Raw genomic sequence first — 144,179 nt, forward strand, 5'->3', positions numbered from 1 at the left:
TGAAAAGCAGAAAATCCAGAGCCGTGTAAATCCAGAGCTTTCTTTCTCTCTTTACTATTAAAATGCCTTTTCAAAGAGAGTTCCTGGTGAGGATAGCTGTTTGTTTCCACTTCATCTTGTTTTGTTCCAGCATTATTACTTGACAAAATAAAGACCTGGCCATTCTCCGTCAGAAGTAACGTTTCCAGGACCAAATTCTTGGAGCTACCGCTGGAGGGTCATTGAGATACATGGAAGAAAGGAGCAAGTTCGATGTTGGTTTAACTCAGGAGGATGGGCAGACTTGGAACTTCTACGTAATTTCTGCTGGTGAAAAGGGCCCATGTAGCCAACGCTTTCAACGGAGACTTTAGGGAAACGAAGAGGAGGGGCAGCTTGACTCGTTCGGATGGCTTTAATCCCTGCTCTCTTTTGTGAGAAGTGTGAATTGTCTGAGGTGCCTGCTCTGTCTCCCCATTTTCTCATGATCCTTTCCATTCCTCTCTGTTTCCATCAGCTGCTGCTCCCTCCCTGGGAGGGAATGGAATGTGTCCTTTCTCCAGTGCAGCTCTGACTTTATCACCAATCTTCCTGTCTTTCAAAGCCAGGGCTGACAACTGTGATTTCTCATCTCCAGGTGCGAAGGAAATTGCCCCATGTAAGTGTTTGCCTGCCCGGACCCCCGCCCCCCCAGGCTTGCCCCAGCGCCTGTCAGTTGAATTTGCACTAATGAGATTAAAGGAGGTGTGTTGGAACTTTAAAACATTCTTGCCCCATCAATCCAAAATTCCTAAGGTAAGAACTTGCCTGAATCAATATAGTAGTAATTACAAATCTTGAGCTGTCCCTTTTAGGGCATTTCATTCATTTCATGGAAACAAGAGAGCCGTTGAGGGGGCCCTAGAAACAAAGGGGTTTAAGGAGGGGTGTGGGCCTTATGAGATAGAAAAGGTATTTCAAGTTCTATAGGGCACCATTCAATTTGCTCAATAATTTCTTTTTCTAGTTGGGATTTTACCACGCAGATGGTTTGCCCAAGGCCTCACAGCAATTTGGGTTGAAAACTTAAGCAATCATAACAAAGGAAGAGGGGTCCCAGAGAGTCAGGGAGAGGGTGCAACCTGGAAAGAGTGGGACTAAGGAAATGATGGAGGTGGGGTGGGGGTGCTTCAAGCCTGCCTCTGAAGCGGGATCTTTAATCTTCAACCCCTGGACACACGGGAAGAGATAATAAAGTCCATCGGGGCGGGGGGGGGGGGGGGGCTGAAGGCTGGCAAAGATGGGGAGCAGAATTCACTGTTGCCGAAGCAATTACAACTAAAAGAAGCATCTGAAGTTTGGGGAAACAGCAGAGACCTGAACTCTTGTCTTTGCTCCACTGTGTGACTTTGGGCAAGTAGCCTCACCCTTCTGGGCCTCGGTGTCCTCAGAATAAAATGAGGGTGTGTCACCAGCAAAGTTCCTTCCACCTTTGACGTCTTATTCTGAGACTCTGAGCAAAAGAGACAAACTTCCCACTTTTGCTCCTTCCTGAAACGGGAGCTCCTTGAAGACTGGGGGCTCTAACTATGTCCCAGGCCCTGGGGTTAGGACAGGGAGAGAGGAGGGCTGAGTTAAGTGTAGTCAGCAGCAGAACCAGCTGCAAACCTATGGAGACAGCCAGCCAGAAGACTGAGAAGAGCCGAGGGGGGGATGACATCTTGCAAACCAGTGCTCTAGAACAAATGGTACTACCCAGAGGTGGCCCTACATGCTTGACACATGAGCAGGTGAAATTCAGGAAGCGGAGCTAGCTGTGGAAGGATTTTTCCTATCACACACACACCCCACTTCTGGGTCTTTGGCCCTGTCCTCTTGTTTATCGACTCCTCCCATTTCTCCCTCAATCTTTTCCAATTGCATTCATAGATGGCGGCTCTAACCCCAACCCCAACTTTTCTTGTGTGGATTGCCTTTGTCGGTGAAGCTGAGGCTAGTTGTATGCCTCCCTATGTCTTCTCCCCAAAACACAGACCGACCTTGCCTAGATAAAGGATTATTCATTGTCCCCCAGCAGGATGATGTTGGGTAAAAATCAGAAAGAAATTCTGACAAGCTACAATTGGGTGGACTTTGAAGATGTTATGCTACGTGAAATAAGCCAATCACAAAAGGACAAGTCTTGTATGATTCCACTTATGAGGTCCCTAGAGTAGTGAAATTCAGAGACAGAAAGTAGAAGTTTCTTCTAATGGAGGTAGGGTTTCAGTTTGGGAAGATGAAAAATTTCTGGAGATGGATGGTGGTGATAGTTGCACACAGTGTGAATGTGTTTAATGCCACAGAACTATACTGATTAAAATGGTAAATTTTACGTTATGCATATTTCACCACAATTTTTTGAAAACGTGGAGTGCTGGATCCCTGAGCAAGGAACCTGGTTTTGTTCTCACTGGGCTTTCTCAGCCAGGTTGCCAAGTTTGGGAAGCCTGCTAATCTTTGGTTTATTGCACTTATCACTGATCTGGCGAGTTCCCATTTGCATAGTTAATAGGTTATGTTGATACTTGACTTAGTTGTGAATTTTTGATGCTTTTTTGTAGGGTGGCCATCCCCGGATTCTTGATGTCTCTCAGCACACAAAACAGTGCCTCATGCACCAGCCCAGGAAGGAGGTGCTTAGGAAACTCAGGCTAAGACAAGGTGGACTTGGAGGTTGAATTAGGAGGGCAGAAATAATTAGGGTTGATAGGAGTGCAAAGCTGTGCTCTAAATGGCTAAGGAATGGAAAAAGACAGGAGGGGAAAAGGAACAGTAAACAGGAGCCCAGGAGCCCAGAGCACACCTCACTGGAGGCTGCCAGCTCTGTGATGACTCACATGAGCCATCGACTCACCAAACTGTCAAAACCAGAGTTCACTGGGACCTGAGGAAAGTGAAGTTATCTTATCTCCTTTACTCTCTGTCTCTGTCAATCTAAGTCACTTCCCATCATTCCTTGCCACTGGCACCAGAAGCCTCAGTGCCAGGGGCACCCTGCTAATTAATTACCCTTGGCCTGTGAGCACAGGTGTGCACTGTCAAGATTTCCACGCCTGGGGAGAAGTCAGATGTTGGCTCTGATGGCATCCCTGCTGGTTCAGGTTCCAAAAGCCTCTCTGCCTGGGACTTTTCTGGGACTTAACTGTGCCATTATTTCATTTGGCATTTATTGGACACCTACTTCAGAGCAAGAAGTGAAACTTGGAAGTCATCGGTTGCAGTGCTCCTGGAACATCAGTGTGCTTGTGAACCACCAGGGGGGTCTTGTTAAAACACAGCTTCTGATTCAGTAGCTCACGGTGAGGCGGGGCCTGAGGTTCTGCTTCCCTAACCCTCCTAGGTGATGTCCCCGCTGCTGGGTCCTGAACCACACACTTCAAGGAGCAAGAACACAGCCCAGTGGATCACAGCCCTGTCTACACTTTAGAATCACCTGAGATCTTTTGAAAAATATGGCAGCTGGGCTTCATTCCCAAATATTACTATTTAGTTGGCCTGGGGACAGCCAGTCTTTGTCTAAAAAGCTCCCAGACTGATTTTAGTGAGCAGCAAGTGTTGAAAACTACAGCTCTGATTAAATATCGACTCCACATTGTCTCATTGAAACTATCAGAAAAAAAAAATCCACCTTCACTACCCCACCTGTCCCCCCAGAGCACCTGGGATTTGATTTCCCATTGTGAGATTAGCTGTTGTAATATCACATGATAATAAAAACTGAGTATTACATTTAATTAAAAATTGAGAGTTGAATATTTACTATATGATTGGCATCATTTTAAGTACTTTACATTTAAATTTCACAATACTTCATGAGTTAGATACTATTACTACCATCTGCATCTTTTTTATAGATGTGAAAACTGAGGTTCAGAGAGGTGAAGTAACTTGCCGTAGGTCATACAGCCAGTAAGTGATAGAGCCAGGACTAGAACTCAGGAAGTCTGATTCCAGAGCCAATTCTCTTGACCATCACGTCATTTAGACTCCCTGTGCAATGCTAAAGAGGGCAGCAATGCTGGGCAAGGATGAAGGGAAGGTGTTCTTTCCATTTAAAACCTGTTTTTTATGTTGATATGCTGTTTTTTTTAGTCTGAGTTTCTGTTGTTTTTATGGATCAAGTTCATTTCAGTTTCAAAAATCAACAGTGATACAAAGCTGTGTGTGTGTGTGTGTGTGTGTACACACACTTGTGTGCATCTTTTCTATTTTCTGTTCCATCTCTTCATTTAGTGGACCTTTGCACCAGAATGGTGTGCAGAAGGAATACCTGCTGTTCATGAGTGGAGCTGACTCAGGTCTAGGACAATGTTCTGAGGATTTCAAGCTGCATCTCCCCCAACCCCGGGGTTTAAAGAATCCTACAGATTCCTATCTGGCAATCCAGGGTGGCCTCCAACACAGTCCAGCTCAACCTTCCTAATGGTCCCTCAGCATAGATCTCTCCAAAACAGAGATACTCCCCTTAGCTCAATTCAGCCCAGCACAGGTCCATCGCAGCCACTGAGCTAGATGGGGTGGTTGCCAGGAATGTGAGAAGGTCTTGCTGTTGATGGGCAGTCTTTCCCTTGTAACATCAGTACACAGCATGGGATCCAGTGGGGTAAGAAAAGTCTTCAAATGATCACCAGATACCCCCAAACCAAACATACTATAAGATCAAATCCAATTGGTTTGACAGTTTGCTATTAATTTGGATATTATGTATTAGCATGGTTCTCCTTTGGTGCAGATGACCAAGAATTGACTGGAGTGTTCTCATGTTAAAGAGGTCTAAGTGGCCAGAGAGAGGCATCGTGGCAATCTCACATGGTTCGACCCAAATGGAGCCAGAGAATTTTAGTCGTAAGGTTTTTGAGACTCCATCAGGCCCTCTTTCAAATGTAGATGTTTGAACGCCCTTTATGTCACTCCCTGTCAACAATTGCCCAAACTCTGCTTGAGCACCTCTTGTGTCAGGGAACTCATTACCTTACAAGGCAGTCAGTTTCATTTTCAGGCTATTGATATTGGTAAAGTTCTTACTTAAAATGAGTTCAAACTACATCAATGTAACTTCTACCACTGGGTCCTAGTTCTGCTTCCTAGAGTCACACACACAGAAGCTGGTTCCTTTTCCATTTAACAACTTTGCTTAAACAATTTCAAGCAGTTATTATATCTTCCTATGTCTCCTTTCTCTCCAAATGAAGTATCATTTTTAAGATCTCTATGACATAGCAAGCCTTCCACCCCTGTTCTCTCTCCTCCGAGTGTCAGTCATACCCCTGAGGCCCAGCTAAAAGCTCAGTCCCCTCCCAGGTGGAGTTCGGTGGGCTGCTACATCTCTTTCTTTGGACACCCACTCTCTATTTATGATACCTATTCAAGAGCATGCAAATCAAGAATACTGGGCCTGTGGGCGACCCTAGCAACTCAAGCCCATAGCTTCCATCTGGGCCTCACAACATCCTCAGGCAGAGATGGGAACAGGTAGATTTCAATTCTACCTTTTCCCATAGGTGGCTTTGGTTGGGATGCAGCACTGACTGATGGTGTCCAAGGGACTTCAAGACTGGCACTTTCTCTGTGTGGCCTCAGTGTGGGGCTCTGAGAGAGGAGCTGGACCTGTTTGTTAGCAGAGGCCCCACCCCAACCCCATGAGGCCTAGTAAACAGCTGGGCATCCAGATGTCTCCTCCTTGTGCTCCCCTGACACTCAGGAGGCAGTACCAGTCCTGACAAAGCCCAGATCAGACAGACTGACTGCTTCTGCCAGAATCTCCCAGGATGACACCTCTGTGTCACGTGTTTGTCTTCATCAAGGTTTCAAAGGTCTGCATGGTTTTATGTGTCAGCAGATCCTTTTGGAAGAGTGTAGGCAAATATCTGAGCTCAAAATGAGCCATTTCCTATTTCAAAACCTTTCTACTCACCATGCTGGGACTACTGGCTTCCCTGTGGCTGCAGGAAGCTGCCGTGGGCATATCATACCACACGCCCTGTGCTCCAGGCAGCTGACTGCACAAGAGAGGTGGTGGGCATTGCTCACTGTGCTTGGATGCCCAGGCCTCATGCTAGGCATGGCTGCACAGCCACCCTGGGTTGCCCTGGGCTTTTCACTGCCTAAAGCCCTTGAAGTAAGCAAAGAGGAAAATCATAAACACATGAATTGGCTCACATATATCACTGTGGCTGTCATGATCTAGCCGTCCTTAGTGCCAGCCCCACCCTGGCTCCTGGCTCGCTGGGATCTGAGGCTCAGCACTGGCCATCTTCGATCTTGCTTTCCTCTTCTGTAAAATGACGAGGTTGTATTACTCTAATATTCTCAGGAATAAGAAATCTTGGTACATGATCAGTGCTCAGCATCACTGATCCGCCTGTCCGGTGTGGCTCAGTGGACTGAGTGTCCTCCCATGCGCCACGAGGTCACCGGTTCGATTCCCAGTCAGGGCACATGCAGGCTCGATCCCCAGTAGGGGGCGAGTAGAAGGAAGCCAGTCAATGCTTCTCTTTCATCGATGTTTCCGTCTCTCTCTCCCTCTCTCTCCCTTCCTCTCTCTCTAAAAAAAAAAAAAAAAAAAAATCAACAACAAAAAACAGATTTAAAAAAATTCTTTAAAATGAACATAACTAATCACCAGAGAAATGCAAATCAAAGGCATGATGAGATATCCCCTCACACCTGTGAGAATGGCAATTATCAAAAAGATAAGAGATGACAAGTGTTTCCAGGATGTAAAAAACGGGCACCTCTGTGCACTGTTGGTGGGAATGCAAACTGGTGCAGGTACTCTGGAAAGCAGTATGGAGGTTCCTCAAAAAGCTGAAAATAGAGCTGCCATATGATCCAGCAACCCCACTTCTGGGTATTCATTCAAAGGAAATGAAAGTACTAATTGAAAAAGATATCTGCACCCTCATCTTTGTTGCAGCATTATTTACACTAGGCAAGACATGGAAGCAACCTAAGCGTTCATGAATGGATGAATGGATAAAAAAAAGTGTGAGAGGAGAAACAAGCTGGCGGCGTAGGTGACAGCCACACCCGCCGCCTCCCGCAGCCGCATCAAAATTACAACTAAAACACAGAACCACCGTCACTCAGAGCCTCCTGAAACCTGGCTGAACAGAAGCCCCACAACCAGGGACCTGAAGAAGCATCGAGACTGGTAGGAGGGGCGCAGACGCGAGCGGGTTGGGGCTGAATTGCAGAGACGCGGCCTCGGGCCCACACCCGGTGCCGAGGTTGAAACCCGGGAGGGAATCTCGGCGACCGAGTTTTCCTGGAGGAGTGGGGGTCCCAGCCCCACAGCAGGCCCCCAGCCCTGGGCTCCAGGCCGGGAAGAGACGTCCCCTCAACTCTGGGCTGTGAAACCAGCGGGGACCGTCCCTGAGGGTCGCGGAGGCTGCGGGAGCCCCAGCAGCTCCTCTAAAGGGCCCAGCACGGACTCACTCGGACGCTCCCTCTGAGCCCAGCGCCGGGAGCAGCCTGAAAGGACCCGGGACACTCGGGGAGGAACTGGCCTGCCTGAGATCCGGGCGAGAGGTGGAGGGGCGGCTTCCTCCCGGGCAGAAGGGCTGGCGGAGGCCATTGCTCCTGTGGCGGGTCCTCCCCGCACACAGCCGGCGGGCGGGCAGGCGCCATGTTTGAATCGCCAGCACCTGACTCACACCGTTGGCCCCGCCCCGTGATTCCCGGAGGCCCCGCCCCTCCCCACCTGCAGGCTCATCCAGGCCATTTCCAGGGGCTTTTCTGTGCAAGTGGCCTCTTGAGCCTCATGCTTAGGACTTTCCTAAAATCTCTCAACCAAGCAGGAGCGGGCCCCATACAGCTTGATAAGCGGCCCCAGGCCTGGCACTAGCGGCAGCTGCACTGGCTCATAGATGGGCCTCTCCTGGGCTCCTCCAAGCCCAGCACAAGCAGCAGCCAACTACGGTTTGCTGTGTAGCTCATGCTGGGTGGCCCTGGGCAAGGCACTGGCAGAGGCTGACTTTGCACCTCCAGGGAGGCCCCAGAGACAGTGCACCTGATGGTCAGACTCGACCACGCTTGATTACAACCCTACCACAGCCACGAGTGACGCACTCAAGGGGCGCACTTGGTGAACACCAAAGCCCCACTGAAGTAAATCCTGCTCCATGGGGGTGTCTCCAGCACAGCAGCTCTTTGGCTGTAGCTGCAGTTGGTCCTCACAGCTGATTGGCCTGGGGGTCAGTTCCTCCCAGTGACGCCAACAGCAACTACAACAGGACAGTGCACACAGCCCACACAGGGGAGCACCTAGAAGGCCCAGCTCAGGTGACTGGGGAGGCTGAGCCACTGGACCCTACAGGACACCTACTACACAAAGCCACTCTACAAAGTCCAGGAGACATAGCAGCTCTATCTAATAAATAGAAACAAACACCTGGAAGCAGCCAAAATGCGTAGGCAAAAAAACATGTCACAAAGGAAAGAACAGAAGAAATCTCTAGAAGAGGAGCTAAATGAAATAGAACCAAGCAAGCTAACAGATAGAGAGTTCAGAATTTTGGTTATAAGGATGTTTAAGCAGATGGTTAGGGAAATAACTGAAAAAATTGATAACATAATAAAGTATCAATTTGAAATGAAGGCTACAGGAACTGAAATGAAGAATAATTTACATGGAATCAACAGTAGAGTAGAGGACGCTGAGAATCAAATCAGCAATTTGGAACATGAGGAAACAAAAAACACCCAACCAGCAGAGCAAAAAGAAAAAAGAATTGAGAAATATGAAGATAGCATAAGGAGCCTCTGGGACAACTTCAAGAGGCCCAACATTCGTATTATTGGGGTGCCAGTAGAGGCAGAAAGAGACCAAGGAATTGAAAACCTATTTGAAAAAATAATTACAGAAAACTTCCCCTACCTGGGGAAAGAAATAGACTTACAAGTCCAGGAAGCACAGAGGGTCCCAAAGAAGAGGAACCCAAAGAGGCCCACAGCAAGACACATCATAATTAAAATGCCAAAGGTTAAAGACAAAGAGAGAATCTTAAAAGCAGCAAGAGAAAAGCAGTTAGTTACCTATAAGGGAGCACCCATACGACTGTCAGCTGATTTCTCAACAGAAACTTTGCAGGCCAGAAGGGAGTGGCAAGAAATATTCAAAGTGATGAAAAACATGGAACTACAACCAAGATTGCTCTACCCAGCAAAGCTATCATTTAGAATTGAAGGTCAGATAAGAAGCTTCACAGATAAGAAAAAGCTAAAGGAGTTCATCACCACCAGACCAGCACTACAGGAAATGTTGAAGGGTCTTCTTTAAGAAGAAGCTAATGAACAAAAGAATCTGATGAACTAAATAGATCCAGAGACATTGATGCATGCAACAGACGATCATATTTCAGGGGAAAGAAGGAAGGGGGATGGAGGGTTGGAAGAGATTAACCAAAGAAATTATATGCATATATGCACAACCCATGGACACAGTCAATAACAGGGTGAAGGCCTGGGGAGGGGGTGGGAGCAAAGTGGAGGGGATCAATTGCAGGGGGAAATGGTATACCTGTAATACTCTCAACAATAAAGATAAATTTAAAAGGGGGAAAAAAAAAGTGTGATATACACCCACACAATGGAATATTATTTAGCCCATTAGCAAGAGGCACACACTGAGCTGGACTCCCAGTGTTGGGCCACAGAGGGACCTCAGAGCAGCCTTGAGGTGGGTGGGTGGGGTGTGATGGGAAGAGAGGAGACTGAATGGGGCACCTGCCCCCATTCGCTGCCCCCCCCCCCAATAACATGGATGAAATGCTTCCCTGACTGCACAGCAAACACGCATTAAGCCATGGCCCTTTGCTGGGCAGTCATTGCTTGGGCACAGACAGCCTTCACTCTGGCCCTCACACGGTTGCTAATGGGATGTTAAGCTGTCACTGGCCTGAAGCAGCAGGGGAAGCCACAGGCGACCATCTGGCAGGCTTGGCATCTTCAAACTCCTGGCAAATGGAGGAGCGATACAGTAATTGGTCTAGTTACAGGAGAATCCCATGGCAACAAATGGGAGAGGCTATCAGCTCAGCTAATAGGGAACCGTGTCCCACAGAGAAGCCGCCTGTTTCTGTAGCCTTCCTCCATCTGTGACTTACTGCCACTGCGTGTGCGTGAGAAGCCAGCTCGCCTGTGCTTTGTCCAGAATGCCCACCCCTGCCTCGCCCGCCGGGCAAGAAGCGGGCCGAATGCGGCATCACCGGGGCGAAGGCACCGGGCTCCGGCTCCACCGCGGGCCAGGCCTGTGGCCTCGGGCCGGTCACAGACGTCAGTCCTGTGTCTAGAACACAGGGCCCGCTCAGTAACTGTCACTCATTTTATTAATACTGGCGTTATTATTGGTGCGGACAACTCTAGTAGAACAGACAGGAGAGGTGTAGAGCAGGTAACTTTTGTTACGTTTTTATATCTGTGCTTGTGTTTGTCTTTCCTGACACAAGGTCTCTGGATCAGAGAAGAGACCCTTAGCTGACTCACTGAGCATCTCAGAAACACCTCTTTCCCAAACTAAGGTAAAAATGTTCATAAAGTGCACAGCACAGTGTCTGACACCAAGTACTTACTCTATAAATATCACGTCTCCTGCCACGCTCTGCACATAGTAGATGCTAATTATATCGGATGGATAGATGGCTGGATGGGTGGATGGACAGAGGGCTGGATGGGAGCCTTTATCAGTGCTCTTGCAAAATTATATACAAGAGGCTTTGCACAGAGCATTTGGCTTCCACAACTGTGGGTAGCGGGGCTGGGGATTCTCTCAATATCCCAGCTCAGTTTTCTGACCAGCTGCATAATCTGCCATTTCAGAATGGGATACTGGAGTCCTGAGAGACAAAAAGATGGGGCAGTTAGGGTGGCTTTTCCTATAATAATAGTAATAATAAGATAGAAAACATCAGTTAGGTTGAGTTGAAAGGCACCCACGGGTTTGTTTCCTGAGTGCCTACTCTGTGCGGGCACAGGGCACAGGGCACAGACCCTCCCTGCTGTCCAGAGGCTAAGTCTGGTGAGGAAGACAGACATTAAACAAGTGAGCCCAGCCAGGGTTGGCAGGACAACTCACTAAACTTTCATTTTAGCTTGGCTGCCCCTTTTCTGGGAAAGCTCCCATTGCTGAGTGAAAAGCAAACCCTTCCCACTCCCTGTCTATTATTTTCTAAAAGCCAGAGAAGCTTCTTGGGTGACTCAGCTGGGGACAAGGGTTTGTGAGAGGGTTCAAGTACCCCTCTTACCTACACTGGCATCTTGACCAGAACCTTCCAATTATTTTTCTGTTATGGCTTTCAAACTTGATTCTACTGCGGTCAGAATATTCCCTGAATGATTTTAATCCATTGAAATCTACTGACACTTCTTTGTAGCCCAGCGTATTGTCTGTTTGGTAAATGTTCCTTTTTCCCTCGAAAAAAGTATATCTCTTGAGGTGTATTGGGTATAGAGTTCTATGTACGTCACTTATATCAAGTTTATCAATCATGTTGTTAAAATCGCCTCTAACTGTGCTGATTATTGTATCTGCTTGTCCTATTGATTATAGAAGGAGATGTATTAAACTATCCTGCTTTAAACTTTCTGTGTCCTCCCATTTGGGGCCATTCTTGGCCAGTTTGGAACCATCCCCCAGACTCAGCTTTCCCATTGCCATGAGCAGCACGCCCGGTTCTCGTGTTCCTTGAGGAAGACACCTCTCTGTCATCACTATGACGTCTACATGACCTTTGCTCTGCCCACCCGACTTCTCCTACTCCACTGAGTCCACCTTCCACACCTCCTAATTCCCCTCCATAGCCACAGTCAGGCCCTCAATACTGCCCAGTGATAGTTATCGCCCCACAGGGATAACCATGGCCTCTCTACCTACCCAGGGTTCCACCTTTAACACCAACCCTTACCTCAAACTCCAGACATGGACACTTCTGTCAACTTCTCTCTCCTTAGACATTTGGTGACAAGAAGACTGTTTCCATTGCCTGACTGCTCACGCTGAGCTTTAAGACGCCTTTCTGGGGATTCCTGAGTTACTCAAACCACACTCCTGTTCTGCTTCCCTGTCTCCCCCAGGTATCACCACATCTTCACCTGACTTTCCACTCTAATCTCTCTTGTAACATGTTCTCTTGGAAAAGTATGACTTCTGGAGTCAGACAGACTACAGTTTGAATCCTAGCTCTTCCATTTATTTGAGAAACTCACCCAGTGTTTAGTTCACCACCCTAGATGGTAAATGAAGACAGTAGATCTTGTCTCACATGGTTGTTGTGGGGAAAATTCGTATAATCTGTTCAAAGCACTGGGCTGGAGCCTGATTACTTTCCCCCTACATATGCTCAAAATCCATTCGTTTTGCCAGTAACCCCTCCCTCCACCATTTCCTCTTTCCCTTATTTCATTCCTTTCTTCCTACTACCCAATTAAAATTTATTGAAAAGAATTGGCAGGTTCTAGCCTCGTGTTAGCCACTAACATAGCAGGGAGATTGTGAGCAAATCCCCTGTTCTGTCTGAGCTTCCGTTTCTTCATCTATAAAAAGGCCCTGCTGCAGGTGACCTCCAGGGCCCTGCCCCTCGAAACATCCTGCGATGTAAAGTGGTGCTCAAGCCCCACCTCCTTCACAGAGACTTTCCAGCCGTTGAAAATAGTGGCAATTCTTTCTCTTACCCGCATTCCACTGCCTTGTTTGAACACATCCCTTCTGTTTTATTTTTGCTCTTTACATTAAATATGTTCATCCATAAGGATTTATGTCAGAATCGCTGGGGGCAGGGGGGTGAAATTATTTCTGCGTGTTTATAGGGAGAGTCTGAGCTCTGCAAGAACAAAAATGTTGCCCTCAAGGGGAAAAGCTATCCTTCGCCCAGGCTGTGGCCTCTCCACTCCCTCCCTCGCAAAAGCCTGGTGACAATGCTTGCTAAGTTCATGACCCAGCAAGCAACAATCCATCAATCTTCCCTTTCTCCCCTCTTCTCTCACTTCCTTCCTTCCTTCCTTCCTTCCTTCCTTCCTTCCTTCCTTCCTTCCTTCCTTCCTTCCTTCCTTCCTTCCTTCCTTCCCTCCCTCCCTCCCTCCCTCCCTCCCTCCCCTCCCTCCCTCCCTCCCTCCCTCCCTCCCTCCCTCCCTCCCTCCCTCCCTCCCTCCCTCCCTTCCTTCCTTCCTTCCTTCCTTCCTTCCTTCCTTCCTTCCTTCCTTCCTTCCTTCCTTCCCTTCTTCCTTCCTTCCTTCTTCCCTCCCTCCCTCCTCCCTCCCTCCCTTCTTCTCTGCCTTTCTCCCTCCTTCCCACTGCCTCCCTCTCTCTCTCCCTCCCTTCCTTCCTGTGTGTAGGCTACAGAAACTACACAAAAGGATTTTACAAAATCTATCCAAGCTATCGTTTCCACTCAATCCATTTATATGTTCACACATTCTTTCTTTCTTTCATTTAACAAATTGTTATTGAACACATATTATGTCCGAGACACTGTGCTAAGCTTTAAGGTTGTCAACATGAATAACACACAGGTCTGGCCTTCCAGGAACTCCCTGTCTATTTAATTTGTTTATTTAACCAGCATCTTCCTATAGTGCGTCATGCTGGGTTCTATCCTTCTAGCCCGCTCACCATTTTCCTCCCATAACTCCCATTCTTGCTTCCTTCCTTTTCTCCCAACCAGCCCGCCCCTGGCCTCACTTTCTACCTTCCCAGCTTACACGGAGCCGGTCCTGTATCCCCACATTTCACTCACCTGTCTCTGCACAGCCTTGAGTCTTCTGCTTCGGTTTCCAAGTTCACCAACACTCTCAGTTCCTCTCCAACTCTGTCCTTCGTTGTGTTAGGCGAAGGTCTAACCATGGCCCCTCTTCTCCTTCCCCCAGGCTGCTGCTAAAGTGCTGAGGAGCCGGTCAGGTTGTGCAGAATATTCTCCCCCGCAGCCCAGCCCTCAGCCCCTGGCCTGCTCTTTAGAGAAATCTTTGTGCAGGTCGCCTGCAAAGATGGTAGCTGTGAGGTGCACACCAATGGGGTCCCTCAAAGAGAGCAGGGGACAGGGTGGAGGCGATGAGGCTGCGGCAGACTGAGGCATGAACGGACAGTGAGGGGAAGCTAAGCAGAGAACACGCAGTCAGCAAACTTCATGGACCAGGGAAGGAGAAAGGTAAGAGTGGGTGCAGTGCATGAAGGGTTCGGGGATTTTAATTGTGGGGAGAGGAGGTGGATGCGTGTTGGATGCTGAGGAGAAAGGAGAAATTAAGGAGGAGAGATTGAAGTTATAGGAAAGGGGGTGACTGCAACGAAATGACCAGCAACGCGGGAGTAAGGAAGCAACAGTGGACCTCGACTCTGCGGGATAATTTACACCCACGGAAAGGAGGCACACAGAGTTGTTACACTACATGATTATAACCACATAAACAATATGCCCATAAGCAATAGAGAAAAATAGAAAGTTCTTATGTCAGGGGAGCAGGATTAGGCTGAGCATTTTAAAAATTCAGGTTATTATTATTGGAAGAAATATTTCATAATAAAAAATGCCTTGTGGAAAAGCTGAATGAGTTCAGTCTTTTTTTTTTTTTTTTTTTGCCTAGGGCCCGAAATTCTAACCATATAATATGAAAACAGATGAATCTGAGTTCACAGCTTGCTTTGCCACTTGTCTAGCTAGTCCTTTCACCTTCTAAGCCTCCGTTTTCTAAAATATGTACAATGGGGATCATAACAATTATTCCTTTATAATTGTGAGAATTAAATGAAGTAAAGAATGTCCTCATGGTCTGTGGCATACAGTAAACGCTTAGTAAATGTCACTGGTTATTGCCGCTGTCTTTTGTTAGCTCCACCGACGCTGAGTCAGCTGCTCTGGCCTTCGGACGTCTTCACAGCAGCTGCAGGCGTAGTGGAAGGAGGCAAGGCTTGGGAACTGGACATGCCTGACTGAGCAGGGGGAACTTAAATTAGTTAGCTGACTTCTGAGACTCCAGTTCCACATATTTAAAAAATATAATAATATCTACCCCTTTAAAATCAAAATCAAAATTCTTAATCTGCTTTGCAAGATCTGGCCCAGGCTTGTCTCGCCAACCTCGCCTCAGCTCTCTCTCTTCCCTTTACCCCCACACCCTAAACGGACTCCTACCTACCCTTTAGATTTGTGTCTTCATTTTCTGCCACCTATTGGATTAATTCACTTTTCTTTATGCCCTTCCTATCCCTCTACTGATTTGTTTTAGCTACCATCAGCACCTTCTTTTATTATGTAAGTCATTATTGTCCAATATTTTAGTTTTACTGTTTTTATACCCCACCCCATGGGCCCATTATTAGTTTTCCTTTTTCATGTAGTCATTATGAGGTATATTTACCTAAAACTTACCAATTTCTTTGCTCAGTGTTCCTTCTGATACGTTTTGTTTAGTTCTTTTTTTATATACACAATTTAATAGTTCTTTCAGTGAGTTTCTGTTCATGATGAATTCTGCTTTCATTTACCTGAAAATGTCTTAATTTCACTCTCGTTAATGCATGATAACTGAGTAGAGGATTCTAGGATTATGATGATTTTCTCTTATCACTTTGAAGATAGTTTTCCTTGCTAAAGGTTAACGTTGTGTAAGTCAGCCCACGTGCCATTCCCCTGAAGGTATCCTAGCTTTCTCTCTGTTTAAAACATTTCTCTATGTCTTTCTTGTTAAAAATACTTTTCTGCCTTAGATGCAAAATGGTGTGAAATCAGCATATAACATATGCATAGTTACTAAAAAGCATGTTTATTAAGCCTTTTACCTTTTTCTCCATTTATATAAATTCTCACTTCTGGAAAAATTAAAAAGCTCCCATGACCTTTTCATGAGCCAGCAATTTCTCTACCACTCTCATAAGCCGGACTGATTTGGAGCAGCCCCAGATATGAAGGTTTAAAGGCTATTCCTTGCCCTCTTGTATTTTTTTGAAATGCCCTAGTCCAAGTCTTGCCGCTGACAAACTATGTGATCTTAGGCAGTTCATGTAACATTCTTGTCTTTAGTTCCTAATAAGGGAAATGAGAAATTTGGGCTCCACTGAAAGGCCTTCCCTAATACAAACAGTTATGACTTCCTATAAAATCTCTTGCCTGTCAGACTATCTTCAACCTTTCAGCACTAGCAAATCAGCATGTTTTCTTTCTGCAGCTTGGCTTTCTACTTTCTGTCTCTCACTATGCCAGTTACCTCTCTCCTTTCCATCCCCACCTTCACCACTGGCTTAGTCCGCATTGTGGCAGGTAAGCTACTGGAGGGTGGAGTAAGTCTGTATAGAATCTGCAGATTATCACCATTACAATAATAATTACACCTGTATTTTACCCTGATCCTTTTAGCTCTAATTAATCCTGCCTTGCCCTCCTAAATTGACAAGTAAATAATTGCTCGGACTCTCCTAATAGAAGGATTTGTCTTTTCCAAGTGTCTCACACTCCAGTGACACTTTGTCAATTTCCTCCCTAGTTTACCAAGGAAATGACAGGGGCACAGATGAGGGAGGAGGCTCTTTCAGAGCATTGTAAGGCTTCAGTAACTCCTCCGTTCCTCTCTGATTATGATTGGGAGCAATGAATGGCTCGGAAAGAGTATTTGACTGGGTTTTGGTGGTTATAGGATTTGTCTTACTGGGGTATCTTGATGTCCCTGGGCAAATCACTTCACCTCTCAAAGCCTCGCTGGTCTCATCTGCTGTAAGATGGGCTTAGACCAGGTGTCTGGTAAGCAATGGACCTTAGGGTCACATAAATTGCAGTTCAGACTGGGGCTCTGCTACTTCAGCAGCTGCGTAACTTTGGGGTCATTAACTTCTCTGAGGCATAATTTCTCCCCATTTTCTAATTGTCCAGCCTAGGTTAGCTCTTAGGCTAAATATTTAAATTTTAATTCACTCTCTCATCATTGATGTTTCTCTCTCTCTCCCTTCTTCTCTCTCTGAAGTCAATAAAGATATATTTTTAAAAATATGTATATATATAAGCATAGATTACCCTTGAAAATCCCTTAGCAATACATTGTATTAGAGAATTAAAGCCAGAGTCTTGAAAGTCACCAGTGTCTTTTTCAGTGTTGGAACATATTGTTGCTTCCTCACTAGGTGAGGCTTGCAGATCATGATTAGTGGCCCTGTGATATGGAACAAAACAAAAACAAACAAACAAAGGCCTTTAAGCAGAGGCTCCCATTCATCTCACTAAGATACTATGTGAGGGCACACGCCGGCTGATCGATGCTGAGTGGAACAGGGCTCAGCAGTGCTTGTACCATTGAGATGATAATCTCTCCTCTCCCTTCCTCATTTTTTCTTTCTCTCTTTAATACGCTCATATAGTTGAATTTGTGCAAATTAAAACATGCAGAAGGCCCTTCCACTCTCCTTCTACAAGCCTCTTCAAAGACCTCACAGCCTAGTCTGGAGAGCAGACTGGTAGTGGGTAATGGGGATAGGAGCCTCAGCAGAAGCATGCACACAGGTCACGGGAGCCCACTAAAGAGGGGCCTATCCCAGCATAGGAGAGGTCAGGGAAAGCTGCCCGTAAGAGGGGGCAGCCAACCTGAGGTCTGAGGGCAGATACGAGTTACAGCAGGGAAAAGATGACCTAGGAAGATTATACAAAGTTCAGGAGGCGAGTTAGAACATATCATCCTAGTTCAGATTGTGGAGAGCTTTGAATACTGCACTAGGGAGTTTGGCAATTATTCTAAAAGCAACAGGGAGCCATCGAAGCAAAGGAGGGACATGAGTAAGTTGTATAGTAAGAAGAAAGTTCTGGCTGTGATTTGTAAGTTAGCTTGAAGAACAGCAATATATTGCAGCAGGGCAGCAATTAGGAACATTACTGGGCAAGAGGCCGTAATGGCCTGGATGGCTGTGTGCGTGGAGGGGACAAGGGAAAGAAATCAGGGACGCTCCCCCAACTGTCTGTCTTGAGCGACTGAGTGGACGGTGGTGCCATTTACTTGGGTAAAGAGTAATGAGAGTAACTTCCCAGCTTCCCGCTGGTTCCAAATTACTCTTCATGTTTCCTTTCCTGCCACCCCTTTTCTTCCATGTCTTCTTCCCACTTCCAGACAATGGAGCCCGGGGCAGCAAAGGCTTTCCTGTCTTCACTGTGTAGGAGCCTAGACTAAAAGACCTCAAAAAGAACCTTCTAATTTCAAGGCCTGTGATGTCTTAGTCCCTAAAATGGTGACTGGATGGAGGCAGAGAGCAGGCGGGGCACAGTGGGATACAGGGGAAAATCCATGGCTGGGATATAGAGTGACTTCAATAGCAGCTGAGAAACAGGTACAGTCTCACTTGCCCCTTGGTAACTCAAACCCTGACATGCCAGTTTCCTTGCAGTTCCCAGTGTCTCCACGTCAAAGCTTCCCTGGTGATGGCCAACCTTGGCCACGTTCGCCTCATCTAAGTCAGAGCCTAGGAGGCCTGTTTCATTCACAGGAGATTGCCACACAAAGAGCCATTGAGAGAAGGAAACCCAATAGGTGAGACCTTGAACATGACGGATCCCTTCTGACTCTTCCGTTTTGGGTTATAGACCAAAGGGCACACATGAATCCCAGTTCTTAGGATTAAGAGATTACCTTTAGAAAAAGAAAGAAAAATAGATAGTGTTAATTAATTTTTCTTTGTGGCCCCCACCCTTTTCCTGCTCTCTGTTCCTCTTTTGTCTGGGTCCAGGGAAAACCTGTGGGAGAGGCCCAGCCTGTCAGCACAGTTGGCTCCTCCACAGCCAGGGACTGACTGCGGCCACTGTGAGCCACCCTGCCCCTGCCACTCCTCTTCCCCCTCCAGCTCTTACACAACAGGCAGGTAGGCAGATGGAGAGTCCAGCTTGTGCTTTTCTTTCTGGGCTCTCAAAGAATCTCTTTGTTACTGAATGTCAACCTCTCCCCAAAGGCTGACGGTGGGAGCCAACGAGGCTGAGCCTGGATGGGGTGGAGGCTTCCGTGAGGGGTGCCGGGTGGATGAGGCCTTGCTGCTGGCCTTTGGGGTGATGCTGGCATCTGTGCATTTTCCAGGGCAAGAGTGATCTAGCACTTTCAAAATCATTTATAAAACTCACCTCCTAAAGGAAGCCCTCCTAAATATTCCCATTCCTTCTCTGATTGTGTCTTTATTGAGCATTCTCTCAGGCTGGCTGCATGTGGATAGTTGAAAGTACAAAAAAGGGGCACATGCTTGGGTCAAAGACATTCAAGCCAACATTCAATCAAAATCCTATGCTTTTCCTACTACACCAAGCTGCCTGGTCCACATAGTACCCTGGGATCAATCACTTTAGTGCCAGATGCCCAGTGGAGAGGTCCAATCCATTTGCAAGCCTTATAATGCTCCCTTGCAATGCTCAGAAGGGAAGAGCCCTCATGGCCCGAAGTCACTCAAACACAGTGGACTCCGTCTTTCCCGAAGCCTGAGGTATTTTAAGAGTATTTGAATGGAGTTCTTCACTGCTCTAGGCCGTAATGTTTCCCTTTTCCAAGCAGGCACTGCCAAGGACTTGGGACATGGTGACATTCAGATTAGGGTACAAGACAACCAGCCCTAAGAAAGGCAATAGGACATAAAGCTTGCACAGCTATGTTCTCTATGACTTATGAGTTCTCACTGTCAGGAGGCAGGTAGAATAGAAGGGGCTGCCCGGAGGAGCATCTCAGAGCATAAGCTTTGAAACCACTTGGCCCAGAGGGTCCAAATCCTGGCACTGTCATTTATTCATTGAATAGTCTTAGAAAAGTTTGCTTACCTCTCACTAAACTACATTTCTTTGTCTGTAAAGTGGGATGTAAATGGCTACATAAGGAAGCTGTCATGAGGATTAAATGCAGTAATATCATTATGCATACCACATGGCACTTCTTCAATAAGTGGCAACTGGTATAATGAAAGAATTCTGTACTGACCAGCCCAGGATTAAGTCTGAATTCTGTCTCTTGGCTCTGTGATCTTGAGCAAGTAAGTCACTTACCTCTTTGGGTCTTAGCTTTTCTTCTTTAGTGAGGGGTTGGACTGATGATCTCCAAGTTCCCTCCCAGCTATAAAATTCTGCCTGTGTCCACCTGCCTCACCTCCATGTCTGACAACCGCCTGTAAGCCTCTCAATGGCAGGAACCATTACGCTTATAATCACAGAGCCAAGAACAAAACCAAGGCTTAATAGATAGTTGGGGTTTTTTTTTTTTCCAGTAAGAAAAACCAAGTTTGGGCAGCTGGGATTATCTTTCTTGGTGCCCGGGGACTCACAATGCAAGCTTGGATCAGCAGAGGGAGCTTCATCCACTGCTCTGACCTTGGATGCCACAGAGACATCCCAGCAAGGCCAAATCCTCAACTGTGCTAGAGAGAGGTTGGCTGAGGGTTGGTGACAGGCCCACTCTCATCCAACTGGGCCTGAATCCAGTCAGAATGAAGGAACACCAGTCTGTGTTATGCCGACGAGCATAAAAATCTGCTACCTCCTTCCTTTCTTTCTCAATAACCTTAGTGTGACACGTCTTTGAACAAGGTTACTTTATCATCTGGGCGGCATGAAATAGCTCAGTGCTCAGTCCATGCCCTCCCCTCCATACTTTTTCAAAACAAACAAATAAAAATTAGAACCAAATTCACATCTATTGTACTTCCAATTCTTCCTTCTTTCTAACTTTTCGAGACCTTGGTGCATTAGTTAGACTATTTCTGTTGGCTTGAGCAGAAAAATATTTATCTTCAGTTTGATTCCTGAGTATGTCTCTGACCCATCCTTGTCTCTCTCATCCAGCGAGAAAAAGTCCTCCACTTTTAAGATCTCACGTCATTGGATTGGGACCATCCATATAATCCAGGATAATCTTCCCATCTCTAAATCCATACTCTTAATCCGCAAAGCCTCTTTTGCAATGTAAGGCAGTAGATGCATAGGTTCTAAGGATTAGAACAAGGACACATTTGGAGGCCATTAGTCTGCATACCACAGGCCCTGTGAGCTGGAGCCCGCACAACCTTCCCGCAGTTTGGGCTGCTAGTCTCGAACAAGCCTGATGGAGCTTCCACTTGTACCTGCTGGTGATTTGCGGCTCCTCTGATTCTCTGCTGCTCCCACACCACTGGCACTACCACCTGGGCCTTGTAGTTACAGGCGGCTTACCCTCACCTCTTGTAATTTTGTGGTTTTTTAGGTGATGTATACTAGTTCTGAAATAAGTGCTGTCCATGGGTTTTTAACTTGTGTTCTACATTTTATCTACTTTTAGGGCAGAATAGAAGATATTCAAACTATGGTGCCACCACTGCCACCTTCCTCATATCTTTTTCCCTTTTTTCAGTTTATTGAGGTATAAGAGAAAAATAAAACATCATTGATGTTTTTCTCTCTCCTTCTCCCTTCCTCTCTCTGAAATCAATAAAAATGTATTTTAAAAAATACTTATGTGAGAGGATGGAAGTGTTAACTTAACCTTATTGTGGTAAGCATTGCATAATATATATTTGTATCAAACCACCGTGTTGTATGTCTTAAACTTACATCAGATGCCCATGGTATGTTATATGTCAACAATAGCTCAATAAAGCGGGGGGGGGGGGGGGGGGAAGAAACCAACTTGCAACTACTGTATGACCCAGCAATTGCACTCCTGGGCATTGTGCTGGTGAAATGAGGACTTATGTTTATACAAAACCTGTGCACGAATCTTACTGCAGCTTTACTCATAGTAGCCAAGAATGACGGACAACCTAGCTGCCCCCCAACAGGTGACTGGACAAGCACACTGCAGGATGTTCATACCGTGTAGCAATCACGCAACAAGAGGAACTGTTGACACACACCGCAACCTGTGTGAATCTCCAGAGAAATAGGCCGAATGAAAGTCAGTGCCAACATTTTACACACTGGTTCCGTTTACATAGCATTCTTAAATGACAAAATCGGAGACATGGAAGACACATTACTGGTTGCCAGGAGTTAAGCATGGGGGTGAAGGCTGGAGAGAAGAGAATATGTCTATAAAAGGGCAATAAGAGGGATCTTAGTGGTGATGGGAATGTTCTGCATTTTGATTGTATCAATGTCAATATCTTGTTAATGATACTGTGTGGTTTTTTTTAAATGTTTAATATGAATTGGATTTATCTGGAACTTATTTTGGTGTAGACATCAACTTAGGAAGAATTGACTTTTTTTTTTTTTAATCTTTTTTTTTTTTTTTTTAATATATCTTTATTGATTTCAGAGAGAGGAAAGGAGAGGGGGAGAGAGAGATAGAAACATCAATGATGAGAGAGTCATTGATGGGCTGCAGCCCGCAACCCGGGCATGTGCCCTGACCGGGAATCGAACCCCGATCGCCTGGATACTAGGTCAACGCTCAACCGCTGAGCCATGCCCAGCCGGGTGTGATTTTTTTTTTTAGAAAAAGAAAGTCTTCTGTATTGAATAGAATGTGTTTGAGAGTAACGAAACGACCTTGCTGGTGCGGCTCAGTGGTTGAGCACTGACCCAGGAACCAAGAGGCTGCCAGTTCCATTCCTGGTCGGGGCACACGCCTGGGTTGCGGGCTCGATCCTCAATAGGCGGTGTGAAAGGGGCAGCGGACTGATGTTTCTCGCACATCGAGGTTTCTATCTCTCTATCCCTCTCCCTTCCTCTCGCTCTAAAAATCAATAACATATTTAAAATATGTGATATGTGTATGTGTATGTGTATATATATATATATATATATATATATATATATATATAAACAAAATGTTTCTGACAAAAGTAGATTAACCCCTATATAGACATTAAATTTGACTTTTAATAAGAACACATATTAAATATAAATTACTTCTTGGATTTTTTCTAAATTCACATTAAAATATATAATATTATGGAATGATTTAAAAAATTTTATTTTTCATTTACAGTTGACATTCAATATTATTTTATATTAATTTCAGGTGGTGATACAGTGATTTAGCAAAATGTCACTATCCAGGAAACTGGATGAATACATAGGATCTATCTCTATCTCCATTATTTCTTATAACTACATGTGAATCTATAACTATCTCACAATAAAAAGTTTATTTATTAAACAGATTTATCCTATGTAAGTGCGTGTTAAGGGTGAAAATATTTCGGGGAGAGCCAAGGGGCCTTAACCTGTGTTTGGGCAAAAATAAAAGAACCGTGGAATCACCTCAGTGATAATAGCTTCCCCTCATTGAGCACTTACTCTATCCCTGGCATTGTTCTTTATCTGTTTGCGATCATTTAATCCTTTTACCAACCCTATGAGATTTAGAGAGCTTAAGTAACCTATTGACTCGGTAAGTGGAAGAACAGGAATTTGAACTTAGATCTGTTTGACTCAAAAGTCTGAAGCAAGGGAATACATTGAAAAGGTTTGGGCTTAGTAGTGTAATCTGTGATCCTAAAAGTGGCTGCATAACCCTTTGCAGCCTCGGGAACAGGCCTGTAAAGCCAAATCATTGTTCCTTTAGTTCTTCAAATCAGTGCCAGCTACTGAGTTAGGTACTGGGCATCCAAAGATACAGAAAGATGTGTCCCTCGTCCTCAAGGAACTCACACACTGCTGGGGGTGACGGGCAGTGATCTTCATACATGTGCTTATTCCTGTGGGAACACAAAGAGAGTTCAATCATATGCCAGGGTCCGGAGAGCTCCTTGAAAATCACTTTATCTGAACTGATCTCAAGTCAGTCTAACAAACTTTGCAAAAGGCCCTTCTTGTGGGTGGAGGTAGGAGTATCTATTGACTTTTTCTTTCAATATTTCACACCTGGGACTCCAGCAGCCTTCTGTCTCACTCAGCCACAATCCCTGCTGTTTTTTTCAGCCAGAACTTATGGGAACTTCTCTTCGTGGTCCTGGAACCCTAGGCTAGGGGGCCTAGTGTGGGGCTGAGACTCCTGGCTCCTCAGGGGGGGCCTTCACAGTTGAGATATCTCTCCCAATTTTTATCTACCACACATGAGTGTGGGACCAGCCTGTTCTACAGCTCTGCCCCTCCTACCAGTCTCAGTGTGGCTTCTTTATATCTATAGCTGTAGAACTTCCATTCAGCTAGATTTCAGGTAGTTCTCAAGGATGGTTGTCCTACAGTTTAGTTGTAATTTTGATGTGGTTTTGGGAGGATGTGAATACAGTGTTTACCTATGCTGCCATCTTGACAAGAAGCCAAGTATTCTTCAGAAAATTTCCTGAATCCAGAATCATTGTGCATCTACTTTGTCTTCATCTTTGTGGGGGAAAGAGACAGAGAAAATGTAGTATCGTGGAAAGACCATGGAGTTTTAAGCTAGCCACATGTGAGCTGAAATCTTAACTGTGTCCAATATGCTGTTATTTAATTTAACTAAGGCTTAGTTTCTTCGTCTGTAAAATGGGAATGTTAATATTCCCTATAGGGTTGTTGCAGTATTATAATATATACAAAACATCCTGCACATGGCTGGTATTCATTAGATGGTACCTATCTTTATTTTCTTCCAACATGAAATTTCTTTAATAGGGAACAAAGACTTCCATTCCTTAAAATAAAATAATTAGTGGAGGAAACTAAACTCTTGCATACTAAAATGTAAGCAATTTATAGGTAGTTGAGGAAGAGCGGAACACAAGACAGGCAAATTTTTGCTCGGTGTCTCAGAAACAATGGGACACGAGGTATCTAGCTGACAGGCTCCTGCTTGGTGTCTTTCTGTCTAATGCTAGGGTGACTATGCCAAAGTTCCCTTTCTGAAACAGGTTTTTCCATCTGAAACTCAATGCAATCTTAATAAAAAAATCTATGTCGGGCTTTTATATAAACTGACAAGTTGCTTCTAAAATTAACGTGATAATGCAATAACCTAGAGCATCCAAAACAATCATATTAAAGAACTAACCTAGAAGAGAGAAAATGTGTTTGTACTGAAACCCATACATGGATGTTTGTAACAGCTCTATTTATAATTGCCCAATGAATGGAAACAATCCAAGTGTTCTTCAACGAGTGGATGGGTAAGCAAACTGCAATACGTTCATGAGATGAAATATTAGCCAACAAACGAAAGGAATGACATGGATACATGCAACAACTTGGTTAAATATCAAAGGCATTTTACGGAGTGAAAAAAGCCAGTCTCAAAAGTTTACATACTGTATGATTCCATTTATTTGACATTTTCTAAAAAATAAAGCTATAATAACAAGGAAAGGATTAGTGGTTGCCAGGGATTAGGAATAGAAAAAAGGTGAAACTGTTCATATTCTGAGTGTGGTGATGATTGCGTATATTTACATATGTGTTAAAATGAATAGCACTAATCCTGGCCGGTGTGGCTTAGTTGGTTGGGGTGCTGTCCTGTACACTGGAAGGTCATGGGTTCGATTCCTGGTCAGGGCATATGCCTAGGTTTAGGGTTCGGGCCCTGATTGGGGCCATGTGAGAAACAACTGATCAACGTTTCTTTCTTACATCAATGTTTCTCTCTCTCTCCTCTCTCCCTCTCTCTTCCTCCTTCCCTTCTTCTCTCTAAAAATCAATAAATGTATCCTCAAGTGAGAATTTTTAAAGAATGAATGGAATCGTACAATATAAAAAGTTGCTTTTACTATATGTTCATTTTTAAAATCAAATTTTAAAAAGAGAAACTAAGTCAAAAGACAAACTACCTCACTTCCCAATTTATTATGTTATAATAATTAAGACTACATGGTACTGGCATAAGGATAGACAAATAGATAAATAAAACAATAGAGAGCCCTGATGCAGACCCACATTTATATGGTAACTTGATTTTCAGAAAGATGCTAAACTAACCCAATGAAGAAAGGAAGTCTTCGTTTCCCCGGATTGCCTTTGTAATTGTCCCCCTGGCGTATCCTAGGATCTGACTTTAGTTACAGATCTGAAGGCAATGAGAGGTGGTTGACGTGGTACATGAGGACCAAATATTACCTCTAATGTATCGTCCTTGAACAAGGTTGTTACAGGTATTTAATCAAGACAGGAACAGCCTCAGTGGAGAAGGGAAGAGGGGTTTCTTCTTCCGAGACTCTGGGGATTGAGACGCTCTCAGATGCCCCCGCACCAGTTTTCCACGTCTCGCTTTTCCCAGTCAGTGTCCTAACTTCCACATAAGAAGCCTCTTCAAGCTATGAGTTCAGCCTATTTCATAATTCAGCATCGCACTGTGAGTTTTATTTTCATCTCCATCAGCCCCGTGGCTGCAAGAACTAACATGGAAGCTACAGAACTGCAGGATAGGCCCACGAGCGAAACGTTTTCTCTTCCCTAAACCCTCCAACGGGGCAATAAGCAGCAGGCTCAGCCCACAGTGCCGGCACCCCTCACGCCCTCCCTCATGGGGGCCGCCAAAGCTTTGGGTAGGGGGGTCAGGCAGGAATTTAAGTAATTGTTCCGCCACTGTCTTCATGGGCTATCAGGAATCCCACCCTTTAATACTAGCTAAGTAATCATTGCCTCTTCAGATAACCAACCACCATGTCACCATTTCCTTGAGGATTTATTGCTCATAACCATTTAAAAATAAAATTAACTCTCACCTGAAGATATTCTTTCCATTGCTTTTTCAGAGAAACAGTGGAGGGGGGCAGAGAGAGAGAGAGAGGCATTGATGTGAGAGAGACACATCAACTGGTTGCCTCCCACAAATGGGAATTGAACCTGTGACCCTTCGGTGCTTGGGGCAATGCTCTAACCACTGAGCCACAGTGGCCAGGGCACTGGTAAGCATTCTAAGTACCAATCAGTGGATCTATCAGGGTCTTTAGGTGCAAACAGGAAAAGCTATTCTAGCACTTTAAGCTAAAAAAAAAACAAACAAAAAATGGGTTAAGAATGTTAGGTAACGTATTGAACTTCCTGGCGGCCAAAAGAGCTAGATCTTGAAAGTAAGCAGCCAAAAACAATGTCCGACCCTTGGTCTCATAACAGTTTACAGCCAGAAACTTCACCACTGCTGCTTCCGAAGATCTGGAGACTTCTGCTACCTGCTTGCAGATTGATCTCTCCTATGTGGCTGCCTCCCCATCTCTCTCACCTCTGAGTCCAAGTCTCATCAAGCCTGATTGCCAGAACCTCGGGCACACGACTGCACCACCCTGGGAGAGATCTGCACTTGTGAATTTTCTGGCTTCTTCCTTGGAAAGAAAGGATTTATACTATGATAAATTCCCAAAATGTAAAGAGGAGCTGAAAGTTGAAGGATGACCACAAATAATTAATGTCCATTACACAATAGTACACACTTAGGAGTTAACACACGCAGACACACAATTTCAATTGCCCAAGACCTCTGAGCATTAGGGATCAGTAAAATCTCAGTTTAGATTTTGTATCCATATGCTACTTTCTTCCACTAAAATGGGAGTGCAGGTGATATAGGAAGAAGCCAGGTTAGCCCACGATATAGTCTTGCCTGAGGCAGGAAAGCCGTATCTGGTGGGAGGAATGCCCCTTCCTCCTGGAGATTCCCTTGCTCTGTTACCATGCGGTGTGCCTCAGCGACCCTTGCTACAATCTTGCATACTGATTCCTCTATTTATAAAGCAGAATTTCTGGGTAGAAATTCCTGGCAAATGTCAGGCTGCCTCTATGCCAGGATAGGATTAGGGTTCTCTGCGTCTCGATCACACCAATTGCTCCCAGAAGAGAGAGAGAAGTAGGCTGTGGCTAAAATTACAGCGTCCAGCCCTTCCTGACCCCCAGTAGCCAGCCCATCATGCCCACTTTGGGAACAGCTAATGTCCCTGCCTCTTGTGGGGATCAGGTGGCTGGGGACTTCAGCCAGGACTCTTCTGTGTGGTGATGCGGACTCCAGGGTTTGCAGCAGAAGCAATATCACCTGGGATTAAAGGATTGCCGCCTCTTTAAATCTGATCTCTCCCAGAGTTATTAGTAGGCTGTCCTTCAGCTCATTTTTCTGGTGTCGTTCATTCAGGACTATAATTTGATCCAGAGAACTAGAGCTCTGTGTTCAGGAGGATCTTTTTAAGCCAGAAAGGCTACGATGGAAGATCATCATTAGCTAGACACATTCATCAAAAACCTTATTACCAGCTGCTCTGCCAGGAGCACATCCCCTGTCTCAGGGGCGTATAACTCGCCACAGACATGGGGGCTTGGATGGGTCTGTAAAGGGCAGACATGTATGAAGATCGGGGAGCAGCTGACTCATAGTCAGACCACAAAATAGGGTGCTGACATCAAGCCCACCGCTGTTCATCTCCATGCAGGTCCTCATGCCTCATCCGGGAGCTATCTGAGCAGCCGCCTTCAACAGCTCCCTCTCTCTGTCCACCCCGAGCACCTATTGCTTTTCTCAAACACCTCCAGGGATCCCCCCGCTTCCATGAGCTCTTCTCAATCTTTACGTTTAAAACAGTCATAGCTTCCCATGTCATTGCAATTGTACTGTATGATCTGTTAGAAATAACCAAAAGCTTCTTAATAATCAGGAAATCTTTTACATTAAGTTCTGTTTTATTAAGCCAGACACCACCTATAGTGAGGAGGTGGCCCGAGCATGACCAGCCCCAAAGAGCCTTGTCTCCTCAAGAGAGAAATTAACTACCCTGATGAGGAGGGAACTGAAGGTGGATGCCATCAGCTGAGCCATAAAATCGGGCTCTGAAGCTGTGTGTGCACAACTTGGCGACTGTGTGTAGTTTGCATAAGCTTAGGAGAGCAGAAAAAGCAGGCGGCCCAGATTCAAGTCCCAGCTCGGCTTGGGAAAGCCATGTGACCTCTCTGAGCCTCAGTTTCTTCATCTGAATGGTGGGAATATTATCTGCCTCCCAAGGGTGTTGTGAAAATTAGATGAGTGACTCAGCTCAACCATTACCCTTTCTGTGAAACATCTCTGTTCTCAGCCTCCTAACTTCCTGGTTGGAAATAATCACTTTGTCCTTAGTGCCCTTCTGTGCTTTGTAGAGATTTCTAACACAGTTTTTAACATGCTCATATCCCCCTACCTAGACTAAGAGCTCCTTGTAAAAGGCCTATATCTTCCTCATGTTAAATTCCAATGCCTAATGAACCGCCTGATTCAACTAAAATCTGAATAAATGTCTGTTGGATAACAGAAAAATATAAATGTGCTTTATAATATATAATATGTATTATGTATATATAAAAATACAAAGTTTTATACATACATATATATGGAGTAATACATTCCTTCTATGAACTCCCCCCTTTTGCAGTATTTTCTTGTGCTCCTGGTGGTTGACTGAAAAATGACCACGTTTCCACATGACCAACAAAGTTTGCTAAGAGAATTAACTCAGGTGAGAATGGACTGTAACCACCCATAAGCTTCCCCTTAAAGATCAGCCCCTTGAATCCTTGGCGTGGGGAAAGCTAATCTGCTTGGAGGCCCCTGACATTTCCTAATTATAGGTCCGTATAAGGCTGCAGCTCTCTCTCATGGGCCGACGTTAATGCCCTGGCTGAGGGTTCGACAAAGGCTGGTAATTAGCAAATGTACTTATTGTGCTTTAGTTTATATTTTCATTCCCAGAGGCGATTATTTACTTAAATATTTTGGCTTGATTATAGATAATAATAAACAAAAGTGTATTCACATCTCCTCAAGTACGTCTGAAATCCACGAATCTGGTCTGGCTCACCAAATATTTATCACCTCCAATCACAGTGAAAGCCTGCCTCACGCAACTAACTGGCCTTAAGAATAGGAGGATGCCAGCCTGAGCGGCTCAGTTAGTTGAGAACTGTCCTGTGCACCGAAAAGTCACCAGTTCAATTCCTGGTCAGGGCACATACTTGGGCGGCAGGTTTGATCCCCAGTCGGGGAGCAGGCAGAGGGCAACCGATCGATGTTTCTCTCTCTCTCTCTCTCTCTCTCTCTCTCTCTCTCTCTCTCTCTCTCTCTCTCTCACTCCTAAGCTTGTCCTTGGGTTAGCATTAAAAATAATAAAAATAAACTAAAAATTAAAAAAAAAATTAGAATAGAAGGGCAAATGGGACCATGGTTTGTGAACATGCTTATATTTTCTTGCTGTGGCTATTAATTGACTTTTAGTCTTCTCTGATCATGAAGCTGGGAGAGGCCTCAAAGATAATCTAGTCCAACTTTCAACCCACTACAAGATCACCTCTGCTCTGTCAGATGGATAGTTAGTTACCTGGCCCCTGGGAACTAACAGTGACAGTGCAGTGTCATTTTCTGACAGCTGTAATTATTACAAAAATCACCTGTGATTTGGCAGAAGCAGGTCGTTAGATGCTCAGCAAACCTGTTTCTTTCTTCTTCCTAGGAGTACAACTAGACTACATTTCCTGAGTTTCCTTTGATTAGATATGGATGTGACTTAGTTCTAGCCACTCTAAGCAGAGGGACATATCCCAGTGCCAGGCCTGGAACCTCTGCTGTGTTCTCGGGCCCTCATCTGCCAGCTGGGTGCAGAGGGTTCAGAGAGGCATTAAGAAATAGCAGAGCCCCTAAAATGAGGTCCCTGCAGGTCAGCTTGGAGGAAAGCCACAGAGGAGGACTACCTGACTGGGAATATACACATTGGACCATTGCATGAGCAAAACATAAATTTGATTGTGTTAAATGACAAAAACGTGAGGGTTGTCTCTTAGAGCAGTTAGCATGCTTTGGCTCGTATAGAAGTTGGTACCTTGAAGTAGAGTTCTGCCATCTCAAAAAAAACCACAAACAAGCCTGGCTGGGCATGGCTCAGTGGTTAAGCATCCACCTAGGATCCAGGCGATCAGGGTTCTATTCCCGGTCAGGGCACATGCCCGGATTGTGGGCTGCAGCCAATCAATAACTCTCTCATCATTGATGTTTCTATCTCTCTCTCTCCCTCTCCTTTCCTCTCTCTGAAATCAATAAAGATGTATTTAAAAAAAACCCATAAGCAACAAAAAACAAACAAAAAAACCCACGCCAAAATATGTGGCACTTGCTGGCCAGCGTGGCTCAGTGGTTGAGCATCAACCTAGGATCCAGGAGATTGCAGTTTGATTCCCAGTCATGGCACATGCCGGAGTTGCGGGCTCGATCCCCAGCAGGGGTGTGCAGGAGGCAGCCGATCAATGATTCATCATTGATGTTTCTCTCTCTCTCTCCCTCTCTGTTCCTTTCTCTCTGAAATCAATACAAGTATATTTTTAAAGACATATGTGGCACTGGCTTAACAGTGAGATAATAGGCAGCAAGAAAATGGGCAATGAAGGTGAAGAAATGTATTTGCAGGATGAAATGATAAAAACAGTGCCTGTGGTAACTTGGAAGGCAGGCCCAGGGGTGCTGAGCGTACAGCTCTGGGGTAGGGCCTGGAAAGAGCCCAAGGGTTAGTGCACAGTGGCTACTATTGGCTGCACTGGAGAATCATTACAAGAAAAAGCTGCACTCGGGAAGAAATGGACCTTTCAGCAAAGGTGAGATTTAGGGTTGCTGCCTTTCACCCAAGCCTATTCTCTCAGCTGGCCTCAAAGGAACAAATAATCTTGGGGAAGCAGAAAGAAGCCCATCAAGGTCGAGAATTATGCCTGGAAAGAAATTCAGGTGTAGCTTCTGGTATATAGAAGTGCCTAGAAGCAAACAAAAGCGAAGCTGTATTACCAAAGAAACCACAGACCCCTATAGTACTAAAAAGCCTTTAACTGTTCAAGCGTCAAAACAATCCTTGGGTCCCAACACTTGCGTAAGCAAGAGGGAGGTACTAAGGCTGTTGCGCCCCAAGGGGGCGTCCTCCAGAACAGCCACTTCTGGTCTAGTGACGGGCACGTGGAAGACCCCGAGGGCTAAGTGGTGGGCTCAGGGCCTACGGAAGGCAATGGCCAAGGAAGTCCCTCCCGGAGCAGCATTAAGTTTAATCAAGGAACGTTCCTCCCTCTCTGCTCCTGTCTTAGCAGGGGAATTTCATGTCTGCCCAGCGGGCTTTTACAGTTATCATAGGCCAGCAACTGCTGTGTCTCTAGTCCTTTCTTTTTTTTTTTTTCTTTAAATATATCTTTATTGATTTCAGAGAGAGGAAAGGAGAGGGAGAGAGAGAGATAGAAACATCAGTGATGAGAGAGTCATTGATCAAGCCCACAACCCGGGCATGTGCCCTGACCGGGAATCGAACCCCAATTGCCTGGATCCTAGGTTAAGGCTCAACCGCTGAGCCACGCCCGGCCGGGCTCTAGTCCTTTCTTTGTAGATAGGATGACCTGCTAGGGTTATTCAGTCACTTTCCAGTGGTAGTTTGTCAGGTGTGTGTGCATGTTGGGAGGTGGTGGCGAGCAGGCGACTCACCTTTTCATTTCACAGATTTCCACACCACCAGAGCTCCCGCTGGGGCTGGCAGAGGAGGCTGAGCGATGTCAGAAACGGTGGATCGCAGAGGATGCAACGGCCCATTCGACCTCGGGCTGCTTTCTCTGAGGCAGTGGCGTATGTTCTGTGTGCGTGAAGCATGAAAAGACGCTCGGCATCGTTAGTCACCAGGGGCGTGCGTGCTAAACCCGCAGCGAGAAGCCACGACACAGCTCTTGGGAAGCCTGATAGTAACCAGAGGGACGACCCCGGTGTGGCTGCATGTGGAGGGGCCGGGCACCCGCACCCCGCTGGTGAGGCTGCAGGCGGCAAGGCCACTTGGGGAAACAGCCTGGCAGTTTCCTTAGGGAATTAAACCCCCTACCCCGTGACCCAGCCTTCCCTCCGGATTTTCCCACGAGAAGAGAAAGCAGACGCCCACACAAAGGCTTGTGGGTTAATTTTCTTATGAGCTTTATTTGTAATAACCCCAAACTAAAAACAACCCAAATGTCCATCAGGCAGTGAACGGTTAAACAAATTTTAGCTGAAATACTGCTAAGCAATAAAAAAATAAAAGAAAATTACATATACATGACATGAATGTGTCTCAAAGTCATTATGCTGAGTGAACAAAGGCAGACAGAAGCGGAGTACACGCCACGTGATACCATCTATATAAATCTTTAGAAAATACAAACTAATCTCCGGTGACAGGAGGCAGATCAGCGATTGCCTGGGGAGGAGGGGCAGGGAAAGCTTAGAAGGGCTGTGAAGAAACCTTTTGGGTTGATTGATATGTTCACTATCTTGGTTGTTATAATGCTTTAACATGTATATACATGTGTCAGAACTTGTCAAATTATATGCTTTAAGTATGTGAAGTTTATTGCATGTCAATTGTGCTTCAATAAAGCTATTTAAAATAGTGCTCATGCGATAGATGCAGAGGTTGAAGAGGAGAGGATTTGCTTTCCATGGTAAGTCTCCAAAAGTTGGAGGTGGGGTATCCCAAACAGGGGTGAAGGAAATAGTTTTATATAGGGGTGGGGACATCTCTTCAGCAACAGGAAGGATAAAAGAGCATCGGGGGACATACGTGTATGTCTGTAGGTTTGGTCACAGGGAGTTGAGGGAGTCCCATCCAATGACTTGTTTTTTTATGCCAATTTGGAAGCAAAAATCATCTGCCATTGAGTGAGGTGAAGAAGATTTAAAATAATCATTGCAGATGGAGTATAACGTGTCTAGAAAAAGGAAGGATGGTTTCCAGAAGGCGTTGAGGGAACCGATGAGGCGGCTGCACATGACCCGAGAGTGGGCCCCTTCCACGGGCAGTGACAGACGTGGGTCAGTGCACGCGGGGTTGGAGATTCTGCTGGGCAGCAAGGACAGAAAGATAAATAGGAAGGAAGGCCAGGTTATTAATGGAGCACGGAATCTAAGGTGAAGGCGTGCAAAGGAGAAAGGAGGGGAAAGCTAATATTTTGTGAGAAAATAAACCTATGGGCTGGAGGTTTTGACGGCATCTGAGAACAGCTGGGGGGAAGAGGTGAATTAACAATGGGACGAATTGAAAGCCGTGATCAGAGAGCAGCGAGGAAATGCTCGAATCAGTCATTTTCAAGGTGGAGAAGTTTTGGATGGTGACAAGGCTCAGTGTTGAGGCTGGACACTTTGGGGTGACTTGGGGGTCAAAGGAAGAAAGTCCATGTAGAGTGTCATTGGGAAGGTTGGATGCTGCTGACTGCATCACAAGAGCATGTTGAACATGTTCTCTGTTTATTTCCTATAAACTGACATTTTGATGTAGGAGCTTGATCGGGTTTAAGTTTGATTACTTTTTCTTTTGCAAGACTCCTTCACAGGGAGTGGGGTGCACTTTCACATGGACATACGTAATGTCTGGTTGGGTCTCTTTCTGGGACTCTCGCATGCATTGGCAACATTTGCCCAGATTCATTAATTCAGTAAGGTTCTGAATGGTGACATTCTGAATCATTCCTTATTCACTTACTATCTTCTATAATTGCTTAGTCATCTGGAGGCACGGTTCATAGAGACTAAATGCTTGTTTTCCCTTGATTTACCAGTTTTTAAAATTATGAATCTTAGCATCTCTCCAAAGGTGGTGAATTTGTTTTATTTTTTAAATTCTCAACACATGGATTTAAAAATATTTTATGTACTTCAAGCTGTGGCAATTATTATTTTTACTGACACTCGTAGTTAGTAAGCGTCTTCAAGTTAGTTCCTATGTCCTCTACCACCTTTTCACATGGCCTAGTGGTGTTTGATTGTTTCACTGCTTTCTAGCTCCACATGTTCCAAGGGAAACTTTTGAAATTCCTTCCCCAGACCTGGAATGGGCCATTTCCAAGGAGTCCTGGTCCTTTTTAGTGGGAAACAGAGTTTAGACACCATCAGGTGCCAGGGATTTTCATTGACTTTGGGTGAACCATTGTTTCTATATATTTTCAAAAGGCAGAGCTAGGAAATACTTTTTAAAAGATAAAATACATCATGAATTCATACTGATGTCAATCACTTTAACATTCATGGAAACAATACATCCAATTTACAAATAATTGCAAGTGGGGAAAAAGAGAGGGAAAGGAAACCTATTGATAAAAAGAGGCTTAAGCTCTTGAGCTCAGACATAAGGCCTTGGCTCTGCTGAAAAACAGCTACACTTCCCATCTCCTGGAATTGGGATGGCTGTTTCTTAAGTCTAGAGTGGCTATAAAAGAAATAAAAAATCAAAATATCCTTACCAAATCTACTAAATTTCACTCCTTAAATTTACTGATACAAATAAGATTTAGAAATTATTGAGAATCCCAAATGTGACTGGCTTGGAGAACATCTGAAAGATTTAATTGGATGGTGGACACCAATGCTAACGAATTTCTCATACAAGGCAAAAGAGAGACGTAAATTTATTAAATACGGCTTAGGAGATAGGGACAGCTAAACCTCCACCTTGGCAGCAGGGAGGGAGGAAAGATTTTACCTTGATCTAGAGCAGCACTTTTCAATCTTTTTCACCTCATGGCACCCATAAACTAGTCACTAAGATTCTGGGGCACATCAAAAAATATATTACTTGCCGATGTGACAAAAAAATATGGGTATAATTTTGGTTCATTCACACCGGACAGCCATGGTTGTGTTGGCTGTTGTCACTTTTTTATGTGACAGTCTAAGGGAAAAGAGGTCAGTGCCCCTGACTAAACAGTCAGGTATTGCATGTTTTAAAACTTTTTGCAGGCTGCCTGTTGACAATCGCTGATCTAGAGTGAAACAATAGGAAGTGGAATGGAGCCTCAGGTTTCACTTTGGCTCGTTAAATCTAAAATCATTAGATATTTATGTGTACAGTGGAAGGAACCTCCCAGTTTTATTGTAAATCCTTTCCACATTGTTTCCTTGACACTAATTTAGTGCTGATGGACTCCAGATAAAGTTTTCCATTGCTAAGCCCTCACTGCTATCTTGGGATCTAAATTGTTTTCTCTAGAGTTTTCCGTTTGATTTGCTGAAAGTAACTGACAAGTGCCCAGGCAATGATAGATTGGAAACTACCCCAAATCCAAGGATAATTATTAAATCTTGCTTATATGCTAAAAAGGTTAAAAGCTGGGCATTTCCCTTCACATATTCCCATTCATCAAAAAAGAGTCAGATTCTTTTTTTTTTTTTTTTTTTACATCCTCACTGGAGGATATTTTTTCCATTGCTTTTCAGAGAGAGTGGGAGGGGGAGAGAGAGAGAAACATCGATGTGTCTGGTTGTCTCCTGCACTTGTCCCCGGTCAGGGCCTGGGATCACGGATCCTGCAACCAAGGTAAGTGCCCTTGGCCGGAATCGAACCTGGGACCCTTCAGTCCATGGGCCGACGCTCTAACCACTGAGCAGAACCAGCTAGGGCAAGAGTCAGATTCTTTTAGCTACAATAATATGACCCCAAATAGCTTTAAATTAGTGCCTTTTATTTCAGCATACGTAAGATAATACGTAAAAATGTAAAAGATCCATTTTGAACACATATTTGTAAATCTTGAAAGAAGCCAAAATAAAGTAAATTGAACATTAGAAACTTACCTGAATTGAGCTCACAAAAATGTTCTTAGGTTATTTCTGTAAATACTTTTTCCCCACCTTTCTGAGTGAAACTAGCTGCTTTTGGACCACACACTGTACCAGCCTGGTGTTTTAAACGGTTAGAATATGACTGTCTACACCTTGGTTGATTCTGGAGAGTAGGTCTTGTAGAGCTGCCTCCATGTGCAGAAGCCTTTTTAGAAATACGCACTCGCCCTGGCCAGTTAGCTCAGTTGGTTGGAATGTCGTCCCACACAACGAAAGGTTGTGGGTTTAATCCCTGGTTGGGGCACATATAGGAGGCAACCAGTCTATGTTTCTCTATCACATCAATGTCCCTCTCCCTCTCTCTCTCTCTCTCTCCTCCTTCCTCTCTCTAAAATCAATTTAGAAAGAAAGCAAGAAGAATGCACCAGTTTCATTCTTTGATTGCCATGACCACACGGGTGTTCCAGGGTCCAGATAAGCACAGTAGCCTTGATAACAAATGCAAATATTTGCCATCCATAGAAAGCATTACAAAGCACCCAGCTCCAACACATCTCAAGCTTTTGATACGTGAATGAACGCTTCTGGCTTCGTAGCTGCGTGCCGAACAGCTGGTTTAACTGTACGTTGGACTGTGTAACTATGTTTTGATTCGTAGTGACTTTCTCATATTATGGCATGTGTTTGCACTGAACACAAACTGTAAATAAAAAGACAGAAATGGCTGAAAGAGAGACCAAGAAGAGGGGGAGGAAGACTAGCTCCAGGGCCTCTGAGGGGCAGAAGCGTGAGGCTCTGGGTCCAGAGCCAGGGCTGCAAGTCTGGCTCAGGCCTCAGAGGTCACTCCAAGGACTACTGAGGAAGAGCAGCCTCTGCATCCAGGGCTAGATCGGAGGACATTCCAGGCAGCTCCTACCAGGTTCCAGAAGCTTCTCTTCATGCCCTGCCCACTCTGGGGTAAGAGCTAATGCCCCCTGGCACTGCTTGCCACTCCACCATGAGGACACTGCTCTGTTGCTATGCTTCAGATATGACATCTCCCTCTGAGTCACCCCCCTTGTACCCCTTTCCAAGGTCGCTGCAAAAGAGGATGGCAGCACACCCCCACAGCCCGGACTACACACAGGAAAGAGGTCCACTGGGACCCCCACCGTTGCTGGTCCGGGTGGATAGATGGAGGGCCGATCACCCACACTCGGGGGACACCGAGGCCTGTTGTCTGCACCCCACATTGTGACAGGTACCCAGTGACAGTGGTGTGGGAGCAGGGGGACACACGGCCTGTCTACCTCGGTGCTTCGCCCTGACATCAGGCGTGGTCGACTCAGCCTTCTTCCAGGTAGGCACAGGCCCGGTCCTGGGGTGGGAAGTCCGCACGCCCGGCTGCGTGACTGTTCCACCACGTTGCCTCGGTGTCCCCATCTCTGAGTGGAGGTGATAACAGAGCTCACTTCAGAGGGCTGCCGAGATGGTTCAGTGTGGTGATGTAAACAGTCCCTATTACGGGGCCGGCGTATAATCAGAGAGCATACAAAACACCGGACCAGGGTCTTTCTTGCAACTTTCAGCAGAGCTGCGCGTGTTTGAGGAGCCAGGCGCTTGGGAAGAAATGCCACCTGAAGGAGAGGAGCCTGGGCAGAGCGGGAGGAGGGCTCCCAAGGGGCAGGGACTCCGCCTGACATGCCTGGAGGTTCTTGGCAACCACGATGAACATGTGCCCGGCCGCGCTCAGCCAGCCCCAGCAGTGTGCTCCCAGGCAGCCCAGACAAAGGCGTGAACTCTAGACCCCAGCGTCCCGCAGGAGAGATGACACACATCTTGTCGAGCAGGGTGATCCAAGGCAACTCTGAGGGCCCTTGTTACATTCTTGAGCTCTAGGGGAGGCGGGCGCTCGGGTTTCGGTTGTTCTTGGCCTCCTCACTGACCCGGGGCGCTAGTTCCTCCTCTCCTCTCCTCTCCCCCTTCCTCCCCACCTTCCCTTTAAAAAATATTTAAAGGCTTTTGTCAGTAAATGACCTTATTCATAAGGCAGGCGTGCTGACAGTTTGCAGAGCTAAATGGGCACTTAACCGTGTGTCTAATAAATCTGCAACAAAAATAAACAGAAGGGAAGAGGGTTTGGGAACGAAAGGAGGTCAGGTATGAAAGGAACCTGTCACGGTGATTTACCACTGCCCCGTCCCCTCCTGGCCACCGCTGACCTGGATTTACCAGAGGCCAAGAGCAGCGCGGCCGGAGGGAGGCCACGCCAGAGCAGGGCTGGGTGGGCGCAAACGGGGGCGGGAGAGGAGGCAGGGAGGCCTCTGCGGCCACTGCCCCTGGTGAGGCAAGCACAAAACGCAAAGAAGCCAAAGCAGGCCAGTGCCCAACCGCCTGCCCTTCAGGATCCACGCCCAGATTACCAATGGTATTACCAGGATCTCTCTGCCCTCCCCAAAACACCCTCCACCCAGGATTTGGGTGACAATCTGGGATTAGAGGCATATTCAGGTGAATTTAGCTAACACCTGTTGTTGCAGTGTTAATCACCCTTCCAGGTGCACAAGGGACCTGAGACATTAACCCTCTCCTAGCAGGCCTCGCCTGGTGGAGATGTCCTTTCCACCCGGTTATTTAGGGATGTACATTCCACGAATCCCCTTCCTTGCCCATCTCATCTCGCAGGTGGAAACACCGCAAAAGCCTACCTGGAATCCCTGCTCCGCCCCAAACTCACTAAAGTGTAAGTTTCTCCAAGAAGATTCTAGCTCATTTGAGGGTGGGGACATATTGCCGCACCCCTTGCGCCCATGCACACACACACACGCACGCACACACACACTCCTCTCCCTCGTTAGCACTCCCACAGTGCTCATCGCAGGACAGGGTTGAGGAAATACCTGGGGACTTCAACTGTGGCGACCACTGCTTGCGGCTGCTTCTAGGGGCAGGAGCTTCTGACCCCGGTGGCTTGGGGCCTCTCTCAAGTCGCTGCCGTCTCTCGTCTCTCCCAGTCTCTTCCTCTGCAGGTGGAGAGGATGCTTCTGGCTACCGCCCATCCCAAGGCTTTAGGTTTCGCTCCAGCTACGACCTTCCACTCACTGCCCGCACAGCATGAGAGCCATTTGGTAATGGTTTGAGGCTCAGCAAACCTTTGGACCATATAGAGGCAAATCAGAGGGCACCGTGACCAGAACACGAGCTCACTGTTAGGCAAGTGCCCTTGGACACCTACCAGGAGGCCAGGACCTGCTCAGTAGTCCTTTACTCTCTAGCATAAAAGATACGAGAGTGGGAGCAGAGGCACTGCTCCTGGCTGCCTCGCCTTGTGTGGCCAAGGAAGACCCCGACCCCATCCCTGCATTAGGACAAAGTTGAACTACAGGGAGCAGCCTGGGGCTGAAAGCGTTTCCACACCCCCACCCCACCCCTGAGAAGGCACAGACTTGTCCGCACCGGAGGAGGGGAGGCTGCGAATGACGAAGGCCGTCTACAAGGCCCTGGCCCTGGGCTTGGCTGCTGACTTGCTGCGATCCAGGGTCAGACAGCCTCTCTCTGACTCACGAGCTTCCTGTAAAACCAGAAGAAACAGCCTATTTCACAAGCCGAGGGGCAGCCTCAGCTAGGAGAGCTTGTTGCACGCAGTGCTCTCGACCCTCGCGGAGGAGAGGCTGTGCGAGGAGGCCGCCGTCTCCGTGCGGGCAGCTTTGTGTGTGGTCAGCTTGCCACTGCCCTCTCCCTTCCTCTGGGAAACTTTAAAAAGCAGCAACCGACCAGACCTTCAAATAAGACCCTGAACCCTCAGGGCGACCATTCTGGATACCAGAGAAGTGAGAGGACGCTTTTGTCTAGCGAGGCCCAGAAGGTCGAGATGGCTGGACACTGAGGAAGCTGAGCCAGTGAGGAAAAGTGCTCCGCGGAGGGGGCTCCTGGCTGCCGGGGGGCTCGGAACCTAATGAACAAATGAAACTGGTGAACAAAGTGGAACCAGAAGCATGGCTACGTGGACAGACTGGGGGAGCCAAGGGGCAGGGGTGGGTGGCTGTGTAAAGAGGGTGAAGAACATATGTGCATGTCCCAGGGACATGGACAATAGTGTGATGAGGCCAAGGGAAGGGGGGCCAGGAGGAGGGGAAGGTGGGCAAAGGGGGTGGTTGTGGATGGGGGACACCTGCAGTAATGTCAACATGAAAAATTTTTAATAAAAACGAAGGCTCTGCACAGAACGACCTGTTTACCTGGATTCATGGAACGCCTGTGGAGTTGGTTCTGGATGCTGTCTCGAGAATCTCGAGTCTCGGGAACTGGAGGGAAAAGGGAAAGACTGAGGTGGAGGGAGCAGGGCTTGGCGCCGAGTCAGTGCCCACTGGCATTCCGAAGGCCCAGCCTGGCCCAGCCTGAGTCACAGGGCAACGCCACACAGAGCTGAGGCCGGAGGACAGGCCCAAGGCTTGTAAGTGCACTTGACCTTGGGCTCAGGGCTTCCCAACAGAAGGAAAGATGATCCAAGGTCTTAAACCCTCCACCAAAATCCTTTCAATCCCGGGGGACAGTAAACAATAGCAAAGATGACAGGCCACAGACTCAGGGCTGGAGTCAGAAACAGTGGCCGGACCCAGGCGCAGGAAAACTGTGTGTCACATGTACGTGTACAAGGACGGTCACTATCGAACACCTGCGATAATGGTAGTATGAGAGTCCAGGACCAGGGACCAAACACCATCGTGGGAACACAGAATCCAAATGAAGGGCCCTTGGAGGCCAGGAGGGGTAAATAAGACAAAACAATTCCTCAGGAGTGAGACTCAAGTTGGCACAGATCCACCCGCTCACTTTGGCCACCGAGTACATGCTTTGGCCCTTGTGACACCACCTGGTAGGCAGATCATGAAACTACGTGGGGTGGGCTGGAGGTGAGGGAGACGGCTTCTGCACGCAGCACACAGGAAACCTCGCACAGACACTGGGTGTGGTCTGCACAGACTGGTTCTCGAAGGCCAAGTCTTCCCCTCCTTTGTCTATTCACAAGAGTTAAGGGACAAAACTGCTCTCTCCTTGTTGATCTCAACTGCGAAAGCAATGCAGGCACTGCCTCCGCAAGGGCAAGGTGGCAGCCGCTTCCCGACGGTCCCCGCTAACAGGGAAGCAGGCGGCCAGAGTGCTGAAAGCAAGCAGGCCACGCCTGTTTCACTTCTAAAAGAATGATATGATTCGTGTTACAGAACTAGTAACGGGTTTTGCTTCCTAGTCGAGGCCATTATTAAAGTCAGTTTATATTTCCTGAGCCCCGCTGGGCAGTTACCATGTAATTAATAACGGACAGTCCGCAGGATGGGTGCTCTGCCCTGTAGGACGTCACCAGTGAACACCAAGGCGGAGGATCCTGCCAACCCTGTGGGACCAGCCTCTGGGCCATCTGCAGGACAGTCAGATGGGAGTCGAGTCCTCACTTCAGGAGGTCTGGAGCCCACCTCTTCCCGGGTCTTCTGAAAAGTGGGGCATCCTTTTGAACTTAAAAATCACAGAGCACACCCAGCCAAGTCATTCTCAAGTCTTCCTTTGTTAAAAGTTGCAGAACCCGTCACCCAAGTGCACACTTGGTAAAGAAAGGTAAACAAGAAACCGATAAAAATGGTTCCCTGCAGGGGACAGAGGGCAGAGTGCAGAGGGGACAGGAGGGAAAGCAAGACCTCTTTTTACACAGCTTGATATCTGAAGCAAATAAGTGGATTATGTCTTTGAAAAAGGCATAAAAAGTTTTTGCAGTTGGAAGCCCAGGCTGTTCAGGACCTGACAGTGGAGCGGCCCCGCAGGAGGCAGTGGGAGGGGAGGGGAGTGGAGCCCAGCCACCCTGCTCCGTCCGCACCCAAGGGCGTCTTGGTGTGTCTGACATTTGCTCTCTGCATTGAGACATCACTGGCCGGGCCCAGGCTTTTATTTTTTTTATTTTTTCCTAGCTGGGAAACTAAAGCCCAGGGAGCCGGGCCCTGTCTCTGGGTCTCTCCATAAGACATATTCAGAAAGGGTAAAATGCACTCCCCAAAAGAAACAACACGCCCAACCCTTTTGAAAGATTTTTAATTAAAAAATAAAAGTTATCTTAACATATCTGCATTGCAGCTTTGACGATGGCAACTTAATGGAGCAAGAAAAACAAGGCTTATGGGTTCTTAAGTCACCTGGATCATCTTAGAATGGGTTCCAAGGCACACGTGTCTTCAAACAAACAAACTTTATTCAGAAACAACGGTAAGAACTCAGAACTCCCTTCCCCCAACTCTTTTCAGCCCGCCCTCATCAACCACCCCCCCCCCAAACAACAACCAAAACATTAAATTCTCTTTTTAAAACTACAGAAATAAGTGCTGAGTCAGCGAGGAGCCTGGGCAAGCGGCCCGCGCCCTCCCCCTTTCTGCTTTGCTGCCTGGCTGCCCAGGGGCCGGGGGAGGGAGCCAGGGCGGCTTCCACCGCGCGAGGCCGGGCCCTTGCGGGTCCCAGGCCGCCACCCAGCTGGGGCAGGCAGTTCCAAGGCACTGTGTCCCTTTAGTAAGGGCATCCTGTGGCTAAGGCATCCTTTCAGGAGGAGAAAGGCCTATGGCAAGCAAGTCTTCTCAAATGCTTGCCATGAAAACGCCAGGAGGCCTGTGGGAGGGAGGGAGGGAGACAGGTGGCTGGCTCTCTTCGCCCTCAGTTTACCAGGCTTTGGGAAGATTTTCTCTCCTGTTCTCCTGCCTCCTTTCTTTCCCTTCTCCCCAGTTTCCCCCTCCCCTCGAAGAGTTTTATTTTAGCTTGATGGTGGGGGTTCGGAAGAGGCTACTGGCAATTCCTGCGGCTGGCCTGGGGGCTCTGCCAGCTCTAAGGGGACAGCGCATGCTTTAGGTTCCTGCGTGTCACAGAGCTCCTCCGGTCCCTGCGAGGGCGTGGGGCACTCCTGGCTCTGGGCCTGGCCACTCATCTTCTCTTCAGCTTCAATCTCCTCTGAGGTGGGGATGGAGTTCTTCTTGGGACGACCTTTGGGCTTTGTGGGTGCTTCCTGGCCACCTTTAAGAACCTACATGGGAGGAAAATGGTCATTAAATCCAAGAAATAACTCCTTCCCTCCACTTTACCACTCAGAAGCACCCATGTCATCCCTTTACAGCAGTGACAGAGTTTGGGAAAAAGGACCTTCAACCTGTCACCTCCAGGCTACAAACACATCTGCATTTTTAAATGCTCAGTGCACTTTAAGCCAATATTGCAGACGTTTTGGCATTAAATAAAAGGATCAAACGCACATAAAAAAATCCAACTCAATAATGAGGAAAGAAATAAAAATTAAAATATTAATGTGGTATCAATGAAGTCGACAAGTTAAAAAAAAGACAATATTTGTAGCAAGCCGGAAAATAAGCACTCATACTCCTGTGCCAAGTTGTAATTGCTACAACTTTTCAAAGGGAAACCTGAAAATTCAAATCAAATGTTTTAAAATGTGCATACTTTGACACAAAAATTCCACTTGTAATAATTTAGCCTAAGAAAGTCATCAAAGACAAAAATCGATCTGCAAAAATATTCATGACAAAATTGGAAAAAAATTACTCTAAATGTCCCACCATGATTGGGTAGATAATTATAGTATATCCCAAAGAGAGAATACTTGATGACCATTACAATTATTAAGTAGGAGGATGTTTAATAACATGGGGAATATTAATATTTTGGTGTGAAAAAAAGGTTACAAATTAGCATATTTCAATTTGAAGAAGTAATGACTGAAAACTTCCCCAACCTGGAGAAGGAAATAGACATACAAGTCCAGGCAGTACAGAGAGGCCCACAGAAAGACACTTCATAAAATGGCAGAGCTTAAAGACAAATTGAGAATCTTAAAAGCAGCAAGAGAAAGGCAGTTATATACCTACAAAGGAATTCCCATAAGGTTATCAGCTGATTTCTCAACAGAAATTTTGCAGGCCAGAAAGGATTGTCACAAAGTACTCAAAGTCCTGAAAAGCAAAGACCTGAAACTAAGACTACTCTACCCAAACTGGCTATTGTTTAAAATTGAAGGAGAGATAAAAAGCTTCCCAGATAAGAAAAAGCTAAAGGTAATCACCACCAAACCAGTATTACAAGAAAAGTTAAAGGGACTTTTTTAAAAGGAAGAACAGAAAAAAAACATACATATGAATAATAAATGGCAATGACAACATATCTATCAATAATCACTTTAAATGTAAATGGATTAAATGCTTTACCCAAAGCAATCTATAGATCCAGTTCAAATCCTATCAAAGTATCGATAGCATTTTTCACTGAACTAAATGAGTGATCCAAAAATTTATATAAAACCACAAGGGACCCTGAATAGCCATGCCGATCTTGAGAAAGAAGAACAAAGCTGGAGGTATTGTGCTACCTGATATCAAACTATACTACAGTAGTCAAAGCAGCATGCTACTGACATAAAATCAGACACATAGATCAATGGAACAGAATAGAGGGCCCAGAAATAAACCCACGCCTATATGACCCATTAATCTATGAAAAAAAAGCAAGAACATACAATGGGGTAAAGACAATCTACTCAATAAATGGTGTTGGAAAAACTGGACAAATACATGCAAAAAAAGAAAAGAAACTAGACCATCTTCTTACACCATAAACAAGAACAGACTCAAAATGGATTAAAGACTTAAATGTAAGACCTGAAATCATAGAAGTCCTAGAAGAAAAACAGGCAGTAAGCTCTCTGACCTTGCTCTTAGTGATATTTTTTTCTGATTTATCTACTCAGGGAAGGGAAACAATAGAAAAAAAATAAGCAAATGGGACTACATTGAAGTTTTGTATAGCAAAGGAAATCATCAACAAAACAAAAAGGAAACCTACTGAATGGGAGAAGATACTCACCAATAATATACCCAAAAAGGAGTTAATACCCAAAATTTACGAAGAACTCATACAACTCAACACACACACACACAAAATGGCAGGAGACCTGAATAGGCATTTCTTCAAAGAGGACATGCAGATGGCCAACAGACATATGAAAAGATGCTGTACACCACTGATCACCAGAGAAATGTAACTTAACACCACAGTTAGATACCACCTCACACCTGTCAGAAAGGCTATCACCAATAAATCAGCAAACAATGAGTGTTGGCGAAGACAGGGAGAAAAGGGAACCCTCATGCACTATTGGTGGGGTTGCAAATTGGTGCAGCCTCTATGGAAAACAGTGTAGAGGTTCCTCAAAAAATTAAAAATTGAGCTACCATATGACCCAGCCATTCCACTTCTGGGTATTTATCTGAAGAAATCCAAAACACTAATTTGAAAAGATACCATTATGCACCTTTATGTTCATTGCAATGCAATTTTCAATAGCCAAGATAAAAAATCAACCTAAGTGCCCCTGATTGGATAAAGAAGATGATACATATATAGAATGGAATATTACCCAATTATAAAAACAATGATGCCTGGCCGGGCGTGGCTCAGCGGTTGAGCATCGACCTAGGATCCAGGAGATCGCGGTTCGATTCCTGGTCAGGGCACATGCCCGGGTTGCGGGCTCGATCCCCAGTTGGGGGCATGCAGGAGGCAGCCGATTGATGACTCTCTCATCACTGATATTTCTATCTCCCTCTCCCTTCCTCTCTCTGAAATCAATAAAGATATATTTTAAAACAACAACAATGAAATATTGCCATTTGTGACAACATGGATGGATCATGTTGTCACAATAAATCAGACAGAGAAAGGACATACCATATGATTTCACTTGTATCTGGACTCTAAAGAACAAAATAAATGAACAAACAAAACGGAATCAAACTCATAAATACAGAGAACAAACTGATGGTTGCCAGATGGGAGGGGAGGTGGGGGACTGGCTGAAAACGGTAAAGGGATTAAGAACTACAAATTGGTAGTTACACAACAGTCATGGGGGTGTAAAGTACAGCACAGGAAATAGAGTTGAAAATATTGTGACTTATTGGGGAGACCACTCAGTAAATTACCTAAGTGTCTAACCACTATGCTGCACACCTGAAAACTAATATAAAATAATATTGAATGTCAATTGTAATTGAAAAATTTTAAAAAGATTGAAGATGCCAAAACATGCAGTGGTATATTGTTCAAAGAAGTAGAGCGTAGTAGATAGTGTTCCAGCTTTGACAGTGGAATAACTAGATTAAATTCTAACTCTGTTGCTTACCACCTTTGTCTTTGGGAGAGTCCTTTAAAGAGTCTGAGCCTCAGTTTCCTAACTTGTAAAATGGGGATAAGACCTTAACTCACAGGGTGCTGGTGAGGGTGATGGACAGATATGTATATGAAGGACCAGAACTGTCCTGAACGGCAGATTTCCTCTGCCCAGAATATACCTGGCACCCTGCTCACCTCGTTAACTCCGATTAGATAGGCTCTTCCTGGGAGGCTTCCCTGAGCTCCCAAGTCTAAGTTAAATGCCCTCCACAGTATTCCCTCTGAGCATGCTGTACTCTCTCCATCAGAACAGGACAGGGACTGTCCTTTCATTAAGGACAGTCCTTCCATGCTCACCTGCCTGTCTCTCCCACTCAGTCAACAACCATTACTGAATGAAGTAATCTTTCGCAGCAGGCCTTCCCATTGTGCCAAAGAAAGCGAGTGAAATAAGAGTGAAATGGCCTTGGGATTTCAAAGGACTTGCACATTTATTATCCCAATTTGTGACTTACCCGAAAATAATGAGGTAGGAATAATTTTAGAAATATCTTTACATTACTCTAGAATATAACACACTCCTTCCTCCGCTGACTCAATGCTGGTGCGGCGTGGCTGCTGATTTTCTGGGCAGCCAGTGCGAAGGGCTGGCACAGGTAATCAGGAGTGGCATATATGCTTGCTGCTTACCTCCCTAGCTTGCTCTTATCTTCCCCACTCGCACAAAAGCTCCTTGAAGGTAAATCCTGCATCTATCCCTTGCTCTTTGCAGCCCAAGCATCTAACTTCCAACTGACTCTCTATGCAGTCACGAAATATTTGTTGCCTATATCTTCCCGAAACAGCCACAGAGTGCTCCCTGGTGCTGAGCTGTAAGAATAGACGTAGTAACTTGGTAAACAATAGTCCTTCAAAAAAACACACAAAACTTTACTGAGATATAATTCACATGCCATCCATTTTATCCATTTATGATGTACAATTTAGCAATTTTTAATCACATAATTGTGCAAATATCACCAGAGCCCAATTTTAGAACATTTCATCACCCCCCAAAAGAAACCCCATGCCCATGAGCAGCCACTCCCCATTTCTCCCCAATCTCTGCCCCCCAACCCTAGGCAACCACCAGTCTGCTTTCTGTCTCTACAAACTTGCCTGTTCTGGACATTTCAAATGAATGGCATCATATAATACGCCATCCTCTGTGACCGGCTTCTTTCACTTAGCCTCATGTTTCCAAGGAACATCCATGTTATAGCACGTGCCAGTGTTTCTTTCCTTTCTACGGCCGAATAACACCCACTGTCTGGACACATCACACTCTGCTGACCCATTCATCAGCTAATGGACACCTGTGTGCTTCCACCTCTTGCCTGTTGTGAACAGTGCTGCTATGAACACGGGTGTGCAAATACGTGCGCAAGTCCCTGCTTTCACTTCTTTTGGGTACATGCCCAGAAGTGAAATTGTTGGTTCACATGGTAAGTGGACGCTGAACATTTTGAGGAACTTGCACACTGTTTTCCAAAGCAGCAGCACCACGTTACAGCCGATCAGCAGCGCATGAGGACCCAGTTCACATCCTCACCAGCACTTGTTATGCTTTTTGTATTAAAGCCACCCCAGTGGTGTGAAGTGGTATCAGTGTGTTTTTTATTTTCATTTCATTGATGACAAGTGAAGTTGAGTATCTTTGCATGTGGCAGTTATATGTCTTCTTTGGAGATATGTCTATTCAAATCCTTCATCCATTTTGCCCTGGCCAGTGTGGCTCAGTGGTTAGAGCATCGGCCTGCGCACGGAAGGGTTGCAGGTTTGATTCCCAGGCAAGAGCATGTACCTGGGTTTCGGGTTCGCTCCCGCCCTCTGGCGGGGGGCGCGTGGGGGAGGCAAGCAGTCGGTGTGTCTCTCTCATATTGATGTTTCTCTCTCTTTCTCTCTTCTCCTTCCTCCCTGCCTTCCACTCTCTCTGAAAAGCAACAGAAAAAATATCCTCAGGGGAGGATTAATGAACAAACAAACAAAACTCCTTTGCCCTTTTTAAAATCTGACTTTATTTTTATTATTGAGTTGTAAGAGTTCTTTATATATTCTGGATACAGTCTCTTACCAGATACAAGATTTGCAAATATGTTCTCCCATGCTGTGTGTTGTCTTTTCACTTTCTTGATGATGTCTTTCACAGGACAAAAGTCTTTAATTTTGGTGATATCCAATTTATTTTTTCTTTTATTTGTGCTTTTGGTATTAATCTGGGAAGATTTTGCCTAGCCCGGGGTCATGAGTATTTACTTGTATTTTCTTCTAAGAGTTTTATAGTTTTAGCTTACACATTTAGGTCTATGACTCATCTCAAGTTAACTTCTGTGTGCGGTATGAGGAAAACCATAAGTTCTCAGTAAACACCACTTTTTAGCTGGGAATCTGCCCAACCACTGTACTTTCCACCCAAACACACCTATATGAAGGGACCTCTAACAAGGTGTAGATGTTGACAGATTCCACCTTTGGAGAGAAGACATCTGTATACATATTTTCACATGAGTCAGTATCTGATTTTGACTTCAGTGCAGGCTGTTGAAAGCCGCCGAATGTGCCAAGATGGAATTTACATGTTGAAAGCAGCCCCACTCAATATGAAAGAGGTTATACAAAATTAAGTTGCCCCATGTAGTAATCATGTTATAAAAGGGCAGGTCTGAGGAAGCCACCTAATTGGCAAAAGAAAGTCCAGCCCAGTAATTAGAGAGCGCCACCCACGCGGCTTGGATCGACCCCACCTGGCTGTTTTCCTACAGCACACACACACACACACCCCAAAAATTCAAAACAATCGCACCATTTTCTAAATGGAATAAAACACTCCAGTGCCAGCAATAATTAGGAGATAACTACACACTTGGCTGCTTTCTGCACTCGACCTCTGGCCCCCTGCCTCCCAGCACACATGACACACGCAATTATCTCACCACCGCCCCACACCATTCTCATGCACCCTGTGGCCCTTCCCCCGGGACCCCCTGCTCCCCAAATATTCCTAGAGCCAATTTAGTCTCCTTGGTCCTGAGAGGCCCGACATCCCATTGCACACAAGGTCACATGTCCATGGGAAAAACTCCAAGCACATCATTTACTTCTATCAGCCGTGCCTACTGACAGCCTCCTCTGCGCTCTAAAACGAGACAGCCCATGTCCTGTTGCTAAGGGCATCGGGACAAGGCCTTTGCTTCCTTCCCAGGGTGGTTAGGCGGGGGACAGGCTGCTTGACTAGAGAGCCCAGAAAGTCAGTATGGGGAGGGGACGTCCACTGCCCCCATTATTCAGACAGGAACCTGAGCTGAGCAGGCAGAGGTGGTTCATCACCTTCAGAGGGCAAGCCGAGGGCAGGGCCAAGATTTGAACACAAAACCCTTGACCATTCGAATCTAACACTCTTCCCAGCATCTCATTGTGTGTAATGTGCGAGGGATATGTAAAATGTGCCGCTGTTATTCCTGACTTTCCAGTATTTACTGCTATTACCCAACCTCCCAGCAGACCCCAGGCCACAACTCGTTACTGGGAGTGCTCTGTGTTCCTTCTTCTCGATCTTTCTCTGCAGCTCTATGGGGGAAATGAGAGCCATGTAACTGACAACTGTGCCCAGGGACCCGAGAAGCCAGCTCGGACTCTAGCATGAATCTCTTCCTGGGACCCCGTTTAGCAGGCTTTCTCCACCTGAAGATGGGCTGTTCCCCTATGTCACAGGTCCAGACGCCAAGGCACTGACGGGGCGAGGCTGGCGTGTGGGAAATGAGAAAAGACAAACACCCAGGGCTGCTCTTAACCGGAGTCCCACGACCCTGGCTTATTTCTGCTGGCCTCCAAAAGTCTGGATTCTCTAGAGATACGGATTTTCTGGATAGGTGAATAATTTTTAAAATAATAATATGAGAAGAGCAGCAGCTAATATTTTCTTGGTTAGATACTATGTGGCAGGCACAGTTCTAAGTTTTACAAGGATTGGCTCACCTTATAAGGTATATATTAGGCATTTACTGATGAGAACACAGGTACCCAGAGCTTAAGCAACCTGCCCAAGATGACATAGACCCCAACTGGTAGCAGTTTCACAGAAATTGTTGATTATCTGGGAACTTTTGCTGCAAAACATGATGAAGGCACATGGTACGTGACCCACCCAACTCGGTGACTGGGAGAGGGGGGTAGTATCCATCTGGATCCCCCCCACCCCAGAGCAGAATTCTGTTGTATTATTTCAGAGCCGAAAAAGACCACTGCTAATGAGGCTCTCTCAGCCTGTTGCAAAACACTGCGAGTCCTACTGGAACTAAAGCCAAACAGAGGTGGAATAGTGTCCCATCCCGCGTGCAAGACTGAATTTACCCAACCCGCTATAGGTTACAAATGCTGACCGGTAAGAACTAGTCCGAGATGCTATCTCGGTTTTGGCAGCACTGGCCTTGGCAGCCGCGTGAGTAACTCTGAGAATCAAGTACTAATCTTTTTCCAGTTCCAATTAGGTTACTAGCCTTGAGACATCCTTATTACCCAATTACCTTTTTCTTTTCCTTCCCAGTACCTGAAGAGACAGCCTTGAAAGAGTTTCACCAGGAAAGTCCATGAAGCAATCAGATCCCAACAAAGCCTCGCTGTTCTGGGGAAGTCAGAGCTCAGACCCGCGCTGAACATCCCTGGCGTGTCAGCTCCAGCCACTCCGAAGTACTTCCAGTGCCCCCCAATACTTCTGTCCCTTTCTTCCGCCTGTGATACTCTTCCCACCTTCACTTGGCACATTTCTAGTCATCCACTAAAGCCAATTAAGATGGCACCTCTTCCATGAAGCCCTCCCTTCTCTATACTGCCTCTGAACCCTGCAGATGCTTCTGCTACTGCCCCGATCACTCTGTGTGATTACTCGTTTACAGGTCTGTCCCCCCCACTTGACTGAATGACTTTCCTAATTTTATTTTTTAATGGACGGTGAGTGCCTTATCTTTGCATCTCTATCGCTTGTGCTCAGTAAACGACTGCTAAAGTTAACTGAAAGCTTGGCACTCTTGCTTCCTCAAGTGACCTGAATTTGGTTGGCCTGTGGGTTGCTCTCTGAGGTTAAGTCTGCCAAATGCCTCCCATCTGGCTCTATAGGACACTGATAACCATCAATAACCGGCCCACAACTGTGCGGGCAGCATAGTAGCTGGTGAAAAACAAGTGACATCAGAGGCCAGGGCACATGCACGGTCCCACGGGCACTGGGCGGTGCTGGCAGAGATGGCAGGCTGTCAGCTCTCTAGCCATCTGACTCATGAAAAGATCGCTGATAACCAATTTAAACAATGCCTCTGCCGCTCGGGAGACATTGATCCCGATGATGATGATTGACGAGGCAGGAGGTGGGCGGTGGAACTTGCACAGAAAGCAGTAAAGGGACTTGCCCAAAAGCACAGCCAGGGAGGGGCAAGCATGGGAACAGAGCCCCGGGTTTCTCACTCCCAAACCTGATTCCTCCAGAGATCAATCCCCCGAAAGGTTTCCACCATGTCTCGGGGGTGTCTTAGAAGTTCTGGAGTAACTACGTGTTTCATGGAATCCCACTCATCCTTCAATTCTAGCCTCTCTCTGCAGCTGTCCCCAACACCTCTCTTCTGAGCTCTTACGAGGAACTAAATCTTTAAATAAAAAACCAGTACTTCATTAAAGTGTCATCCCTAACTGCTTCCTGGACCTTGATTCTCCAACTAGATCATAAATTCCACGAAGGGTTATATTTTATTGTGCTACTTCCTACAGTGCCTAGGACAAGGCATGGCTCACAAGAGACGCGAACTGCATGTGTGTTGATTCATGCGATCTGTGTTTGTACATGTAGCTGCAACCTTCACCTCACTTTGAGAGCACTTCGTGAGCCAATCCACCTCCAGCTGAAAATCCTTCCATCTTCAAGGCGGGCCCCCAGAGGAAATGATGAGATTCGCCCAGAAATTCCTTTCAGGATATATAATAAATGCTGCCTTGTTGGCTTTTCTCTACTTTTCCCCTTTAACATTCATTTCTTGTTTGTTTGTTTGTTTGTTTATATTTCTCATTGTTAGCAGGCAAAGCAAGAACTAGAAACAATGGCTAGGATCAGATGGGTTAGCAAATTAGAACATTATCAGGCAGGCCTGGACCGCTTGGTCCATATGAGAGGAGAAAGGGCCAGTAAGATTTGGCAAGAATATGACAGAGACCCGGGTCAGAGGCCCTGGTGTGCCTAGTCTCTAAAGAATAGGGCAGAGGTCTTCCCACCCTCATCTCCCCTGCCCCTTTCCTTTGGGTCTGACCTTGTCCCTTTGCAAACCTGGAAATGAAATACTCAACTACTTTGAACTACTATGGAAACTGAGTTCCTCAAATGTAGATGTTCTTTTTTTAGTGATATCTATTCTAATAAGTTCATTTAAAAAACAAAGATGGACCAACTCATTAGCTGGGCCATCCTAGAACCATAGTCATTCTGCCACGTGCATCGGAGGAACCTGGGAGGGGCCTGGAGTTCTGCATTTTCACCTGCTACCCAGGTCACTCTGATGCCCACTATAGTTTGAGAATCACTGCATCAGAGGACACACAGCTATAAGAACAGATGTGCCCTAAATGTCATTATAAACAGAGTACCGACTTCTATTCTTAGCTCCTGGTGGGAGGGGGAAGGAAATTCTTTGAAAAGGTTAGCAGGTGGGGTTAAATCTAGCCACTGAGAAGCTTGTGGGCTTTCACTTTCTGTTATTTCTAAGGAAACTGGCAGAGAATCTCCTTCTGGTCAGGAAATCCAGGTCAGGAGGAATGGCTTATCCTTCTGTACACACAGCCTCCCTCCCAGCCGACACCATGAAAGGCCTCCCCACCGCTGGAGCCCAAACCATCAAATGGTCCTTCCCGCATCTTCCCAGCCCTGCAGGAAGGATTTGTCCTGCCACGATAGGCACATGGCTGGACTCACTCTCTTCTTTCTTACCATTTTCTTCCATTTCATCCTGCGATTCTGATACCAAGTCTTCACCTGCAGTTGAGTGAGTCCCAGAGACTGGGCCAAGTCCAACCTAGAAGGCAGAAGACACAAAAGCCAGTAGATATAGGGTCCTGTTAACTGGTTCCAGGCTCTGCTACTAAAATTCAGACCTTCCCCATTAAACCAATTCTTCCTCAAAGAGCTTTGCTTTCCTTTCAAAAATCCTATGGATGAAACTCTGGGAAGCTAGAAATGGATGCCCACACCCCAGGACTGTCTACACTGGATCTGAAACGAATTTGAGCCTTCATTACAAAGTCTTTTTCCTTACTGGGAATCTTTACTCTGATTCTATACAAAAGGAATTTTTCTGACCCAGAATCCAAACTAGGGAGCATAGGTAAAGCCGTGTTTTCCTTATTGGAATCCCATTCATCATTCCAGATCCAGTTCAAGTCCCACCTACCTGCATGTGAGCCTCTTGGACACTCCCCAGCTCATGCAGGTTGTCTCCTCTCCACCCTCCCATGGGTCAGCCACCACCCAGGTGGCTCCAAGTTCTCAGCTGGTCTCTAATTGCTTCGCATCAGTTATTTCTACCTCCCTAACTCGACTGCAAGGCAAAGTACGTCTTCTGCTTCTTTTGTAACCACGAAAGTGCCTATCACATTCTAAATCCAGAACTAGGTTCAAAGACACCTTCTGATGGGTTGACCCTTGGTAGCTTCCCTAAATTGTCATAATGCCAGATTCCAGAAGAAATATTAAATCCACAGGCCCTCCTGTTTCCCATTATACTGCTAACCACGATTTTGCATTTCTCTGTAGCCTTCTGAAAAGTCTTGAATGTCAAAGCCATTCCCGGGAAGTGTGTGGTTGGAGCAATTTCCAACAACACAGTGACCAACGGTCCCCCGAGTACCACAGTGCCCCAGGCTATGTGCTAAGCCCTTAAAGTGTGTTATCTTACCTCTTCCTTTCACAACTCTGTGAAATAGGGTTAATTATTCCCAGAATCTCTGGGAAACCATGGCCAAATCCTATCAGCTGGCTGTTATTGTGAATAAAGTTTTACTGGAACACAGACATGCTCATTCGTTCACATATTGTCTATGGCTGCTTTCATGCTACAACCTTCACGTTAAGTAACTGTGACAGAGACCATATGGCCCACAAAGCCTAAAATATTTACTCTCCTGCCCTGTACAGAAAAATATCTGCTGCCCCCTGGTAGATAATCCTAGAGTGAGAGGTGGAGCAGGGATTCCAATCTACTTACACCTGACTTACACTCCTCCTATACAGGGGCTCAGCTTCACCACCATTTTTTGGTACAAGTTAGGGCTGTCAAAGGGAACCTCTTGCTCAAGCTTTTGTGAAGAAAATGCAGGGATGATCCGTCACAAGGAGTAGCAAACAACTGAGTGGAGCATATGAAATAAGGCTTCACTCCTCAGTCCTCAGACTATTCCTGTTGACCTATGTTGCTAAGAACCCCAGGTCTACCTGGGCAACAACTGGAAGGACCAAGCCCGGAGCCCACATTAGCTGCCTCCCTGTGGTTCCAGTCCTGGTCAGTGGGCCAGTGTGGACTTCTAAGACCGCAACTGGGGAGAGCACCCTTGAGACAGCATAAGCAGAGACCACCATTTTTGAAGATCCTGGGTTTCCGAGGATTGCTATTTGTGGAGCTAAGGTCTGTCATCTCACACAGGCCTGCGCAGCCACCAGCCTGAGCCAGGGGAGTCTCAGGTGTGGGTTCTCAGCTGCACCTTTCTCCACCTGGGGGGTAACAAGCAACATCTCGCCATCAGGAGGAGCACTGGGTACAGGCAACGAAGGTTCCAGGTGCTAACTCTTGGCACTCCTAGGTGCACTGCCCATCCTCCTGCTTTGACCAGAGTGTACAATTGAAACTTCCAACAATAAAAGCAGTCTTCCTTCGAAGGACTTCCGACCCTGTCTTAAATCTGCATTCACATATATCTGGTCGTCCCAGTAAAAGGGCTACTGAAAACTGACAGTTTTAGTGAAAGCGATTAACAGACTGAAGCTAATGAACTCCCATTGCCCATAGCACTCAGCTCTCCCCACTAAGCACTGCCTCCCAAGCGGTCATTCATCAAGAACCAAGGACCCAGGGGCAGCCCACAGACTCCTGCTGTCCCTGGAGACAGGTCCTCCCGGGCTCCCACTGGGCCTTCGAGCCGGTTCACCTGAGGCCATCAGGTGCACTCGTCACTGGAAGATTCGTCTGCCACTGCGTTAGCAAATGTGTTAGCTCACTTGGGAAAAATGCACCGTTGGCACACTCTGGCTACGAACACACTTCACTGTCATCAGCTTTCTCTCGTTACCTGCCACCGTTACAAAGTCTCACTTCCCTGCATATTCACTTAAATGGGGTCACCTAGGAAACTGGAGAAACAAACAGTGGGGCGCAGGGAGAGGGCCGTGGGAGGAGGCAGCGCTCATGGCCCTGGTCACGTAGAGAGGCGAGGAACATCTGAGGGCAGGTTAAGGCGGCAGCTCCGATGCCAGCCAGTGTCCTCCCCGCCAGGCGAGTTCATGGGTCCTGGGCAGGTCACCTGAGGGTGCCTGGGCAGGTATCAGGAAGCCCCAGGAGGTTTACTAGGAACTAACATTACTGTTAAAAGAAATTCTCTGACTCCTAGAAAGTAAGCCTAAAATTTGACCCATGCGCGCTGAAGGCCTTTCGGTATGCCACCAAGCAATTCATAAACATGGTGCCCAGTTCTCCTGGTTTCCCAGGTATGTGAGCTCTTCATTACACGCTGGCATCAACGTAGCCATTTAATACCTAGAGATCCCATCCATTAATTCCCCAACTCACAGACTGTCTCCATTATCCACCCAAAGGCACCCCGAAGGCTTGTGCCCAAACAGAACTCACTCTTTCCCCACAAGGCCCCCTCCACCCTCAGCCTTCCAGCTTCAGCGAGTGGCATCCCTATTTACCCGGTGGCCCAGCCCAGGAGCCACAGGACCTCGGCCTCCGTTTCTCGTCCTCACGGCATTGCCAATCCTGTCCCATCTTCGAAACTGCGCTCCAGGCTGTTCTCTCCTCTCTCTTCCCACTGTGCCCACCCTCACTCAGGTCTCCAGTGACTGTGCCTAGACTCCCAGGTGTCCCCGCTCCCAGGTGTCTTTTCTCTCTAATCCATCATCCTGGTGCCACCAACGTGAGGATTCTGAAATGCAAATCTGGCCACGTCACTTCCAGCTCTTAACGGCTGCTGATGGGCGGGCCTAGACAAAGCGCGCGTCCTTGGCTAGCATGCGAGGCTCTTCTCACGTCTGCAGTCTCCTCTCCCACCAGGCGCCCCCACACACCTAAAGCTGGAGTTATCCCGACCACCTGCAGTTCCTTCAGTGTGCCCAGCGAGCATGCTTCTATGCCTTTGGTATGGCATCCCCTCTGCGGAATGCCCTCTCCCTCCTGCAATGAAAGCTCTTCTGAAATACCACCTCCTCCGAGAAGCCCTCCCTAACCCCACTGACACGCTCAGCAACATCCCTGTGCTCCTACTGCCCTCAGCAACATGCCAGCACCAGCACCCAGCTCACTGTGCTGTAGCACCGCAGTCACTTCCTTCCCGAGATCTCCTCCAGAGCAGGACTTTTGTCTGCCACTTTCTGGACCCATAATCCCTTCTATAGTGCCCGGCACAGAAGACCCTCAGCTAACAGCTGGTGGGCGCTCAGCTAATTGGCTCAGTTAACAAATTCCCTTTTAGTCCGTGATTTGCAGATCTCACTTAAATGTTTATCAAACAGCTACTAAATAGCATTTGAGCTTCCCCCCCTTTCTCCTGAAGGGCACTCCCAACAGACACAGGATCCCAATGAGCTCAGCCGTCTCCAGAGTGAGTCTGAGGAACAAGGTAAGACAGACGCTCTAGGATATTTTTCAGTTAAAATGCTCAATTAAAGCAAGGGGGTGAGGCTAACGCCTCTGAGTAAAGCAGGAGTCACACCCTCATCTGCATCTCAAGTTTAAAGAAGGGATCTGGGCCAGGTCCTCCTTGGTCTCAGCCAAGTGGTTCTGACCTGATAGTCATCAAATTCCCCAGGACATCTGACAGCTCCTCAACCCAATCAATCCAGCTCGTCCATCAAGAGCCAGGCAGCAGATGGACCAGGGAGAGCTGGAAAGTGAGGAGACTGCCCGGCCGGGCGTGGCCCAGCGGTTTGAGCGTCAACCTGGGATCCAGGCGATCAGGGTTCGATTCCCGGTCAGGGCACATGCCCAGGTTGCAGGCTCGATCGATGACTCTCTCATCATTGATGTTTCTCTCTCTCTCTCTCCCTCTCCTTGCCTCTCTCTGAAATCAATAAAGATATATTTAAAAAAAAAAAAAAAAGAAAGTGAGGAGACTGAGAGCATGGATCCCAATTCCCGATCCAGTCCCGCCGCATCTGATCCTGAGTGTGAGTGACTTTAGACGCCAAGCCTGAGCCACCAACTGCTAAGCTTTACCTTGCTGGTTATACTGGTGTAGTTTAGTTAAAACATGGAGAGACAGTGAGGAGTGCAAATGCAGCTACAGGCAGGTTCCTACGGGGCCCGGTGTGAATTCCCCTGGGCTGGATGCTGTTAAACTGAGGCTGAGATGATGTGGGCCAAGGATTAGACCCTGCCACACGGTTCTGCATGTACAGTCCTGGTGGGGGGGGGGGCACAGCAAGAGCAAAAGGAGCCTCCCCTTCTCAAGCGCCTTCACTGCGACAGGCCCTCCCCGTGTCCTCACCTGTCGGGGGTGGACAAGTACTTCTGCTTCTGGAATTTCTTCTCCAGGCCCATGAGCTGCAGCTCGGTGAAGATGGTGCGGCTCCGGCGGGGTTTCTTCTGCCGGGGAGTGAGCTGCTCTGTCTCCGACTCGCTGCTGCCCAGAGGCTCGCCGCCGGCGACCTCAGCAGGGGCGGCCTCGGCAGTGGCGGCCGGGTGGCGGGACAGCGGCTGGGAGATGCCCGGGGCGGCGGGGACCAGGTGAGAGATGACTGTGGGCTGCCTGGTGATCACTGAGAGGAGAGGATATGCCCGAAGGGAAGCGGGGCCTGGAAGACAAACAGGGAGCGGGGTCACCCAAGGAGCAGGAGTGGAAGGAGGCCGGGGGCCCCTGGAGGACCACTTGCTGAGACCGTCTCACAGGGGGGCCTCCAGAGCGTAAGGAGGTGGGGGGAGCAGCAGCTCAAGACCCTTAAGGGCTGGGTGGGCAGGAAACGTGCAGATGTGCTCAGCCTGGCCAGTGAGGCCATTCAAGTCCCCCACGGCCAGAAAGGTTCCTGCAGGTCCTTGGGTTTTAAGGGACTCTTTCCCCTGCTCTCTCTTTTGAACCCCTAATTATGGTTTCAGAGATATGGGTCGGCAGGACTGAGCAGATGAAAAAGAAGTAGTCAGAAAATCCTGGAGAAAGCCAAAGTAGATCTAACATACGAACTGCCTGAGAGCCCCCTGTGGTCTTTATAGCAACACATGGTTGTAACCGTGAAAGCCTCCTGAGAAGCCTGTGTACCTTGAATCATAATATTTTCCAGACCTGGAAGGATGCTTAAAGGTTATTTAATTCAACTCCTTCATTTCAGAGACCAGGGAACAGTCCCAGAAAGGCGGAGCGACTTGCCTAAGATCACGGAGCTCGGACACGCAGATTCAGGAATCAAACCAAGTTCTTCTGGCTTGAGGTCCTGTGCTCTTATCACCACATACTGAGTCACATGGGTACATCGTTTAGGAGAGGGAGGGTGCAAGATGCATTTAATTCACATGAAGGCGCAGGCGCACTGTGACTAGCTGCCCACAGAGCTGCGTTGAGGAGGATTCTGAGCGTGGGTCGGAGCCTGGCTGAGCAACGAGCTGAGCTGATTAACTCTGTCTGCCAGGGCACGCGGGGGCGGATGGTTTGGTGGCGGACACACTAGTTATGCGACACTCCCGCCTTAGGAATCTCAGGCAAGAGTCCTTTTCTGTCCAAGAATATGTTATGTCTTTCAAGTTCAAGTAAAAAAGCTCTTCCTCTTCATGATTCAACAGTATCAAGTTTTAAATGTAAACCATTTTATCCCCTGGGCCTCAGTGTTGTCTTTCACATCGTGAGTAAAAGCAGATCATTTCGAAGAACCCTTTAAACTCTAACACGCCGATGCCACGTTAGGATCCGTCATCCAGGCCCATCTTGTTATCTGATGAAAGTCAAGAAGACTCGGGGGCTGCCCTCTGAGACTCAGCCCGGCCCTGACCACTCGCGGTGAGGCCGGGCAAGCACCTGAGCCCACAGCACTCACGCTGGCTCTGGGTTCAAAGAGACGAGTGTCACGAAGCACCTGCTTGTGTTCTCTCTCTCCTCCGGGCTGGCATTTCCCTTCTCACTCATTCCTATGCTCCTGTTTTGGACCCAGTCATAGTTATCAAAGCAGATGACTTCTCTTGTTCTTTGACTAGTAAGACTCAGTCAAAACCACAACATTGCTAAATAATAAATCACCAAGGGCTACGACTTCCAGTAACTCTCCCGCCAATGCCAACGCTTGAGGTTTTGTGTTGTAAGTTCCTTTTCAGAAAGAAAAAAGCACCTGGGAATATTTTATAAGGACACCTGGCCAGTGGTGTGGGATCTCCCAGTGTACAGTGTGAAATGCTACTTCTTGAAAAAGATTCTAACATTTTCTTATACAGGCAGAAGATGCTTCTCATCTCAAACCATCACTTGACTCCTTTAATTCTGCCATTTCTGTCTTTCTTTACTCAGCAGGCTAACATAATCTGGAAACCCGAGAGCTTGTCAATACAGGAAGGGGCTAGTGACCTACTTTTAAGTGAGACTTTTAATGACTAGAGTCTTAGCTTTCTCTTTTGTAGGAGAGTTAATTTTATTATTTTTTTCCTAACATTGAAAAATATTTTGGAAGTGTGGTAATACTTAGTGTTGACAAAGATATGGGGAAATGGGCATTCACATATTGGTGAGTGTGTAAAATAGTATAATCTTTGAGAAAGACAAATTAAGCAGTATTTATCAAAATATTGGCCAGGCAATTCCACAATTTGAGACCTATTTGCAATGGGCACAAAGATCTGTGTTCAAGCATGTTCACTCCAGTCTGTGTATAACAGCGAAAAGGGGGAAATGACCCATATACCTATCAGTAGGAACTGGTTAAATAAATTGTGGTTCATCTGTATCTATTAAAAAGAATAGCAAAAAGGCTGAGTGAGCGAGGTATAAGGTCTTATAGGCTAAAGCAAACATTTTGGATTTTATTAAGAATGTAACAAAACCACTGATGAGATCTGAGCTGGGGAAGGACATGATCTGATCTGTGACTGCGAGATCGCTATGGCTACTCTGTGGAAGAAGGCATCAGGAAACAAGGAATATCCTGGGCCAGAGGCGATCACGGTGCAGGCCAGAGCGTGAGAAGGTGCGGTAGGGAGAGGCAGTCGGATTCAGCGCGTACTTTACGTTTAGGGCTGAAAGAATCTGAAGGACCAAACATCCAGTCTGGGAGAGAGTGTGGTGTGATGCCTGGGCTTTCGGCCTTAGCAACGAGAGGAACGGCGGTGCCATTTACTGAGAGGGGGAGACTAGGCCACGAGCAAGATTAGGCAGGAAACAGTTTTCTAAACTGACAATATTAAGTGCCGCTGAGGATGCAGCGCAACTGGAACTCTCGTACGTTGCTGGTGGGGGATGCAAAGGGTACAGCCTCTCTGGAAAGCAGTTGGGCAGTTTCTAATAAAGCTAAACTGTATGTTACCATTTTACCCAGCAATCCCCTCCCCTGGGTATTAATCCAAGTGAAAAGGAAACACAATAACCTGTACGCACATGTTTACAGTGGTGTTATTAGTAATTACCAAAAACTGGAAACAATCCAGGTCTCCCTCGGGCAGGGATGGATAAACTGTGGGACATACGTACAGTGGACTACTACTCAGAAATTAAAAGGGAACAACTTATGGATACACACAACAGCGTGGATGAACCTCAGGTGCACTAGGCAGAGCAAAAAAAGCCAGACTCCAAAGGCTGTATAATTCCATTTATATGACATTCTGGAAAAGACAAAGTTAGGGGAGGAGAAGAGATCAGTGGTTGCCAGAGGTTAAGGGTAAGGGGAAAATTTGACTACATAGGAATTGGGAGACGGTTGGTGAGGTCATGAGACTGTTGTATTTGGATTGTGGTCATGGTTATACAACTTGAGGCATCGGTCAAAACTCGTAACTGTACACTAAAACAGTGAATTTTTACTGAATATAAATTAAAACAGAAACAGTTAAAATAAGTAAATAAGTATTTTAACCACTATTTTGTTTTTAATTACCAAAGTAATACAATTTTTATTAAAGAAACCGAAAACAATTCAGAAATATATAAAGGAGAAGTCTCCCCTCACAGCTTTCAACCCCAAATTGTAGAGATAGGCTTCATCATTGTTCCTATGTATTTACAAACATAAGTATGTTCCAAATATAGTAATATTTATGCTCATCTGATGACACACAGTTACAAAGTGTTTATCTTGTAAACTATAAATATCACCTTGTTTTTTCTAAATGCATAGTCAACAATCCCAAAACCCTGTGATGACTAGTCCAGTGATGTAAAATGCCAGCTTTAAGATACATTAAATTCCCAAAGAAATGAAGTTGGGGCCCTGCCCGGTGAGGCTCAGTTGGCTGGACGTGTCAACCCACACATCGAAAGGTTGCGGCTGGACTGCCGGTCAGGTCACATACTCAGGTTTCAGGCCGAATCCTGGGTCGGGGGCGTGCAGGAGGCAGCCAATCAATGTTTCTCTCTCTCTCTCTTTCCCCTCCCTTCCTCTCTCTCTAAAAATCAATTTTAAAAAATCTTAAAAAAAGAAAGAAATGAAGTTGGGAATTTCAGCCACCAGAATTCTGAGAATCTCCTACTCTCTAGAAAAGCAGCCACCCTGGGAAAGGATGTCCCTTGTCTAGGGCTGACCTCTGGGGAGGTGGTCACAAAGAGGGAAGGCATGGGTGGGAAGGAGGGAAGGCTGGGGGAGGCGAGCGCTAGGTTTCGAAACCAAGGATCAGAGAGAGGGTGGAGTTTGTAGAGGCTGCCGCCAGTCTGCAACACTGGGAGGGCGAAGGCTACTTACAGAGGATTTCTGAAAATCATTTAAGGGATAAACATACTCTTTTAAGAAAAACTAAAGATCTTCATGTTCAAGGCTTCTGTGGTCAGATGACTGTTGTCTTTGAATATAATTCTCTACCTACACTGGGCCAGATGGGGCCCTAGAAATAGTTGGGTTATATTATGTATACGTGTGTCTGTCTCTGAACTCTTTCCTATGGACTTAATATGTGAGCCTATTATTATGGATTTTTTAGGGAGTTTTGTTATAAGGTTCAATAAGTCTCCCCTCTTTATTCTTTTTACAAAATTTCCTTGGCCATTGTCATTAATTTATTTTTCCAGTCAAGTTTTAGAACCAACTCATTAGTCTCTTAAAAAGCAAATCCCACTTAAAATGTGATTACAGTTACACTAACCTAATAGATTAATTCAGAGAAAGATGATTCTTTTGATGAGCCTGTCTCTGGAAGGTTGAAAGCAATTGCTGTTGTTTTATAGTGGCTTTCAGATATTTATGCAATTCGGGCCCATAACACTTAAACTTAATGAAAACCTTCATTTAAAACGAAATAAAAACTACGTTTTAAAAAAATAAGTATCTTTTTTTCAAACATACATTCTTTTTGTAAGTTGATTTTTAGAGAGACAAGGGGGGGAGAGAGAGAGAGAGAGAACCATTGATGTGAGAAACATCGATTGGTTGCTTCCCATATGCACCCCAACTGGGGATCAAACCCACAACCTGGGTATGGGCCCTGACCTGGAATCAAAGCCGCCACCTTTTGCTCTACAAGACAATGCTCCAACCAACTGAGCCACAGCAACCAGGACAAAGCAAAAACTTCTGATGAATGACAGTGATTTAAGGCAACACCCTTCACCGAAGTCTATAGTTTCAGGACTCTTGACCCAAAGTTCTGATGCAAATTGTGACAAAACTGCACTGTCTCTCACCAGCTGAGAGCACCTTCTGATGCTGGAGGCACACACACAAAAGGCCACTAGGACGTTGACAAATGTTTGGAGGTGTCAGGAGGACCACCACTGTCAACAAATATAACTGTGGTGAGGCACTGTGTGAGTTTGGGGTATGGGATACATGTCTCCAGGGTTCAGGAGGAACAAGCAAGGCTGGAACAGGAGTGAGGGCGGGCCATGTGCGTCTGCAAAGCACTGAGTCTCCCTAAAGACCAACCAATGGGCACAGAAAAGTGAGACAAAATATACTTCAGCCAACTGCTTGCTGTCTTTTCTTGTTTTAATATATAATCAGATTTCCAACGTGAAACAGCATTGGCCCAGAGCTTTAATCTCACAAAGCGTTTGCACACGCCATTTCATATTCACATGTTGGGGATGTGAGACATGTGGTAAGCCACATATTTACATTTTGGCTAAAAAATCAAATTTGGGTTTTAAAAATGGGGGGACATTTCTAAATTAGTGCATACATTCGGGGGTATGTTGGTTACTGAGAAGACAGATAATGTATAACACTATGTATTAAGTATGTCTTTCTCTTTCCCTAGGAATTCTCACTATGTGAAACTGTTGACTGAAGACAGCTGCCTGCCACCCTTGGATTGTGTACATACACTTGTGAAATTCAAGCACATTGTCTGCTACTGAGCGGGACTGATGACTGTACTAAACCAGAGACACTGTTTAAGCAAACATATCTGGGGTTGACAAAAGGAGTGTAAACATGACCACAGTGAATGCATTTCCTAATAGTGTTTTCTTCCACCAATCCCCCTAACCAATGTCCTGCTGAAGGACTGCTATCAGATAACCGTGTGTATCCTATCCCTAGAAATAGTTTCCCTGCCAAATGTTTGGACGTTTTGAGAATCTGTTCTGGATCAGAAACCCTGAGCACACTGGTGGTAGGCTGGTGCCCAGGGACGTGCCAGGGAACTGGGATGTGGGACATTTGTAGGCTGAACCATGCCTTTTCCATTTTACTGATTCAGAAACTGTGAGCCATGGATGGGAGCATGCTTGGGCCACGCGCAGGCTCGTCTCCTCACTGAGTCCTTCGCTGCAGGGGCCGGGCCGCTCCTACGACAGCTGTACTTCAACGTCAGAGCAGAATCTCCAGAGGAGCTGTTGCTCCCACACATCTCCCGGGGGCTTCTCTTCCATTCCTCCAGCATGCCAGTCCCCAGATGGACTCTCCACACCCCCACTTCCGACTGGCACAGGGAGGCCCGAGGTCTGAGTGCATGAGAGTCTCCGAGCTGCCTGGCTGCCTGACTGATGTTCTGGGAGCGTGTGATCTATATGCCTGCTGAAAGTGTCGGAGGGACACACAGCACACACAGACAGGGGTGCACACGAAGGCAGCTGACCTGAAGAGGGACTCAGCAGAACAACCTCGTAGCTCTGGCTGTTTCCTGGGAAAAGCCATAAAACCACCCACACCCAAGCATTCCCACAGGCTCACACCCCTGCAAATTGGCTGGGAATTTGGGGTTTGGGGAGGCCGTGAGCAGATTACCAAAGCTTTCTTAGTTTCAATTCCCTCTTCTAAAAGTAGGGCTAGTAAGAGCTCTCCCTTGCAGGTAATTGTGCGGATTAAACGTGTTAGCATATGTCAAGTGCCCACTGGGCAGTAACTGCTCCTAGGTTCCCTTTCCTTTCCTCCTTTCACTTCTGTTGCTGCAACTCTGAGTGAGCCCAATTAGAGTGGATAAATCGTCTTATTAAGAAAGCAGACCTACCTTTGAATTATACACGTGTATCATCTTATCAGTTGTGCATTTGTGTGCAAAGCAAGATTCAGCAACACCAGAATCTGCAGGTTTTTCTTTGCCAAATAGAGGACTTCAAATGCCCCCACAGCTGTGCACTGAGTCTGACAGTGAGAGCTAAGGGAAGTCAGTGGAAGGGCCGACCTGGCCAGACATCCCTTAGAACTATCAGGGCTCCAGAAATAACTGCTTTGGTTTTGCAGCCTTGTCTAAAAAATTCACAGAGCAGCTTATGAGTTCACAGCCCTCCCCAAGATTAGGCATCGGCGTTGGTGGGACACAAGGCGGACCCAAGTCAATTTGTTTTAATTGCAGGGAAAACAGATACAGGGGTTAAAATTAATTTTCCCTGCTTTATGTTGAAAGTAGACTACAAGAAGGGCTGAGCTGTGGGTAAGTGGTGATTGGACATGAACGTCCAGTCATTGTTTGTCCATATGGATAATCTATAAGCACAGAAAGGAGGGAGAGCGGAGGAAAGGAAATATACAGAGGCTCTGAGTGGACTGTTAACTCTGCGACACACTTAAGTTTCTAGCCCAGGAAGAGTTAATGAAATAGATGCAGTCTTTATAAGTTAATGCTTTGTATGTCTAAAGAAAAGAGAAAAATGCTTTAAGAGGCCAACTCAAAGGCTTATAAAACATCTTAGGCATTAACTATCTCATTGGGGGGGGGGGCATTTTGATGAATTAAGTATAAATGAATTAGAAACATATGGAATAAAGTTATTCCAAAATCCACGAGACTGCCATAATGCAGACTCTGGAGTAAGTGTCTAGTTAAATAAAAATCTTAAGAAAGTTGACCAAGGTTGAAAGATAAAGAGATGAAGCAGGGAGATAACAGTTGGGAGATCTGGAAAAATGAAACGAGTTTGCAAAATAATCAGAGGACATCAGAGCAGCCCCGACAGGCCGATTGCATCATCAAAGTATCTTCTCAGAGTCTTGATTTTGCAAAGAGACAAGCTCGGTCTTATCACATTCAACCTGCAATGTCATCAAAACTGCAGCCGCCCACAAAAGCACCAGGCTACACTGGGAGCTGAGGGAAATCAAATAAGCTGGCCTGGCAGATAGGTCTGCAGACCTTCCATCGTGCCGAAAGTGCCATACCACCGCAATGCGGTCATCGTCCATCCGCTAGCCACCACCACTCCACGTCTCCCTCAGCCAAGAGCACGCTGAAAATGGCATTGTCTTTTTCCTCCTGCCCATCCTGCTGTCTGCGTCCACCCACACCTGCTTTCATCCATACCCTGTAATCGCTCACTGACGAAAAGCTTCCAGAGCAGCTGTTGTTTAGTACAAAGAGCGAATTAATCACTCCTGCCTCCGTGCACCCACAGACTCTGCTTGTGTCCTCACTCACCTTTATTTCCTCCAATCTTGGAGCAAGAGCTCATTTGTTTACTACTGCTCACTAGATTTCAAACTTCTTTAGGACAAAAATCAAAGAGTGCATCTTCCTAGTGTTTAAATCCATACCTTACTTGAACTGATTTTACCTGGACTCAGAAGATTAGGCCTGGAGATGCGGTTCTGATACCTTTGGGCTCTCAAACTATACTTCCAAGCTTCTGTTTCATCGTCTATGAAATGGCAATAATAATACTTCTCCACAAGCTTGTGGAGGGATAACATTGGATAATAATTATGAAAAAAATATTTTTAAACAATGAAGAACTGTACCAGAAAGGTATTGATTTTTTCCAAACACTCAAAAAGCATGAATTTTCCAAATTTTTCCAAATTTCTTCATTAAGAAGTCACAATAGTCGTGCTAACCTAATCCATCCCTTTGCCTTGAATCTTGGGCCTCACTGTTTTGAGTTAAGGCCCTGGCATCATGGGGAAGAGTCTGCACAAGGGACCAGGAGGAACCCTCTGGTTCAAGGTCACCATCCTCAGTGAACGCTACCAGACAGCTCCTGAGCTCTGTGCTAACTGCTAGAGACAGGAAGACAAACAACTCCTCATCTCTGCCCACAGAAACTAATTATCTAATTGGGGAGATGAGACATTAAAATAAGAAGTAAACAACAACAACAAAAAACAAGCACATGGCAAATGCTGAGTAGCATACAAATCACAGGAATCCAAGGCCTATAGTTGTGCTCTAGAGCAGCAGTTTCTACCCTTCTCATCTCATGGCACACGTAAACTAATTACTAAAATTTTGCGGCACACCAAAAAGTATATTTTTTGCTGATCTGACAAAAAATAGATATAATTTCGATTCATTAGCACCGGACAGCTATTGTTAGGTTGGCTGTTGTCATTTTTAAATTTGACAGTCTAGGGGAAAAGAGGTCAGTGCCCCTGACTAGTCAGGTATTGTTTGTTTTAAAGATTCTTGTGGCACACTGGTTGAAAATCGCTGGTCTAGGAGAGCACAGCTGTGAAAAAAGGAAGAGCTGGGTTATAAGGGGAACGAGAGGAACGAATTCCAGAAGCACTATCAAGAAAGAGTCAACTGTATCTGGAAAACCACGAGGTTGGGGCAGGGGAGGAAGGCAGATATATAGAAGGCGCAGGAAGACTCAAAGACTCTATGGTGGTGACTGCTGGAATCAGAGCACCTCGGCTGTGCGAGAATGTTTTGGGAGAAAAGATAAGGCTTATAGGGACATATTTACTTTGAGATGACAATCAGATATCCAAGGAATGATACCTCCCAGAAGGGGAGAGTCACAAACTGGTGCCCCAACAGAAGAGTCTGAGATCGGGATGTAGATTTACTCAGAACCAGAGATGAAGTGTTCGAAGTAGAATCCATCTCCAAAGAAGAAAGACTTAACAGAAGATGAAGGACGGGGCCTTGGGGTACATCTTCACCAATGGGGCTGGAAAAGGAAACGGAACCTATAAACAACACAGACATTGTAGCAAAAGCCAAAGAACATATACCAGTGAAAATGGCCAAAAAGAATTTCAGGAATGGTAAACTTTCAACTCGGTTACCCACTAGCATATCTTTGACATAACTTTGGGAACTTCTCCCCTTCTCTGACATTTCCAGACCTGCCTTCCCGGTATAGGACTCTCCACCAGGCAGGCTGGGAAAACGTGCAGAACATCAGGGCACTGGGCACAGTTTTCAGAAACCCCCCCAGAGGGGGAGGGAGATTTGATTACTTTGGCCCTGTGGCCCTGTGGGTCTGCAGGCAATCTCTTGATTGCCCAGAGGGAGGATCACCCGCCAAACTCAGAACACCTTAGGCCAAAATGAGATTTTCTAAATCCAATTTCATTTTCTTCTTTGCCCCACACATTCTACTCCCAGCTTAAATATATTCTCTGTAGCTTGTCTTTAGTTGCAAAGAATTAGAAACAAGGTGAGATAAAAGAGAATAAAATTTCAATTCAATTTAACAAACTATGGAATATCTGATGTAGATACTGTGCCAAGAACTGGGGATAAAATGGTACACATGGCAGACCAGGTCCTTGCCCAACTTATGGTCTGCCCAGGGTGGGAGACAGGTAAGAAGTAGTTCAGGGTGCTATAAAGAGCACTCAGCAAGAGGAGTCAACCAAGGATAGGTGGTCAGGATCCCCCTGAAAGAGGGTCCTCTAAACTGAGATTTGAAGGATGAGGTTAGCTGAGATTCCAATCAGAAACAAATAAATAATAAGGAACAGGTGAAAGTATACAAATTTGCCAAGTATTAAATGTAAAAGATATATATATTTTTAAGTTAAACAAAAATCACAGGAAGTGAAAATAAAGAAGGCACTTGTGCTTCACGGAGACTACCTATGAAACTTGTGATGCTGAAACTGGCCCCACCGCCTAAGGACAAGTGGGAAGAGCTCTCTGCTGGACCAGCAAGGCAAGCCATCCACAGGGGCACTCAAACAAACCAGGGCCTGGGAAGGCCCCCAATACAGTCGACGCTCAAGCACTTCCCTCTGCTGTGATGACTGGCAGAATACGGGCATTTTCATCAGGGGGCCTCAGGATCATGTAGTCATATGGCTTCTACGGGTAAATCTCCTCTTCCTGGCATCCCCATATTTTCCGATAAAAGTCTGTCCTTAAAGGCTATGCAGCTAATGCAATCAGGGGACACAGAACAATGCTGCCAGAAGGACTCAAGCTTTGGAGGAATCTATCCCATCAAACAGAAGGAAAGAGAAGCTCTGTGGTTGCTGGAAGGATCTTCTTGGATAGAAATGAAAGAGTTCCTCTCCCTTTCTCTTTTGTTCAAGCCATTAAGATCAAATGGCAGCCAATGTATCCCCCAAACAGTACTGGGAAAATTATAGAGCAGACAGGATAACAGCAATAAGGGGTAATAGCAGAAATAACAGCGGTAAGAATCTGCGACACAATGAACACAATGAATCATGTGGAACATGGTCCCCAACCATGACCAAAGACCATTGCTGCCTATAGCAAAAGGCCTCCCCCTTCCCGGCACCGAGCCAAAGCCTGTCTTTAATTTCTACTCTACCCTGAATGCCATTACGTTTGCTTAGCTTTCAGTCCACAAGGAAGTCTCTAAATTTCCCTCATCGGTTAATGGTGAAGCTAGATGGTTTTTAAGGTCCCTTTTTGGTACGAAGATGCAATGATTTTATGAACACCATCACATCAGAGACAGTGTGTCTCTCCAACATTTCTCAACTCAGTTGTAAAGTCTTTGCAGTATACCTCTATCTCCCAGCGAACTTCCCACACTTTGCACAGGATACCAACTGAACAAACATTAGCTGAGTTAAAGGAGTGTGCTAGGAACGAGCGTATTAAGGCATGCAGGCAGTGATAAACTCTTCCCTCATCTGATATCCCCATAGATGACCCAGATCATAACTACTGAAGGCAAAAGCCTATCTTTGAATAAATCTCACCATGCAAAACTAAGCCTTTGAGGCTTTGTGATTTACAGCGAATGACACAGTGATTTATAGAACACAGAGATTATTTTTTCTAACCCAGCCTTTGATGGGTGAGGCAGAGGGAATTGAACAAAGTCACACAGAAAGTCAAAGTCTTACCTAGGACCAGAGCTCAGACCTCCAGAGATAAGGCCACACGTTCTGTTCCAGTCGCTGTATTGCCTTTCTAGGCAAAACCCACCAAAATGCTGAGCACTGTCTGGCCTCACACACTTACTTTCCTCCCTCATGTGGTCCATTTTTTTCATGATTAACTCTTCTACTCTGCAACCCAGTGTTAAAAGCACCATGATTTTAATAATCTGAGAAGATATAGTGAATATTACCTTGGAAGTTCCTGGGCTTTTGAAATTTCTTTTTTTCCCCAGCTTTACTGAAGCACAATTGACAAATAAAATTGAATATATTTAAAGTGTACGACACAATGGTTTGCTATACGTATATGTATACACTGTAAAGTGATTACCACGATCAAGTCAGTTAGCACAGCCAACACCTCATACAATTGCCTTTTATCTGGCGAGAACCCTTCAGATCTACTCTCAACCCTTCAGCTATTGAGTACCTTATGGTTAACTATAGTCACCATGCTGTACATTAGGTCTCCAAAATTTATTCACCTTATAACTGAAAGTTTGTACCCTTTGAAGAGCATCCGGGCATTTCTTCCACCCCGCAGCTCCCTGTTAACCACTCTTCTTCTGTTTCTATGCGTTCAACTTTTGTAGGCTGCACACATAAGTGAGATCATGCGGTATTTACCTTTCTGAGTCTGACCTACTCACTTAGTACAATGTCCTCCAGTTCATCTATGTGGTCACAAACTGCAGGATTTCCTTCTTCTTTTTAAAGCTGAATAATATAAGATATATAGATATATACACACACGCACATATATACACACATATATACATATATATCACACTTTCTTTATTCATTCATCTTTCACTAAACACGTGGGTTGTTCCATGTGATGGCTACTGTGAATAATGCTGCAATGAACTTGAGAGTGCAGGCATCTCTTTTAGACAGTGCTTTTATTTCCTTTGGATATTACCCAGAAGTGGGACTGCTAGATTATATGGTAATTCTATTTTTAATTTTTGAGGAATCTCCATACTGTTTTCCATAATGGCTGAACTCATGGAGTCTATTTTCTAGGAAGCTTGAGTGTATCAGAGATGAACAGCTAATAATATGATATATTACCAGCCAATCTGAAAGACTTCTGCTTGGAAATTTCTCCTAAATTGGGCTAACACATGTTTAGAAAGAGAGGAGAAAGGAAAGTAAGGGTAAACTTTTGATTTTATTACACTTCGGCCTGCAACGTTTGCTCTGACTGTTCATAATAATAATAATAATAATAATAATAATAATAATAATGATAACTTACTCTGTATTAAGGGCCTTAGGAAGAGTCAATCTCTCCAAAAGAGGCTCAACAAGCCACTCCCATCAATCTTATGTCTCAATTCCACCCATAATCTCAAGGCAATGGACAGATGGTGGGGACAAAGGAAGGAAACCTTTGAGCACCACTATGGGCAGGCCTTTGCACACATACACATCTCTTCTATTCCTCATGAAAAGTATCAGATGACTAGGGCACATATCTGGGATCAGAAATCTGTTTGATTCATAGCCATGCTCTTTTAGTTAGATCACCCTGCCTTCCAAAATGTTAAAGCACAATTACCAGGGACTTTCTTTTCTGATATTCCAGTGTTAGACTCGGGGTACATTCACACCTCGTTAGAACCTGCTGCATCTTCTAGGTGTGCTGGTGAGTTATGCACTGTCCCGCTCATATTGCATAAGAAGAGTTAATACTTATCTCAAGGCCTCCGTAATAGTCAAGGCACAGCTCCCAATTCCCAAAAGAAAAAGGCAGATAAAGGATATATGTTTCTTATCACATTAATTTCCAGTAGGAAGCATTGTGTTTCAATGTAGAAAATTTAAATCTATTGAAATATAAACACAAAAAAAGTATGTATATTCCCACATCCAAAAAACCCAATGAAGTTCACAGATTCCCGAAAGATGAAGGCGGTACTTTTGGAGAGGCTTTGCTCTGCCTGGAAGAATCATGGCACTATAGTTTTAATCCAGGCAAGAAAAGAGAACAAATAGTCGTGTTTCCTGGGTAACGGCTTGGGTTGAAACATCATATGACATTCAGAAACCCATCTAACACAGAAATAATGACTCTCTTACCCAGACCAAAGAACTGAGCCAAGCCACACACTTGGGCAAAAACTTACATTTGTAGCCAGATGCCCAGGTGTTTTCTCACTTTCCATGAGCCCTTCCTCACTGACCACGTGAGGAGAGAGGCACTTTTATAGAACTTGCAGCATTATTCCTAGGAATATATACCAATATTGCTTTGGGTTTCCCTTAATTAGTCAAATTTACCTTTCCAGCTGGTAGTAAGTTAGCAAGCAATATAGAAAAGTAATTGCAAAAACAAATACTCCCCCCAGGAGGTTCTGCAGTCAGGGTTATAGGCTCAAAAATTATCATTCTATCAACAGCAAAAAAAATAAGGTCAATAAATTGCAGTGCAGAATGTTACCAAGATTACATCCAAGCACTGAATTTAAAATATGTATATATTTTTAAATTTTAGGTTCTGTTGCCTACTAAATGAGGTGGATATCAGAACAAGGTTTTGAAATTTAATTAGAAAATGGAAAACTATGAAAATGTCAATGTGCTAATTAACAGATTTCACTTTTTATGTGCTATTATAAACTGAAAGGACTATAGAAATGTAGGTGTTATTATTATCTGATGGGACCTCTGGACCAGCACAGTCCTTCCCAAACATCTCCCTTCTTGCCATCAACATTACAGAGCCGAATTCCCAAGATTTCACTTTTTCAGAGCCGAATTAACAGATTTCACTTTTTATATGCTATTATAAACTGAAAGGACTACAGAAATGTAGGTATTATTATTATCTGATGGGACCTCTGGACCAGCACAGTCCTTCCCAAACATCTCCCTTCTTGCCATCAACATTCCAGAGCCGAATTCCCAAGGAGACTACCAGCAGAGACTCAATGTGAATCTGCCATAGGCCCACGTCTCTCTGACATTTGAGAGGATATTAGACAAGAGAGACGTTTAGGTCCCCAAACAGAAGAGCTTAGACATGCACTCTGTCCTGTAGACACAGGCTCCTTCAGTCTGGCCGGGGCTCTCTTCTCACGGTCCAGCCCCGCAGGCTCTCCATTCCACTGCCCACTGAGGGCCTTTCAGGCCAGGTCCTGCCCTCCCCCTCAGCGCCACGTGAGGGGTGGGATGACGCTGTTCCAGGAGCGCCACCTCCCCTTCCTGGGGAACAGAGCTGAGACAGAGCCTGGGCCCTCGGCGTCCCTCTCTAACCTGGCTGTGTCTATACTCCTGTCCCACAGCTCAGCAAAGGGCTAGCAGAAGGCAGGAGTGGTCTAATGCCTTCTTAAGTACAAATAAAGACACTGGATAAATATACTCCTAGGACACCTCAAAGCTTCCAAAAACAGCCTCAACAGCAGCCAAATGATACCCTACCAAAATCTCAGGGGAAACGGTCTATTCGCAGAGGAAGAACCAAAACCGGCCTTTTACATTTTTAGGCCTATAATGAAGTTGTTAGAGTCAGGCTCGGGCTGTTACTTTTTAAGGTAGTAATCAGATAAAAACTAGTGGTGATACCTTGTTAACTCACTCACTTACTGATTAGGGAATCTACCTGGTCAGAGTGCAAGGGGGAAATAATCAGCCCCAACATGTCAATTCCTAATGTAATTGATATATTCTACAATTTTATATTATTCTTTCTTTTTTACTTTAAATAACTTTCAGTTTACCATTATAGCTGACATACAATATTATATTACTTTCAGGTGAACAACTCACTTATTAGACATTATATTACTTACTAAGCTATTGCCCTAATAAGTCTAGTACCAACCTGGCACCATACATAGTTATTCAGTGTTATTGACTATATTTCCTATGCTGGACTTTACATCCCTGTGACTATTCTGTGACTACCAATTTGTACCTCTCAATCCCCTTACTCCTTTCACCTACCCCCAATCCACCTTCCACCCGGCAACTGTCAAAATGTTCTCTGTATCTATGAGTCTCTTTTGCTCTGCTTGTTTGTTTATTTTGTTTCTTTAGATTCCACATACAAGTGAAATCATATGGCATTTGTCTTCCTCTGTCTGACTTATTTCATTCAACACAATACCCTCTAGTTCCATCCATGTTGCACAGATGGCAAGATTTCATCATTTAGGCCCAGCCAGGCGTGGCTCAGCGGTTGAGCATCGACCTAGGATCCTAGGCAATCAGGGTTTGATTCCCAGTCAGGGCACTGCGCGTCACCCAGCTGTGAAGGCTGGGTAAACAACCTAGGGTGCAGACACCACTGGCATGATTCCCAAACACAGAGATGAAATGACAGAGATGAACCCACAGAATCACAGTGGTAAGATTTAAAAAGCACATTTGGCCTTATCACCCGTACCAGCCCCTGGCCCTGAACTCACCTGCAGAACAAATGGAAGGCCTTGCATTTCAAGTGTCCCCATGGGGAACAGCCAGTCCATCTAATGCAACCCTGCCTATGACAGGCAAACATAAAACAAGGGGCAGGAGGTTCTAAAAAAGCCCACATCTCTGAAATTGGATGATCTTTCTGGACATGGAATCTGAGAAGCCTAAGGTGAGCTGAAAGCCCAGGTGAGGTCAGATCCTATAATAAGAAGTCTCAAGAAACAGTATCACGGGAAGATTTAAGGGAATTCGTGGGACTTAAGCCACCCATTCACTTCAAAGACATCTAGGGTCACCTATGGCTTCGGATGGGACTAAGATGGAGTGCTGGCATCTTTTTTTCAGGAGGAGGGGTACAAAGGAAAGTTGGGGTAAGAAAAGAGGAGTTTATTAAACCAAGTCTTGATAAATGCCTTGTCTGAGCTTATCTTGTGCAATGAAGGATCTGTTCATTCATCAGCTTACGACACCGAACGATTTAGTTTTAAGAAGGAGCCGAAACATTTTTGAACCCAGTGCTCTCTGATCTGGGAAATGGTTTGCAAACCTCTAGTCTTTCTTGGGGAGAGGAAGACATGCTGAAGGTAACGGGAGATGCATTTAACATACAAGTTGTAACCAATGGGCTCAGCAGAGTAACCAACGTGGCTTATCCGACAATCTCTGGACAGCTGTAGGAAGGAAAGCCCGCTGCCTGGAATAGTTCTGAGAGCATTTCCAATGACATCCCGCAGGTTTTGCTATAAATAAATAAACAAAAAAATTATAAATAAATAAGGTGAGAGGCTTTTCCTGATGCTTTTGTGTCTAGAAGAGGAAACGGGCCTTGAGGAAAACAAATGGCCAGTCTGGCCCCACACGACTTAGTCATGGAAGGCATCAGTCCGCCCTGGTAGGCAACGCTAGCACCCTTGAAACTTGCTATCACCATTAACACCAGTGAACATTTACTGGGAGCTGATTATGGGGCCGATCACCGGGAGTGGACTGAGAAAGTAACAGAGCATTATCATGGATGGGGAGGGAGGAATCATCTCATTCTTAAAACGATAAAAGATTTAATATTAAATTGAAATAAAAGTAAAATAAATTAAAATTACAGTGTCAGATAAAGGTTTAATGAGCAATACTGCCCTACTTAACATGCCTTAAAGTGAAATACTTAATGCCTTGGGGCCAGAAGGAGCAAGAAGCCCTTTCACAAACTGCCAGCCCATTATTTGGGAACTACGCTGACAGCTCTACTGTGTACTCGAATTATTTTTGGCCTAAACTCTTCAGCCATTATGAAAACCATTAGTAATAAGCATTTGCGTTTCTCACACCTAGCTCCAGTAGTCTTTTCCCAGACCTAGGATGTCTGGTCTCTCTCAGGCTAGTGTGTGACCGCAGTGACAGTCATTACACCCAGAGGCCGGTTCACTCCCAGCTTCTTTCTCCCCACTGCGGCCATCCCGGCGCAGGGCTCACACAACTGGAGGACACGGGGACCAACACAACATGCGGAAGCCTCGGCAATGGACCCCAGGCTGTTGAAGACAGATCCGAACCCCAGCTAGGACCTGTAATTAATTCTGTAGAGAAGAAAGCAGGGGAATGAGAAACACGGTCTACTGGCATGCTGAGAAATATTACCAGAGTCCTACGCTAGAATCAAAGATTGAATTTATGTAACTCCTTTCTCTCAGAAGCACTTAGGTAAGCCGTATAAAATAGCTCAGTCACAGGGCCTAAATTAAATACTATCCAGAACCAAACTGAATCGAAGGTCACAGAATCTTTACAAGCCTAGAGCTAATTTAGAATTTAAACAATTTCAGAAAAATCACCAATTGCCTTTTTTTTTTTTTAATTCTCTGCCAAGAATATGTTTTATTGATTTTAGAGAGAAAGGGGGAGAGAGAGAAAGAAACATCGATGTGAGAGGGAAACATAGATTAGCTGCCTCCCATACACACACCCCCAACCAAGGATTCGAACCCGCAACCTTTCAGTGTAGGGGACCGACGCTCCAACCAACTGAGGCTCACCCACCAGGACACCAATTCCCTTTTTCTTAAAACAAGAATATACCTTCTCAACGCCCCAACTTCCCTACATTACTGGAATGTAAGGAAATTCAAAGAACTATCAAACCAAAGTATCCCTGAGGTACACACTGTCCACTCCCACATTCCCCGCTACGTCTGGACATAAGGTACAGTCATTCTTTTCCTCAGTGCCCTACACCTGTCCTGTCTTTCCCAGTTCCACTGTCACTGACCTTGTAGAGGCCCTTCAGCCTTCACGCCTTGACCACACTGAGACATTACGGTCTTCCTAAAAAGTACTATCCATCCTTGCACTCCCTGCCTCCGAAACCTTTGAGAAGTGCTGTGTCTAGAAGACAAAGTTAAATTCCATGAAACGGCAACCAAAACCCCTGATAAACTGAACTGGGCCCCAACTCACCTTTCCGATCAAGTATCTACTCAGCCTAACCTGGTGCTTACTCGGTGCATGAGAAACACACTTTGTCCACTTGGGCCTCCCTCCTTTGCTCACACTGGTCCTATGGGTGGTGGTTACAAGCCCAGCTCAAGAGCCACGCAGCCCTGGTTTTGAGTTTAACTCCACCACTTAGTAACTTATGTGACCTTTGACAAATTTCCTTAACCTCGATAAGCCCTGGTGTTGCCACCTGCCAAACAGAGATAATAATAACACTCAGCTTATACATGAATATACCGTGAGAACGAAATGAGATAATCCATGCAAAGCGCTTAGCATGGTGCCTTGGAGGAATATGTCCTCAACTGTTTGCCTTTTAAATTGTGAACTTAATTCTTGAAGGCAAAATTCAAGTTCCTCCTGCAACTAGAAACTTTTCCCAACTGGATCTAAAGATACCTCTTCAAACTTTTAGTGTCCTTAAATTTCCAATCATAATTTAGCAGCAAATAACTGTGGGTTTTTAAAAATCTTGTCATGTTGTTTTCCTCTATCTAAAACAGAAGCTTCTTGTTTTGTTCTCTAAGTCTACCTCAGGACTTATTTCAGGGCTGGGCACAGAACTGGCACTCAATGAACAGTCCCTAACTACCCCAAGCGTGACGGCATCTCCCTATTCCAAGCTGGTCTACAGATATCTTATAAACTACTTATGTGGTATACCTTATATTATCACTTAAGTTTTCCGAATTAAATTTCCAGCTCCCATCAGGCACCTTAAGGACAGGAGTCCTGCTTTATATATCTGACACTCCATCCCTATGAGTCTCAACCCCAGTTGTAAATTAAAATGACCTCGGGAGCTCTTAAAATAGATTTATTCCTGTGCCCCACCCCCCAAGTTCTGATGTAACTGGTGTTTGGTGGAGCCTGGTGGTTGTGCGTGCAGCCAGGGTTGACATGTAACTCATAACCAAGTACAAACTACCAGTCACCGCATTCTTGCTGATTTGCTGATTGACACGCTCATGGACCATAATGAAGCCATAATGAAGCTCACAGTCTTCTCTCTCTAAGTGAATAAGCCCATTTCCTCTGAACTTGGCCTTACATGAGCCTCATCCCAGCTCTCACCGTCCTCCCGATTCCACCCAGCCCACTGCCCACAGTCGAGTTCCAGAATTCCCACAGAAGCCCAGCTCTGCCAAAGATGCAAAGGCTCCCGGGGCACCATAGCACAGCCAGAGAGATTGGAATCTGCTGAACTACACACCTATTTCAAGCCTGTCCAAGAATGTACTTGGAAAAAATGTCGTTATAATGCAGGCTTATCGATAGTATAGCCATCGTTCTGGATTCTGGATAGTGATTGGACTTCCCTTTGAGAGCAATAAAGGCCATTCATTGCCCATCTCCTAGGGCTCATGTTCGACCACATTCAAGGATACTTACATAGAAACCTTCTTGTTTAATAGCACCTGTGGTAGAGAAATGGGGGGTGAGAGGGCTGAGATACAGAGTCCCTGAAAAGGACACCTCTTAGAAGAAATCTGAAGGTGGAGAAAAAACAGCCACAGAGTTTTCCACATAGTGGAACAGCATATGCAAAGGACCAGAAACAGGGAGAGGCTTAATATGCTCCAAGAACAGCAGAGAGGATGCGCATGAAGCACAGCAGGAGTTTGGAGAGACAGGCAAGGGCGGGTCATGCAGGGTGAAGTAGGCTTTGCAAGACCATCCACACTCAGTGCTGTTTAAAGGCTAAGGTTCCTACAGCAAGAACAAATCTATCCATGAAGTTATGACGAAGAGAAAAGAAATTCGTGCTAGTTTGCTAAGAGAGAGACAATATATTCACATAATTTTTATTACAGTACAGTTGCTCCTTGAGCAATGTGGGGTTAGGGGTGACAAGCCCCACACAGTTGAAAATCCCAGTATAACTTTTGACTCCCCCCAAAACTCAGTTGTCCCTCAGGATCCATAGGGAACTGGTTCTAGGGCCCTGGTGGATGTCAAAATCTGCTGACGCTCAAGCCCATTATATGAAATGGTGTAGAACAGTGTACACAGTCGGCCCTCTGCCTCCTTGGACTCCCCACCCTGGATCAAAAATACTGTTTCGATCCAAGGCTGGCTCAATCCGTGGATGTGAAACCTGGGGATATGGAGTGTCAACTGAATATTTTTTGAAAAAAACCTTCTTATAAGTGGGCCCACACAGTTCAAACCCCTGTGTTGTTCAAGGGTCAACTGTATATTGTTATAATTGTTCCATTTTATTAATGTTGTTAATCTCTCACTGTGCCTAATGTATCAACTAAACTTCATGTATAAGAAAAACATAGTATATATAGGGTTCAGTACTACCCACGGTTTCAGGCATCCACTGGGGGTCTTAGAATGTATCCCCTGAGGATAAGGGGGGTACTCTTACAATGGCTTTCAGGACAAAATCTAGTCTCTACAGCATGACGTGTAAAGCCCTGCCTACCTGCCTTCCTCCCTCGTCATGGAAGCTACTGTTCTAGTCACCCCCCCACCCCCACCCACACACCTGTAAAAGTTGGTCTGTCTGCCTGGTTCTCCCTCACATGCTTAACTTTTGTTTATGCTCCCAGCTTTACCAGAGGCACCAAATCCTCCAGGAATCCTTCTCTGACCCTCTCCCCCACTCTTCCATTCCAAGAGAGGGTTAAATGCCCTTCCTTTGTGACTGGATAGCATCTTGCACACATTTCTATCATTGTATTTATCGCACTATATTGGTAATTCCTGTTTATTTACATCTTTCCCACTAGACTGAGCTTGACTCCAAAACTGCTTCTCAGTCCAGAGCTGTACCTTAGAAACAGCATCTAGTAGAGTGCTGACTATTTAGTAGATACTCAAAGTTTACTGAATGAATAAATGAAATAACAACATGGAAAACATCTGTTTTAAAGGCTGTTTGTGGAGTGGGACGGGGAAAGGTGGGATTTGAATCGACTCAAAGTTCAAAGAGAGCCAACCCATGCCAAGGCTTCATTAACAGAAGTACCAGACACAGACTGTGCACAGAGCATTGGGTCCAATTGTTAAAACCCTCCTTTAAATGAGACTTGAGTCTCCAGGACAGGGTGATGACACAGGGCAATCAGAAGCAATGTTGCCTCATGACCTGCTCACAGAACTAGCCTATCAGCTCTTGGTGGGGGGAGGCGGCAGGGGGGTGGTGTTAAAGCTGTGCTTTCCTGATCTTTGTATCCCTAGCCAACAGCATTATACACAAAATAGGTGTTAAATGAAGATGGAAGGAGTTTGGTCTGATGGGACTTAGCAGGGAAAGAAGCTGTCTTCAAATATTGGAAGGGCCTTTGCCTGGAAAATTCTATTTAGAATGTGTGGCTCCAGGGTGTGAAACGGACTTTATGCACCACAGAAAGTCAAAGTCACCTCTCTCTTTGTCGTCATCATCATCATCATCATCATCATCATTTATTTCCTGCATTTTGCAAACTACCTATTACCTCAGAAGCCATAAAAATCCAAAAATTTAGGGTAAAAGCATTTGTTTACCATGAACTAAGCTGAACTAAGGCCTTACGAAAGAGCAGTTACTGATTCGGTCTCCGCTGAGGCTGGTTAAGGCAGCACAGAGAAAGCCGTGTCCACTGGCTTCACTGTCCCCTCACACGCAGTCCACTGATGGTCCTAAGGCACCCTGCCCAGTGCCCCCTCTTCTAGGGCCCCACGGTGCTTTCACGGCAGGCATCACTCCTCCAGCAGCCAGCTCGCTGCAGTTGCTTACACGTCGGTCCCCCACCAGCCTGGAAGCTCCTGGGAAGCAGGAGCTGTGCTTACTCACCTCGCATCCCCAGGTAGGACACCTCTGGGGGACAATACAGCCCAGGAATGTAAACGTGAGTTTTGGAGTCAGCCCTGAATTTCGGTTGACTCTGCCACTAACAAGTTGGATAGTCCCGGAGGAATTATTTAATCTCTCTGAGCTTCATTTTTCTAAACTGTGAAATGAGGGCAAAAGTAACAATTATGCCGTAGGATTATTGTGAGAATTAAATGAATTTTTTGTGATTTTAATTAATGAAGAGCTCCTTAAATGGTGGTTTAAAATAATGGGCACAAAAACAGAGAAAGATATATACTGCATGATAGCATTTATATGTGAAATTGAGGGGGGGGTGTAGAACTCAGAAACAGAGAGTAGAAAAATGGTTGCCAGGGGCTGGGGGGTAGATAGGGAGGGGTTGGTAAAAGGTTAGCAAACTTTCAGCTATGAGATGATTAAGGTCTGAGGAGCTAATGAAAAACATAGTGACTATAACAACACTGTATTGTGCAACTGAAACTCGCTCAGAGAGTAGAACTTAAATGTTCTCACACACACAAAAAGGTAAATACACGAGGTGATGGATGTGTTGATTAGCTTGATGGGGAAAATCCTTTCACAATGTATACATATATGAGATCATCACATTGTACACCTTAAAAATCTTACAATTTTATTTGCCAATTATATCTCCATAAAGCCGGAAAAAATGGGCACAAGCGATATTAGATGAAGGTGCGATTATCGTGGTTTTACACCATCCATTTATTTTTTAAAGTATTTATTTAGGAGTTAGCGTATGTGAAGCACTATGCTTTAAAAAACAAACAAACAAACAAACAAAAAAACCTTTTGTCCAAAATTTCATAATCTAGTAAAGTGATAAGTAATATACATAGGTACCTATAGAGCCAGGCATTCAATTGAAGGTGGAATAAAGAATATAAGTGTCCTAGAAATTCAGTAGAGGGGTGAAAACTTCTGCCTGGGATGCTGAGGGGAGGAGACAGGAATGAGCCGCACTCGGAATAACAGAGGATTTTGAGGCAGAAGGAAGGAATGCAAGCATTCTGGCAGGGGGGACATGGTGGCAGAGGTCTGAAGACCAAAGCATGCAAGGCAGGTTAGGGAGGAAAGTCATGGACTAGAAACTAGCGTGAGATGTGAAAGAGTTTCCTACACTTTCAACCTCTGCTGTCTTTCGAAAGTCATTGTTTCTTCTATGTTCTCCCAAGAGCCTGAAGGGTATGTCTGAGCTTTCACTCTACCGTAAGTATTTCAAAAACAATTTTTATTTATAATCTTTAAATAATAAATTATTATCAGTTATGTTATCAATTAGGAAACTGTTACATGTTATATTAGTCCTGGTCATAATGGCCTGAACTAAGAGTGTCAATGAAGAGACAGATAAAAAAGAGAAACTACACGGTTTATGGGGACTGATCGGAGGTGGGAATGTAAGAAGCCAAATCAAGGCTACTCCAGAGCTTCATGCCCGTGAGCAGGCGAATGGTGATCCTAATAAATAAATGACAGATGTCAAAAGAAAGTCCTCCATGGGAGAGAGGGGCACAGAGAAGAAGATGAAGATAAATTTGGTTTCAGACTTACAGGCCCTATCATCTAAGTAAACCCATCACCTCTACTAGACTATCTACTCAAGTTACGCTCCCTCTGGAGGGAGAGTGGGCTGCTCCTGGCATTCTAAGGAGGGCTCTTTTATTATCCTATAGTTGGAATGGCTCAGGACTGCTCCACATCCACGGGAAAGAAATGCTTCTGCCCACAAGATCTGAAGACTTAAACCCCTCGGAGCATTAAGGGTCTGCATTTCACTGCATCGATGGAAATCTCTCTCAGATCAAGCGATGGCCACGAGGACTCAAAACACAGATCAAGAGGATATATGTATGAATGTATATATAACCCACATATTTTTTGCATACTTCCAAATTGCATTGTTTATGCAGCTGTTCACAAACTCAGCTTCTCTGTTTATTTTTGTCCTTAGAGGAAACAGAGAAGAGGGTTCTGCCTATTAGGCAAAGGAAGATCAAAGGGTCCCCTCCCCAGCCTGAGAGGGTGTCCCACTAAAGCCTCTCATCTGAGCAAAGATCAAAACGAGCCTGGAGCCCTCGGAATGGCTCCTCTGCAGCGAGCTGACAATGGCACCTGTTGGACTCCTCCTTTCACTGCCCACACCAAATGGACAGGCTTTGTGTTTTCCTGGGACTGAGATGTGAAATAACCCCGAGGCTCTGCAAAGAGAAAAGCATTTCCCACCGGGCTTATTGAGACAACATTACTCTCACAGAGCAGGTAGCATTGCTGCTGTTTTATGAACCAAAGTGGAGGAAGAGCCCAGAAAGGTCAACTGACCAACTAAAGGCATCCAGCAATTTATAAGTGAACTTGGAAAGCAGGTGTTGTTCCCTCGCTTTCTCTCTCGGGACAAAGGGGAAAGGATAACACCCTCTATGTTTTCTTTTCCCCATCTATCGGTGTGTCACCCTCTTAATTGGTTCTAATCACCTGAAGCCAGATATAAAAGTGACATCTATTCCCAGCATCATTTTGATTGGCACCTGAGACAGGCCCGCCCTTGTGACCTGTGAATGGGGCATTGTTCACCCCCTCTCCACTGCCTGGGGTTTACTTAAGGATGTGGCAATAGCCGTCAGAACTATAACAGAAACGGTGGCGTGTGACGCTCTGGGTCTCAAGAGTTCTTTTGGGAACTTCAGGGCACCCACAATTCCACATCAGAACGACAGCAGAAAGCGCCAGTGAGGTCGATGGAACTAAAATGAACAGTCCTGCGTGGTGGCGCGGATGGGCCTTGCAGTCACCCCTGGCCTGGGACACCCACGCTGAGCCAGCGCTGTGGCCAAAGGCGGCCAGGCCCGTTGGGAAACGGGTCCGAGGACGGAGGCTGCCGCTGGAGGCTGCAGGCTGAGAAGCCAGGAGCAGCCTCCTGGATGAAGCCGGAATAACACGGGGAGGCAGGTCCACGCTTCACGTGGCCTTTGACCATCGCTCCTTCCAGGGCTCAGTCTACAATGTCCATGATAAAAATTAAGTCTGCGGCACTGCCCTGCTGTAGTCACTTCTACTTCTTCCACCTGTTCTGTAGGCGAGAAGGAGAGGAGAGGGAGGAACAATTTCCAAGTAAACAACCGACTGTGACTCTCATTCCAAACAGCTAACTCCTGGCTAAGAGACCCAAAGAGGCTGCGGGAGCCACTGGGGCCCAGAGCTCTGTAAAGCAGCCGAGCCACGGGAGAGGCCATTTCAACTCCTTATTCCAGGGACACCTTGAGCATCCCACACTGGTACATGCCAATTTCTCCAAACTGTGTGCATTTGTATAAAGAAGTGATTTGCAAACACTATCTTCCTCTGAGCAACTGCTTTATTGTATATTGGTTGAGCTCCTCACCTGGCCAGAATCACTTCCTTCCAGGAATATCTTATCTGTTGATAGACTTTAAGCTCCTCATGGGTATTTGTTATTACCATTTGTTTTGGATCTCCCTCAGTTTCTAGAATGTTATCTTACATACTTTAGACTTTCAGTTAACAGTTGTTGCCTAATCAATTAATTGATTGATTTCTCCTTTAGAGGATCTACTAAGAACCAGTCACAAAAGGATTTAACCAATCAGTTAATCCTCTGACCACTATAGTCTCAGTATTTGCAAACATTAAAATGTCTCCTTTAATTTCTCAAACATTACACTTCATAAAATCGTTTCATAAGCAGCTCATTTTTGTCTTTATAAAACCCTGTAAATGAGAGGGCACTATTAATAGCCCTTTTTCACAGATGGGGAAATTGCACCATTTCAATATTAAACAACCTACCTACTCATGAACTAATTTTTACATCAATTCAATCATTCATTCAAACATTTGTTTAGTGGTTATCATATCTATACAGTAGACCCCTGAACAACAAACTCATGGTTAGGAGCACCAACACCCCCCTACTCACACAGTCTAAAATTTGTGTATAACTTTTGACTCCCCCAAAATTAGTTGTCCCCGGGTATCCGTGGGGGATTGGTTCCAGGGCCCTCTCAGATACCAAAATCTGCAGATGCTCAAGTCCCCTATAAAAAATGGCGTAGATCAATGCATATAGTCAGCCCTCTGCATCCACGGACTCCCGACTGCAGACTGAAAAGAGTACAGGTATCTATTGAAAAAAATCCACATGTAAGTGGGGCCACACAGTTCAAACCCATGTTGTACAAGGGTCAACTATACTAGTATGGGACATCCAAGAGTTTACTTACACACACTTTCCCATGTACGATCCTGTGTAGCAGGTGTTATTATGACTTTTTTAGAGATTAGGAAACAAATTTTCAGAGTACCTAAATAATTTGTCCAAATTTACACACTTACTGGTGAGGGACTGAGAATTCAAACCAGGCCCGTGCCTTGAAAAGCTGCAGGCTGTTATAAATACACAATGATGCCTCTCAAAGAAACCCTGAAAAACAGCCAGACTGCAAGCCAAGGCCCAGGACTCCAGCGCAGTGATCACTTCACTTCATCCCACACGACAATAGTTGACAGTTGCTCATATACCTCTGTGTAAAGATACTTCCATGCATTTCTTTTTTCTTTACCCACCTTCCTTATCATAAACCTCAAGCTTTCTACTCTCCTTTAAGCCAAAAAGCAGGTGCTGAATTCTTCAGGCTCAAAGTGTGTTTTCTTGACTTGTGTCCCTCTGTAACAATTTCTCTCTTTACTGCCTTAGCCAAGTTTCTGGCAAGGCTATATTATCTCTCGTCTCCTTTCTCATTTACTCCCAAATTTACTGCAAGTTTGATTCTGTCCCAACCATTCCACTACATGTATGTCCAGACCATCACCAACCATTTCCACGCCCAGGCCATGCCTCTGAGGTGGGGTCCTGAGTGCTGCTCTGGACACTCGTCAGTCTCAGCTACGTTTCACACTGCTGATCACTTATTCCTTTTGAGACTCTTTCTTGACACTCCTTTCTGGTTTTTCTTTTCTCTTTCTCTGGCTAGGGCTTTGCTTAGGGTCTTAATTCTCTCTTGCCCATTAAATGCTGGGATTCCCTAAGGCGCCATCCTTGGCCACTCCCAGCACTGCCCTAGTTCATCAGCTTTTGTCTGGATTTTGGCAAGAGCCTCCTAACTGGTTCTCCTGCCTTCAGTGTGTCCCGGTCAAAGTCACCTTTCAGAATGATTCTCCCCAAGTCCAAATCCAGTTGTTATTCCCTTGCTTAAGCGCAGACAGTCACTCTCCAGGGCTTACAGAATAAACTCTCCATGGCACCCCCGCCCCTCTAACCTCCCAGCACTTTCTCTTTAGGCTTCGCATCCTATTACTATTGACCTGCCCACGGTTCCCAGACACGTACTATGCTATCCCAAGACACTTTATCTTTGGTCATATTTTTCCCTCTTCCCTGAATGCCCCCATGAGCTCATTCCCATGGCTAATTCTTAGTCCTACTTGAAGATTCAGCTCAGGTTTTCTCAGACATAAAAGCTTTCCCAGCCTTTCCCCACTGCCTCCTACACAGGCTGGGCTAAATCCCTTCCTTTGTGTCCCTACAGTGTCACCATGCTTACCTCTCACAGGGCTCTCCATGGAGTGTTTCACTTGACTTATGCTTGTTTCCCTTTACCACTCAGTAAGCCCTTTGATAATTCATCTTTGTAGCTGCTCCCTGGACAGGGCAAAGAGTGGGCGCTCAATGAATGTTTTCTAAGCTGACTGAAGCATCTGTTTCTCCTCTGCCAAATGAAGGCGCTCTTCAGGTCTACGGTTCTAATCAAAGAACCAGCTCTCCAGGTTTGAGAGGAGCAACAACTGGCTTACAGTTGAACTTGTTTTCTTGGCTCTAAGAACCACTTGTCCTTTGCCCCTCCAGGCCAACCTGACAGTATTCTCAGAACAGTAATGGAATCATAAGCTAACTACACCCCAGGAGAGCCGACAGAGCTGAGGCCCTGGATGCTGCAAATGCAATACTGATGAGCTACTCTATGGGTAGACATGCGCTGATCCACGGACGGTCTTACAGAGAGTCTGTCATGATGTTTCTTGAATAGCTATTGACAAAATTGGTTATGTTTTTCTCTCTCTGAAAATATCCTTAGAGTGGAACTGAAATCCCAAGATGGTAGGTTAAGGAGGTAAAGTCTTCTGGTATGACTTTCTTTGAGCCACTGTGTTATGAAGGAACAAAACACAGGAATCCCCAGCCTTTTAAGAACAAGAAAACTCTTAGCTACATAGGTCCCTTCTCTCACAAAGCCTGTGATGGTCCTTGGCTCTCTCAAGGTTTCTTAAGTATTAGAACTGAAATCAAACTCAGCTTTTGCCAATGGTGCTGTGTGTTCTGTACACAGTGAACCAACACACTTCCTGACCTCCCATGCAGATTCTGATGAACTCTGCTGACAGGTGATGAGTGAAACGAAATAAAAAATACTCACACATTCCGATGGGAGCAGCAATGATGTATTTTTTTTAATTCAACTGTTGCAACTAGGATTTGAACACTTTACAGTGAGCTCTGAATGGTTAAACTCTCAATTAATTTTATTGCAGCAAACGTTTATTGAGCATCTTCTTGGAACAGGCAAACATTTGTACATACATAATCATATTTGCATTTTCATAAGCTTCCTATTTGATATTTAAGAACCTCCACATACTTCACCCATGAGCATAGTATCTCAATAGAAATGAAACAGCTTACACACGTCACTCTAGGGGCCCTTTATAAAATTAAAAGTAAACTCCATATATCAAATAAGCCTCCATTCCTGGTAAAATATAAAGCCCCACTTTCATCAAGAGATGTAGATAGGCCCTGGCCGCTTTGGCTCACTGGTTAGAGGGTCGGCCTCTGGACTGAAGGGTCCCGGGTTTGATTCCAGCCAAGGGCACATACCTCAGTTGTAGGCTCGATCAACTCCCCTGTACTCTCTCTAAAAATCAATGAAAAAATATCCTCAGGTGAGGATTAATCAATAATAAATGAATAAATAAATAAATAAATTTCTTTCCAATGGGTCACCACTCTTAAATGATGCTACAAACATTTTTTAGGGCATTTTTCAACATCCATTACTTAGGCCAGATGCTTTCATGAAAAGATGTTTAATGCAGTGAATTAGATTACTTACTTCTTTTGGTTTCTCAGCACTTTTCATCTCTGAGAGTTCTTAAAGGTCTTGCCATTATTCTGATCATCAACTTCATGCTTCATGAAGGTGGCAAGACTATATATGTCTCTATTACATGGAAGTTTAAGGAAGAAAAGAAGGAATGTTGTGTGACAGGGAGGGTCAAGCTCCACGAGCTGCGCTGGGGCCTCGCTGATAATTCCACCAGCCTTTCTTCTGGGCATCGTGGGACTAAAGGTTCAAGGGCTCGGGTCTCAGGAGGTGTAGTCATTGTCTACAACTGCAAGTTCAAATCCCATGTCCTGCAGCACTCAGTGTCCTCATCAAATCCCAGCATATTCTATTACTCCGATTCCTTTTTCATGTTTAAGCCGTGGTGAGGAGTTGCTATGCGCTGGTTAACAGCTGCCACCTAACTCCTCTCCGCCACCCCAATAGGTTACACTTTAGTCTTGTCGACGAACTTGAAACGGACCATTACGCCGCACAGTGCAGAACAATCTATATGAACTTAGAGACTTAAGAACAAAACAAAGCCGGCAGACAGTTCACTATAGATAAATAAGGCCTTCAGTTTAAGGATTATAACACTGGAGCAGACCATTCCAGATAACAGTCCATTAACAAAGTGTAACGAGCCCCATATTATAGATTCTTAGGCCAAAAAAGAAGCCAATGGGGAGAGGAGCTGCAACATCCGAGAGACGCAGGTGTAGGATCAGGGTGGTCCCTAGAGAGGAAAAAGTCGACTGTGTGCAGAGAGCAGGGATGGGCTGGGAAGAGGAAAAGATACTGACTGCGGTGACAAAAGCACTAGGAAACACCAGGCAGGGACGATTCTCAACAGTTTAGTAAGTTCGAAAACCATACTGCTTTTAGCAGCTACTATATGCCACAAATATGCCCGAAGCTAGAGGCACAAAGGAGAATCAGGCAGAATCCTCGCCTGATGGAGGCCCAGGGCCCCACAGGAAAGAGAGACGGTCAAACGAAAGTTTCAAAGTACTGTCTTGACTAAGCCTGGAGGGGCCGGAGCCCAGGGGAAGGGGCAGCTGGTGTGCGACAGTGACCTGCACGCTATAAATCTAGCAACCTTATCACTCTGGCTTCTTGCAAATGCGTCCCCTGGCTTTCTGATGTAGAAACATAAGGGAGCATGTAGGATATGCTTATTTTTTTCTTCAGTTTATTTCAGAGGTGAAACCCTTTGTCATGTAAGGGTCACCCTCTACGGCAGGCCGAGGCGCATCGGTGTTGCTATGCCCATCTCTCAGTTGAAAAGGAGAGGCCCAGAGGAGCACAGCGACCAGCCCACAGTCACCCAGCGAGGGGCAGCGCTGGAGACGCAATCCACAGGTGTGAGTCAAGTCCTGTTGTGTTCCTGCTAGACCTTTGTTTTGTTTTTTTGTTAATCTTCACCCAAGGATCTTTTTCCCATTGATTTCAGAGAGAGTAGAAGGGAGGTTGTTGGGGGAGAGAGAGAAACATCGATGTGAGAAGAGACACGTAGATTGGTTGCCTCCCACATGCACCCAGACTGGGGCCGGGGATTGAACCTGCAACCCAGGTACATGCCTTTGATGGGGAATCAAACCCACGACCCCTCAGTGTGTGAGCTGACGCTCCAACCACCAAGCCACACCGGCCAGGGCCCTACTAGGTTTTTAAAACAGATTTTAAGCTTTTAGAGATTCTCCTTCAGGGGAAGAAAGTCAAAATCCATCCCGTGGCAAATGCGGAGCTCGCCAGCTCATGAGGATTAGGGGAGTAAATTTCTTCCATGTGAACCATGGCTATTTCAGGATGGGGGCAGAGGGAGAGGGCTGGATGTGGCACTGCAGGGGTGTGCCAGGGGAACCAGGGGAGATTCCAAGAACATTAAAGGCCTCACACCCAACCCTGAATGCACGAACCCCCTGCCCACTAACCCAGTTTAATCCAAATGACCTCATTAAGATCCCTAGCAAAGCTGCTGCTTCCTTAGAGGGAAGCCCCGCGCAGCGTATGGAGAAGCTGGGAGAGACGCCTGTGCTGGTCTTTGCTGACACCACAGGGTCCTTCGTGAGCTCGTCTCCCAGGATAGCTGGTGGCAGCCCAGGTGCAAGACAATGGAAATACTGTCAATGCCAGAAACCAGGCTACGGAAAGTAAATAAATTCTCTCCAGGGTCAGCACAGCCGACAGGGTGGAGAAATGCAATTTTCAAAATCAAACTTTGAACTGTCAGGATAGTGTTTATTAATGATTTTATTTTTTAAACAATACTTCATTTCAGATGCTTTGAAACAAAAAAATATTATGGAAAGAAGCTGTGGTTTCTAATTCAGAAATGAAACTATAGCTTCATGTAGCTATTTTAAAAAAGTGGTATTTGAAAGGCATGACAGTCACGGTGATCTTGGTTAAGTAATTTACTTACTCTGAACTTTGGTTTTCTTTCTAGTCAAAAAAGCAAACGCACTATAGGCTGTTAGCTGCCCTACACTTCTGTGCATTTGCACAACTCTATAAATTATTTCAAAAGGTTTTTAAGGCCTATCTTTTAAAGTTGAAAAATGTTCAAAGTAAAAATTTCTTCTCTGGTCTGCAAATAAACAAGAGTGGGGCAAAGACCACCTTACCTATAAATGCAATATTTTTTTGTTTTGTTGCTCTGGATGACAAAAACTTATTTAATGTTTAATTTAGAGAAGAAAGTACTTCACATTCTAATGAAAATTATTTAGCATTGTCTAATTTGTTTATTTTATTAAAATACTTATGAAACCTTTAATGTAAAATTGGGCAGGCTTATTTTCCAGTGATTTTTACAATAAATGCCTTGATTCATTTAGAAAATAAAATATACAAATTATTGTCAATTCTGGGGAAAATTCACCAATGAAGCAGTTGAAAATAAGCCCATGCAGTTTGTGTTACAAAATAAAAACTACATTTATCTATGCAAGAATTAGATGTTATAATTTTCATTAGACTGTAAGACTCTCCTTTTCATAGAAAAATTAATTAAATGAGTCCTGATCATTGGTTTTTTAAAAAAGAAATTTGTCAAGAATGTTCAAAGCAGCAATATCTATAATAAGAACTGGAAACAACCCAAAAGTCCATCAATGAAATGGGTAAATATATTGTGGTCTATTTACATGGTGGATACTATACAACAATGAGAATTTATGTAGCCACACATAAAAGAGATGGTTCTTGGAAAAGTAATGCTATGTGAGAAAACAAGTCACAAAAAAAGACATGCAGGGTGATAACATTTATATAAAGTTCAAAACCCAGCCAAGCTAAACAGTGTGTGAGGTAAGGATACAAACATGGTAAAACTTCAGAGAGGAGCAGGATCCGTACACAGAGCTGGGTGCTGTTACCTCTAATGGGGAAAGGAAGGCACCGCGTCAGGGCGGGGCACAGGGCAACCCCCGAAGAAACGTGCTGTGTTCATTTTAGTATTCTTCTTTATATCCTGCAGGGATTTTATAAATATTTTTATCCACTCAACATTTAATTCTTGAGTATTACTACTGAGATAAAATTTATTTAAATCATATCCACCCTGGAGCAGTACCTAAGACAGTGAAATGTGATGGACAGAATACTGAACTGTGGCTGCCATCAACTCGCTTTGCAAATTTGGACACATACCTTCCCTCAGCTATGTAAGAACGTACTGCTCCTTAGGAAAAAAATGTCCTAATCATTCTAGGGTTGTCTGATAGCCTGGAAATCAAGAACCAAGTAAGGAAAATCTAATGAGTCTTAATTTTAAAAAATCTGAAATTTTAAAAAATACTGCTGAAGGTCTAATCTGTACTCAGCACCACATTTCAAATAATAAGACATTAGCCAGAAGTTTAAGCTCCAGATCAGGCAACTAAGTTTCCTGTGCGTGACAAGTTTGGGATTCCTCTTCTGCCCCCCCACCCATTTTCTGAGTAGGTTTTTATTTTTTAAATTAGCTCTGTAGAAATCAGAGATTACCCCTTAATGTAGTTAATCTCTGTCCACCCTAGAATGTCACTTCTTTCCCCTTCCATCCCTTGCCACCCGGCAAGGGGCCTCTCTCCACTCTCTCTTTCCTCACCAACTAAACAGAAAGAACATAGTATCTCACACGATCGTTAAGTCAGTTAATTCACGTAAGGTATTCAGAAAAGTTCCTGGCACAAAGTAAGTATAAGTGTTTGCTGTTATATTTCTTTACCACTGTTATTATTGCTGTTCTGTACATTTCATCTCTGATTTGAAGGAAGAAAATCACTGTAGCAGGTACCCCACATATTTCTCTTTGAACTAGAATTTGACCTAGAACACCAATAATATCTTCCTCTGAAGTTCATCTGCCTTCCACATATACACACTCCTCTCCAACGCCCTTTTGGTGGCGAGGGCTTAATCTAAAGGATTCTCAGCCCCGCCTGGAGAAACCCAGCAGTGGACAGGCAGTGATCGCTGACTCGGGTTAACTTCCCATCTCCCACTTCCCAGGGGGTCCCATTAGCTCCAGGGCTGCCTTGGAGACTGGAAGCCTCACCTCACCCAAGTGCCTCAGTGAAAATAAGAGTTCGAGTGAGGCACCTAGAGAATCGGGCTCCGTCTTTCCTGAAAGATCTGGTGGCCCCGGGCCCGAACAGTTGAAAAGTCCAACAGGCACATGTAGACGTGCGTTTCTATAGCGGATGTACCCCAGCGATTCAGTGCTTTATCTGCTAAGCAAACCCTTCTGGGGGGGCTGTGGGAATGTAATTGTACAACTTTCATTATTATTATTACTATTATTTCAAGGGGTGGGCAACAAATTAAAGAGAAATAAGCATATAAAATGTCACTCAAACCTCAAACTGAAAAATGTCATTAATTTTGATATTCCCAAGGTCCCATAAGTTGTCATCCTCAAATTCTCTGGGAAACCCAGTGAGTGTTGGAACAGCAAAGAAAAATCCCCCAAATTCAGGTGAATCCCAAATATTTTATTGTAAATATGTTGACCCCTCTCTCAGTGCAGAGAAATCCTGGGTAATTTCTAGAAAGGTTTGGAAATTTATCTTCAGAGCTAGGAGACTGATCTCAATTTAAGAGAGTCCTTGCAAAATTCCCCACTCAAGTCTCACTCCCAGGCCTTTCACACCTCCCAGGAAGACAACAGAGCCCTGTCTGTAAAGAATCAAAGGAGGTATTTTGGTGGCCAGGGATGACATCATCTGTTGTGGATCAGTAACAACCTTATTTCACAACTGAGGAACCTGCTTCCAATAGCCTAGTTCAACAGTCAGCAAGCTTTTCCTGCACATGGCCAGAGAGTAACTATTTTAGGCTCGTGGGCCATACTGCTTCTGTCGAAACTCCTCACCTCGGCTCTTGTGGCACAAAAGCCTCCACACAGGCCCCAATAAAGCCTTATGGACACTGTTTGGATTTCATGTTGTTTTCACGTCACAAAACTTCTTTCGATTTCTTCTCAACCACTTACAAATGTGCAACCGTTCTTAGCTTGGGGCAGGAGAAAGAGAGGTGGGAGGCCAGATTTGGCCTCTGGCCTGGCTGTCTAGAAAACACAGTAACCTGTCAGTCCCCTGAGACCACTGGCTTCCCTCAAATTCAGTGCTTGGGTATGGTTCACCACACTTTTTATCTTTTCAAAGCACTGAATTAATGCTCCTTAGTCTGTCGCTCCGTCCCAACACACTGGGGAGGCAGGTCTGTTTCACCACCCGCAGGAACCCAGGCGTGGTGATGTCACAGGATGAGTGGGGGGGGTGGCGAGCAGAGGGGTTTTCTGATGAGATTTGCACTCAGGCCTCAGCTCCCACACTGCCTCCTGACCCCAAGCACCCGAGATTGCCGCATGGCACCCCATGAATACTATTACTGTATTCTAATACAATAATAATGATCCTTTGTGACCCAGGATGACGAAATTCTTTACTGCATCATTAATATATATGATAATTAGGCCGGCCATTGCCCCATCAGAAGTCATTGACTGCTGTCAGTTATGAGGAACGCCCCTGGTAATAAGCACGTACTCACAGGACAAGTTCCAAAACGAAATATTCCATTCTCCATTTAAAATTTGTTTTCCTCTTGGGCACAACAAGTGCAGAACAAGCATTTAGAGAGCCATGCTTCAGTAGAGTCACTGGCCTGCTTGCCCTGACTCTTCTCTCCCCCTCTGCCAGCATTCCTTCTCCTTCTGCCTCCCACCCCCACCCACTTCCCTCCTGCGGGGACAGAAACACGTGCTCTTTGCTTCTCCGAATTCACAGGTTTAACAGAATATTCTCAACAAGCTGCCAAAGATCCCTATCTCCAACTGAGTCTGGTTTGAACAATGGTTCTGAGGAGCTTGGGAACCAAGTCAGCCTCCCTGTCCCTGCACAAAGCAATAGGGCTCCTTGGCTGCCATGAGGACACATCCACATGTCCCACCCCACCTGCTCCCACCTGGCCCCCACCCTCCACCCACCTGGATGAGGTCACTAGGGATCGCTTACAGGACTCTTCACTGCAAATGGCTGGGCGCAAGTAACCCCCTCTTCGTTGGGGCTTCCTTCACACCATGAAGAGGCAGAACATCTCATTGAGAGCATTTTTCTCACACCACGGAGCGGATTCATCAATTAATGTATTACCTCACCAGATACTCGACTTCCTAAGACACCAGTGACTAGCTGAGAAACACAATTCCAGGGAAATACCCATGCGGGACCCTTGGCCCCGCAGCCCTTTCCTCAGAGCGGTCTCCTGCACCAGCCCCAACAGCTACTGAAAAGCTGTCAAGTGAGGGCTTCAGCTTCAGACCCACTAGGACACCAGCCCCCTAACTGCCACCTTTTCCACACCCTTTTCTCTTCTTAAAGAAAAGATTGTCCCTGACTCTACGTTTCACAGAAGAAATTAAACTTGTTGAGAAGTTCTGCCGCTCTTCTAAAAAGTTCTTGAGATGCACAGCTACGTGATGAAACATCTCTCCAGGGAAATAAATTGTAAGCAACTCGTGAAAAATAAAGTAAAAAAGCACGTTTTCTGATCTGTAGGTTGACCTGTTTATGCCACTCCTTTACAAACCTACGAAATTCTGAATTCACATCCTAAAACAGGAGGTGGGGGAATGAAACACACCTATTCGAGAGCACTCACAGCTCACAGGCCACCCAGGTTACAAGCGGCCTTAAAAGGCAGCTAGTGCAATGACATAACCCACAAGAATGCTCTAGAGTGAAGTGGGTTTTTTCAGGATGTTTAATTTTTCTTGAGTTCACCATTAAAGTGGTCTTTCCCTGAAGGGCTGTGCTTCAAGTCAATCAAGATGTTATTATTGTAAGATAATTATTTGTAATAGAAACTATCAATTACCGAGTTACGTGCTAGGAACCATGTTAAAAGCTTTACATACAGCATCTCAATCTACATGACTAACCCTATCAGGTAGTTATTACTATTTTCCTCTTACAGGTGAGGGAACTGAGTGTCCGAGAGATTAAATGACTTGCCTAAGGTCACACAGACAATGAAATGCAAACAAACCCAGGATCATCTGACTCAAAATCCACACACTAGGATCATTCTATTCAACGGCTTCACATGTTTGAGTCATGGGGTGTAAATCTCATCTGTAAACTGTTATCTATACTAGAGTAGTTCCCAAACTTGACTTTTCATGATAATCACAGAGACAGCTTTTTAAAAATAGAGACTCCCAGAAGCACCCCAGCCCAGTTAGCTATAATGTGAAAAATCGATCACTTATTCTTTTGTTTAAGTGATGCCGAACCACTTACCAGACTCCCCACCACCCGAACTTCGTAACAAATATTTCATAAAAAATATTCCAAATCTTCATTGTCAAGGTGTTTGCCTGGCATTTAGGTGCCAAGCATCTTTCTCTAGTTAACAATAATACAAGAATACAGGATGGAAATTCCACCTTTGACCGCCCTAGACAAGCTTTACTGGAAGAGCCACAGTTCGTGGAAGCGCTGTGAGTAAAGGAGCCTTGGGAACGTCACAGTGAAGGACACTGACATCCAGAGCAGCGAGAGGAGTCCAGTGTCACACAGTCCAAAGCATCGTCCATCATCTCCCAACAACCTCGCTTCCTGCGGAGGCTGCACTGCGACTCAGAATTCTTCCCGAGTCACTCAGAAAGCCTCTCATCACGGGAACTGAGAGGCTCACTGCACACATTAAATGGTTCTAAACGTGTAAAAAGGAGTTAACAGGTCGCAAATAAATTCCTACGGAGCTGGCGCATTCGATGGCCCTTCCTTTACATATCGCAGGGAGCCTCCGTGGAAAGGGGCCCGAGTGTTGGATACTTTCATACAGATTCTCGGTGGGATGAACTGTATGTTGAAAGAGACAGGCCTGAGTTCCAATCTCAACCTGGCCACTGACTCACGCGACCTTGCTGATACTTCTTAACTTCCCCGAGTTTCACTTTCCTCATCTGAGAAGCAGTGATAGCTTCATTTCTTTTTACTTTTTTTTGTAAAAGATTTATTCAGGTTTTTGGACTGAATAGATTCATTTTTTAAATTTATCTTTATTGTTGAAAGTATGCCAGATGTCCCCTTTTCCCCCCACTGACCCTCTCCACCCCACTCCCGCCCCTACAGTCTCCATTTAGCTTAATGCAGACAAGCGCCTGGTGCCTGGCACACAGTTGCCATTTGTAATTACTGTCATTTCTATTTTTCAGTTCCCTAAAAAGTGCAACAGACTCTCTTTATGCAGCTAACTGTTTTAACTGCCAAGGCTCAATGTCCCAGTTAAAAAAAAAATAAAATTCAACACTCCAGTAGGATGCTCCCTTACTCTGTGCTCTCAACTGAGGGTTGGAAACACGCTTCCAAAATGCACAGCTGTCTAACGTGCTAAGAGCAGTAATGAGTTACCGTGATATCCAGGGATAACAGAATTAACAGCAGCCTCCCAAAGAATCTCCTCTGGGGTGATTTACCAACTATTTCAATAAAAGTTTCAGTCTTGAAAAGAAAAAGGGCTTGGCTTGGAACCTTATTAAAATATAATTCTCTCTCCCTCAGTGAAACGTGCTACAGCTACCGTAAGTATCCTAAATCTTCTACCGTAAGTATCCTAAATCTTCTCCTGTCTGTTTCCAGGTGGTTCTGAAGAGAAGCTCCCCGGTGGCTCTGTGGGGCTTTGCCAGGGACCAGACCTTGCTGGGTGGCAGGAGCGGCCTTTCTGCATGCGACCTTGCTCGTGCAGCCGCTGGAGGCTCTTGCCGTCTTTCTTGGTAAGGTTTCCTCCGCTCCCAGCCCCGGCCTCGCTGGCTTCTGGCTGCATGAGGAGTAAGGCCTCACTGCGGGATCCGGGAGGCTGGTGACACAGGCGAGCTCCCGTCCGCTGGCCTGAGCCCAGCCACCGCGCCCGGCGTGCTGGAGACTTGCTCCTGCCTCCTGGGAATGCCTGTTCTCTGGCAACCAGTCTGATAGATCCACCATCCCTTCGCTCAGGTCCAATTTGGCCCCAGTCCCCTGGATGTGGTCATTCACTCCTGCTGACCCGGGGGCCCTGCCAAGCGCCAAAGCACAGCGCACTGGCTATAAAAGGTCTGCCGAGCCCTCCAGGGCTTTGGTTTAGGACTTTCTTCTCTGCCCATGTGGGTATTTAGGCAGAGAGGGCCGGTCTGGGAGTGGAAACCCTTTGGCCAACTCTTGACTGTACAACGGTTTCATCCACACTAAGGAGTATTTTCCGTCTGAAGGGGCACAGGAAGGCAGAGCTCCTACAGGGCCACAATTTTATCAAAATGTCTCAAAGTAACATTTCTAAACTGGCCCTATGTATTTGCAGAGAAGAGAAAAATTGTCTTGGCTGAACGAACATCTGCCACCCCAGTTGTCACTGAAATGTGGTCTAGGTTACCTTCTCCAAACCACAGGACGACCATTAATTACCCAAACAGGCAGCTCTCTGTGTGATTACCATGGTGACGGTTCCCATCCCTTCCCAACAATCCCTGGTACCACACATCAAACAAGTTTTAAAATCCAATCATGGTTACAAAATATAAAGAGAACTCAGCCAGCTTGTCTACCCATGTCAACCGCATTTTTAAATCTTTGGTATTAACAGCTGTCCCTGGACGGTTTTTTTAAAGTTGAATTGTCAATAGCAATGGACCATTCTCAAAAGCCAAGGACGGCATATCATACCAGCAAATACTTATAAAAGCAAGATGCAATCAATGGCAATTTATTGTAGTTTTAAACATCATTAAGAAGTGTGGGGGGGGGGCCTAATGATCTTGCTTGCATGATTATTTATGTATATTTGGAAAAAACTCACACACTTCCCAGCATCTCCTTCTAGCCCTAGCGCCCCACTCAGAAATCATTTATTCATATGCCAAAACAATACTGGGGGCACAGCAGTTATCTCGATGATAAATAATGTCCCCACCCAGCCAGAGGAGGCAAGTAAGAGCCGAACACCAATCTTAGAAGCCACAGCGGCTGTGTTAGTGGGGCTGTGTATGCGTGCCAAACTATAAAGTTCTCTTATTTCCTCTCTGTGAGACTCAAAAGCTTCTGTTTCAGGGTAGAAAAGCTATTAAGAAAGCCATCAAAAGTTCCACAAGATCAAGGGCTTCATGGCTATGGGGGTCTCCCATACTATCATTTTTCAATGTTTATATTATAGAAAATTTCAAACATACAGAAAAGCACAACAAATAATGTAGAACATCTGTGTACCCATGACCAAGCTTTGCCAAATCTTAATGCTTGGCCATATTTACATTAGGCCTTTTCGTTAATAAATAATTACCCAGGAAAATAAAAATCTGTGGGTAGCCCCCTCCAATCCCAGGCCCTTGCCTCCCTAAACAACATATAGGACTAGTTCGAAGGTTTTCAAGCTTTATAAATACGGTGCCAGGCTGTAAGTGTCCATCTACAACTTGTTTTTTTCTCAGCATTGAATTTCTAAAATTTATTAACACAAGTAGATCTGGTTTGTTCATTTTCATCACTGCATGAGAAATATAGCACATATGATTTATCTTTTTTCCTTCTGAAAAGCAGTTAGATTGTTTTAGATTTTTCATATCATACACAACATAGAAATGAGAGTTCTTATACACCCGTCTTTTGCATACAGACAATGATTTCTCAAGGCAGAAGGAAGTGCTGAGCTGCAGGATATATGTGCATCTGTCGTTTTACTGGGTGTTGCCACAACCATCTCGAAAGTAATTGTACAAAATACTACTCCCACCATTGGTGTATGAGAATGTCTATTGCTCCACATTCTTGTGATTAACTGATATTGTCAGATTCTTTCATTTTTGCCTATCTGATGGGTATGAAATGATTTCTCATTTTAACTTGTGTTTTCCTGATTGCCAGTGAGGCAGAACTTCCTTTCACGCTTACTGGCTGTCTGGATCTTCATTTCTATGACTTGCCCACTTCTGTGTTTGCCTTTTTTCTTATTGCTTGTAAGAGATCTTTACATATGCTGCGACTTTGAGAATGTTGCTTAACGTTTCAGCTTCCCATCAGTAAGGCGGAGGTAATAATATCCATCTCTTAGGGGTGATGTGAAGCTTATCATAAAACACTCAGTCCAGTACCTATTACATGTTAGACACTCAAAGAAATACCAGCCACTATTTCTATTATAGTTATGCATATGAACAAGGTTCAGAATATAAACTATTTCTAGCATTTCTCCCAGATTTGTAGCTCCCTTTGGAATAAGTGCTGCAGGACTTGGGAGGAACAGTCTCAGCAACTCTTCTGGTCCAGACTATTTCCCATGATACAGAGACGTAACGTCAATACCTGCTTATTTATAAGTTACTATTAAGAAAGCGTGGAGTCAGTTCCCCTAGATATTGTTTAACCTAAACACAGAAGTTACACTTCCTTCGATCCACACGTGGAACGACCATGAGCCTGAATCCACTAAGGGAGACAAAAACTCTGGGCAGAGGGTGATGGGCTGTGGAGGCTGGTGGGTAAATCAGTGTTAGGGACCTGTCAGGTATCCCCAAGATGGAAACACAGCCATGACTTCATGGGATTCTGCCAGGCCCAAGGCCAGTCTGTTTCCCCCCATGCCATACGTGATCCTTGGATAACAAAAGCCAAAGGACAATCATCATGTCACTTACCACACACATGAGTTTTTTTGTAATAACAACCAAAAGCACACTGACATCACCCAAGTGGCAGCCAATCCCATTCAGTGCACACTGTGAAAATACTTATCTGCCCCTAATATGCAGAAGGACATGTTCCCGAGGACGTGCTGGCCAGAGAGAGATGCAATAAAAGGAACCGCGGCAGCTTGAACTCTTAACATACTTAGTTTGGTGCCGGGATCCTCCCAGCTTGGCTCCTATTTGGGGGCAACCTGACCTTTCTTTGGAGAAAGGCTGTGTTCATTCATCCTTACGAACTTTGCCAGTGGAGTCAGAAAGCATATATAGCTGTCCTCCAGGCCTATCAAGTAGTCCTGACATCAGCTTCAACTGGCGACTGGCAGGGTCCCTTTTCAGATGTACTTGTACATCACCTAACATTCAGAATTATCTCTCTCCGGATTCAGTTTCAGCTGGCACTGAAGAGAGCAGAGACTTTCCTTAGCGACTAAAGAAAGAGGGCCTCTGTCCGCCTGTCTTCCTCAGAGCAATCATGTGTACGAGTCAACTCGAATATAATTAGACCATCTTCTGATATCTATCTAGGTGCACTGCTTTGTTCCTTAAATGCGTGCCAAGTTTCCACCTTCAAGAAGTTAAACTGCCATATAAAAATGCCCGGGCTATGATGAGTAATTAGACACTGTCATGGAAAATTAACTGTGTTTTTATTTAGAGCGTTCGTTTTAACAAGACATTTCTTTCTCTGTTATTCAGCTGCAATAAAAATAAATTAAATCTTGAGGGTTTGCAAAAGTTTTTCTGGTTAAAAATTAAAAAACAAACAAACAAACAAAACAAAACCGAGTATTTAGTTTGCTAATACCACCAAGTTTGTACAAGGCCCCGATCTGAACCCCGTTAGTGGTAAATTCTAGTGCCATTCTATCCTGTCCCCCACGCTGTGGAGGGAGCGATAACCATTCCAACCTCAGGAGCAGCTAAAACAGAGGCAGATACTGGCCAGGGGGACAGAGAGGCTCCTGCATATGTGACGTCTTCCCTGGAGTATTCTTAACCCTTCCCTTCCTTTCTCCTTCCAAGAGAAAGGTGCCCCTTGCAGCGGAGTGAGTCGTGAGGGTCCATCTCCCTACACAAAAAACACCACGTCCACAGTCCACGGGCGTGGGACACAGCGACCCCCCAAAGAGAACGCTAAGTGAGGCTCCAGTCTACGCATCTCAAACCCCGGCAGCCCTCTAATCGTATGCCAGCTAAGAGTTCGTCCACGGACTTAGCTATAGGACCCGAATTAGTTTCACTCGGGCAGGACAAGTGGCAAGCGGTAGGGGTCGGGCCTGCAACACCCGCAGAAGTTTACAGGCTTAATACGAATGAGGGAGCCTCAGATCCGGTGGCCGACATGGCTTTCAGCTCTGCTCCCCTTCCTGCCTGACCTCGAAACAATGTGCCAATGACACCTAAACACGCTCAGGGGTTAACATTTCTTCCGCCCTCCACACTGAAGGCCACATCCCGGGCAGGACCCAGGCTCTGGGTGTCCTCCCTTGAGGGCCCCCAGCATGTGTCTAAGTGGAATCAGCTTTAGCCATTTACGGCCCATACACTGACAGAAGGACTCCAGAAGCCACCTTTGTTTTATCCCTACAGCCACTCTGAAGGACACTGCCCCCCCACAAGGCTGCATCGAGGAGCTTCAAGAGTTTCAAAATAAACCACTCTTTTTCCCCTCTTCCTTCCTTTTTTATTTTTTTGGTCTTAATCTCTCTTTACAATTTAAACAGCCTTTTACAATCCCTACGGCTTTTCATATAGATTCCTGGGATATATTAAACCTAATGATCTGTTCACTTAGATTCCGACAAACACACTAACTAGCATATCTGTAGGAAAATGGCTCCATAAAGAGTTACTATAGACACAGTTTCATTTGAGTTGTAGTTGACGAGGTTAATGTGACAGTTTTGCTGGTGAGAACGCCCTTTAGGTGGAGTTCAAAGAGAAAATTCCATATGGTAAGCAAAAGTATTAAAGTGTCATAATGTTCCCCTAGCCCAGTTCTAAACTGCCCATCACGAACTCGAGAACAACCAAGGGCTTGGCAGTGGTTCTACAAGTAGTCAAGAGAAATTTCCAAACTATCCCAAGTGTTAGTCAAGATTTAGAATAAACTTGAACATAATGGCTCATAACAGAGCCATCAGCGAGCAAGTATAAATATCTGTTGAATTAAATTATTTCATTCAATGAAACTGAAGATTACAGGCCTTTGGAGAAGTATTTTAACTTGTGATCTAAACTTCTAATCACTTTCCCATTTGCTAATTAGAAAAAGCACAACTAGAGAAGAAACTGCTCATGAACTATTCACTAGTTAAAACTGAATTCTTAAAGAGGCCCTCAGCATCTCTGGTCAACAAAGGAGTTGTAAAACTTAAGAAATAATAAAGCAACAGCTGAGGATCTCGAAAGAACTCAGCCCCAAATATAGTCTGACCCTGATGAGTCCTGATCCGGTGAATCCCTTGATTTATTTACCCTTACAATGGGAACAGGAGAAGCAGTTATGAGTAATTGCTAATAAAAGCTTATTTGCCTCTGGCAGAAATGCAAATGCTTGTTCATAATGATCATTTTCCCAAACCCCCGTTTACGTTTCTCCATTAACATTCCAGAGCCTGACTCCCAGTTCCCAAGATCCTACAGGTTAGGTTTCCAACTAAAAGACAGAGCTGAGTGTGGGGAACCACTGCAGCCAACTCCATGAAGCAGTAGCTGGCTCCCTACGTCCCCAAGAAGTCATTACACACGTCCACACCTCATTTCCTTTTTCACTGTGATGACACCCAATCTTTGTGATAAATGAACCCAAGGACACCACCCCAAAGAACTTGTTTCTCTTGGACCCACCGAAGGATAAAATGTTCTCAATGCCACCTCCTGAGATAAACACCCTTCCCCAAATGCCCCTTTTAATTGGCTGGTTGTCTGTGCCTTGGGTGCGACTGCACGAGTTTACCCCGGTGTGTAACCAAGTTGGAAGGTCTTCCTGACTTCCTGACCCCAACTAGAAGGACAGCAGGGGGCTGTGCGGGCTGAGACTGTTTACGCACTGATGTGACCCGAGCACTTTGCAAAAAAGTATCTTCTTCTTGGGGAAACTGGTCTATGATCCCTTCCAGTTCTACAGCTCCAGTCGCTAGACAGTAAGATTGGCCAGTGAAGGTCACAGAGAGACTCAACAGAACCATTCTGCCAGAGAACGGGAAAGGAATTAGACTATGGTTTCAATTTTTATTTTTTTAAATCCCCACCCAAGAATATGTTCAATGATTTGAGAGCGAGAGGAAGGGGGGGAGAGAGAGAAACATCAGTGTGAGAGAGAAACATCGACTGGCTGCCTCCCTTAGGCACCCCGACCAGGGGTCGAACCCACAACCCCCAGGTACGTGTCCTGAGCAGGAATCGAATCTGCAACCTTCTGGTGTACGAGACGACGCTCCAACCAACTGGGCCACCCAGCCAGGGCTAGGCTACGGTTTTCATGGAGTAATTAAAAGTCATGTACCGGTCATGGGTTGTAAAATGTCCACACATCTGTATTCACCTCCTCCCAAATGTGTGTGCGTATGCCTAGGGTAAATCTAGGTTATAGTGTAAATAATTATAATAAATTTTAAGTAGGTTGGTTTCTCAGTATCCTCATAGGAAAACTCAGGGTAAATTGTCACATCCTTGTTTTGTGAAGCGAGTTATTAATTTTTTCCCAACACTCCTCAAATTTAGAAACTCTGTTTATAAAGATCAAACTGAAAGAGAGAGCTTTCCAAAGCAGTCTATGCGGTCCTGGGAAGCCAGGTTTCTTCAAGGGACCCTTCCACCAAGAAACAGCAATCACACCAGAAAAATCAGCAATGTGCTCGAGAGTTAGCCGGTATTTCTGATGCCTAGTAAGCTGCACCTCACTTTCAGCCCTCAGTCCCTGTCAGTGTTCTGATGTTTATGCGTGATCGCTCCTGATTTCCAAATGACCATATATTTCCATTCTGAATGAGGATTACTGTTATCAAATGCAAAAAGAAGACCAACCTGTTACATACTAAATTAATTCTAAACATATTCCACATCTCAACAATGGTCTGATTAACAAACCTGTTTTCAAATGGAGGCTTTCTTTGCAGTTCTTTAAATTTAATAATAAATGTTCCTTTAGTTTGGCTTAGAAGAAAAGGATTCCCCTTCTAATGATTATAATGCAATTTAGGAGATCTATTACCATGTACAAACAACTTCCTAAGACTAAGATCACATCATTTATAACAAGAAAGGACATGTTAAAATAAAGAATAATTTTTTTGAAAGATGAGTAGTAGCCCATTAAGGTTAGTGTCTAATAATAAATCACTGTCAGGCGATTATCTGCCCGATGTGAAATGTTTCCATTTCTCAGTTTACCTGAACTCATGCTCTTCTGCCTGAGGAGATTCGGTATCATAAACTTGACATTTTAATTACTAAATCTAAACAGCACGGCCTGCTTAACTATGTAGAGGCATTTTAAATGCTACAGCTTTCTTTCCACCCCAATTTTAGGTACTTACTGTGCAGGGTGGTAACTTTTTATCTTAGTTTTCATTGTTTGATCTGACAAAGTTCACTTCTGTTAGTTATTTAAAGCTTAAAACCAAGCCAAAGGATGAGAAAGTTCAGTAACTTTAATTCCAAATTATGCCTTTCACTCGATCTGAACTTTTTGTGCACTGTCTCTACCAAAAGTGCTAGTTATCTCTATACAGAAAAAAATATATATATAGTTTCATTATGGATGATGGATGCCAAGAACTTATTGCTGTTTTTTAATTAATAAAAAAGGGTTATGTTCATCCAAGCTAAGATTTTGATCCTGAACATAACTGCTAAAAGAAACAAAATGCTTTGAAAGTAGGGTATTTGCAAAACCTTTGCAAAGTCACTAATGGGATTCCCATGATCTAATACGTGTAAGGCTTTAACTGTAATCGTAAACCCACCGAAAGCTTTGGATCTGAAAGTATGGACTATTGTAGCCAGTTTTTATGGGTTTAATTCCACTGGCAAATCCCAGTTTTTGTATTTAAAATCTCAACTACAGCAAAATCACAACACGTTTGCAAAAGAACAAAGTAAAGAAAGTAAGCGCTGGCTGGAATGATAAGGCAAGGAAACACTACCAACAACGACCCTCTCCCACAAACCACCCATGAACGTCAGAAGCTCGAAACTGAGCAAAACTTTTAGTTCATGATATATGTGCAGTGCATTTTGAACACTCACAAAGCATCCCACGAATCACTTTATTTTCTTCTGATTTATTTCCCACACAAGGTTTAATAAAACACAGAACTTAGCCTCTCCTGATAACTGGATCACTGTTTTCTGAGGCTATTTATTATTTCTTTTCTTGACTGTTAAAGGTCAGGGAAAGCTGCCTTCAAATCAGTGCATGGCATGAAGTCATTAAAAAACTGCCAACACTATGCCCTACCTGGGTGTTTAGAAGTTATTCTGTTTCGTCCTAGGAACCTCCAGGGATGCCATCTTAGCAGGGTGCATTGAGATTTGTGATTAAAACAGATCCTCTCTTTTGCCTCAAAGGCGCTGAGTTATTGTAGCAAATCATTACTTATGCAAAAATACGATTCAGCCGACCTCCGGTTTACACACACAGCAGGCACACAAATGTAAAAATATCATTATCAAGGATATCTCTACCTTGTTTCTAAAATTTCTTATTTGCGTTTTGTTTTGCCTATTTCTTGATTTTTAAAATTCTGTATTGTAAGCTTTATTATGGGCCATTAGGCCTAATTCCACCTTCCAGATAAAATTTATTTTTCAAAGGTATAACTGAAAATAATATTCATTTTATAACCAAATGCATGTAGGAACAACTTGGTTTTAAAAGAACCTTACCGTATGCATTTATACATATTTACTGATTGTCCTACAGGGACTATCAGTGGAATCCGCAGAAAATAAAGTACTGGAAGCAGTGTGCACCAGCAGGTCTTGGCCTGACTGTTCCAAAAATGTCTTTCAAAAACACTGCTAGCTCTTCATTTTACTCTTTCAATGGAAGTATAATTAAATTAATTTATTCCATGCCATCCATGCAACAAACATACCCTCAAAGGTTCTTCTGGTTTGGAAATACCAAATTTATACCTTGAGTTGAAAGCACAGTCAATAACATTTTTGACCAAAAAAAATTGCTTCAACTTTTTTTGTTTTGTTTTGTTTTGCAATACCTACGTTTCGGATAGTCTTCATCGTCTCTTAATGCACTCAAAGTTTTTTTATAAATACCTTTGGATTTATTTTCTACAAAAAGCTACCATTTTTCAGTATATTTATTAAGTGCTCTTTATCACTATTGGTCTTAGCTCTCGTAGAGAAAGGAACCCGGACTCGAGGAATGCTTTTATTGTTCTCATTGCTGGGTTTTAGTTTAGTTTATAGTTTAGTGGGCACTGAAAACTAACTCCTCAGTTTACGGACACAATGCGACATATTCCGGAATTATTTCCCCCAAAGGGAGATCCTTTTAAAAGTTCAGGGGATACAGGGTTTTGTTGAGAGCCCCGGGATACCCATTTACATAGAAATTCCCAGTGAAGACAGAAGAGTGGCGTTAACTCAAGGGGAGTTAGGCGCTGAACCAGGTCCAGGGTTCGAACCCTCTCACAGAACCAGGCGGCGCGGGAAGGAGGAGGCGTCCGCGGGCTCCGGGGCGCGCTCCCGGGGCGCGCTGCCTTCGCCTCATTTCCAACCCAGGGCTCGACCCCTTGCCAAGCGCTTCTCGGGCTGCAGACGCCTTCGCAAGGCCCGCCGCTGCTGAGTCCAGTCCCCGGCCAGGGCGCGGCACAGGGCTCCGCGGGCCCTTCCTCTGCCCGGGGCGGGGGGACAGCGGCCGTCGGGCCCCGACGCCGGCGTGCGCCTTGGCGCGCCCCACCCGGCCCCCGCGCCGCGTCTTACCCGTACAGGAGTGCAGGGGCTTGGGTCGCACGACCAGCGACGGGCACACGGAGTAGAGGGAAAGTTTCTCAAAGTAGTCGCAGGTCTCCTTGGAGAGGATCTCGTCGATCATGAAAGTCTTGTAGCGCCGCCTGGCTGCTTTGAGCTGGCCGGGCGAGCTCAGCCTCAGCTCCGCGTGGCAGTGCATGGTGAGCCGGGGCCGCGGCCGCTGGCGCACCGGCGGGGTCTGTGCCGGGCGCCTCGGCAGCCGGGAGGCGGCGGGGCCCTGGAGGGGCGCGGAGGGGAGCGGGCACCGGGCGCGCCGGCCGCGCGTCTAGACCCACCCGCAGATCAGCATCTTCGCCGCGCCTTTTTGGGACGCCGCAACTGTCAATCAGCGCGCGCGCTTCCTGCAGGGCCGGGTGCGGAGTCACGCCGAGGGGCGTCGGCGGCCAGCCCGCCTGTGCCAATTCGGCGGGAGCCTGCGCGCCGCGTGCCCGCCGCTCTCCTCGCCTCCGCCCTCCCGGCCGCGTCTCACGCTCGTCTGCCCGTCTCTCTATTTTAAGACACTCGCTTCAGCTCTGCTCCCCGCCCCTCGCCTGGAACTTGCTCCAGGTGTGTGTGGGTCGGGTGTGCGCGCTCCGGTGCGCGCGCGGTGCGGGGAGCGCGCCCGGCCCTGCCCCGCCCGCGGGCCTGGTCTACGCAGGCCGCGGCCCCCGACCGTCCCCGCGCGCCTCCTTCGCGCGCATCTCGCCACCCTCCCGGCCTCGCTCCCGCCGCCCGCAACCCAGCGGACGGGCACGTATAAGCCCCTTACTAGAAAGAAGGCGAGGCCTCGCCCAGGCTCCGGAGCCGGCACCCCCGGGGGCCACTGTGCCTTTCTCCTTCCGCGCGTGGACCCCCGCCGGTCCTCTCCCGAGGTCTGAGGCAACCCCTCGGGTCCCCTACCCGCGCCGAGCGCGGGGCGTTTGCGCCGATCGCAAACGTGACTGCCCCGCAGAGATCCCAAACCATGGACGACCCTGGCCCTGTCCGTTGTCCTAGTAATAAAATGTAGAAATAAGAGAGTGACCAACAAAAGCCTGTGTTTCTTTTTATTTTTAAACTCTGTTCATAAACTTTTCCGCCGCCGGGCCCCGCGTCCCCTTCGCAGGCAGCGCGTTCGCGGCATCTCCGACGCGCCAGGCGAAGCGACTTTCGTCCCTCATCCGTCGCCATGCGCAGGGTTCCGGGCGCCGGGAGACACGTGCTTATTCAGCCGTTGGTCGTCTTCCTCCTGCGCGCCCACCACCCCGGTGCCTTCCAAACAGTACCTGTAGGAACCTTTGCTTTCAGTTGTAATCGTTGGGCCAGGGGACCCCCGCCCGGCCCGCGTCCTGTCACCGCGCGGGGTCCGCGGAAACCGCCCCGGGGCTCCGGGTTCCCACGATTTGTCTCCGAATGGACGTGCGCGGGGCCCCGGATAGCCTGCGGGTAGCCTTCTCGTTAGACCGAGCTTGGGGGCTGGTGACATTTCCTGACTCGGAGCCTAGAAGCGTCCCGGGTCGGGTCGTGGGGGCTCTGCCCCGAGCCGCGTGCCCAGGAGCGAGTCGCCGCAGGAGCAAGGCGACCCTGCCGCGCGGCCGGTGGTGGGACTCAGAGGGAAGGGGCGCAGATGGAGACTAACCATTAAGCGCTTGGAGAAACAGGCAGTCATAAACGGGACCAGAGCCGAGCGACAGACACGGCGCCTTGAAGGAACTTCAGCCCCAAGTGCCCGCGTGTGCCCTTCCGCCCCCTCCTCTCCATTTACACCCGTTCCCCTCTTTCCCCCTAATCCAGGTGTCCCGAGGGCGGCGCGCGTCCCGCAGCGAGACCCGGAGGTCCCCGCGCTGGGCCCGGGTGCGCCCCGGCTCCGGTGCTGTCCCCGCGGAGGGCGCGCTCTCCCGCGCGGGGCGGAGGACCGCACCCGGATCAGCGCAGCCTCGCGGCCTGGCGACAAGACCGAGGGGTTCCCGGGGCGCTGCGCTCCGGCCGAGGACAGTCTTGGGTGGGGAGTTATATCTGACCCTTGCAAAATGCGGGGCTTTCTGCAGCTGCTGAGAACCGAGCGTTTGGCAGAATTTGACCGCGGCGGGCGCGTGGGGGGGGGGGGGCGCGACCCCACGGACAGCGCGGACTGTGGGGCAGCTCGAGCGCTTGCGGGCGAGCACCTGGGCGACAGGCTCTCGGTTCCACCTGGCGTCCCTGGCAAGGGGCTGAGCGTTACCCGTTTGGACTCTTCCCGGGCCCTGCCGTGCGCTCCCCGAACGCGCGCGCCGCAGGTCCATCCCCGGGCCCTGTTCTCACACTGCCCTTCTCTCCTTCACCTGTTTCCGCATCCTCCAGACCCGGTCACCCTCTCCGGCTCTTCCCATTCCTGTCACCGCCTCTAACTCCTTCCCAGTTTCCCTCCCGGCCTCGCACTGTTTGCAGCGCTTTCGCGCTCCTCTCCTCCGCCCAGCCTCCCCGTAGGCTCCTCTGCTCTGCCTTAGCTTCTCCTCTGCCCCCACCTCCCATCCCCGTTTCTCTTTTTCTTTCTTTCCTTCTCTCCCTCTCCTCCTTCCCTCTCTTCCAACCGGGACCTGGAGCTGCGCCCCTGCGCCCCTGCGTCCCTGCGCCCCTGCGCCGCCACGCGCCCACGCTGGAGGGGCCCACGCGGGAGGCGCCCACGGGAGGGGACCCGCGGAAGCTCCCTCCAGCCGCTGGGCCCCTCGGAGCCGCCTCGCTCTGGGCTCCGGGATGGCCCCCAGCCGTCCCCCTCCTCCCCGCTTCCACCCGACCACAGGCACACAACTGGTCCAGGGTTCCCTGCAGACTGCTCCTTTGATTTGAAATCTTCCCCAAAACGGCTAAAGCAAAACATTTCGATTCACCAAATCCCTTTTCTTTCCCATCTTTCCTATTTCCTACTACACAGGCAAAATCTCTCAGAGGGGGTCTGAGGGCCTAAGTCTCCAGGTGTAGCGGGAGACAGTGTCCAGGTCCTGGAGTCTGGAGCCGCCAACTCACTGCTGTTTATCATCGAAGCTGAGCCTCACAGTGTTTTCCTTTGTAAGTGGCGATCACAATGCCTACTTCACAAGGCTGGCCTTTCATAATCCATGCCTTTACACAAGCCGTTTTCTTTATGGGAATGCTCTCTGCACCCCAACGCACCCCAGCCCTTCCTTTTCGTCCTGAAAAACTAGTTCTAGACCCATCTCAAAGGTCACCTCCTCTGTGAAACGTTTCCCCAAGGCTGAGGTGCCTGCCTCTGTCTTAGTCCTTCCTTTACTGTCCTTTGCATGTTTTTGTTTTTTTTTTTCCATCTACTGGCCAATGAACTCCTGGTGGGCCAATCCTCCTGTGTTATTTTTCCTCTTGTATCACCAATGCCAGCATGCACCTGGCACAAAGAACGGTGTCAGGAAGTGTGTCGTGAATTGATGAACGCATGAAAGGTGGGATAATATTATAAAGACCCAAGCACTCGATGGCAGATGGGACTTCAAATGTGACTAGTTGTACTGAATTTCTTTCTCCTTAAACGAGCCTCTCCCCTCCTTCCTTGGTATTTTGGTTTTTTAGCAATAGCAACTAGCACAGTTCCCATTTCTCTCCCAACTCCCTCTTTTCTCTCCCGCTCAGACTGTAAAGGGTGTCTGCGGGAAGACGCACACCCCAGCTGTCAATCACAGCTTGGGGCTTTGGTGAGGAAGAGTCAGGGGTTTAGTTTCCAACATTAATGAAGTGGCTGGAACAGCAAACATCTGCTAAAGAGACTCAAACCTTTCCAGCTGCTGGAGACCCACAGACACTTCCCAGCCCCCTGTGACTGTGCCCAGGCAGTGTCTGTCCCTGTGGGGAGGAACACACAGAGAGCAACAGTCCCATTTGCACCCAGCTGCTCAGGCAGGCATGGGAGGGAATAAAAACTCACATCCTCCAGGAGGCTGCAGGAGATCAGGCCCCCATCCCCAATCTGGCACCTGGTTCCTGGAGGGCCCAGCCAGAGAGAAGGGGGCCAGAACACCTTTGCAAAGGTAGGAGATTCTGACAACTGGAAACCAAAGCCTGTTTCCCATTCAACTCACACCCAGCATCCCCACTCAACTAGAACACGAAATTCAATAAAACATACTGGTTTTTAAAAGTCATAGAGCGGCATTTGAATTGCAACTAGGATCTAACCCTAAAAGAACTCACCTGATTTTTAGTTTGACTGTCCTTTCATAATCTTGGGCTATTTGTTCATGTAGATATTCAGAAGCAGCGAGGACATGTCTTAAAAATATACTAATTCATTCCCAGCCACCTTTTCTCCAAACCGGGGGAGGGAGGAACAAAAGCACTTCTGACATTCTAGTAAAGTGTACTTAATAACTTCTATTTCAGTCGCTAAGTTTTGAAATAGTTTCAGACATGTAAAAGCAAAATAGGGGAAGCCTTGTAAGTTAATATTCCCCCGGGCCCCAGGGCCATGCCAAAGCTGCCGTCTGCAGAGCCCGGCACGGCGGCCTTGCATAACCAGCCGCTAAAGGAGTGCACAAGGAGACCAGCTTGTTTTTAATGATGATATTAATTTACAAAAACTGCTCTCATGCATTGTAAAGCATCTTTTGAAGACAAGGCACAAATGCAGCCCATTTGACAAATGGGCTTGGAAAGGACTGAATAAGTCCTTCTATCCTTTCTCACAACATCTTTCTCGAGGAAAAGTTTAAACTGGAAAAAAAAAATAAGAAGATGGCTGTGCATTCAGAGGACCAAGCATTTACATGAAGAGTGAAAATGCAGTAAATCATCCACACGTTTCAAAACTTTTCAAAGCTCGGCATCCGGATTAAAATTGTTTGTTTTGCTGGTCATTTCCCTTTTTGACTTGTGCTATCCTAACATCGAGAAGCCCCGTTTCTGCCAATAGCCTGTGTGCCTCAATTATCCCAAAGACAATAGCTGGGAAAATAAAATGTAATCTCTTCTGTCTTGGTCATAACATTTTGAAAACAGATATGGAAGTTTGGAGTAACATTGGTTTTGACTTTTTTCCCACATGATATCCCTTCACTAATGAGAAAGCTGGAACAAGAGACAAAACACTCAAATATGCAGTGGGTGAGTGGAAAGAACTCGAGTTAGACAAACCTGGTCCCTTTTCCACTTAGGAACTTCCCTGACCTCCGTCTTCAGCCACAACACGTGGGTGTTGATGGCCAACTCAGAGGTTTGTTGGAGGATTCCTTAGAAGACTTGCCAGTCCCCCCCACCCCACCTTGACTTTGAGTTCAATTAAAAAAGCAATTTGCTATTTAAAAAAAAATCACAAAGTAAAACTGCATTTTAAAAAGCATCAGAGCCTCTGCTGTTTCAGACATGTTTGGGATTAGTTTTTGCTCGATGTTTAAAACCCAGGATCAACCAAGAAATAAAGAGTGGGAGGAGCAGACATAGGAATGGGGACTATGGTTAACTAAAGGAAATGACCTTGGCCACCAAGAGTCCCTAAGTGCTACTTAACATCTGGCACCTAGAGCCTCTGGCACCTAGAGCCACAGACTCAGCACATCTGCAGGTGTCAATCATTCTAACCAGCACTTCTCAAGGGACTGGCTCATTTATAGTTGTCACCTTTTGTTGTCTGGGGAAAAAAAAAAAAAAAAAAGCCATGATCTTGCACCCACTGGTGACATCTCAGCCAAATTATTTCATAAAACTTCTTTATTTCTCTCCTTTGCCTCGAGCAGGCCTCGGTGAGATTTCACGTGAGTTTTCTGTAGTCTTCCCTAACGCAGGGCCAGTCAGCAAGCCAAAGGAGGTAGGATTTCAAAGAGAACAAGCAGTTGGTGGGTCGGTCATTCCCGTCGCCTGGTATCAAGGACAAGAAAGGCCCTGCGTGAGCCAGCACAGAGGGACCTGTGGAGCCAGTCTGCCTTCTGAACACAGAAAGGAAAAAGCACTCCCAGAAAGCTTTAGTGATTAAAGAAATTTGCTGGTGTGATTGTTGTTATGCGAGTTCAGAACAATATTTTACCGAGAACTGGGGCCTAGTGTTCCAATCAGAGAGCTTAACAGTGCCTGCTCTCCACGTTAAGAAGAAGTTTGCACAAGCTCCTGGACATAGGCGCTGCTCACCTACTCAGGGCTCGGTGTGTGTGTGTTCACTCTGCCTGTGCCCATCTCCTATTTTGTTTTGTTCTGTTTTGTTTTAGGAATGAAGAGAGTGGAAGGAAATACAAATAGAAAAAAGGGAAAGGAGAGAGATTTGAAAATCTTTACTAAACAAATTCAAGGGAAATCCTTAACCTTAGATGGACGAAAGGGAAAACAGAGCTTAGTGAATTGTCTAGCCCAGGTTCTCAGCCTAGCTGAGCAGGCTTTCGTGCAGGGATGACAAATAGATTATTTTTTTTTCTAAGAAATAAACCACAATTTGAAATGTTTCTTGTGATGATAGGCTTTTAAGAGAAAGCTGATCTCTGAGAGCTATTTATAATGAATATTTTCATCACCAATAGAGATTGTAACATAGCAAATAGTCTCAGAGCAAAATGGGGAATTGAAAAGTAATATGGAAAATTCTGGTATTAAACATTCTCATATAAAAGGCTCAAAAACTTAAGAAAATGCAAATGTGTTATTTTCTAGATAATCTGAGTGAAGTGAAATTTTGATTAAATTTTTTCATCTGGGGATATTTATGCACAGAAATACTTCATTTCGCTTTGAGCAGACAGCCTCAAAGACTATTTTTGTAGATCTCCAAAGCTGAAGCTATTCCTTGCTTACTTTCACAGGTTACAGGGATGCTCAGATCTAAATAGGCTGTAAATTACTAAAGTAAATGAATGGGATGGTGCCAGCTCTATGCATTTCAATTACAGGAGCAGCCTGCCCTTTTAAATGGGATTCGAAATCATCACAGAACAGAGAATCCGAAATTCTATTGCCAGTCCACATTCTGATATGTTTACTTAAGTCAATTATTGAATCTCTTAGATTATGTCTACATAAGCTACCAAAACATCTGGTCGTTTCAATCAGTTCAAAAAATGATTCAGCCAAGTTGGTGGAGGGGGGCGGGGGAATTAGGCAAATTAGTCATTTGTACAGGCTGAACAATGGGTTGTTTTGTCAGGGTAGGTAGTGAGTGGGTATAGCTCAAAAGGGTTTGGTTTTCTCCTCTGAAAGCAGAACACAGTCCACAGTTCCTGGAGGAGGTTGTGATTTTTATCGGTTAATGTTTGGAAGGTGTTCTGACAGGTCTTCACTACGAAATGTCATGGATATGAAGGTGACTTAGAAACATCTCTGGGATAATTCTGTGTTCATTTGAATTCTATGTTCTCCAAGTTGGGGTTATGCCAGAATTAAGCTGGACTGGTGTTGCTAAATGTTGGAACATAAAGATCACAGACTAGCATTTATTCCCCTCTAATTTATTGGTTTTCCTGGGCCCATGTGTCCTTACTTGAAAGAAACCTGACACATGACTTGAATGACCAAATATCGTGAATCCAGTTTTTCATCTGAACCACTGCTGCACAAAATGCTTCTCTACGAAATCAAAATAATGCAGTCCTTTCATTTCTGTAGTCTCTTCTATGATATCATCTATGGGCATTTGGAATTTCAAATCATTATCTTTAAGGATCACATCAGACAGCCCCAAAGAGAAACAAATGCTCAAAGAAGGGGAGGGAGAGTTTTGGCATCTCAGCCCAACATTCTGCTCATATTACCTCATTTTACTTTGGCATCAACATTCTCACTCGTGGACTAAAATCCTCTGATCTGAAATGTTCTAAAAAATGATTTGGCTTAGAACTATGTGTTAGAATGCAGCTCTCACTTGAATCAACTGGAAGGAGAAAGCATTTTATATTCATTTGGGGGTAACATTAAGTACAGATAACGTGCCCACGTCTAATTTTATATGGCTTTGTTCTCTGTGCATTGAAGTTTTTTTAAAAGCCATAGACAATTAGAAATAATTGTTGTCATAACTGAATAATGTAAACTTGATATTAAGTCTGAGATGATTCACCCTCCCACTGAATATTCCTCAGTACACAGTCTCTTAGGTTGAAGTCTGTTATCACTTGTTAAAAGTCTATAGCTTAATTGTTGAGTTAATTGCTAATTAATTAGTTTTTAAAAAAGTCTTTCTGTCTCCTTAAGGAGGGGATGTAGCATTTTACTTCAAGAATGAAGAAATGAAAAGAAATCCAATTTTTTAGGTAGTAGGGAGATAATTTTTGAGAAAGAGAAACAGAGTTTTACTTAGAAGTCCGGTATAAGTAGAATCTGACTTGATGAAAAACTAGAAATTACAGCTAATAGCTCAAACGAGCTTAAGGGTAAAATCTGGGGTCCAGCAAAGGAATGATATTTATGTAGTCAAGGGGGACGGTTTTCATTTGGACGATTTTGGCATTGAGATTGGAAGTTGGGAGGATTCAAGACTTTTTGGAGATTAAGCAGAAGGAGTCAGGACTAAGAGCAGGATAAACTAGGGACGTCTAATGCCAGGGGGGTGGAGGGGGGAGGCAGGGGGAGGGTAGATGGTAGTTGACCTCTTATGGAAAGAACTAGAATTTGTTTTCCATCTGTAAGGACTAATTATGCAAAATGTATGCCTTTATTTATCCAGTATAATTTTAGAGAAGTGGCTCATACAGCCCTGAAGACAAGGGCCTGGAGAACAGAAAGGAAGCAGGGCCTGAGGGAAGGCGTTGGAGAGATGAGAAAGAGAGGGTGTCAGCAGACCGAATGCACAGGCCCCTGAGAACCTGAACACGATTCACAAGCTGAAAGAAAAGTGCACAGCCTCAAATCCACCCTCAGCACACATACATGTTAAGTAGCCTGCAAGTAGGTTGCTGTTGATGACAAACCACGGAGGAATTTACAATACTGGGGAACACAAAGACCCAAATAAAAAAGCCTAAATTAGTCACCCACTCCCTGCGGTCATACAAACTGGGGTGACGTTTCTGGAGGGCAGTTCAGCATTATTCTCAAATTCAAAATCAATCCAGCAGCACCACCCAAGGAATTGAAACCAAGGTTGTGGTTCTCATACGTGATTGTGCACATAACAATCTGCTAGGAGAGCCTGCTTAAAAACTCCCAGTTCCTAGGTGTCTCCCCCCAGAGTATTTCCAGAGTATTTCAGGGTGTGAGAAATGACATTTTTAAACAAGCAGCCCTCTTTTTTTTTTTTAAATATATCTTTATTTATTTCAGAGAGAGGAAGGGAGAGGGAGAGAGTTGAAACATCAATGATGAGAGTCTCATCATATTTGGCTGCCTCCGGCATGTGCCCTGACTGGGAATCGAACCTCGATCTCCTGGATCGTAGGTCGAGGCTCACCGCTGAGCCACACCGGGCCAGGCAACAAGCAGCCCTATTGATCTAACTACTCTTTAACAAACAGGGCACTAAAAAGATAATGAAAGTGGGAAAAGTTGTAAGTAGAAGGAAATACTTATAAGATTCCTTAAAATTGCGGAAAACTGGGAAAACTGTTATTTCACCTTTCTGAACCTCAGTTCCCTTCTCTTTACAATAAGTATACATACTCAGTGTTATAATTGTGAGATTAAATGAGAATTCACATACATGGTTTAGACAATGGCTGACACATTGTGAAAGATCAATAACAGCTATTATTACTGAAATGTTGAGGGGGGAAGCAAATTTAAATAATTGAACGTATAAGGTAATTTAATGTTTGAAACACTGTGTATATACATATGAGTATCTGTGCATGTTCAAATACTAACAGTGATAATTTCTTGATAGTGGGAGTTTGAGGGACTTGCTTTCCTTTCAGTAGCTTCAAGTGTAGTTTGAATTGTTTTACAATTAACATTTATCACATTCCCCCGAAATATTCAGTTCCTTTTCTATTTTTAAGTTCAAAAGTATAAAGGGAACATCAATAATACCTTACATTTGCATAACACTTCAGAACACTTTGCAGAAAATTTCTAAATACCTGACTTCATGTGGGCCTCACACAGTCCTGTGAGTGAAGGAGGAGGCGCCTTATCATTTATGTTTCACAGAGGGAGAGACTGAGGCTCGTGGTCCACGTGAGGATGCCCGCACCCAGCTGAAGTTGCAGACTAGCCTCAAGCCCAGGTCTTTTTCGTCCAGATTCACCAAACCTTCTACTGGACAATGTTTCCCCACTAATCTTAAATATATATATTTTTAATAGGATTCCAGTTTTACAAATGTCCACTTTTCACTTACCCTACCCATTTAAGAAAATGCTAAGCACTTGATAAAAGTGAAATAAACTGAATATTAAGAAGGCTGATCTGAAAATATATTAAAGTCAGGATGTATCAAAGTGAGGCCTCTGATAGAAACCGAGTCCTGCAGCTTTGCTTACTAGGCGATCCTCTAAATATAGATAGACATTCCCAATCACCTGTCAAAAGTTAACAAATTTCATGAGCAAAGTGTATGAGTTGGTGATTATGTGGGCTGCGGACTGTCAGCGGGGTTTATGTGGGTCTCACAAGCGGTTCAGCTTCTAGCAACCCTGCCGGGCGCCTGCGGGGCGTCAGGGCCAAGCAGGTGTGGCCTCTGACCAAGGCTGGGATGAGGGCCTAGGGGCGCAGGGAGGTCTCGGAGTGGAAAGTGTGGCCCTCACTGCCCTCTGCCGGGTGGAAAGGCAGCTGGGCGTCCGTGCCATGGCATCATGCCTCCCTCTATTGGCAGAAGATCGGTGCCTCATGGAAACAGCCTGCGGTGAGGTGCTGAGCCCAGGCTCACTCCTGCCCTGGTCTCAGAAATTACCTTGGCACTGAAGCTCTCGTGGTCTTCAGGAGCTGTCATTCGAGGGGCTTCAACGCAGGCCTTTCAGCAATTCTGCCAGCGACAAACAAGTTCTCCTCTTGGGGGTTCCTTAGCCTCAGTTCTGCGTCAGAGGTGTCACTAGTTGCCATGCTTTCCTAAAACGGTGGAGCAGATCAAGGGACACTCTTTAGATTTCGCAAGGAAGGCTCTTTGCTGGTCTTAAACTCTAGGGTTAGTCCTAATATCTTCACTGCCACGGATTTAAATTCTCCATCGAAAACAATTTGCGCAACTTAATTCTACTTCTATTGAATAAGGCAGTGACTTTCAACCGGTGGGCTGCAGGAATTTTTAAAACGTGCGGTACCTGACTATTTCGTCAGGGGCACTGACCTCTTTTCCCTCAGATTGTCAAATAAAAAAAAATGACAACAGCAAACACAATAATAGCCATCCGGTGTGAATGAACCAAACTTATACCTTTTTTTTGTCAGATCGGCAAAAATATATATATATATTTTTTGGCATGCCAAAGAATTTTAGTAATTGGTTTATATGTGCCATGAGATGAAAAAGGTTGAAAATTGCTGGAATAAGGGCATTTAACAAGGGAGGCTATGAAAACAGCACATAATTCAAGTAGAAAGTCTACACCACACAATTACGAGATCCAGGACTGTGCCCCCAGACCACAGCTGGAGAGAATGGAGCTTTGGTCCAACCTAAGGTTCAGGATCTCAGCCACAATAAAGGCCTACTTTCCCAAGTTAGTTTGCCTCAGAGATCTAATTTGTTTATGGTGTTAGATATCTCAGATGTTCAGCAACAGGTACATACATTTACATTTAATTATATATGTCTGTCTATTTTAGACCATATTTTAATGTATCCAGTTTTTATGGGTTGGGTGCACTTATGGTACTGTGAATTTATAGATGACACCTGGTCTCCTTTAACTCAGGTTAAAGTTGAGGGTCTGAAAAAAGAGAGTGGAAGGTCTGACTAAAAAAAAAAACAAAAATAGAAGAGGTAAAATGTTAATAACAGGGAGAGAAAGCCCTGAAGTTACAAATTGCAAATTCAAAACTGCTAGCAACTGTGATATTGTCCCATAAAAAGCTTATTTTGTCATTTTCTCTCTTTTTGCAGTGGATCAACCAGAGCAAATCGGTCTTGCCAGGTATGAAAAACAAGTTCGTAGATGACTACACCAACCCTTCCCCCCACAACGGAATTTTCAAAACAAAACTCCAATTCATGTGACTTTCTAATGACCGTTTAGCCAATCAGATAACTGCGTGTGGGGCTAGGATATTGTTACAGTTCGGGGCGTTCCATGCCACCTTCTGAAAGGCACCATTTTCTTTGAAGCATTGCATTGCATCGCTTTAATTGTGGTCATACACTGAGGTTCTGTGATGGAGATAAATATATACAAATTGAATCTGGAGATTACTTATATTACAAATATATATTGAACATCCACTTTGCCCAAGGGCTGTGCTGGTTCAAAGAAATATACTAGTACCCAGTACACACTCCCTGTTCTCAGAATAAAAGGCCCACAATGGACACAGACAAGTCAACAGGCAGCTATACCGAAGGTTATGTCCTGGGAACACACACACCATGGAATATTACTCAACCATGAAAAAGTGACATCTTCCATTTGTGACAACATTGGATAGAACTAGAGGCTGTTATGCTAAGTGAAATAAGTTGGAGAAAGGCAAATACTATATCATTTCACATATATGTCGAATCCGAAAAACTAAACTAATGAACAAACAGACTCATAGATATGGAAAACACATTGATAGTTGCTAGAGGGTTGGGCCAATGGTGGGGGGATGGGCAAAAAAGTGAAGGAGATTTAGAGGTACAAAGGTATAGTTCTAACGTAAGTCTTACCCTTTGTATTTCTGTGGCATCAACTGTAATGGCTCCTCTTTCATTTCTAATATTATTTATGTGAGGCCTCTTTTTTTCTTGGTGAATCTAGCTAAAGGTAGTCAATTTTGTTTATCTTTTCAAAGAAGCAGCTCTTTGTTTCACTGATCTCTATTGTCCTTTTCGTCTCTATTTCAGCTATTTCTGCTCTAATCTTTGTTATTTCTTTCCTTCTACTAACTTTGAGCTTTGTTTTTCTTCTTTATCTAGTTCCTTGAGGTATAAAGTTAGATTGCTTATTTGAGACTATTCCTGTTTATTGATATAGGCAGTTACTGCTATGAACCCTCTTAGAACTCCTTTCTCTGCATTACATAAATTTTGATATATTGTATTTTCCATTTGCGTTTGTCTCAAGGTATTTTTTTTTTAATTTCTCTATTGATTTCTTCTTTGATCCATTGGTTGTTCAGTAGCATGTTGTTAAATTTCCTCATATTTGTGAATATTCCAGTTTTCTTCATGTAATTTATTGCTAGTTTTATACCATTGTAGTTGGAAAAGATGCTTGATATGATTTCTATCCTCTTAAATTTATTAAGGCTTCTTTTGTGGTCTAACATGTGATCTATCCTGGAACATGTTCCCTGTGCACTTGAGAAGAATGTGTATTCCGTTGCTTCTGAGTGTGTCATTTAAAGTTGGTGTTTCCTTATTGATTTTCTGTCTGATCGAGCCATTGATGTAAGTGGGATATTAAGATTCTGTACTACTATTGTATTTCTGTCTATTTCTCCCTTCAAGCCTGTTGTTACTTGCTTTATATGTTTAGGCACTCTTATTTTGGGTGCATAAATACTTACACATGTTATAACCTCTTGTTGGCTCATATAGAAAATCCTGAAGACACCACCAAAAAACTGTTAGAACTAATGAACGAACTCAGTAAATTGCAGGACACCCCAAATTAATACACAAAAACCTGATGTGCTTCCATACACTAATTAGAAAGAGAAATTAGGAAAAATTCAGTTTACAATTAGATTGGATACAATAACATACCTAGGGATAAATTTAACCGAGGCTGTAAAAGACCTGCGTATTGAAAACCACAAGACATGAATAAAGAAAACTGAGTAAAACAAATAAATGAAAAGATATTCCAGGTTCATGGATCGGAAGAATTGATACTGTTCAAGTATCCATATTACCCAAAGCACCTACAGATTCAATGCAATCCCTATCAAAATTCCAATGGCACTTTTTACAGATAGTACGACTTGTATGGAATCACAAAAGACCCAAATAGTCAAAGCATCTTGAGAAAGAAGAGCGAAGCTGGAGGCATCACATTCCTGGATACCAAACTATATCACAAAACTATGGTAATAAAAACAGTATGGTATTGGCATAAAAACGGGCACAGAGATCAATGGAACAGGACAGAGAGCCCAGAAATAAGTTGAGACATATGTGGTCAATTAATTTTTGACAAAGAAACCAGCGATATACAGTAGGGAAAGGGTCATCTCTTCAATAAAGGGTGTAGAGGAAACTGAACAGCCTCATGCAAAAGATTAAAAATGGACTCCTATCTTACACCATACACAAAAATAAACGCAAAATAGATTCAAGGCTTGAACATGAAACCTGAAACTGTAAAACTCCTAGACAAAAATGTAAGTTGTAAGCTCCTTGACATCAGCCTTGGCAACAAATCTTGGATTTGACACCAAAAGCGAAGGCAATAAAAGCAAAAATACAAACAAGTGGGACTACATGAAACTAAAAAAACTTCTGCATAACAAAGGAAATCATCAACCAAATAAAACCCGTAGGTGAAACATCTAGACATTTCCAAGGAAGATGCACTAAGGGCAAGTAAGCACATGGAAGGGTGTTCAGCATCATTAATTATCAGGGAAATGGAAACTAAAACCACAATGAGACACCACTTTACACCCATCAAGATGCCCTGCAATGTTCCTCTATCTACAGTGCTTCCGAGCTTTCTAACAGGGCCTCACAATAAACTGGTCCCTTTAGTGCCCTTCATAGAACTGGGCGGGTAATGCATCCATGTAACAGGCATCCTGTAAGTCATTTCTCTCCTCAGGAGGGCGAGTGGGACTTCCTTGTGGGGCCAAGCACATTGTGGCTGTTTTCTTCTCGCTTAGGATGATTTCTCTCCCAGGAAACCCCTTAAACTCCCCTGCATTCTGTCCCCAGAGCATTGACCCTCTGTTGGGCCTCACAACCAGCTCAGCAGATTCTCTTGGCGCATTTGAACCCTGGCACTGCCCATAGCTGTGGCGCTTCCCAGGACTTTCCTAAACCCACATACAATTTCTGGATTCCCTGTTGTGTTCAATCAAACATGTTTCAATCCCATTTAGACACAAACTAAAATCCCCTACTCATATTACTTTTGTTTGCATAAATGACTGTTTAATTTTATTCCTCTCTTTTATAGGAATGCATTGTGATTGTTGTGTTTCCTGGGCGAGCTTGCCTTGGTGGACTTCTTCCTCTATAAAAAAATACTAAAAGTTATATTTTAAAAACATTAAAATTGTATTAACAACTTGCATTGGCATAAAGGTGAATATATTAATATGACAGAGTAAAACATTATCCTTCGCCTAAAAGTTCATTTTTTCTTCTTCTGATTTTAAAAGAAATTACAGTATTTTCATGAGTCCTGTTAAAATAAAAAAGAGGCCAACCTTGAAAATTCCCTGAGCAGACAAAACCAGTTTAGTCATACGGGCGAAGTTTAATTTAGCTAATTTTGCAAGGCTTACTTGACCTGGGTCATTTCTTGCTTATGCCTCTGAAAATCATAAGCAAAACTTAAATTGTTTCCAAGGCTGACATGAGGTAAGCACTGACCAATTCCCTATCATTTAAGAAAATTATAATCTTGTAGCCAGTCACTGCTTTCTCACTATTTAAGCTACTTTATAACAATATACCCAGGGCCTCATTCCAGGTTTTGGGTTGAGTGCTCCGGTTTGCAAACTGCCTTTTTTGGTGTGTGCACCAAGCTTTTACTAAGTACTACTTTGCTGATTCACTGGTTTTACTTCTGTTATTTCTGAACTTTGACATTTCCTGAAAATACTGCAGATTCCAGGCATTGGGCCTTCTGAACCTAACGGATTAAGTTGGCCCTGATCTCTTCACCTTTGAATCCCTAGTTCCCAGTATGAGCACAGCCAATATTCAATAAACTTTTGTTGAATGAGGTTAATATTCTAGACCAGCCTGCTCCAAAACGTTGTTTGAGAACCAAATGAGAGAGCAGTTTTAGAAGCAATTTCTAAACCATGAGTTGTATACAAACAAAAGGAATTTGGGGGGGGGAGGGAGAGAGATGTTAATTTGGTGAATGAAATCCAAGGTTTCACCCAGAGGAGGGGAAACACCAGGCTACTAGCATCACTTAGAGGCAGAGCAGGAGAAAATCAAAGACAATTCTTACCTCCTGCAATATTTTGCAGAGACTTGGACCCGAGTGGTTCTCGCCCCTGGATTTGGACAGCTGTCAGGAAAAGCAGCAGGAAAGGAGAACACACATATGTCGAGACAGAGGCAACATGGGAGCCTGAACGGGGATCCGCAGGCCCCGCTCCACCAGATGGCAGTGTGTCAATGGGGAGCTGACAGTTAGTGGCTGTTCTGATTCCAGAACTGAGGCACTGTTTGTTTGGATTATTGCTGATAATTTCTCATTACCTAATGAGGATTTTTTTTACCACAAGGGAAGAATACAAAAATGAGTGCATTATCATGGTCTCTGCCCACAATAAGACTGCAGTTAAGACACTCAAATAAAACAGTAATATTTATTGATAGTCACTATCCACAAATATCATCATCATCATCATCATCGATTACAAAATTCCTCTGGTATCGACTTTTCATTGAGTTGACCTCGGTGAAACTTCTTCTGAGTCTTGCGGGTGGACATTAATTCATTGGGTAAAGTTGTAAATTGTATGAGGCTGGCCTGGCATAATGTTCATTCGAGAGCAGTCCAGAGGCTGGGTGAGTGCCAGGGCCTCAGAGGCCTTGCCCTGCGCCAAGCACGGCCCCAGCCCAGCCTTCCCGCAGCAGCTGAGGGCTTGCAGAGAATTCCTGCCCCATCTACTGACCTGTGGAGGCAGCGAGAGCATGGGTCTTACCGTGAGGATACGTCTGGTACTTTGCTAGGGCCACGATGACAACCTACCACGGACTGCATGACTTAAACAACAAAAATTTATTTTCTCACAATTCTGGAGGCTAGAAGTCCAAGATCAAGGTATCAGAAGGTTGACTTCTTCTGGGACCTCTGTGTTGGCTTACAAATGACTGCCTCCTCCCTTGTTTCACATGGTTTTCCATCTATAGGATTCCAGTCTCCTCTTCTTATAAAGACAACACTCAGGTTGAACTAGGGTTCATTCTAACGACTTCATTTTAACTTAATTACCTCTTTAAAGATCCTATCTCCTCCATGGCCAGTGTGGCTCAGTTGGTTGGGGGTCATCCGGTGCATGGAAATGTCCCCGGTTTGATTTCCCGTGAAGGCACATGCCTGGGTTGTGGGCTCGATCCCTGGAAGGGGGCGTGCAGGAGGCAGCCAATTGATGTTTCGCTCTCACATTGATGTTTCTCTCTTTCCCCCTTCTCCCTTCCTCTCTCTCTAAAAGTCAATGAAAAGTCTTTAAAAAGGAAAAGAGCCTATCACCAAATATAGTCACATTTAGGGCGCTGAGGATTAGGATTTCAACATAGGAGTTTTGGGGATACACACTCAGCCTATAACAATGCCCATGCTCTCATCCTGGCTCTCCCACTGACTGGCTGAGCGATGCAGTAATGTTAAGCAAGCCACTCTCTGGGCCTCGGGCTTATTGGCTATAACGTAAGGTTGTTGGATTATGTCATCTCTGTGGTCTAAAAGTCTGTGATCACTACAATCAGTACAAGCGTGAATTTTGCAAGATCAGGAGCAGGATGGTTTCCAAACCAGCCACAAAGAACAATTGTCCGAGTGCCTGGCATCGACGTGTGTATGCACGTAGGTATCTAAACACTCTTGTACCCACGAGAACAGCTTTCTTCAGCATTCAGAGGCCTCCTTCCACATCTCCACGTGCGCTCGGGCTTCAGGACAGTATCAGAACAATACACAGTAGGCATACATTTTCTCCATGTGCATTAGTAGTTTCCCCTTTATTGCATCTTTGAGAAAAAAAAGATCCTTCAAGTAATCGGTCCACTGGGAGCTTTCCAGTCGTCTTGTTCTCTCCCGAGAGCCCTTGTCCGTGCAGGTGATACTGTCTCCGTGGGGATCTTCCCCGCAGGCACCTACCCCTGTCCTACTTCTGCCCGACAAACAACTAGATCAAATGTTACCTCCTCCATAAACCTCCCAGATCTCCCCAGAGAGAGTCACCTGCTCTTCCCTCTGTGCCGTACGGCACATGGTGGCCTTATCTGTGATAATATAATAGTTTCCAACACGTCTATGGCACTGACTGTGCGAGGCAGAGGTCTACATGCTTTCTGTAGAACCACTCACTCAATCCTCACACCTGCGCTATGAGGAAGGAAGACGGTGCTATAATCCCCATTTAGCAGATGAAGAAACTGAGGCTCGAGGTTAGCTAACATGACCAAGTTTATCCAGAAAGTGAGAGAACCGGGATTCAAAGCCACACCGTCCAAACGCAGAGGCTGAGCGAGCGGTTAAGCGGTAGATTCTACAGTTTTGTCATTGACATTGGTTTGCACTTCTGTCTTTCACCAGACAAGGACCACTCCTTTTTCATCTTATTTCTTGCAGCCTAGCAGGACCTGGCCCTTGGTAGGTAGACTAATAACAGTGAATAAATGTATTTACCATTCAACTACTCTATCATTTATGAGCGTGCAGTCCCTGGCACCTTCCCTTCTCAGTATACCTCCCAATTCCCATTCCCCTGCTCACAAAATATTCCCTGCGGCGGCCTTTCTCCAGCCCGTAGTGCTCAAGTCCAAACAAACGACCAGGTGCCTCTGTCCACTGGCAGCGTTCTCTCTGGGGTTCTGCGTGGGATGAGAGGTTGTGGGATGAGAGGTTGGGGGATGAGAGACTGTGGGATGAGAGACTGTGGGATGAGAGGTTGTGGGATGAGAGACTGTGGGGTGAGAGACTGTGGGATGAGAGACTGGGGGATGAGAGGTTGTGGGATGAGAGGTTGGGGGATGAGAGACTGTGGGGTGAGAGGTTGTGGGGTGAGAGACTGGGGGATGAGAGACTGTGGGGTGAGAGACTGTGGGGTGAGAGACTGTGGGTGAGAGACTGTGGGGTGAGAGACTGTGGGGTGAGAGACTGGGGGGTGAGAGACTGTGGGGTGAGAGATTGTGGGGTGAGAGACTGGGGGATGAGAGACTGTGGGGTGAGAGACTGTGGGATGAGAGACTGTGGGGTGAGAGACTGTGGGGTGAGAGACTGGGGGGTGAGAGACTGTGGGGTGAGAGACTGTGGGGTGAGAGACTGGGGGGTGAGAGACTGTGGGGTGAGAGACTGGGGGATGAGAGACTGGGGGATGAGAGAGTGGTCCGGATGATTTTCAGTAATTACAGTAACTAACACGCACATCTCAGCTTCAGGTTTAGAAATGTCCTCCGCCCTCCCTGGTTCTCTTTGGTTCTCAATCCACTGAGTTTCACGGAATAGAGAAGGGAAGAGATGGGTAAGTGGGGCACTTATCCAAAGGGCCATTCACCCAGAAAGAAGCCCACACAATCGGAAGGTCCTCTCCATAGCCCTAAAAGTACACGTTTGAAATGCCCTGTTAAAAGAATCAAATGCCCTGTTTTATGCACAGAGCAAATATGTAGGCATGGCTCTGACAATATATATTCTGTTTCTCTTAATGTTAAGAAGTAACTACTAGTAACTAATGTCTAACCATGTGTAAGGCCTTGACATGTATTATCTTTTTTAATTTTTACAAAAAGTAATAAGGCGGGCTTTCTTTTTGTCTTCATTGAACCGATGAGAAACCACAAGCTCAAAGAGTTTAAATGATTTGCTCAGGATTCCACAGCTAGTGAAGGTCAAAACCAGGGTTGACCTCAGTTCAGAGCCAGAGTGCTGAATACTCCTCTCTGCAGCCTCCTGTATCACTCTCAGTTTGCTCCTGATTTTTCTGCCTCTCTAGAGAAACAGCCCAGGTCGGGTAGCTCAGTTGGTTCGAGCATGGTGCCAATGAGCCAAGGTTGTGGGTTCGATCCCCAGCCAGGGACCAGTGAGAGAGGGGAAGAGAGAGAGAAAGAAACATGGGGGGAGAGAGGAGAGAGGAATCGACTGGAGGACTACGAGCCAAACTGTCCCTGACAGCAGGCCACTCTGTACGGACTGAGTGCCCAGCGACTAGCTGCGTGACTGCAAGCCCAGAGAAAGAAGCAGAGTAAGATGGAGGGAAAGGCTGGGAAATAGGGGAGAGGAGACAGAAAGTGGGTGCTGAAACTGGCAACAGATGCACCCCGTATTGTTACCAAAGCTCAATGTGAAGCACAATACCACTGGGCAAATCTTTTTCCATTTGTTTTAAATAACAAAATTCTGTAAATGCACCCTGTGAGTCTGTGTCCTAGATGAGCCAAAGGCTGTCCCTCCAGACACGTCCTGCGGGCAGGTGAAAGACCCCAGGCTCTCTGCGTACCAGAGAGATTCTAACCAGCGGGCCCATTCAGTTGGTCTTCCCAGATGTCCTGCATTCGCTCCCTCAGCAGGACCCCGGCAGCCACCGTGCCAGGCCTCGGAATGTTTAGGCCAACGCGGTGCATCCAATCGGGACCTGGCCTCAATGACAAAGACCTATCAATCACCCCTCAGAGTGGCAGGCTTGCCTTCTCTCCCAGGGGCTAGCCTTGTTTTATGCAAGAATGTGCCAAGGAGGTTACTTTAAAGGTAGGGCAGGGCAATACTCCCAAATGCCCCTTCTCCGGAGAATACCAGTGGGAGATGGGGCCAGCATGTATTCACTACCCATCATCCAGGGGATCAAATTATAAGCAGAATGATCTCATTGCACCCTCTCCCCGCTCTCACCCCCCCCCCCCCCCCCATGAGCACATCAGACAGACATAACCAGAGAACAGCCAGAGACACAAAGCATGCAAACCAGGGTACTGAGGGCTCATCTTGGATCTCTCTCTAGAACAGTCTCCCCACCAATATTCCCCCCGATTGTGATGATGAGCTAGAAACAGGCCCAGAATCCGGGCTCCGTGTGGTCTTCACGATTCTCCGGGAAAAGGTAGAGCCGATGTTCATTCAAAGTGTGCACATTTGTAACAATCAGGGGAGGCAATGCTTGAGCTCTGGAGGAGAGAGGAAGGACTGTGAGTTCTGGCACAGAAGACGAATTGTCTGAACTGAAATGCCAGAAGTCCAAGAACTAACAATAGGACATCCTCTAAAGTACTCACAGTGGCAGGCAACTAGCTGTGTGACTGCAAGCCGATCGGCAACCTCTCTGGTTCTTTCATCTGGAATGATAGGGGTTGGATTCCTTGATCTCCAAGATGTACATTGAACTGTGGAAAGCTGATTCTGCTCATCAATTCCAGGGAGGTTTTTCTGAGAAAAGAGGGGAAAGAGTCTTTTACACAGGGAACTACGGCCTAACATTTCTTCTAGTAGAAAAGAGACCAAATTCACAGCACATCACCCTACCAACTGACTAGGAAAAGAAATATAGATGTGAAAACAGTTACTTACATTTCAGCTTTTTACCCGTGAAAATTCTTGACTATTTTAATTAAATTGAAGACTAAATTTGTTTAACTACTGAATTGGCTTAATAGGCTGGCATTAGAATAAAACGTCTAACATTATCTCCCTGATTTCTCATTTTTATTCTGAATTTAATCATACATTGTGTGTGAATGCAAATGTAAAACACATTGGATGCAAAATTCACAGAACAGAAGCATATTAAAATGAAATTTAAGTAGAGTAATTTTTCTTTGATAGCTAAATTCAATAACTGTAGCCTTAGATTTCGTTCAGAAGCTGCCGTTTTAAAGAATTTCTAAGCACTGGACTCTGGGGCACCTGAGGAAGAATTGTGAGCTGGGGGAAGTTGTCTTCCCTTCCCTGCCACACCCACGCCTACTATCAACAACCTCACTTTAACGATGCTCTGGTCCTGGTGCTCTCAGTTTGCCCTTGGGCTTTCCAAGATCCCCCCTCTTCTCCCATTTCTCTACCTAACTGCATCTTCCAACATAGCTTGGCCTTTCCCTCAAACCTCAGATTTTCTAGATATTTCTCCACCATATTGTCTGTCATCAAACTAGGCTGTCCTGTCCTCTATTTCCCCGGGGCGACATTCCTGAAAATCTGCAGTCTATTGTGGCAGCTGCTGAGAAATCTAAACGTCATGGGGGTGCAACAATAGGAAAAGACAGCAGGTGGCAAAGGAGGGGCAACACCGGCTTCTCTGTCCTGCAGAGGCTGGAGGGCGATTCCTGGAGCTCACCTGACAAGGTTGCTAATGAACAGGAGTGGTTCTCTGGGAGTCTTCTGGCCTGTGCTCATTGATAACAAGAAATATTTAAAGAGAGTCACCAGGGCAAGGAGCATTAGAAAAACTCACCATCTAAAAGAAAATTCAAGGAGCTGGAAATGCTTAAGGTGGAAAAGAAGAGACTTGGGAAACCGAACATCTCACGGGAAGAGGTACTGGACTTGTAGCTGTGACCCCAGAGGGTGAGGCAGGAAGAACATTTGAAAGCTGCAGAAAGGCAGGTTTCAGCTTTGCAAGAGAAACATCTAAAAAGTTGGTCGCGTCTGTTAGTGGAATGGGCTGGTCTGTGAGGTCAGAAGCTTGCTTTTTGTTGAGTCTCAAGTGGAGACTCGTCAGTCACCCTGAGGGATTATTTTTGAAGAGGGAAATTCGCCCACTAACCACCCATCGGACACCATCATTGTCGAGCGCTGGACTGGCTGCTGGGATGCAAAGTCTTATCAGTTACGGTCGCTGTCGGACAGAAAAAAGGTAAAACCGGGACAATATTACCAATAACTCATAGGTCACAGGCCTCCCAGCCTGTGATAACCAAATAAGACTTAACTTACTTTTTATATACCAAAGTTGCTTCAGCACCAACCCCACCAGCCTAAATTCCAGAAATAAGCCTCCTTTGAAGTGTCTCTCCAGTTATTTCTCAGTCTCCTAGGATAAAGCCTTCTTATCTGGCCAAGAAGGGAAAGGAGAGGGGCCTAAGAACAGAAAACCACGGCGATCGCTACAGAGCAGGCTACAGGATTCTCACCATCGCAGCTGGAGGGGGAGCCTGCTTTGGAGCTTGGTGGGGGCTTGGATGCTACGGGTGAGGCTCATCAGGAGACTGGGAGGGGGGCAAACCACTGCAGGAGTTAGTGGCCGAACAGATGCAGCTTTAACCTGGAACCGGGCTCGCTACCTGAATCCCAACCTTAAAGGACCTGATTTGCTCAAAAAACCGGGCCAAGAATGTTGGCATGGCGTGAGAGAAGTTTGGAAGTGAGAAAGGCACCCGTGTGTGAGGTAAGCTGTGTCTAGCAGCTTCCACAAAGACAATCATTGTGTACTTCTTAGCAGACGTGTGCTGATTGCGGCCTTCTGCTGAGGGTGGTTACAGGGGGAGACGAAGGGAGCCGCGCGTGTCTGAAGGTCCAAGACTAATGGGAACCAAACCCCACGGCGGGTCCTGCCAGAGCCCAAATCAGAGTCTGCCATTTGGGGTTGCTCCTGGCAGCTCAGTCACATGGGTTAACAACGGAATTTTCAGGAGACTCCTCTGAGGACTTTTGAAAATGCATGACAGTGACTTGATGAGACTGAGAGAAGTGGGACCTGCTCTCCTTCCCAAGCTCATGAAACTCCATGGTTCATACACCTCATTACCTCGGGCCTTGTCTGCATTGTTCTCGCTGGCATTTGCTCATATTCACCACTCAGGCACGAGCCTAAAGGTCAGCATTGCCCTGCTGCTCTGATTTCCCTTTCCAGTCCCAGCAGGTCTCCTGGGTCCAGATGCTAACCCAGAACAGATGGGATTCCATCAGCAGCAGTGACCCCGAGGCTCCTTAGTGATCCGGAGGCGGGATTTTATTTTACTGTTTGCAGTGCAAACAGGATGCCACCTACTTCAAGTACCACAGAATCATAAACCTCACGGAAATGCCAAGAAGTCCTGGGGGGGGGGGTAGCCTTAATTCCGGAGAAAAGGCAAAATTGTAATAATGATACTACTCCAAAGAAACCACTTGGAGAAGTCAGATGATTTTCTAACACAGAGAGACGCAAGTAGAACACTGCAAACTAGAATGAATGCCAAAAGGAGTCCCTTGAAACAGTCAGGATTGCGACATTAATATCCAGATGGCTTTCTCTCGGGCAGACAAACGCTCTTGGAGAAAGAAGTGGGTAGGAGGGAGGGTGAGAGAAGCAACAACGTTCACACCAGGCAAGGAAAGGGAAATCGGCATTTAATTTTAAACTGTCCTCCTGGGCTCCCCGCTGCCGGAGCCCACCAGAGAACAGAGGGGAGGAAAACGGTGACACTGCGCCGCTGCGGATGCGTGTTCTCTCCCCAGCACTGTTCATCCAGTTCCCTGGCGTCACCTCAGGGCAGTGTGACCCAAAGGGCGGCCTGCTGAACACTAGTTCCTCGGGTCGTTAATCGAGGTTATTGCTGGGCGACAAGGGGCAGGGATGTCCTGGGATCAAACTATTTCAGAAATACTGGATTTATCAAAATCCTAAATGTTTGTTTACTGCAGGGTTTCTGGGCCGCTTTAACCTGCTAATGTACATTGTGACTCTAGTAACTGGGACCTAAGTGGCTTTTCTCAAATTTAGAGGAACAGCTACCACTCAGGGAGTGCTTTCTAGACCTAGCGTTCTGAAGAATGCTGCCACGGAACTTTTCAAAAGCAATTCTTCACCCATGTGTCTGACCGTGTCTCGCCACCCCCACTACCCTGGCTAACCCAGCAGCAGGTCCCGGGCTGGGCCGCCCGGGGCAGGTCCTTCAACCTGAATTGGGTTCTGCACACTGCTGACCGCCTTGTCCTGGCCAAGCCCAGTCTAACTCCTCTACCTGCTTCGAGGGTCTACAAAATCTTCATCAAACACAAGCAAGACTGAGTATTTCTTGAGTTCTCTCTGCGTGCATAGAACTGTTCTAAGCACTTTATATATTAGCTCATTTAATTCTCCCAAGACCTTGAGGAGTAGGAACATTCTTTTAAATTTTGACAAATGGGAAAACCAAGATAGAGAGTTTAGTCACTAGCCCAAGGTCATACAGCTGATAAGCAGCAGGACTAGAGTATTGCTGACCCCGAGAAGTCAGCTACCTGCCAAGAATGAATCCTGTGGTTAACTGGGCTCAAATTCACAACCAGAGTCTATCAGTCGCTGCTGACAGGAACTTCTCACGCCCTCTGCATTTCAGGGGACAGCCACAGACTGAATTGCCAGCCTCCTGCGCTGTGGTCCTGCCATCAGAACCGTCCTTATAAAGGACTTCCCGGAATCACCTTTCCACCAATGCAAGTGTACAGCTATATCTGCATTTGCATCTTTGCTGACCAATTAGAGCAGCTCCATAGATAGGGACAATCAGAATGTGTGATTCTGGCCAATCAAGACAGTGCTATCTGGACCAATCAGACTGTGCAAATTTGCATTCCTCATCTGCATAGAAATGGGCCAATCAGGGACTGGAACGGAAACTGTCTCTATAAAAGCAGGCCTCCTGTTTTGTTACCTGACTCAAGAGGTTTGCTGCTTGGGGCGTTCTATTGAAGAATGAGCCTTGGTTGTCACTAGGTACTTTTATTTACTTGCAAAAAATAAAGAAGAGGGGGTACTCACATCCAAAGCTCCATCTCCCTGAAGAGAGGCTTAGCTGTTGCTTATATACAATATTTGGCTAACTACATGTTGATTTTTTTTTCTTTGCAGTTGGCTACACCTATCTGTTGGGTCCCTGTCAAGCTTACCCTGTTTACAGCTGGTCTGCAAAATACTGTGCTACATTTTAACAAGAACAGCAACTAAAGTAACAACTGTCCAGACCTTGAGACACTTACTCTACTTAACACCTGGTTTCCACAGAATGCACTTTTAATCCCGAGGCTGTGTTTCCCCATTTCGCAATCTGTTTACCTGAATAAAGCTTCTCCTCTTTCTGTGCTCCAATTTGGGGCTTTTGTTGACATTAGATGGTGGCAGTGAACCTTTGTTGACAGTATGAACTTCTGCAGTCTAGCTGCAGACCAAGACATGCTCAGAGTCACCTCTCTGCCGGCCTCTGCAACCTACCTGCTTCATTTCTACTTTCTCACAAAGTGTTCCCAGCCTGGAATGTCCTCTCTCCTCTGCCTCATTCCAAAGCAAATGTGGGATGAGACTGGATCAGACCTTCCAGGCTCAAGTGAACCATGTGAAGGAGTTTGGACTGTGTCTTGAGGGCAACAGGGAGCAATTAGGGGGTTTAGGGAGGTGGGTGACAGGTAGATTTGAGCTCCCTCTAGAGAAAGAGTGCAAAATAAATTGGGTTAAAATCAGAGAAAGAGAGAGACTAAGGCTAACACATATAGCATGTAAATGAATAAGCTAATTTAATTCTCACCACCCCTGTGAGGTCAGTGCACCACTCCCATCCCCCATTTTATAGATGAGGAAACTAAGGTTCAGGAAGATCAAGGAACTTGCCAATGTTACCTAGTGAGAAAGTGGTAGAACCAAGATTGGAGCTGACACTGTTTATTTCTAAAGTGATTCTCTTAATAGTTCCAAAGTGAACCTTATCACCGCTCCTGAGCATTTTGACACTCTTCTCTAAACTTTTCTCTGTGCTCAAAATTGTCCATAATTGTTCTTAAACGGACCAGAAGGGGGCAGAGTTGATGCAGTGACCCTGCGAGGAGGCTGTTGCAGGTGAGCCACCTGGGGGAGCCCTCGTGATGTGTGGAACGCAGCTGATGCAGACAAGTGGACAGATTGGAGAACCACCCAGGACAGAGACTCCACAGGGACGGATGCTGAAGGAAGTGCGAGGAGTGGGGGAGAAAGAAGAACCGGGGGTCCACCCCAGTGTTCAGGCTGGAAGACCGGGTGCCGCTCAGCTCTCGTTGCTCTGTGCAGGGACTAGTACAGCCGCCTCCTGGCCGGGCTGCCCAGCGACCAGTGCTCCAACCTCATTCCTACTCCGCACACTGTGGACAGCCTACCTTTACCAAGGAGGAGTCAGCTTGGGAGACTTACAAAGCACCCCATTGTTCCTTTTCTCTTTTAACAGAAAACTAAATGATCAGGAGACATATGCTGTGTGCCAGACACAGGGCTAGGATTAGACCTGATGGACGGAGACATGGATACAGGTATGAACATCAAGATCCATCTCTCAGAAAACCCCATTCCATTGCTAGCCTGGAAGAAATGATTGCATGGTTGCCTACTTGTGATTTAAAGGGGAAAGGAATTCTCTCTGCCCCCAAATAACCCCCTGATGATGCCTGAAAACCACCCGTGTGAGAATCCACAGAACCTCTAAACAGATCTTGGAGCTCATGTAATCAAACAGTCTAATTTTTCATGTGAGGAAACTGGGCCCAGAGAGATTATGTGACTTGCCCAGCATCACACAGCTTGTTACTAGACCCAGGTTTAGAGGCCCTGAATCCCACTGATATCCCATTCTCGCTCTCTCACTCTCTTTCACTCTCGCTCTCTCTTTCTCTCTCATTTTCTTTGATAATGGAAATGTTGGAAGGAAGGAGAGGTAATACTTTGACATTCCTATGACCTTGGAGTGAATCCCAGAGAGGCTCCCCTCTATCCAAAGGAGGATTGCACAGGAAGCTTTGCTTCAGAGGCCACTGGTATCTCACCACAAGAAGGCCATTCTCCATAGTAAGCAGTTGGGCTGGTGCTCCTGGTTGTTTTCCAGGTCACAAAGGGACACTGTCCTCAGGGACATCATTGATGCCTCCGTTCAACCATTTGAGGGACGGTCTGCAGACCTCTTTCAAACATTCAGGGGTCCAGCTGTGCCTTTGTTCAAGCAGATGGGCCCCAAGTCATTGAATCATAAATCTTTAGCAAGAGGGTGCTCTAGCTAATCCAGCTCCCTGCCTTGAAACAAGATTTTACTATTCCTATTTTTACAGCTCTGGGACATGAATCCCAGAGAGGTTAACCGACTCGCCCAAGGTCATGTCACTAGTAATGAGAACAGTCACTTAAAGCTGTTACCTACTTAGAATCCTGGAGGCATAGAATGTTAGTGCTGAAATGATCTTATAAATACAGTGACCAGATTTTCAGAACCCAAAACTAGGACATTTAGCCTGACAAGCCCAAGTGCACTTACAGAGACAGCGAACAGATTATGTGAGTCGGTGCTGCCCCAGAAAAGGGGATCCACAGCTGTGGTCCTTAGAGATCATCTAGTCCTATCTCCCTCTTTTCGCAGTTCAGGCAACTAGAGCCCAGAGAGGCTAAAGACTTGCCGGAGGTCGTGGGCAGAAATATTTTCTGTTTTCTCAACTCTAAAGGTTGAGTCAACAGGGTGTGGGTGGCAGGCGACAAGAAGGGGCCATTGTTCCGGGCTGCTTGCTCTCCAGTGGACTGACCTAACCCCACACACGGTGCCTGCGCTGCTCCGGAGTGGGAGAGGCTGTGTCCTAACCACCTGAGAAATAACCACCAGTAGAAGCCCAATAAAGGTCGGGGGCTTGAACTCTTGCGGACCAGGGCAGCTAGGCCGGAAGGAATCTGGAGAATTGAAAGTAGTCTCCTTCAGGAGGGTCTCATCTGTGCAAAGGAGATGATGTTTTCTAGGGTTTCTTTTTTCTTTTTGTTCCCTGAGACAAGCCATTAAAATGACAAGATGTAAGCTAATAACCCTTCTGGCTTTCTAAATTCTAGTGTAAATCAAGGAAACAAGTCAAACTGACAAGTGTTTAATAGGAATCTACATAAGCCTCATAATGAGCGAGGCACTATAAATATTTATTATTACATTTTCAATCTGCCCCTAGCCCCTGCTTCACCCACCGTCTGACCTCATTTTATTTTAGTAGGAGGAAAGGAGAGAGAGGAAAGAATCAGCTCGGGGCTCGGGGCGAGTCCACTTCCAGCAGCTCCTTTGGCCTGGAGGCCCCCAATCTCTGGATCAACACTCCTTCCCACATTAAAAAGTGCATTTCCCAGCGTCCTTTGAACACTGTAGCTGTCCAATGAGGACTCCAAGTGGCAGATGGAATCCTTCCAACTGTCAGCCTAGCCTCTCTGCTATGCAAATGCAGACCTGCTCTGCTGATAGAGAAATTGCTTCCTGGAAAACCAATTTCCTCCGTATTGTCCTCCAGGCTGCTGTGAGGCACCCTCCTGTGTGTGCGGGGTGGGCTGCCGGCCTGCTCCGTCCACCAAGAGACTAAAAATGCAGGGAACGTGTTGCCGGGACCGAGATTTCGAAGACGTGTTTGAATGGGAGTTGTGTTCCCAAGTCCCCGGTTTAGAAATTGTTTTCCTGACGCTCATTTTCCATCGGCCTGGCTGCTTTGCGCACTCCAAGGCCTGGAGCTTGTCTTCTCAAAGCCCCACTGCCCACGATACACCCGCTATTGTCAGGGTCCCACAATTATTTCATTCATTACTTTGCTCATTCATTTTCTCGAAATTTGTTTCCAAAGAACCGTAACCTGCCATTCAAACCCACTCTCTATTCTGCTGGCACAGAATCCAGACGGGAGGTGAATGGCCAGGCTCTATAATGTGCTCCCCAACACCCCATCCAAATTAGGGCACTTTTCTATGTCCACCCTCCACCCCAACCTTCAATCCTGCCTTGGATGAAAGCGAATGACAGAGAACTTGAGAAGAGCTAATAAAAACCTGATCTCCCCGATAACATCTTCTTTAATTATTTAAAGAAAGGGACAGCCTGTTTAAAAGCCCTTCCTGTTCCAGTTCTTTTGTTAAAACTCTCTCAGAATCAGTGACACGCTGAGGAGCTGAGAGGAGGAAGGGGCTGGCTGTGCCCAGCGCACGCAGCAGGAAGGATGCTTTCTGGGTGCGTGTGAAACAAGGGGAAAGCCAAAGACTCTTTGTGCAGAAGAAAGTCATGCACACGTTTTCTTTGCCAACTAAAAATGCCAGCATTGATGTTAATTCTCACCTGACGATTTTTTTTCCATTGCTTTTCAGAGAGAGAGGAAGGGAGAGAAGGAAGGAGGGGGGGGGAGAGAGAGAGAGAGAGAGAGACGGGGAGAGAAACGATGATGTGAGAGAGACACATCGACTGGTTGCCTCAACCAGGCCTGGGGGGGGGGGTGTGAACCCACAACCCAGGTACGTGCCCTTGACCCGGAATCAAACCCATGATCCTTTAGTATTCAGGCCGACGCTCTAACCACTGAACCACAACAGCCAGGGATTAGACTCCTATATATTTTAAAGAGCAGATTTGAGAAGGCCAAGAGAATAGTCAAGTCTAACTTTTATGGAAGCTTGCTGGTGCCTGCGAATTTGGTCCTAGTGAACTTGACCTTTGGAGGCAGCTTTAAGGACTGTGACTGTCGCTGACCAGGTGTGTGAGCTGGATGAGTTAACTTCCGTAACCTTCCGTTTCTTCCCCTGTAAATAGACACCATACTAGGGACTCTATAGAAGTGATTTGAAGATGAAATGGGGATGCAGCAACATGTAAGAGCGTAGGGAGTGCCTGATACAGAGTAAACACACAGTAAATGTTATCAGACAGGTGACTAGGGCACGGCATGAACTGGGAAGTCAACAGAGGGACTAACTGGGCTGTTCTCACGTTGTTTCTGGTGGACTTATTTCCTTTAGACCCTGGAACATGCATCTGAATCCCTCACACAGGTTTAATAAATACGTACTTAATTAGGATTAGACCCTGCATTCAGTGGAGCCTCTGTGTCTTTTAATTAGAGGTCACAAAAGGAAACTCACATGGAAGCTGGAAGCAAGAGGAGAGAAATGAAAGGCGCGGGCGGAGCCATGGGGTCTGCTCACAGGCTTGCGCAGTAAATGCGGGGAGTTCTGGAATCAGTTGCTATTCCTTTTGTTGGCATTGAAAAGAAAACAGAACCAGGTGTTAGGCCCGTGGAGTCAGACCGGACCTCAGTTCAGCAACCTCAGTACTTGAGTTCTGGCTAAGAAAGAATTCAGAGCCAAGACTCAAACTCTAAGAGAAAGTTTATTTAGAAAGTCTCAGAGGTAGGAGAAGTGAGCTGTAGAAGGAATGGGCTCAGAAGACAAGTTATAGAGGCAAAAAAAGGGCCCTAAGAGCTTAGGAGAGGGAAAGGTAGAGGTAACACCCCTGGGGAGGAGGGTGGAGAAGGGGGAGAGAGAGCACTGAGTTGTCCTCTTGAGGGTATTTATCTGGAGGTCTCAGGGGGAGGACCTCAATAGAATATTCATCAGCTTTCAGGTGTGTCCTTTCAGGGCTGTGGTCTCCACTGATTGGTCAGCACAAGGGCAGGAGGTCGTTAGTCAATGTAGCTGGTCCTGATGTCAGCCTCGATGTCACTTGCATGGTTTTGCTGCTTTTCTGGGCCTGGAGCTGAAACACAACTGAGGCCTTAGATGTATCTGATTCGAGTCAGAACCTCATTGTCCTCGGGACTTAATGCTTAAGGGCTTTTCTCCAGCCCCCTTGTTTGTTCCCCCTCTAAGTGGGTCTAACCCGCATGACTAGCAACATGCCAGGGCGGGAGAGGTCAGGGGAGGGTCCCAACCATGTGACCATCGATATGAAAGGTCAGGGGGAGGAAAGGTTACCCTGGGGGGCGAGGTTCTTGTTTTCCCAGTTTAGCCCATGGCTAGGCACCCAGACCTTTTTGCCCTGGTGACCTTCTGTACCTGGCCCACTGTCCTTAGCTTTGCTCATGTCCATCTGATTGCCTACCACACTTTCTTAAAAGAAAGCCTTTGGCAGAAGGGGTGGAGGAGGGGGCCGACCGAGATGGTCCAGACTGAGGCGTCAGTAATTAGGATAAACAAGAAGAAAAAAAGGAAGTACCCTTCCCACTCAATCCACAGCCACCTCTGTGAGCGGCTGCCCCGTCTCTCTCTCGATCCTGGTTGTGCATTAGGCTGATGTCAGCAATATTTATGAAAGCGCCCACCTGGCGAGGCAGCCCCCGGCTATCGTGAAAAAGGACAGGATGATTAATTTTATTTAATAACACTTGGACAGAGCTTGCCGTGTGCCAGGCACCTTTCTAAAAACTTTATAAATATTAACTTGGTTAATTTTTAAAGCAACTCAATATGACGGGTGTTTTATTACCCTGATTTTACAAGGGAGGAAACCAAAGCCGATCATATAGCTACATTTTATAAAGTATCTACAGTGAGGCAGGGCCCTGTCTGGCGTGTCTTGAACACAGTCCTCAGAACCCATAACACAGATTATGGTCTGTACTCGACAGAGGAGGAGACTGAAGTTCATGGAGCTCCAGTCGCTTGCTTGCAGCCCACAGATGCCGAGTGGTTTGATTTCACGGCGCTGCACGGCCTCCCGAGCCTCCAAGATGTGCTCTGTACCCTCGGGAAGCATAGCTGAGATGAGGGGTACCCACACCATGAAAAACAGATGCAAGTGTCATACAGTGTAGCCAGAAGGCCTTAAGTCCTGCCTTCTTCCCCTTTCCCGTTACCACCACCTGACAGGCTTGAAGCTGCCACGTTGCTGTGGGTGGGATGCAAACAATCAGACAAATTAAAAAACTTACAGAAAAACTTAAAGGGAGACCTCTCCCCACCCACCCCCAAAAGTGTCCCCAGTCCTGGAGGTTTAATGGCTCTGACAGTCCTGCCTGTCACTGCCACTGTTTCACCCCTGACCCCTTATTCCCACCGCCAGCCATTCTCTGCCCTTCCTCTCCCTTTACCTCCGGGTCCCTGTGATTGAAAATAAACATCTCTGGGAAAGGAAGGGATCTCGGTGCAGGAGAGGGGTGGCTGGGAAGAGTAAGAAGGGTGGGGAGCCATGGGCCCCTAGGGTGGGGCTCAGAGGCCTGGTTCCCTGGGAAGTCCAACCGAGGCAGAGTGAGGCCACAGCTGCCGCTCGGCGAGGTGACCGCAGTGAGGCCTCCGGAGCTGTGCTCAGGGCTCACACAGGGCGATGCCTTCTCCAGGGCAGGGCACTCTGCGGTCAGGGGTCAGGAAGGGGGAGAGGGTGGCAAGAACCCCTGAGTTGGGCAGCGGCTCCCCTGTCCACTCTCTTCCCCTCCAGGCAGCAAGTAGAAGTGCGGAGTTCGGCCCAAGCTGCTTTGAAGCCTCGCCCTTTGTCCACTCTGAGGACGCCGAGGAAACCTGGCCGATCAGGTTAGCGCTGGGGCGGAGCCCTGAGACTACCTGCCTGACCCAGGGCTGCTGCTCCCTGGAACAGCCAGAGTGGAACCGAAAGTCGCATCTGACCTGCTGCTTACCTTCTGTTTCCCCAACAGAGGGGCCCAGGTAGTTCTGGGAGGGCTGGGAGAGGGAGCCTCCCGGCCGATGCTTGGGGAGAATGCATTCAGATGCTGGGAAAGAAGACAGCAGCAGCAGGTGGGGAGTAAGCAGGGAGTAACCGCTCTGGGACAATTGCCTGGAATAAACACTATTGTCTGCCACAGGCTTTTCTGTGCCAGTCTGGGCCTGCGGAGCCGGCCGCATTTAAAGGGCCCGCCGCTGGACTAACAGGCTGGCCCAGATTACTCCTGGAGGAAGCGATCATAGCAGTAAACCTGAGGGTTCATCGCAGGATACGAAGACAGAGGGCGGGAGCCTGTGGGAGCAGGAATGTCAGGAGATGGGAAGTAAGCTACAGGTAGAGCACGGTCCAGGGTGAAACGGGGGATAAGGCCGGGTGACAGTTCATTCCCACCAAAGTCTGGCTGCCTGGGGTCATCTCACATTGTTCAGTTTAAAAGAACAAGGCGTGACCAGAAACCTAGCAGCCTCTCCCTAGATGTTTGGGGCTGACCTCACCACACGCCCACTGCTTCTTCAAACCCTGGAATTCGCCTGCTGCCCGCAGCCACCTGCTCCATCGGTCCCCGTGATCCCTCCTGCTTTTTACTCACCTCCTAAGCCCTAGTCTTCTCTGTCACGGGAGACTTGCATCCTTCTATTTTTATCTTCACTGCCCTGAAACCCAAACTGTGGAGAGAGAAAGATCCCACCACATGAAAATCCACACTTTACCCCTAAATTTACCCAGTGATGTCACCCAGCTCCTACTTCCGGGGGGAAGGTTTATGGCTTCTTTCTTCCTTTCCCTTTGGACACTGAGTGTTGGGAAACTATCACCTGGATGAAGGGCCCATTGACTGCGGTTACCTAGAAACGGGCCCGTGGGAAATGTGCCGTCCAGATCAGAATGGGACTGACTGGTCCCCTGGGAAACTGGCCCCACCCCATCACCCCATCCCTGCCCCAGGATATTTTAATTCAAGAATGTTAACTAAGATCTCCTCCAGCTAAGCCCTTTCTAGACCACGGTCAGAGTCAGGTGGGAATCCAGCTGGAGGAAAGAGGGGAGTTGCCTAAGGGAGGGCCAAGGAGACCTGTTTGTATTGTAAAGGGGGGAGGGAGAGAAAAAGAGAGAGAGAGAGGGAGGGAGGGAGGGAGGGGGGAGGGAGGGGGGAGGGAGGGGGGGAGGGAGGGAGGGAGGAGGGAGGGAGGGAGGGAGGGAGGGAGGGAGGAGGGAGGGAGGGAGGGGGGAGACATGGGGAAGGATACAAAGTAGTAAAGTGGTGGTAGTAGCAATGCCACCTGATTGTAACTTGTCTATCTTTGTAGCAAACACCTCAGAGACAGTTATAGAGAAATAGAAACTTAATAAGGCAAAAGAAAAGAATGGGCATGTGGGGGCCGTGAGTTATATTTCCTTTCACTTAGTTCCCAGCCAAAGACCGACTGGCCTGTTCAGTGCTAGGAAACGTGTATGGCCTGCTCCGCGGTCCTACAGCTTCAGCCTCTTTCCACCCTTCGTGTGATGCCGGGACATCGTGGGAAAGGCAGCCTGCATGGATGCTCGTGTTTTCCTTGAAGGCGGGGGCCCACCTACCAAGCCTAACGCGGGGCACACAAGCAATTAATACACATTTCAGATTCGAAGGCTTCCCTGCTTCCCGAGCGCCTTTAATCCGATTCCACAGTAGCCTCCGCAATGACATTCCTTGGCTGACGCTCACAATCGCTCTTGGCGTGTCCAGTCTGGAAGCTCGGCAGCAAGTTTCCTCATCAGGCCATTGCGCAGTTTCCCACCTACCAGCTGGGGAGCTGCCCACATGGGGGCTGGCACGCAGGTGCTCAGGCAGAAGCACCCCCAGAGTTTCTGCGGGAAGTTCTAGCAGAGGCGGCCTCGTAGAGGAGCCACATGCCCCTCATGGCACTGAAGCACGGCACTGAAAGGAAAAAACTAAATACGGTGTTTGATGCCCAAAAAGGCTTTCGCAAAGTTTTCTCTGCCAGAAATGGGAATTTTTTTCTTGAGGATAGACTCAGCCAATCAGATTTTTTGCCGATGATGTAATGCTCTGCAAAGGAGGTTTATTGGTGGGGAGGCCCTTAGGTGTTGTGAGGGTGTAGAGTTTCCACTGCAGCTCGAGGGGGAAAATTGTCTGTGGCTTCGTTTAAGGTCCTTCTGGATTCCATTGTGCTGAAATTTCCAACCGAGCTGAGCTTGTGTTTGGCACGCATTAAAAATTGGGAAATCAAGAAACTTTTCTTCGCCTCCCATGTCCAAAGCTGCTGATTCCTCAACATCCACTGTTCTGCTGAACATCTTTGACGAGGCCTCAGGAAGCTGCCCAGCAGAGCATCGGGGCACCCCGGTGGGCAGGACACACTGTGGCCGCAGGCTGGGCTGCAGAAAGGAATCTCCTGGCTGGAGGGGATGTTGGGGAGCAAGGCTCCGCACGCATGTAGTTCCATCTGATGAATTCACAGGCACGCACATGCCTCAGGTCTGCTCTGTGCGGAGATGCAGCACTAAAAATAACTCAGAGCCTATTCTCCTTCTGAATGCGTCGTCCCCAGCTCTAGCGTCCTTTCTTCCCCGGACAGAGCCCGGTGGTCTGCCGGTCTGGGCTGGAATTAACACACAGTGTCTGCAGCTCGGAGCCCCTGCTGCTAGAGGCTGTCGCTGGTATAGCTTAGCTCTGGCTGCAGTTTTGTCCTTTGGTTACCTGCACCCAGGAGCCTGGGAGCACCCACCCTTAACCACCTATTAAAAGGATGCCATTGACTGATTCACGCCCTGTTATTTCAGACAGCAGGCGGTTCCTGTCCCTACCGCCTCTCCACCTTGCCCTCTGGACAATCAGCTCCACCCTTAACTCATTCAAGAAAACTCACGGGAGCTCACCTGCCTCCAGTCCTCCAGACCCTTCCGCCAATGCCTTTCCCCCAGCTTTCATCTTCGCCACCCCTCTCCCCAAATATGTGACACTTGATTATGGATGCCTCCAACTGTGTTAGTGAGTCAGGAATATGTGTATGTATTTCAGCTCTTGGGGCTTCTGTGTACTAACTCTATTTACACACACATACACACACCCCCATAACAGTAGAAACAGCAGTGGGCTTGAATTTGAATGCCCTAGGAGTAAAAATTGGGACAAAAATATTTATATTGCAGGAATTTTGTAGGGTTAAATGAGACCTACGTGGTACCTTGTAGGAGTTTGTCAGACATCAGTTGGATCTGAATCCTAGAATGTAAGCTCTGTAGGCATTCCCCTTCACCTACACATATTTCTCTATTACTCCCTGATGCTAGTTCCTGTGAGGACAGGGACACTCATAAATGCCAACTGACATGCCTTGATATTTAGGATACAGATTGGGATCAGGCATCCTTAGCAAATGGGTAATTTTAGACATCAACGAATTACGACAATGAGAGAGCACCGTGTGATCATTGAGCACCTGCGTCCTGTG

At 45.9% G+C, this 144,179-nt stretch overlaps 1 protein-coding gene across 1 annotated transcript; it reads right to left on the reverse strand.

The window, feature by feature from the left end:
* Positions 1 to 42,400: 42,400 nt before the first annotated feature.
* Positions 42,401 to 108,004, reverse strand: BARX2 (BARX homeobox 2). The gene is made up of 4 exons (XM_081123524.1): positions 107,490 to 108,004; positions 58,315 to 58,621; positions 53,549 to 53,633; positions 42,401 to 43,390 (listed from the first exon to the last, which is right to left on the reverse strand). Exons 1-4 carry the CDS (start codon positions 107,674 to 107,676, stop codon positions 43,124 to 43,126), a joined length of 846 nt encoding a protein of 281 aa, XP_080979650.1. The 5' UTR covers positions 107,677 to 108,004; the 3' UTR covers positions 42,401 to 43,123.
* Positions 108,005 to 144,179: the final 36,175 nt, after the last annotated feature.

Source organism: Miniopterus schreibersii (genome assembly GCF_964146895.1).
Source record: "Miniopterus schreibersii genome assembly, chromosome: 20".
In the NCBI taxonomy this organism is placed as follows: domain Eukaryota; kingdom Metazoa; phylum Chordata; class Mammalia; order Chiroptera; family Miniopteridae; genus Miniopterus; species Miniopterus schreibersii.

Bases quoted from the DNA above. Each gene is read 5' to 3' on its own strand.
- BARX2 (XM_081123524.1), bottom strand. From the start codon at position 107,676: ATGCACTGCCACGCGGAGCTGAGGCTGAGCTCGCCCGGCCAGCTCAAA. The intron at 58,622-107,489 runs GTAAGACGCGGC...TTTGTCTTCCAG, and splicing joins GCCCCTGCACTCCTGTACGG to GCCCCGCTTCCCTTCGGGCA. The intron at 43,391-53,548 runs GTAAGAAAGAAG...CCTCCCATGTAG, and splicing joins GGATGAAATGGAAGAAAATG to GTTCTTAAAGGTGGCCAGGA.